Source organism: Cricetulus griseus, chromosome 7 (genome assembly GCF_003668045.3).
Source record: "Cricetulus griseus strain 17A/GY chromosome 7, alternate assembly CriGri-PICRH-1.0, whole genome shotgun sequence".
NCBI lineage: Eukaryota > Metazoa > Chordata > Mammalia > Rodentia > Cricetidae > Cricetulus > Cricetulus griseus.
The window spans coordinates 67,925,440-68,056,358 of record NC_048600.1 but is presented as its reverse complement, the minus strand read 5'-3'; the positions used below and the strand labels follow the sequence as shown (position 1 = coordinate 68,056,358).

The following is a 130,919-nucleotide window of genomic DNA, read 5'->3' as shown; positions in this document are numbered from 1 at the left end:
CAGCTCTCAAAGAAGAGTGCTGTTTTTACAAAGATAAAACTGGGTTAGTACAAGATAGTATAGAAAAAATAAAGAAAATCTAGAGGATAGAAAGAAACAAAGAGAACAACAAGAGTCCTGGTATAAAAATTGGTTTTCAACCTCCCCCTGGCTTTTTACTTTGCTACCATCCCTCCTGGGACCTCTTATAGGATTATTGCTGCTGATTTCTTTTGGCCCATGGGCCTTCCAAAGAATGACTCGTTTTATAAAAAGTCAGATAGATTCACTTCTCCCTAAAGATTTTGTCTCCGTACAGTATCACCGGATCCAGAACCTAGGTGACGAGCAGCGTAACGAGCAGAGCGAACCAGTCAACCCTTTGGGCCATCAAGAGAGGCTTATTTTTTCTAAATTGTTAAAGGTCTAGTCACAGGCTTTAGAGTCATACTTGCCATCCCTGGGCATGCAACACTGGTAGCCCCGGGTACAAATGGCCGCCTCGACGACAGGCAACTTCCTTCCCTCCTAGACTATCCTAAGTCATAGGACCCCTGGATGGCAGGTTTTTATTACCTGAAGACGGTAAAGTCAATGAGGTGGCAAGGTCGAACTAACCTAAGACAGAGATGGTCATGAACAAAGACCCCCTAAGAATGCTACCTGTGGCCTAGTCCTCACCTCCCTCCTTTGTAAAGGAAAAAATAAGGGGGAGATGTAAGGGGCCGTGGGCCCAAAACTATGCGGCTTAAAGCCCACCTTTGTAAGCCTTTTAATGACCTTTAAGTTTGCAGCTTAAAGCCAGCTCTGTGAGCCTCCTGTAACTTGTAATTAGACACGGTTTGGCCAAGCGGAACTGCTAACTGCTTCTGTTCCGAGAAAGGGTCTGGGGCTTTTCTGTTCGATGTTCCAAGGAAGACCACTAGATGTTCCAGCTGATAAGAAGAATGTTCCAGTCCCAGCAAATACCAGATGTTCCTTCTGTCATTCCCCCCAATTCTATTGTTGCAGGGCTATTTAAGCCCACTCTAAGCCCCAATAAATCGAGACCTTGACATTGCATAGACGGACTCTTGTCCTTTCTTGCACCACTTGGTTTCCTTTCTTTCTCTCGCCCATGACTCTTTCAGGCAGCCCCCCTTTGGAACCCTGAATGACTGGACCCGTGGGACGGGTCAAAAACCCTTGGCCATGAATGAAAAAAAGAAATAAAAGTAAGGACATGACTGCTCCTAGGTATGGTGGAGATGAAAGTTTATTGCACATAAAAGGGAGAGCATAGCCAGAGGCAGAGACATCTGGGAGAGTCCAGATGTCCGGAGAGTCCAGAGTGAACATGTGAGGAGAGGGGGGAGGGGAAAGAAGAGGGGAGAGAAAGGGAACAGGTGCAGCAGCCAAGAGGCCAAAGATACAAAAAGGGCAGGTAACCAAAATGTCTGGGTTGTATAGGGAAGAGCCTCTCGGGTTAGGATAGCCCAGGCTGTGGGCTAGTGAAGTTTAGGGTAAGGGGGTATGCCAGCCATGTCAGGTAACAGGTAGGGACTGAGGGCCAGGTCTGCTTTGATATGCCTCAGCCACTTGTCCAGGATTTGAGACTTAACATCTTGCTTTTTTGCTGACAAGTGGTTAGGGGTAGCATAACCTACTATGACTACTTCCTGTTGACACTGGGGCATCGTTGTTAGAATACTGGTCAAGGCCAGGAAGAGCAAGCCCTCAAGAAGAGACTTCCTCGGCCGGGCGTTGGTGGTGCAAGCCTTTAATCCCAGTACTCGGAAGGCAGAGGCAGGCGGATCTCTGTGAGTTCGAGGCCAGCCTGGTCTCCAGAGCAAGTGCCAGGATAGGCTCCAAAGCTACACAGAGAAACCATGTCTCGAAAAACCAAAAAAAAAAAAAAAAAAAGAGAGACTTCCTCAGTCCAACTTCTAGTCTGCAGAGGGTCTTTCTCCCTGTGTGTCTGCTTCCTCAATCCTAATGAAAGTCTTTCTTCAACTACTCATTCTGTCTGATCCTGTTGGCTGTGTTAGATAATTCCCCTGTGTCTACCTGTTATGCTTGAGTTTTTCCTACCTTTTAATTTTTTAACAGGCAAGGAAAATGAACCAGATCAAGACCCCCTAGATAGTAACAATAGTAGCCATGCCACCATTTCCCTCCCCTGCCCCCCACACACATCTTGGAACTGTCTACTGGTGCTCTTAGGTGGATTCCACCTTCTGCCCTCATGTATGACCTATGTCCTGTGCCTACCCACTTTGATTGCTGTGTTCCTGTCACACCTCCACTTTGTGACTCAGACATTCCAGACACATCCTCTGCCTTATAGTCAGTTCACATGCTGTTCTGGTTGGTATCATTCCTTACACAGTCTTTATGGAGGCCGGTCTTTTCTGTCTTGCTGCTCAGCTCAGACATTGCCGTCTAGAATAGTGTTCCCTCACCCATTCACTCTAAAGTAGCCACCACCAGGTGCTTCTTAATCACCATTCTCTCTTGCTCATTCTTGGCACTAGCCACTGTGCAGAATTTCTATTTATTCTCACCAGAGTATTGTATGCCTCCCAACTAAAATGTGAGTGTCCAGAAAATGAATATCACATTTCTCACCCAATTCCCAAAGCCCACTCTTGGCCTGTAGCAGCCTATTCATATCTTGCCTTTGCTAGGAGAGGAATCAAATTACATCAGTGACCCAGTGTCCAGGAGGGATCCCACATACTCACCAAACTTTGGAAAAACTCATCTTTCTTTTTAGTTTTTTGTTTCTTTGTCCTGTTTTGTTTTCCTGTATAAAACAAGAAAGGGTCCCAATATAAATCGTAGAGGGAAGAAGACAAGATACACTCTATTTGGTGTAGAGAAATGGGAAGACAATAGGTAAGCCTCATATAGAGGAGTGGGGAATGTCACTTAAGGTTTAAATATTCTCTGGGGGAAAAATAAAACTGGAGGCGTCTCCACAGCCTCAGAGGAAGGCAGAGGTTGCCTTTTCAGTGACGTTCTCTCTGCTCAAGTGTCCAGAAGCGGGGAAAGGCAGCCACTCTTCTCACTCGGGGTCACCTTCTTCCTTGTGTAGATGAGTGCTGCAAGGCTGGAAGGCAGAGATTCACTTGTGGGTTAATCCTGCAGTTGCACTTGGGATTCCTTGTCTCCAGCACTGATTGCACTGGCCGAGGCCCTCTGAGGGAAAAGGCTCCTGGGGTAGTGATACCTCTGGAGGCCAGCCATCTTCTGGAGGCAATCCAATGAGATCAAAGGTTTTGTCCAACTGGTCAGCTTTGGAATTTCCCCCAGAAGACAGGCTTTCAACAAAACATCTCTGCAAAGATAGAGCCAGCACTCCACATGTCCACCGCTGTTGCATGTGTGGACTGCAGAAAAACTTCAGGAGCACAGTGCCAGAGTGTACCAACCACAGGTGTGAGGGCCACCTGGTAGCTGTACATTCTGGCTAAGCCAAAGTCAGCCAGCTTGACTGCCCCATTACTTGTTGCCAGAATGTTCTTTGGCTTCATGTCCTGGTGAGCAATGCAATATTCATGAAGAAAATATAGGCTGTTTAGATACTGATACTGATTCCTGATGGTCTCAACTGGCAAGCCTAGTGGGGATGCTTTTCCAGGTATGCCTTTAGGTCCTAGTCAATATGCTCAAACACTAGGGTGACCTTGCTGTCTCCATCAGTTCAGGAAGTAGTACAGACATTCATTAGCCATACAGCTACAACAACGTTATAATACTCAAAGGCCTCCCGCCTCCTCAGAAAGGCAACTCACAAACTGTGCTGATGGGAAAGCCCCCTCCAGTTCCTTCTCCATTCGCAACTCTCACATTCTTGAGGGTCACAAAGTGGCCACTGTGGGGATCTCAGGCCTTGTACACCATCCCAAAGGCACCAACACCAATTTCAGTCACTGGTTCATATGGAGAGGTAGTCATTGTCAGAGCAGGGGATCGCCTTATGCCTGACCAAGAGCTGTGGAGGTGGCCCTTTATTAGGCCCAGGAGCTGACCAGTTCCTGAGGTATCATACACTGGGATCCATCTCGGGTTGCTGGACACTATGAGCCAAGCCATAGACACAGCTCTTTTTATTTTATTTTTTTAGATAAGGTCTTTTGATGTTCGGCTGACCTTGAAGTAGCTGCATTTCTCCTCTGAGTCGGGGGTCATAGGCACACATCAGCACACACACTGAGAAATTGAATTTTCAGCACTGGTGTCATTGACATCTTTTCCTTGTGTTCTAGAATCTGATAGCCTGTCTTCAAAGGGTAAAGGCAATACTTCACACTTCATGCAGACAGAGCTAACCCAAAAGGAGTGAGATCAAGTTACTACTGCTGTTAATATTATGGAAATTTTTCTCTTTTTTTTTCTTTGTTTGTGTGTGTGTGTGTGTGTGTGTGTGTGTGTGTGTGTGTGTGTGTGTGAGCTGTTTTATGTCTGTAGGATATATATGGGCATGTGTGTGCATGGGGTGTGTGTGTGTGTGTGTGTGTGTGTGTGTGTGTGTGTGTGTGTAGGTATATGAGATAAATGTGTGTTTGTCTATATACATGGAGTGTGTGTGTGAGTGTGTTACATGAATGTGAGCATGCATATTTGGATGTGTTCACATGCAGAAATTCAGGTGTCTTCCTGTCTCACTTTCCAATGTATTGCCTTGAGATAGGATCTCTCACCAAACCTGGATCTCATTCTTATGACTAGACTATGTAGCTCCTGGATCCTGGGAGCTCCTGGGATCCACCTGTCTCTGCCCCACCCCCCAGCACTGGGATTATAAATGCATGCTGCCACACCCAGCTTTTACTTGAGAATCCAAATTCAGTCTCTCATGCTTGTGAAGCAAGCACTTTACCCATGGAGACATCTCCCCAGCCCATACTGTTGTTTTTGAGATCGAATGCCTGGGGAATGCTGCCGAGTACTGCATCCCCACTGACAATCAAAGCTCTGCTCCACCACATCCTGCTAGCTCATAGCTGCTGTTTTCGGCCCAGGACATCCATATGCAGGGTAGTAGTACTTAGGATGTCAGAAGAGATAGAGAAACTCCTATTCCTCCAGTCTGATGTTCTGACCCAATGAAAATAGTGTTTTACAGCTGTCTATGCAAAAAACCATTGTGATGCTTAATCTTGATTGGATTGAGAAGCACCCTGGAGATTTGTAGAGCATACCTCCTGGTGTGTCCATGAAGGAGCTTACACAGACTAGATTGTGAGTGTTCTAATCTAATTAATAGGTCAATCCAGTGACAGACTCAACATTTGAATAGAGTGAGTAGGAGTTGGAGGGAGTGGATCACAGGGGTGTGGTGGATGTGCCTTTCAAGGGTCTGTCTTGGCACTGGATCTGTCCTGTGGCTCCTTTGCTTTCATAACTGCCATGGAGTGAGCATGTCTGCTTTGTCACACACTCCCCAGTGTGATAATCTGCCTAACCACAGCCTTTGAAGCAATGGAGCCAATTGACCATGGACTGAAACCACCCAAACCATGAGCCAAAATAAATCCTTCCTCCTCAAAGTCATTTCTCTCTATTTGTTACAGATTCAATGACAACAACAACAATAACAACAACAAACTGACTTACACAGCTGTTTCAGAGTTTTTAAGGTTATTTTTTATTATTTTTAATTATGTGTAGAAGAGTCTCAATATTACAATAGAGTATGATAAGGTACTTCAGTGTTTCTGTGTGACTAACTCATTTAACTTATAATAAGTCCTCCAGATGCATTAAATCTTGTCAGTTTGGAAATGACAAGATTTCATGTTTCTTTTAATGACAGAATAGCTTTCCATTGTGTATATGCATATCCATATATATATATATATATATATATATATATATATATGTGTGTGTATATTATACATACATGTGTGTATATTATACATAGGTATACACACATGTGTCTCTCCTCTGTCTCTCTCTCCCTATCCATTTTATTGTCTATGATCCCAACCATGGGAATGGTGCAGCTAAGAGTTAAGAAGGGTCTTCCCACCTCAGTGAACCAAATCTAGACACTCCCTCTCAGGTATGTCTGGAGGCTTGTCTCCTAGATGACCTTAGATCTTGTCAAGCTGACAATATTGACCCTCACATGGACTGAGTCATCTCCCAGTCCCAGATTCTGATCTTCTCTACCATAACCAGAGGCTATGCTCTCAGTCAGTACACTGCACTGTACTATCTTTTATCTTGGAAACTGTAAGAAGGACTATAAGTGTGTTTGTTCTTCAGGATACTGGTTTGATGCAAATAGTCTGTGTGCTAGTTATTTATTCCCTCAGGGCATAATATCCCCAAACTCACAGCTTAAAACAGCAAATGTTTGCCAGCCTCACAATTCTCAGTCTCTCATATAGTCGAGGTCAGTCTGTTACCAGTCTCTTAGGACTCTAACAATGCTGAAGCAGCCACATTGAAGACTGTATGTGAGTCTCAGTGGTGCAAAACACCTACACATATAAAATAACTTTTTAAAATAAATTTTGTAACTGTTACCAGAGGCCTAACTCTGTGGATCTGAACAGACAAGATTCTGCCAAGTGTGTCTTCCAGGGCCCAAACAGCAGAGAGAGAGATGAGCAGTAGTAAAACTGCAAGAGAATTTGTTTTCTCTGTGCCCAGCTTGGGAAGATAAAATCCAGCCCCACCCTAAAAAAAATAAAAATAAAAAAAATTTAAAAACTACATTCCAGGTATTAACAATAGCTCCAAGATTATAAACAGAAAGGAGACAAAACAAGAACAAACAAAAAAGGTGGTATGCCATGAGGTCTCAGTGACTTGGCTGATCCTGACCTCAGAGTTGGTTCTGTGGGTCCTGCCAGCATCAGAGAGCCAAAGAAACTGGGACTGCTTTGTTAGTTTCCAGCAGATGGCTGCAGGGTTCACCATTCCTGGAATTCAAATTAAGTAGGTGTGGTGATTTGAATGAGAATGTGCCCCATAGGCTCATAGATTTGAATATTTGGTCACCAGGGAGTGGCATATTTTGAAAGGATTAGGATTGGTAAAAAGTGTGTCACTGGAGGTAGGCTTTGAGGTTTCAAAAGCCCATGACAAACCAAGAGTCTCTCTCTTCTTGCTGCCTGCAGATCTGAATGTAGAACTCTCAGGCACTTCTCCAGTGTCTACCTGTGTGCAGCCATGCTTGCTGCCATGATGATAATAGACTAAACCTCTGAAACTGTATGCAAGCCCCAATTAAGTATTTTCCTTTATAGGTGTTACCATGGTCATGGTGTCTTCACAGCAATAGAACACTGAGTAAGACAGTTGTGAAGTAGAAGTAACTGGGAAAGAGAGAGCAGGTTAGAGGGTCAAAACAAAATCCATTAAGACAAAGAGGTCAAAGGACAGTTTCAAAGGGGCCCTTGTCAGTCCCATCATTACTGCTTTTTATTGTTAGTTACAGGCACCAAGGACACAAGAGGGAAAACACCTCAATGGGGTAGCAATACAAGGAGGCAGGGAACATTGGCTGCCATCTCGGAGGCCCACTATCATATCTGCGTCTGTTTTAATCCATTTAGTATAAGCTTCTTTTGTGTGTATGCATGTGTTTGCACATGTGTAGGCATGAATAGTAGCCAGAGATTAACATGATTATCTTTGTTAGTCACTTTTCACCTGAATTTTAATTTTTTAAATTACATTTGTGCATGTGTGAGTATGTGTGTGTACATGACACTGACACCGCACACATATGGAGAGCAGAGAAAAATTTGTCAGAGTCAATTCTTTCCTTCTATCATGTGGATTCCAGGTGTGAAGACGATTCTTGGTTGTCAACTTAACTATATCTGGAATGAACTACAACCCAGAAATGGAGGGCACACTTGTGATCTTGATCTTGAGGAAGGAAAACAACATGCTTTTGATCTGGATCTTGAGGTGGGGTGACACACCTTTGATCTGGGCCACAACTTCTGCTGGAAGCCTATATAAAGCCCTTACTTTGCCAGAACATTCATTCCTTCACTGGCATTAGAGCCTACTTCTTTGGGACTCCAGCACATACAAAAGGCCAGCCAAGACACCCACCCTCGTGGGACTGAACATCCACTAGATTCTTAGACTTTCCATTCACAGCTAGCCATTGTTGGACTGCAGCCTGTAAGTCATTCCAATACATTACATACATGCATACATACATACATGCATACATACATACATACATACATACATGGAGAGAGAGAGAGAGAGAGAGAGAGAGAGAGAGAGAGAGAGAGAGAGATTCATTCCATAAGTTCTATGATTCTAGAGAACCCTAATACACCAAGAATCAAACTAAGGTCATTGGGCTTCAAAACACGCACTCTACTCACTGGGCCATCTTGCAAAACCCAGTGTTTTCTATTATAATACAAATTAGTATTTCTCTATGGTAAAATAGGACTTATTTTTAACCTTGTTTTCTCTGGACAGGAGTCAACATTCTTTTCACAGAGGTTTCCAATTATTTTGAAATGTTTAATAATATTTTAGAATATAAGAAACTAGTTTATTATCAAGGAGTTCTGCTTTTTTCTTGGTGATTTCAAATAAGGACCTCCACTTAACAATGTTAACAAGAAGCAAATTCTCTTTTAAAAGCATAGCTTATGGAGATTCAGGAAGGAGGGAGACCAAGCAGTCAGATATAAAGAATGACCAAGGCTTGTGATAACATCTTTACCGTTGTTTCTGAAGAGTCTCATTTTGAGTCCCAGACAGGCCTGGAGCTCACTGTGTAGCCCAGGATGCCCTCTGTAGGTGGAGTTTTCCTGTCCCAACCACCTGTTCCCAAATACTCAGCAGCCACTTCCAAATAATTGACTTGGAGGCTTAATATAAATTATAAATGCTCAGCCAATAGCTCAGGCTTCTTACTAGCTAACTCTTACACTTAAACTACCCATATTTCTTATCTATGCTTTGCCACGTGGCTCATGGCGGTTACCTCATTTTCTAAATGTCCTGCTTCCTTGGAGGCTGGCTGGCATCTCCCTGACTAGAACCCTCTTCATCCCAGTATCCTCAGTTTGATTGTCCTATCTAACTTTATCTTGCCTTGCTATAGGTCTTATAGCTTCTTTGTTAACCAGTGAGAGTAATACATATTCACGGGATTATTCCACAGCAGGCCTCATATGTATGATCCGCTTGCCTCTGTTCCAAATGCTAGGATTATACATGTGCTACAACACCCGACTCAGTGTAGTTTTATTTTACAAATTGATGTGTTATGGAAATGTTTACTGTGGTGGTTTGAATAGGTATGGCCCCCATAGACTCCTGTGTTTGGATATTTGGCCCATAGGGAGTGGCACTTGGAGTAGGAGGTGTGGCCTTGTTGGAGTAGGTATAGCCTTGTTAGAGGAACTGTGTCGCTGTGGAGGTGGGCTTTGACACATATTCTCATATTCTTACACTATGCTCAGTATGACATGTAGACTCCTTTCTGTTGCCTGCAGATGAAGTTGTAGAACTTGAAGCTCCTTCTGCAGCAGCACCATGTCTGGCTGCATGCTGCCATGATGATAATGGACTAAACCTCTGAAACTATAAGCCAGCCCCAATTAAGTGTTTTCCTTTTATAAGAGTTGCCGTGGTCATGGTGTCTCTTCACAGCAATAGAAACCCTGACTAAGACATTTATATTTCCTTGTCTAAGAACTTGCAACAATGCTAGATTCCCTTCTGTATTTTTTTTTTCAGTTTAGGACATAGCCTGTATTAAATACTATGATGATTGTATTGTTTTAAAACAGACTAGTATGCATAGGCCCTAGGTTCAATCCCTGAAACCACAAAAACAGATAAATAAAATAAAAAATAAAAACAGGAGAAAACACAAAAAACTTTAAAAGGCATTTTCACAAAATAGGATATCTTGTAATGTTTAAATTATTAATAGCAGCCAAAATTCTTAAAGGCCTTAAAATAATACAACCCAGTGAGGTAACCACTAACTAGATGTAGCTATTAAGTAAAGGTGTGCCTCACCAGACTCCATTGAAATATGCCTTAAGAACACACTGGACTCCTCAGACTTAGTATGAGAAATGTTATTAATGATTTTTTGTTTTGTTTTGTTTTTTCAAGACAGGGTTTCTCTGTGTAATGGTCCTGGCTGTCCTGGTACTCACTCTGTATACCAGGCTGGCCTCCAACTCACTGAGATCAACTTGCCTCTGCCTCTCAAGTGCTGGGATTAAAGGCATGCGCCACCCCTGCCTGGAGGGATTAATAAGAATCAAATACATTTATAGTTTCCATGTCAATTTTATGATGAAATAATAATAATGTTCCTGATACATCAGGTTAAATATTATTACAATTAATTCCATATTTTTTAAAGAAAAATTTCTCGTACAGTGGTGGAATCAAACTCAGGGCCTGGCATGTGCCAGGCAAGCACTCTCCCACTGAGTCACACCCCAGCTCTAAAATCTTTTAATTCGAGGCATTGCCAGATAGAACCAAGGATACCCACTTACAACACAATTTCCTATATCCCTTCAGGGGACTTGATTATAACTAGAATTGTTTCCTCTTTATCTAAAATTTGAGTTTAACCAGGTACATTTTTAGTTTACTAAATCTGGAAATTTTATTAATACGGTTAATTTTAATTGTGATGGTCAATGTTGTCAACCTTATAGCATCTGGAACCATCTTAGAGAGAAACCTCTAGGCATATCTGTGAGGAAGTTTCTAGACTGGGATAGTTGAAATGGGTAGACTAACCTTAACAGTGGGCAGCATCAGTTCCATGGCCTGGGGTCCAGGACTAAATAAAAAGGAAAAGGCCAGCTGAGTACCAGCATCTATCATTCCTGGCTTCCTGGTGAGGACAAATGATTAGCAGCTTCCTAGGCCTAGCATTATGCCTTCCCATAGTGGCTGACTCTACCCCAGAACCATGAGCCCAAATAAACCCTTTCTCCCTTAAGCTGGTTGTCTCCAGTATTTTGTCTCAGCAACATGAAATGTTACTAATACAGGGGCTACCAAAACTATTTTAATTATAATGTACACCTGCTGTGCGCATCTGTTGTCCCTGCCACTGTTGAGGAGGGTGTATCACTTGAGGTCAAAGCTGCTGATCAAGTCAGAGCCATATAGCAAAACCTATCTCTAAAAAATAAATATAAATAAAATTATGAATGGAACTTCTCATTTTATTAGGCAGTGTTGCTTTAAAATCACACAGATGTGGTTTTTTCAAAATACTGGGTTTCATGGTAAGGTTTTTTTTGTTGTTGATTTTTTATATAGATTTTTATTTAAATTAGAAGTAATCTTATTTTACATATCAATTCCAGTTCCCTCTCCCTCCCATCCTCTCATGCCCACCCATGGACCCTGCCCCATTCCACTCCTCATCCACTCCCCAGGGAGAGTGAGACCTTCCATGGGGGGGGGGGGCTCATCAAAGTCTGTCACATCATTTGGAGTAGGGCCCAGCACCACCACCACCACCACCCCCCCCCGCCCAGGTATTTAGGCTGAGAGAGTATCCCTCCATGGGGAATGGGTTCCCAAACTCCATTTGTGCACTAGGGATAAATACTGGTTCCACTGCCAGAGACTCCATTGTTTGAGATGAGTCTCACTATGTAGCCCTGGCTGGCCTAGAAAGGCATCTGCCTCAAGCCCTGGCAAATTTTTTGTTGTTGTTGTTGTCGTTTGAATTAATCAGCTCCTGAATTAACTGTAAAATTTACAAATCCTTAACCTTGAAGTTAATTTTCTACTATCCCTTTAATCAATTGAGAAACAACAAAATAACTTAAGAACATAAAACATAGAGTGGGAGTCTGGGAACTAAAATTCATTGCCTCCCTTCTCATGACCAGTCTCAGAATTCATCCTTTTTTAATATAAATACTACTATTATTTTGCTTATGTGTGTTTGCCTGAAAGTCTGTCCTGTATGCACCAAGGACATGCCTGTTGCCCATGTGAGCTGCCCTATGCATGTTGGGAAGAGAGCCCAGGTCGTCTGGAGAAACAATCTGGGCTCTCTGTCCCCCACCTTTCTCTGCGTAGCTCTGAATGTCCTGGAACTCACTCTGTAGGCCAGAGATCTACCTGCCTCTGTCTCGCAAGTACTGGGATTAAAGGTGTGTGCCACCATCGCTGGTTGCAAACTAGGCTCTGAAACACTATCTCTGCAGCCCCAAAAGATGCTGCTTTGTTGTTGTTGTTGTTGTTTTTCAGGAAAAACTGCGACAAAGGCTGCTGTCATTGAGACTCAGATGGCCACAATACCTTCTGACCCACAACAAAAGGTTGAGAGAGTAGGCTACTTCACCCTTAAAGTCTAAGCCTTTCTCCAGTGAATGCCCAGGTTGGCCTTGGACAAAAGGCTTTCAGAGTCACCCCTTCCCCAAAGGAACCCTAGGAATCTACTACTGGTCCTGACCTGAACAGACCCAATCCTGCTCCCCTTGAGCGGACCTACTCGGGGCATGGTCCACAGACGCCCTGCCCCAAGACCTGTAGCCACACAGTCTGGACGGAACTAGAAGACACTACTCCACCCAGGGCTGAAAGCGACAGACAAAGGGGCGGGGTCAGATTAGGTCACACCCCTCCCCGCCCTCCCAATTTGGAGCCAGGCTCAGCCCCGCCTTCCGCACCGCCCAGCCAGTTCTGAGTCCTTGCTCTGCTCCGCTTCAGGCGCACGCGCGACCGGCGCCCCAGCGCGTCACTCGGTTCCCTGCCCCGCCCCCGCCGCTCCATGCCTCAGAGCCCGGACGGCGGGGCGGGCCTTGCGGCCCAGGCCCAGGCCCAGAGCCCGCCCCGGCCTCAGGGCCCTATGTAAGGTTGGTAGTGGCCGAGTCTGAGGCTGAGGTGGGAACTCACAAGTCTGTTCCTTGGTCACTCGCAGACGCCTGCAGCGCCCAGTCTCCTGCGCCGCAGTGTCCCCAGATCCCCGGCCGGGCGCCGTGGGCAGCTGAGGACAGCATGCGGGACTACGACGAGGTGACCGCCTTCCTGGGCGAGTGGGGACCCTTCCAGCGCCTCATCTTCTTCCTACTCAGCGCCAGCATCATCCCCAATGGCTTCAATGGTATGTCAATCGTGTTTCTGGCGGGGACCCCGGAGCACCGTTGCCTTGTGCCTGACACCGTGAACCTGAGCAGCGCGTGGCGCAACCACAGTATCCCGTTGGAGACGAAGGACGGACTACAGGTGCCCCAGAGCTGCCGCCGCTACCGACTGGCCACCATCGCCAACTTCTCCGCTTTGGGGCTGGAACCGGGAGTGGATGTGGACCTAGAACAGCTGGAGCAGGAGAGCTGCCTGGATGGCTGGGAGTACAGCAAAGACGTCTTCCAGGCCACCATCGTGACCGAGGTAGGTGTCAGGCCCCTGTCAGCATCTGGTGACAACCGCGGGCGGCGGTTGTTGTCCTTAGTCCAACGCACAGGCTCCCTGGTGATGGGCATCCTCCAGTCAGGACTCCTAGGAGCATGAATCTGTGAGATGACTTCCAGCCACAGTATGTCCCTCAGAGTACAAGTGTCAGGCTGGCCATCTGTCCTTAGAGCCACAATGAAATGGAGTCCATTTCACTGCCCCTAAGATGCCCTGAGCCCCCGAATGATGTAATCCAGAGGAGCCAAGTTAGGACTTGGTCAAGAGAAGTGCCACCGGCTTAGCATTTATGTTCAGAAAGGAAATAATCCTAGCAGAACTTTTCTAAGTTAAGGAAACATGTGTCCCAAGCTCTCTTGCATTTCTCTAGTTACTCTTGCCTCCTTCACCTATCCTTACCCCAAATGAAGTCTCCTCATGCCCCATGAGAAATTGTTTTGTTTCACACTGGTGGATTCTTATTTCTTAAGGACCCCTGGGTCTGAAGATCTATTCAGGGTGACTTTATATGGAGTCTTTCCACAGCATTCTGAGACAAGATCACTGGAGAGGTTTAATTATGGCATATAATCTTCGTGCAGAGAGTGATGGAAACTGTATCCTCAGCCCCTTGTTCTTTCTTGGGTGACTTTGACCCCTTGCAGTCTCTCATCTGGAGATGGGACATGCTGTTTAATGGTGCATGTGGATGTGTTCTGGGGACTTAGGCACCAATTGTCATTTCCTGGACTCTCAGCAGTACTGAGTGTGCAGAACAATGAAAGAGCCTTATGTGACAGCATTGGGCAACAGGGACACCGAATGTCAGGGATAGGGACTGACCAGTTTGGCTTCCTAGAGGAGATAGCTTCTTGCTGAACCTAACCATTTGTTCCAGATCCAACAGCAAGAAATGGTTACAGAGGATGTCTAGAAAAGAACAATAGGGAGAGGCTAGGAGTCCTTGTTTGACATCCAAGCCTCCTGGAGGCAGAGACCAAGCTTCCATCCTTACAGGGCTCCACAGGCCCCGGGTATGTTGCTTCAGCTGGTTGTCATCCTTCAAGGGTAGAGTCCAAGAGCATCCCCAAACGAATCACTGCCTCTTTTCTTTTGATGTTTGAAGTTTGATGTCTCCAAGACCTATGCCTACCTACTACAGAAGTAAGTAGTAAGAGTGAAACCTGAGCTCCACTGGGGATTTTTAACCTAGTGACATTGCGCCAGGGCCAGGCATCACTAATTATGCTGGGCAGTGGTGGAACATACCCTTAATCCCAGTACTCCAGAGGCAGAGGTAGGCACATCTCTGAGCTCAAGGCCATCCTGGTCTACATAGTGAGTTCAAGACATCCAGGGCTACACAAAGAAAAAACAAAACAAAAAACCAGTACTGACTGAGTTAGTTATTGCTTTTGATCTTCGAGTCCCCAGAGAAGAGACTTTCAGTTGTTCCACATCCTGATCTCCAAACTCACAAGTGCTTGCAAGCAAGTGGGAACTATGACAGCAGAGGCTGTTGGGGTTGACGCACCAGTTCCTCAAATCTGTTTGTGGCTGCCCAAAGAAGAAGCAGCTGAAATTTGAAGCAGCTTACTGATGTCTCTTGAATTCTTACCCTGACCTTGAGGGTATTGTGTTTCCTTTAAGTCATTTGTCCCCACTCCCTGTCATCCTGCTTGCTGCCTGGGGTGGAAGCAGTACTGGTGAGCTCCCCAGAGGAAGGCTGAGCACCTAAAATCCAGATCCTTTTGACCTACCCCTGCTGCCAATGTCAGCGTGCCTTTTTTTTCCCAGTGGGTCTGGATGTTATTGAGCTGTCTTAGCAGTTTCATAAGAGCTATATGCCCTTTCACCTACTTACAGGTCAGCAGTCTTTGCAGGAGGTGAGTTTAATACTTTACTTAGCCCTTTTGTTTGGGGATATTGGAATGCCTGACTTGAAGTTCAAGGCTTGTCCTCTCAGATGAGCAGCCACTGTTGAAAGCTGCTGCATTAACATTCTGATGACTTTTTCCAAGACCTGTTTTCTTTCAACCCAACCCTGGCCTGCTAACCACTGAAGCTAGTCAGTCCCCTGCCTGCTTAATGTCTCTAAACTTGCCCTCTACCCCAAATAAAGGTAGAGGTCTTTTAAGTACACTGGTATTGAATTCTTCTTTCTTCTTCTTCTTCTTCTTCTTCTTCTTCTTCTTCTTCTTCTTCTTCTTCTTCTTCTTCTTCTTCTTCTTCTTCTTTCCCTTTCTAGTTAAATTACATACATAAAGTACTAAGCTTTGCAATAGATTCAGTTTCTGTGTCTCCCTGAATCTTGACAGGACTCTGAATGAGGGAGATTTTTTATTGGAATGGTGAGTGAATAAATTATGAGCCTTTCTAGAATGCTTAAGAACAAGTAGTCTGATAGACAAAAGAGAAACTTGAGGAGCCACAAGATTGGATGGAATATTTTAAGGGAAATGTGATTCTCCACCCCACTGACTGCAGCTTAGCTCTGTGTGTGTCTAAAACCAGGCAGTAGGGTTGGCCAAAAGAACGAGACCCTTTATATGAGGTCAGAGAGTTTTGTGAGCCCACATTTCAGGAAAGCTTGGTGAGCTACATGCTTGTAAACTGGCCCCTCTTCTTGCTCCTTGCTCATCTCTGGGACACTGGGAAACTCCTACTCACCATGCTATACTTCTGATCCAGGACTACTCCTTCCTCTGAGAACCTAGGTGATTTCTTAGGTTGCTGGGCCAACTGCTCTGTGTTTCACGGACACTCAGCCAAGCCTGCAGGCAGAAAATTTCTATGTAGCTTTTTGATGGCTATGAATTAGGGCTCCTTCAGCTGAAGTCTGGCATGGCTCTGCATTGTCCTACACCATACCTGTCTCTGCTTTCCATAAGTCTCTTGCCAAGGCATTGACAGGACTCCAACTTACTCTCTGTTGTACCAAACTAGATTTTCTAGTGGTCTTGTATCTTGCCTACATCATCTTAGAAAATGGGAATTCTTTCCCACTGTTATCCACAACTCACTAGATGAGAAGTCCTAGCACCCTAAGTGTTGGTGCTGGGTTGAGTCTGAAATATAGAGACCAAAGACCTCTGGATGAGCACAAAGTGCTCTTTACCAGGACCTCACTGCTATCTGTGCTGGCACCCCAACCCTGCCCCAAAGATTCACAGACCCTCATCTTTGCTTTTGTAGCTGAATGGCAAACCAAAGTAGCCACTTGCTGGCCCCTGACCCCTTGTCCATGCATAGCCATAGTAGACACAGCTGGCAGGAGCCATTGAACTGAGTCTCTCTCATACTCAGAACCATCACCCAGGATCAGAGTTTTTATAGTGACACAGCATCAGGAATCATAGAACAAAGAAAAGAATTTATTCTAAAAATCAAAGTGTGGAGTTTATCTAGACTTTGGGCAGATAGGTCCAATACCTTAAAGGAAATGATGGTGTTGAAGGGTGGTAGCTCTTTTATCCATTGACCCACTCAACCATGTATCATTTAGTTCTCAGGTCAGGCACTGTGGGCTTGATAGAGGTTGTTGTTGCAAATACTATTTCTCTTTTCCTGAGAGCCCTGAGGCAAGGATTCACTATTACTTTTTTTCCCAATTTTATTTTGTGAAATTGAGTGTTGTTAAGTTAACTAGATTGATCTCTAGTGATCTTCGTGCCTCAGATTCCTGATTGTTGGGACTACCAACTCTCACAACTAGGTGTCACCATTAATTGTGGAAAGTAGAACAAAATGTTTTAGGAATTAATGGCCTTCAGCAGGAAGTATGTTTGATCACTGATGCAGACACACTAGGTACATCTCAGGGAAAACTTTTGCCTCTTGGGCACAGATGGTATCTTTTCTCTCCCAGCTAGTTCATGGGTATAAGAACATTTAGTCCCAGGAGACTGTTCTCTCTCTCTCTCTCTCTCTCTCTCTCTCTCTCTCTCTCTCTCTCTCTCTCTCTTTCTCCCACCCCATTCTTCCCATAGCTGAAAGAAATGCTCATTACATTTGAGGTCAAGAGATGACCTTGTTTGGGCTGAGAGGTAACTCAATGTGTAAGAGTGCTTTCTGCACAAGCATAAAGAGGAGTGGAGCTAAAGAGATGTCTAAGTGGTAAAAAGCACTTTGTGCTCATCCAGAGGACCTGAGTTCAGCTTCTAGCACCCACAGACAATTCACAACCACTAGTTACTCTAGCTCCAGAGGATCCAACACCTTCTTCTGGTCTGCACAGGCAAGCATATACATGTGGCATACACTCACATAAAAAATTTAAAAAGTCATACATATTTTTTTTAATCTTTTTTAAAAGAGAGATAAAGAACTGGGTGTGGTGGGGCATACCTTTAATATCAGCACTCCAGGAGGAAGAGGCAGGTGGAGCTCTGAGTTCCAGACCAGCCTGGTCTCCAAAATGAGTTCCAGGACAGCCAGTGCTACACAGCAAAGCCCTGTCTCAAAAATAATGAGAGAGAGACAGAGAGAGACAGAGAGACAGAGGCAGTGGGGAAGTCAAGCAGGGCTATATTGTTTAGTGAGAGACCCCATCTCAAAAGAATAAAACAGGACACCCAACGTATTCCCCTAGTCTCCATGCCTATACATACATGCATACACATATACTATATGTGCATTAAATAGTAAATTAATGATATGGATATGATTCTTCCTCTTTTAAAGACGTTCAACAGTTTTTTAAGATCTACTTTTATATGTATAAATGTTTTGCATGCATATGTTTGTAGTACCACATGCATGTAATGTCTGTGGAGGCCCAAGGGGACATGGGATCCTGTGGAGAAAAGCTCATCAGTGATTGAGACATAAATGAGATGAAGAATCTAAGTGGACAGTTTGAAAAGCTTTGACACCTAACTTAATATACCCTTGAACCCATTACTACTAGAGAGGCACATTTCCGACTGGAAAGTAGTGGGGACCCCTGGTCACAGCTGTTCTAGATTCTCCAAGTCGAGGTCGCCTCTTCCAGTTCCCCATCTACGAAGCTTCATATATGGCCAGTGCCGCCCATCTACCTACCAAACATTGATGGTCTGGTCCCAGGTGCTTTAGTTATAGCTGAGTAGCCAGATGAGTCCAGGAGTACTAGGTTCATCTGTAAGCTCATCAAGCAGGGGTACTTAACCTTGACTATATCCTACCCCTCCAACAAGAATTCAGGCCGAGTCCAAGTGCCTATTGCACTGGATATCCTGGTTGATAGGTAAGTGAATAGGTGGGACTCAGCCTGTGCTTTTGAGAACTCTTGTCTTTCCTGACTTTACTCACAGGCTCCCTGTAGCCACTAGCAGACAAATGTTAATGTAAGCCAGGCCCTGAGAGGTATCAGGACCTGTCAGTGGTGGGTGACAGCATAGCTACTTCAGTGAGTTAGGCTCATGCCCAGACTAAGGGCAGGATAAGTCAAGCAGGAGGGGTGAAAGCCTGAAAGATGCTACCATGCCTGTCTATAGATAAATTTGACCTGTTTTTACATGGTGTCCAGTCTTGAAAGTATGTTTGGAAGACTTAGTGAGGGCCACAACTCTAGAACTCAGGTGTAGAATCCTGTGTACATTTTCCTTAGCCTCCACCTCCTCATTCTTCTTTTATAAAAAGACATGATGTAGCCCAGAGTAACCTTGATATTAACATGTAGCTGAGGATAACCTTGAACATTGATATTCTGATCCTTCTTCCCCCAAGAGCTGGGATTATGCACATGAACCACCATACATGCTTTGTACAGTACTGAGGAATGAAGCCAGGGCTTCATGTACTCTACCAACTCAGCTTTATCCCAGCCCTCTCAGTGGATTTCTTGTTAGCATGGACGTATCAGTCCTCAACCATCACAATGAGCATGTTGATAAAGAGCTTCCAGAAACTTACTCTCATTTCATCTTTGTTTTAGCAAAAGTAACACATTTTATCATATTTAAGAATGACAGTAGCCATAATTTAGTCTATGACACACAGCTACACAGAGGCTCAGAAGCTGCCTGCCATCACTGATTCCTTCAGCTTTATGACCCCAATCACTCCTACTTATTCTTTAGCAGTCATGTGTGGATGGTGGACACTATAGGAACATTTATCCACCCATCCGGATCTGGGTGCTGGCACCACCAGGGCAGGTGGAGCTCTGAGGAGAGAGAGCATGTTTGACTCCTGCTGATCGCTGCTTCCTCTTTGACTTGGTGATCAGATATCCACAATTATCCCCTGTGTTTGGGATCACCACCCCACTTACCTTATCCGAAAATGCATACTACTCAAAAGTAGAAGTAATAGTATGCCTGAGGTGGCAATGGAGGTTCTTTATGTCCAGACACTAGGGTACTCTCCACACCCAGGACTAGGTGACTGCACGAACCCAGGACAGCAGAGAGACCCAGTTATTTATTCCTCTTCCACCACCCTGGAAGACAGTAATTGTGGGAACAGGACATCCCTGTCTCTTTTGAGTACTGGGGAGGCAGCAGGCTCTGTGGAAGGCAGGCAATAGTCTGGTACCAAGAGAGGGAGGTCTAGGTTGCCATGAGGGGGGCTGCACTTGTAAGGTCTACAAAGGTTCCTATCACACATAGTCTCTGACCAAACAAAATCTTTCTGGGAAACACTAAAGTCCCTGCTTGGATTTTTTTTCCAGTCTACAGAACCATATTGGGGTAAGGCAGCTAAATGCCTTAGTGCCACTGTTTCCACATGTACCCCACTCCTCCTTGCACACCTCATTTCCTGGTTTTGGTAACTATAGATGGAACACATTTTTTTTAAAGATTTTTTTTTTTAGATTTTATTTATTTATTATGTATACGACATTCTGCTTCCATGTATATCTGCACACCAGAAGAGGGCACCAGGTCTCATAACAGATGGTTGTGAGCCACCATGTGCTTGCTGGGAATTGAACTCAGGACCTCTGGAAGAGCAGTCAGTGCTCTTAACCTCTGAGGCATCTCTCCAGCCCTATGGAACACATTTTTAGTCTAGGAACTCAAACAACAGCCTGTATCCAACCCTAGTCTCTGTTTTATAGACAAAGAAACTAAGGCACTGTTCAATATGATGGGCAGGGCCTTATGTGAGGTTGGAAAACTAGTTAACACTTGAGTAACAATTTGTCTTACTCAGTGTTCTGTTGCTGTACAGACACCATGACCATGGCAGCTCTTATAGAGGAAAGCATTTATTTGGGGCTTGCTTACAGTTTCAGAGATGTAGTCCACTGTTATCATGGCAGGGAGCATGGCGGCACACAGACATGGTGCTGGAGAAGTAGCTGAGAGTTCTACATCCAGATAGGCAGGCAACAGGAAGAAGACAGCCACAAGGCCTGGCTTGGGCTTTTGAAAACCTCAAAGCCCATCTCCAGTGCCACACTTCCTCCAACAAAGCCTTGACTCTTAATCCTTTTAAATTAGTGCCACTTTGTGGTGACCAAACATTCAAATCTATTAGCATATGGGCCCATTCTCATTCAAACCACCACACAGTTAAAACCAAATTTTCTTCCTAGTTTATGACTCCAAGGCATAACTGGGCTTCGTCCTGTTGATGTGTGGTATCCAATATTCCAGCTCAGGATATCACAGGGAATGAGGGGCCATTGGTCCTGGTGGAAACCCAAGCAGAGCCAAAGGAGCAGATCTAGACAGAACACCCTAAGGCCCTTTGGCCTCAATCTCCTGCTGGATGACACCCTCTGTTCCAGTGGCCTGAAGTGTTCTGAGCAAGGATGCCTTGCCTCTTCCACGGCCTTTGGCTCTGTCTGGATTCTTAGTAGTAAGAGCAACAGGCCTTGCTGACCAGAGGTCAGTGTCTGGGTAGAGTGCTGCTGCTTGCCCCTCTCCCCTCCTCAAAATGAAGCAAGACATGGGAGCCTGTGCTATGAAAGACAAGATAGTGAGGGAGAGGCTCCCTGCTCTCTCTGCATTGCTGCCCAAGTGCTTGTGTTAGTGAGTTCATGTTTCAGAACTTTAGAGGGATACAGGGTATGCCAATTCATTTAACAAGAAGCCTTAAGTTTCAGAAACGGAGTGAATGATGCATCCCTTTGCTCCTCCTACAGTGGGACCTGGTGTGTCAGAATGACTGGAAAGGCCCATTCACCATCTCCTTGTTTTTCGTTGGTGTGCTGATAGGCTCCTTCATTTCAGGACAGCTCTCAGACAGGTAAGATGTCTATCTCCTACAGTTGTACAACACCCAAGTATTGATCAAGGAGTATGTATCTGGAGTTAACTTCAACTGATGGTGTTCTCTTAGTACACAGACATCCATTTCAGAAGCAGCAGCAACTATGTCTAGCATAGATTTCCGTATCAAGTAAAATGGGCCAACAACCTCTCACATAAATTCCCAATTCTTGCTACGCAGAGAAACCTGAGCTATCTAGCCATGTGTACTCTTGATCCAATGACCAGTTACTTTGCCATGATTCACTTCTGCCCAAGTGTGGCCCCTTTCTCTGGGAGAATATAGTATTCTTCTATTCCTGAGAAAGGGAGAAAAGGGTTGACACTATACATGTGTAGATGCATTGTATTGTAGAGCACTTGGCAATATGATGGTAGCCACCTCTGTATTCTGAAGATAGGGTTCTCTCTGTGAGCAAGGTAAGAGAAGATTGAGATCTCACTGGTCAGTTAGAGGTGTGAGGAGCAGAACTCTGATGTTTTTTAGGTAAGTGGCCCTCCGGTTATGTCACTTACTGTATGACCAGAAGAATGAACATTATTTGTTACAAACATGGTATTTGTACAATTTTAAAACTTTTAGCTAAGATCTACTAATGGCTCAGAGAATCAAAAAACCCTTAAAATTAAAGTAGTGGGTGGTGGTGCACACCTCTAAGCCTAATATTCAGGTGGCTGAGACCACAGGATTGAGAGTTCAGGGCCATCATTGGGCTACTTAGAGAGATCCTCCCCCAGCCAACCAAAAGTAACAACTCATGAAATTATATGCAAATGATAGAGGTTATATGTGAGGGTTTGTTGTTTTTAATTGTTATTTTCATCAAGATCAGTAGCTTTTGAGAAGTTCTCAGAAGGGTCTATTATGTTGTGTCACTTTATTTAGATCTTTGGAATCTGTCACAGATACCCGAGGTCAGAAGAGTGGCCTTTAGCAGATTGTTGGCCATGGTGGCTCTGATGGAATACTTTTTGACCCAATAGAGCAATGTTTCTCAACCTATGGGTAGAAACCTCTTTGAGTGTCAAACAACCCTTTCACAAAGGTCACATATCAGATATCCAGCATATGAGATATTTACATTATGATTCATAACAGCAACAAAATTACAATTATGAAGTAGCAACAAAAATAATTTTATGGTTGGGGCCACCACAATGTGAAGAACTGTATTGAAGGGTCACAGCATTAGGAAGGTTGAAAACCACTAAAATAGAGGGTGCTGTAGATCCTCCTGGCTAGCAAGGAGGCTCATAGAGAAGTCCAGACTGAGTAAAAATGTCACCCTCTCTGGGGAGCAAGCTACCTTATAATTTCACATACACCCAGGATAATATGACTGCATGTTTAAATATTTGGATCATCTCAAATCATTACTCAATCTTTTCTTTTTTTTTTTTTTTTTTTTTTGATAGGGTTTCTCTGTGTAGCCCTGGTTGTCCTGGAACTTGCTCTGTTCCACAGAGATCTGCCTGCCTCTGCCTCTGCCTCTGCCTCCTAAGAGCTGGGATCAAAGGTGTGTGCCACCTCTGCCCATCATAATTTTTGTTTGTTGTTTTATAGTTTTTTAATATTATTTTGTAAATGGGAGAGATTATGTGAGCAACAAAATGTATCTGCAAGTCAGGGGACTCTTTTACATTAGTTCCATGGATCCAATGAAGGTCATTAGCTTGCATAGCTAGCACTTCATCCACTGAGTCATCTTTCTGGCTCTTCTAATTTTCATTCATTCATTCATTCTTTGTTTATTCATTTATTGAGGCAAGGTCTTTCTTTCCATGGCTGACCTGGTGCTTGCTATGTAAACCAGGTCGACATTAAGCTTATAGCAGTCCCATCACTGCCTCACCTTCCTGATGCTAAAATTACAAGGATGTACCACCACTCTCAGCTAATGAAAACTTATATATGTGCATATATAGTTTAATTTTTCTGGAGTTGCCTAGTGATAAAAAGCAGAAATATTCCACAGTCACCAGGGTACATTAAAGAGGTCAGTAGGCTGTGACCATAGATTGCCAACTCTAGCAGAGCCTGAGGTACTCCCCTGTGGAGAATGATGCTTCTCTCTCTCTCTCTCTCTCTCTCTCTCTCTCTCTCTCTCTCTCTCTCTCAGTTGTTGTCGTTATTATTGCTGTTGTTGTTTTTGAGACAGGGTTTCTCCAGGCTGTCCTGGAACCTGCTCTGTAGACTAGGCTGACCTTGAACTCACAGAGATCTACCTGCTTCTCCCTCTCAAGTTCTGGGATTAAAGGCATACACCACTACCACCTGGCATACTTCTCTTAATTTTGTAACAAGCATCAATTCGTTGCTTTAATTAGTTTAGCAAACATGTAGTATGTAATGTGCACTAAACAAACACTGTTATAAGTACACTATACCTTAAACACCAAATAGATAACCATATCCTCACAACCCTCTGAAGCAGGAACTGTTATTCCCATTTTATAAGTGGGGAAAGTAAAACACAGTGGTAAAGTTATATGCCCTGGCTTACATAAGTGGCAAGTGGCTGCTCATATTGAGGTCTGGAGATCCTTGATCTTTTGGTTTGCTAGACTATGCCCACCCCTCAAAAACTTGCCTTTTGTCAAGGCAGATAGATGGATTTAACTTACTGGGGAAGTGATTGTTTTCCTTGGCCATGGGAAATAATACCAGAGAAGGACAAGGTTCTATGTGAGTGTCTGACAGGGGTCAGGAGAGGCTTTGCTGAGGAGCAAAGCATGAGCTGAGAGTTGAAAGATGAGTAGAAATTTGCTGTCAAAAGTTGTGGGTGGATGAACAGATTCTGGGCAGGAAAAACAGCCATGTGTTAAAAGTCTAGACAGAGGCTTTGTAATAGAAAAAGTCTGCTGTGGTTGAGATCTGGAGAGTGGAGTGGAGACTAGGTCCAATAGGCAGGCAGAGGCCTGAGCAGATGGGCAATCCGAATTTAGCTCAGACCACAGTGAGGTGTTTGGGCTCAGGCACCGAGCAATGAGGAGCCTTAAGAGTTTTTGTTTTGGTTTGGTTTGGTTTTTAACTTGAGTGTGACTATAGACAGGCATTTTGAAAGGGAATTCGATAGACTTGTAGAGAAGGAAGAAAAACAAGAGAGATCTTAAAAGGACCAATTAAAAGATTTCTAGTGATCCACACAAAGGATGATAGGGGCGGAGCATAGGACCAAGGCTGGAGAGATGAGGAGGCCTTGCTGACTGTCGAATATGGGGAATGAGAAAGAGGTCTCTGGCCTTCATAACAAAGTAAGAGATCATACCCTTTTCTAAGACAGAGAATCACATTTGCAGAGGAGACATTGAATACAATTGGAAGGTATTGAATTTGGGGTGATTATGAGACCCCTAATTGGAGAGATTCAGTGTGCTGTTGGATGTGTAGCTACTCCAAGAAAGGGTCCCATAGGTGCAATGGCAGAGGAGGGGCAGGACCAGGCTGAGAGTCCTTTAGGTAGAAGTGAGAAACTCAAGGGTGGAATGCCAATGCTCTCAAAGGAATTGAGCTGATGTCAAAATCAAGGAGGAAGTGCTCCAAGTTGAGTGTAGAAACCACACTAGTTGTGTCCTAGGTTAAACAGACCTTTCTGAGCCATCTTAACAACCTGTGTACCATGCATGGAATACAATGATTATATCCAAGGAAAGGTGTTTAAGTTCCACACTAAAGGGTTTACTTCCAAAGAAAAAGTGGAAACAAAATTCATGAACTTACTAGGGATCATCTTCCTACAGAAGGGTGACAGGGTGTGTTGAAAGACCTTTTCTGAAATTTTTGAGGCAGGGAGCTAGTAATGTAGCCCAGTTGGTGAACTGTTAAGCTAGCATGCATGAAACCCTAGGTTTGATCTACATACTGAATAAACCAGGTATGGTGGAGCACCACTGTAATTCCAGCACTTAGAAGATGGAGGCAAGAAATTAGGAGTTTAAGGTCATATTCAGTTACATAGTGACTTAGAGGCCAACCTGGGATACATGACTCCTTTCTCTGGAGGGGGGCGGCTTTTGCACCTGAAATTTCTTTTAAGTAAGCTTACTCAGCCTGTAAATGAAAGCACTGACAGTGCTGTGTTCTGACTGCAGTCCTTGCCTGAAGCTCCCTGTGAGGTGGCCAGCTCTGCATCTCACTACTTCTGAGTATCAGGTTGATAACCAAACCAAATTGTGATCTCAATTGGTTGTATCAACACTAACTTTTTTTCATTTCATTTTGTTTTTGTTTTTTGAGATAGGGTTTCACTGTGTAGCCCTGGCTGTCCTGGAACTCGATCTGTAGACCAGGCTGACCTGGAACTCATAGAAATCCTCCTCCCTCTATCTCCCACATGCTGGGATTAAAAGTATGTGCCACAGCCCACAGACTGGGAAAAGATATTCACCAACCCCACATCTGACAGAGGGCTGATCTCCAAAATATACAAAGAACTCAAGAAGCTAGTCTCCAAAACACCAAACAATCCAATTAAAAAGTGGGATACAGAACTAAATAGACAATTCTTAATAGAGGAATATAAAATGGCTGAAAGACACATAAGAAAGTGTTCAACATCCTTAGCCATCAGGGAAATGCCAATCAAAACAACTCTGAGATACCAACTTACTCCTGTCAGAATGGCTAAAATCCAAAACACCAATGACAGTTTATGCTGGAGAGGATGTGGAGAAAGGGGAACACTTCTCCACTGCTGGTGGGAGTGCCAACTTGTACAGCCACTTTGGAAATCAGTATGGCGACTCCTCAAGAAAATGGGAATCAGTCTACCACAAGATCCAGCAATTTCACTCCTAGGCATATACCCAAAAGAAGCACATTTATACAAAAAGGACATCTGTTCAATGATGTTCATAGCAGCACTATTTGTAATAGCCAGAAACTGGAAGCAGCCTAGATGCCCCTCAACCGAAGAATGGATAGAGAAAATGTGGTACATTTACACAATGGAGTACTACTCAGCAGAAAAAAACAATGGAATCTTGAAATTTGCAGGAAAAATGGATGGAACTTGAAGAAACCATTCTGAGCGAGGTAACCCAATCACAAAAAGACAAACATGATACGTACTCACTCATATGTGGATTTTAGACATAGAGTAAGAGATTACCAGCCTACAATCCATACTGCCAGAGAAACTAGTAAACGAGGAGGACCCTAAGAGACAAACTTTGTCCCCTGGATAAGGGGAAAGGGTCACGATCCCCTGAGCAAATTGAGAGCATGGGAAGAGGGGGGAGGGAGCTACGAGAATGAGAAGGGAAGAAGAGGAAGGATGCAGAGGTCATGAGGGAGCAGAAAGGTTGAGTCAGGGGAAGAATAGAAGAAAGGATATGTGATAGGTAGGGTTTTAGTTGGGGGGGTGGTAGGGAGGAAGGGAGGGAGAAGGGAACTAGGATTGTCATGTAATTCAATCTTGTTTGTAATTCAAATAAAAAAATGATAAAAAAAAAAGTATGTGCCACCATTGCCTGGATCAACAGTGGGACAAATGTTGAACATTCTTCCTGGCATATTACTAAGTCTAAAGTTCAAGTCAATTAAAATAATCCTAAATTGCTATAGCCTTTTATGTGACATCAGGCCAGCTTTATGGATTATGAGAGACTCAACACTAGGAAGAAGTAGATTAATATTTTCTGGTTTTGTAAATGTGTATGTTTGCCATTTTGTTGACAGCCTTTAAAAGTGAGGTCTGTGGGTGGGAGAGATGGCTCTGAGTAAAGATACTTGCCAAGCTCAACCACCTGAGTTCTGTCATAGGGACCCACATGGTAGGAGAGAACCAACTCCAGTAAGTTGTCCTCAGACTACTACATGACTTCTGTAGTTCACATGACGCTACCCCCACCCCCACCCCATCCAAAAATATAATAAATTAAATAATAAATTTCAAAATGAGGTTTTCTAGTCTAATCATGTTTGTGTATGCCTATGATCCAGGCACTGGAGGCTAACAGGAGGCAATACATGATTTAAAAACAAACAACAAACAAAACCCAAAGAACAAAAACAAGTTTTTTTCTATACAACCTCCAGCTGCCAAAGAGTAGTGGCATGAATGGTTCCCTAGATCTCTATCACCCTGAGCAGCCTTTGGAAGGAAAGGGGGTAGAGTTTGCACTAGGCTGCCTCGTACTATAGCATGCATGTAATGTAAGCTTACAATGTAAGCAAAGGAGAGTGTCCTTGACCAGAGTTTCTCAAGTTCATCCTTAATGACATTTTGAGCAGTATAATTTCATTGCTATGGGCATTTTAGAGTATTTAGCAATATCTCTGGCCTCGTCCAATAGATACAATTACACCCCAGCCTGGATTATGTTAATCCAATGATAAACTAACAACAAAAACTGTTCTACTGAGGAAAAATAGCAAACCCTCTTTCATATCCACAAAACTGTGTGCTTTTTTGGCTCAGTCCTTCCTCCAAAAGCTATTGCTTGGCAGCTAGTATCTGCCACTCAAGCTCTTTGTTCAGCAAACCCACACGCAGTCGTAGCCACAAGGCACACTTGAAATCTAACTCCACTCTCCACCTAATGCTTTTTCTTCACTAAGCAGGTGGCTCAAGGTGGCAGTTTCCATTACATCAATTCCTGGACTTCCTTCATAGCACCAATGAGAAATTAGGGAATGGAAAGTGTGTCATAGATTAATGGTCTCTCCCTCTAGACCAGTGGTTCTCAACATGTGGTTGCCACCTCTTTGGGGATCAAACAGTCATTTCACAGGAGTCACATATCAGATATCCTGCATATCAGATATTTAGATTATGATTCATAACATAACAAAATTACCATTATTAAATAGCAATGAAATAATTTTTTGGTTGGGAGTTACCACAACATGAAGAATTGTATTGGGTCTTAGCATTAGGAAGGTTGAGAACCACTACTCTAGACTGAATGCTTCCCCACTGCCAACAGTTACTTTTCCTTTTGACTTCATCAGTGCTCCATTGTCAGGGAGATCATCCCAGGATGCCCAATCCCTACCCTTAGAGTCTGAGTTCCTTTGTTGTGTCTCTGTGGACCTGGAGACCATTTCTTTTATGCACTTGTCTCAGTGTGTAATAGTGTGTCCAGTAGCATCGTTGATTAAAGTATAATTAATATCTCACCAACCAGACAGTAACTTCTTGAGGACAGGGGTGATTTTTTTTTAAAGCAGAAGTATTCCTAGTGCCTAATATAAGAGCACAAGCATTCATTTAATGTACACGATATGAGCCAGCTCAAACCAATCTCAGGCAGAATCTGCCACTTTCCCCCAGATTGACTTGTTCCTTCCTTTTGTGGCACTCACTTTAACAACAACAAACCAATGAAACGTCTGTTTTTAAAAATGAATACAGATACAGAAAGTACCATAGAATAAGTGTGTGGTGTGATGAATTATTTCAGGAAATAAGCTGCAAGGTTTTGCATTTGTAGTTCAAAGGTGGGGGAGGGACTGAGATGGATTGTTCTTTTGGGGTATTGGAGAAGAGCTCAGGCCCACATGCCCAGTGGCGGCCCCTTCTATTCTTTCAATAGCAAGGGGACTGGGAAGGAAATTGAAAAGTTTCCCTTTTAGGCCATGGTTGGCTGTTACTGGGAGTAATCAGAGAGTGATAAGTTCAGGTGATGGAAAAACATCTACCTTGATGGGTCATGTCTGGGGGAATCTTTAAGAATGGGGGGTTAAGAATCTAGAGAAACAAGTTTACTTTAGTTCTGGAAACCAAATTACTATAGATGCTGTCATTGTCACAGTTCAACAAAAATGGAGGTGGCCTGACAACAACCAGCAAGTCAAGCAATAGAACTTTGTTGCCTCAGAAGCCCATCCAGTGTTTGCCCCACCCAAGTTAGCACCCATGAGTAACCACTTCTAGGCCTGGAGAGACACTAAGCAGTGAATGCTCACTGCTCTTGCAGAGGCTCTGAGTTCCATTCCCAGTTCCCACATTAAGCAGCTCCCAGCTGTCTCTAGCTCCAATGCCAACTGCAGAGGATCTCATGCCATTTTCTGGTTTCTATGAGCACCTGTACTCGCACATGTATGTATCCCCTAGCCCCACAAACACATGCACATTATTCAAAACAATATTCTTTACAAAAAACCTTTATTGAATAAAGTAATAGAAGAACTAGTTCCATGCCAGTGTCATCAAGGGGTAATCCCAGAGCAACAGACCCTAAAGCCTAAAACTGCCCCAGATCCCAAACAAAAGTTTAGAATTCTGAATTCTGAACTGGGGAGATAACACAGTCAGTAAAGGGCCTGCCCCACAACCATGAAGTTCCGAGTTCAGTCTCCAGCGTCTTTGTAAACAGATGGGTTGCTTGCCTTTGTAATCCCAAGGATGGAAGGGCAGGAGGCTCCCTGGAGCTTATGAGTCAGCAATCATACCCTAATGGGTAAGTTCTAGAAGCCAGTAAGAAACTCTGTCTTAAAATGAGATGGATAGTTTCTGAATAATGACACTGAGTTGACCTCTCCACATGCATATACACACAAGTGCACACGAGAACACACATACTCACACGATATAGAAAACCTCCACACTGAGATTCTTGTTGTAAAGAAGGATATGTCAAGAGAGTAGAAAGCTTATCTCCAGAGAAGGGAATTGATGCATTGTTTGATGGTACTCAACATATTGGACACCTAGAAACCTGAGAAAGCAGTGTTTCCATGTGTCAGAGGGTGCTTCCCAAAGAAACTAGTGTGTGAGTCTGCATGGGATGAGGAGAAAGTCCTGCATGTAGACAGTGCAGGTGAATGTGTTCTCCAAAAACACATGACCAAAAGAAAACAGATGCATGCTAATCTAAGCAAAGACAACAGTCTACCCTATAGGTAATGATGCAAGTCTCCAGTTCCTCTGACTGCCTTCATGCAGTTGTCCATAATCCAGCCCCACAATGAACATTTTTGTATGTTGGATTTTTTTGTAGTTGTTTTTGTTCTCATTTCATTTTTGTGGGAAGTTGAACCCAGGTCCCTGTGGGTGCTAAACATGCACTCTGCCACTGAACTATGCTCATCTCTTCCAGCCATTTTAAATTGTTAGTATTGTTTTCTATAATTCATTATACTATATATTCCATCTTTGCATCATCTCCAATTCATTATGCTATAGATTTCATATTTGCATCATTTCCAATTCTAGGGATATAGATGGTATACAGGCATTTTCATTTTGTGCATTCAATGAAATTTGGTGCCATTATCCCAACATTGAATTTGTGTGTAACTATTGTGCTGATATGTTGAATATTCCTCAATAAATGAAAAGATGTATTTGCGAAAGATAAAAATTTCTCCATATCTCAGCTCCTTGGGTGACCCTTAGAGGGATTTTTTTTTGTCTGATGGTTTTGTTATGTTTTGGTTTTTTATCTCATCAAGAGTTAGCTTGGAGGCTGGAGAGATAGTTCAGACACTGAGAGCACTAGTTGCTCTTCTAGAGGACCTGGGTTTGATTCTCAGCACCCACATAGAACTCACAACCATCTGTAACTCCAGTTCAAGGTATATGACACCCTCTTCTAACCTCTGGCACCAGGCATGTACATGGTGCACAGATATACATGCATGCAAAAATACATATACAAATATAAAATAAAAGAAAATCAGTTTTTCCAAAGTTACCTTTTTAGAATTTTGAAATTTTAGATCTTTCAGAGTTTCAGCATTCAAAATTATGGAGTTCAGGATTGTGCATTTCAGTTTTATTGTCCAAACTCCTTTTTGTGTAATTTATTTGGGGGAGGGAGTTTTTTCATAAAATATAACTTTCTTTAAATGTGTTCTTATTATGTAGCCCTTGCTGGCTTACAATCATAGAGATCCACCTGCCTTGGTCTCTCAAGTGCTATGATTGAAGGCATTTGCCACCACATCAGACCCCAATGTACACCCTTAAATACAACTTACACCTTATCCATTTGCAAAATTTAGTATGTCTTAGGGCTGTACAGTTGGCAAAGCAGTTTAGAGCACAGGCTGCTATTCCAAAGGACCTGGATTCAAGTCCCAGTACACACATGGCAGCTCACAACCATCTGTAACCCTAGTCCCAGGAGATCTGATGCCTCTTCTGACCTCTGCCTGCATTAGGCACCAGGCACACACACACATGTGCATAAAATAACAAAATGACTTTTTAATTAAGTATATCTTTACCCTTTTCTTTGCCTTGAGATTTATCTATTGAAGAGCCCTGAGCAGTTCCATTGTAGAATTTCCCTGTCTAGGTCTGGGTGATTTGATTATATATCCCCCAAGTCTCACCCTTTATCCTCTGCATTTTTTGCAGATAGGCAACTGCATTCAGAGACTCCAGTCAGGATCAGTCCTCTGGCAGGATTATAGGTCAGCATCATATAGGTAGGCAGTCACTCACACACAGTACCCATGTCAGTTCATGGGATGTAGCTCAAAGTGATATAGAAATTTTTATCTTTTTTGTTCCATATTTGTGGCATTTTTATAAACAATTCTCCACCCTATTTCTAGTTATTCATGTCACTGACAAAACAGGTGGTCAGGATAAATGACCAGTCTTCATTTACCAAGGATTGTGACCTTTCTGCCTTTAAAAATTATTTCAAGTATGTGGATTTAAACTTAACAAATGCCTTTCCATCCCCTGCAGTCATTAACATCATTGTGGCACTGCCTTTGGAGCAGCCTCATTGTCCAGGCAACACATTCTGTTAAGTGTGGAATTCAATGACAGCATGGAGACTGGGAGAGTGGAACTACCCTGGTGCCAGTCCTTGTGACAGGAGAAAGCCTCTCTCAGTGAAGTCAGTTGCTGCTGCCTCTCCCAGCTGCTTCTCTGTGACCCTCCTTTCCTCCTCAGGTTTGGTCGGAAGAATGTGCTGTTTTTGACCATGGCCATGCAGACTGGCTTCAGCTTCCTGCAGGTCTTCTCTGTGAACTTCGAGATGTTTACTGTGCTCTTTGTCCTTGTTGGCATGGGTCAGATCTCCAACTACGTGGCAGCATTTGTCCTGGGTATGGACATCAGGTTGGAGTTGAGTACTTGATCCTGTGTTTCACTTTACTGAAGACAAGTTATGATGTCTGTCAGGGAAAATGGGCTAGATTACCCTAGTAAATAAACCTAGCTTAGCAGCTGGAAAATTAAACCTGGCAATGGTTCCTGACTTCTGATGTCCAGTTCTCTTCTGGCCTCTGACTGGTGGCCCCTTGGCTTCACTAGTAATTAAGCCATTAACTAGGATTCACCATGGAGTATCTATTTTTAAGTCAAGGGCTTAGGTACCTGAGGAAAGAGGGGGGCACACCAAGGGGATGCGGTATGATGTGCAGGCTCCCCAGGAAAGGGAGCTGATGCAGAGCATTGGTGGCTATCAGTGTCCACCAAGGTGAGTGAGCAGAGTGGTCCAGTTCAGGTTCTGGTCAGACTCCACCCTTCAAGGCTCTGCCTCAGACAAGCCACCTTGTTCCCACCAGAAAGCTTCCAGTCTCCCTGTTTGGAATCAGATCACTGGGCTCCTTGAGTTATATTATGGAAAGGGTTATTTTCTTTTCACATTTACTAGAACATATGTCCTCGAAGGACAATAGTTGGCATGTGCGGCCATAGTAAAGACTTTGCCTTTGATAAATTGTATCCCATGTAAGGACTTACAGGACCTAACACTCTTTAGCCTGTGGCTGAAGATGCTGATGATGTTTTCATGAGAGCACTGTTACCTAGGGACCTAGGAGAAACAACCCAGGAGCAAAGCAAAGCAGACTTAGTTCAGATGTGACCCCTCCAGGGCCTCAAATCACAGCAAGTTCTGGCTCCCTCCTTGTCTTTATGTTGAAAATAATACCACAGAAGATTCATAAGGAAATAGCCTTAAGCTTGACCACCACCACCCCTTTTTTTTAACAGGAACAGAAATTCTTTCCAAGTCAATTCGAATTATATTCGCCACCTTAGGAGTGTGCATATTTTATGCATTTGGCTTCATGGTGCTGCCACTGTTTGCATACTTCATCAGAGATTGGAGGATGCTGCTGCTGGCACTCACTGTGCCAGGGGTGCTGTGTGGAGCTCTCTGGTGGTGAGTGTGGCCCAGCCCCTTGGGCTGCCTACCTGTGGGGTGGCTTCTGTCTCATGTCCAGTAGAGGGCAGCAGTAGCTCCCCAAATCCCCATCCTAGATCCCAGAAAAAGGTAGTGGATATTATTTATAAATCAAGTCAGAAAGTCTCTCCATATTCAGAAAAGCCAAAACAACACAGAATCCCAAGACACAGCCTGCTTGTCCTCTGCCAGGTTCTAGGTTGAACTAAGAATTTGCTGCAAGCAGATAGGGGCCAACCTGGGAAATTCTGGGAAATTCTCAAATCCCGGGGTAAGACAGCAAGACCTGGGCTGTAGCTGCTTGATGCTGAGGCACAATGCCATGGTGTTAGAAGGTAAAGAGAGGGGGAGTTCCAGAAGTGAGCTTCCTTGAGTAGCTATTCAGAGGAATGCAGGCTCCAGCTGCACCTCCAAGAGAGGAGCATTGGGCAGGTAGAGCATAGGCCATTCTAAGCCATGGAACTTGACAGAGGAACCAGGCAAGAATCACTCCTTACAATAGACTAGACTAAGGTGAGATCCTCATCCATGCACAGTGGCAAGAACCCTGGAGAATAATGGGAGAAGTTACAATGCATTGTGGCTCCTGATTAGGACAGAGGAGAGAGGGCTGCTTGGTCACAAGGATAAGGAAAATATCCACTGAAACTCCACAAATCAAGTCTCCAGCCTTGAGAACTATGCTGTTTTGTGTAAAGAGACTGATGAGTCTGTGACTAAATCAGAGGAGTGAGGAAGAAATGATGTTAAGTGATGCTCCAGGCATTTCTGAGGGACAGGGTAAAGACAGCAAGATCTGGGTGTGTCTCACTGTCAGCAGGAGCCAGGCACCAGGAGCCCATCTTGTGCTTGTCTCCTTAAAGCCCAGAAGGGGGCACCACTACTGCAGACAGGCAGGTGCCAGCCAGATGGGGATCCCCTAGTGATGTACAAGATGCTCCAACTTTTTCTCACTGCAGTTGGTGTTCAGCATCATCATACCTCAGGTGGTTACTGGGCCATGAACACCTTATGAACACCTGACACTCTGCACACATCTACCCCTGCATCTGAAACCTCATCTCCCATCTGCAGATTAGCATGCCCAGCCTCTGGGAGAGTAAATGAACAGGAGGCCTCACTAGATTGCACTTGTACTTCCAGGTTTATTCCTGAATCCCCCCGATGGCTCATCTCTCAAGGCCGAATTAGAGAGGCAGAGGTGATCATCCGCAGAGCTGCCAAAACCAATGGGATTGTTGCACCTTCCACTATCTTTGATCTAAATGAGGTAAGTACCATGTGGAAGCTGGTGGAAAGCTCACACTGATCGTTTTAGGTCAGGGGCATATAGCACAGCTCACAGGAATCCAGCCCTTACTCTACCCAAATCCCAGCCATCCTTAGGCAAGGTCTGATTACAATGCAGAAGTTAAAGGAATGGAGAGATGATTCAATGTATAAAGTGTTTAGCACGCAAGCATGAGGACCTCAGTTCAGGTGCCAACAGCCAACCAAAAAGCCAGGCATGGCAGAGTGTGCCCCTTATCCCAGCACTGGGGCAGCAGGGACAGAAGGATCCCTGGGATTTATTGTCCAGCCAGCTAACCAGTCAATGAGGGATCCTGTCCCCAATATAAAGTAGAAAAGTGATTGAAGATGATATCCTTGGTCAACCTCTACCCTACATATATACACATTCCTATGGTGTATACACCCATGAACAGGAATACCCTCATACCTCAGAGGATGTGGAATGTGTTCCAACTACTTATTCTCTCCCATGATTTTGTTTTTCTTTTTCCTTTTTCTTTTGGTTTTTGAGACAGGGTATCTCAGTAGCTTTGGAACTCACTCTGTAGACCAAGCTTGAACTCATAGAGATCCTCCTGTCTCTGCCTGTCAAGTGCTGGGATCAAAGGTGCACCACCACTGTCCAACTTCTAACATATTTTTAAGCATTCCTTTTTTTTTTTTTTTTTTGGTAGGAGTCTCACTATATATAACCATAGCTGGTCTGGAAATCTCTGTGTAACTCAGACTCACAAAGATCTGTCTCTGCCTCCCAAGGTCTGAGATTAAAGGGACATGCCACCATGCCTGGCTTAATTATTACTTTTAATAGCAAAGACCCTTCATGGGAAATAGGCTTTTATCAACTTCAGCATTTTTGGAAGTCATTGTTTGTTATGCCTCAGGGATTATCATCTGAAGACTATTGGAACACTAGTAGATTTGCACTCAGCAGGGTTCTGTTTCTTTTCACTCTCAGTTAGTTATTATCCATCATCCTGGAACCAGATTCTTTCTGATAGCCACCTCTTCCCTGTTCTTAGGTACTCCCAGTAATTTCTTGGTTTTGTGTGGGTCCTGGTTCTTGTTTCCTGTTCCTTTTCCTCCCTTCTTCAGTAGCAGGCTGTTTTCTTCAGATTCATGAGGTTAGACACTACAGGTGTTAGCAGACATGGATCTTGAGTATGTGTCTGATTTGAGAAGACAAGGGACTGACTTAAGGACAAATGCCCGCAGCCATGCTCAGCTGTGAGCAGAAGGCATGTTAGATGCTCTGAGTTCATGATGATGACTTGGGGCTTGTGAGAGAGGAAGCAGTTGTTATAAGTAGTTGAGAAGCTGTTGGCCACCAACAACCCTGCTGGCATCTCCCTTAAGTGGTGGCCCAGCAGCAGCAGTCCCTCGGCATACTCTAGAAGAACTCTGAAGCACAGAAGTCAGGGCTGGAATGTGACTGTGGGCATTTTAAGTGAGGTGGCTTTGGTGGAATTTAAGTAAGGGGTCGGTCTGGGTGAACATATAAGCCTCATTGCCATCACTGAGGAAATGAAGGTGTTTCAGGATTTCTTTGAGTCCCAGATTGACCTTTTGCCCAACTGATTGGTTAAAAACAAGCTCCTAAGCTGGGTTAGCTAAGAAAGAGCATTGGTGTGTTTAGACATGTGGTTTAGTGATGGCCTTGGCCCTGTGGAATCTCATAGGAAGTTACTCTGGGTGAAGGACGGGTCAGTTTTCCTGTTTTCAACTGAATATTTTTCTCCTGGAAGTAGACCAATAATAACACAGTATGAGGACTCAAAACATTCATTCCACTTAAATATCAGTTTAGCAAAAATACACAGTCATTTTTTTTCCTCTGACCAAGAGGGCAGGCATCAACCTGACATAGGAAACCTCAAAGGCTTCCCTGAAAAGTGCAGTGAGGATAGGTAGGGTAATGCAGTGAGGTCGCTGTCACTGTCTGTCACCTAGACCTTTGCTGTGCTCCTTTCTTTTTCAAAATCTCACTTGATTTTACTTCTGTTTGTCATTGACTGAGCCTGCAGGAGAGCTTGGTTATCAAAAGTCACTGTACTTCTGTCTTTTCAAGGAAGAACCTTAGAATGCTTTCTTAACTTTTGAGAAGTAGATAGTGAAAATGATGGGTTCCAGATGGTCTCCAAGTTTTCTCCTTCCTATACCATTAACTATATTATTCCTGCAGTTACAAGACCTAAATTCCAAGAAGCCTCAGTTACACCACATTTATGATCTGATCCGAACCCGGAATATCAGGATCCTCACCATCATGTCTATAATCCTGTGGTGCGTAAGTGAGACCTGCCTGAGCCTTACCCACCCTCAGGACATTTTCTACAGACATTGCCTCAGACCAAAGCTGAAAACCTCTGCCATCACATGCTGCAAGGGTTGTTCCTTGTGATGGATGGCAGCCACAGGGACATAACAGCTCTGATGTAATGGAAACCCAGAAAAGGAGAAAGTGACCAAAGAGGCTGTTTAGGATCTAGGGACCCACAAGGGAATCCAACAGGTCCTTGCTTAGTTGTTCCTGTCCCTTGTCCTCTCCCTCAGTAGATTATCTGTGGTAAATAGCCTGACAGAAACTCTAATGTGCTCATGGAGATAGAGGGAGCTCCTCTGCAGTGGTGCCACTGTGTCTATCATTTGCACATGCCCCCTGCACCCACCCCCCATGACTGGCTGTTTCCTCTTGAAAGTGTTCTCTGTTGAAGACCCACACTCTCTGGCTGGGACAGTGGGGGTTTGAAGGAGGGTCTCAGGGAAGACACTTTATCATTTAGGTTCCAGACACTGCTAAGAGCTTTCTGGAAACATTAAAGTAGAATATGGCCCTTCTGGGATATTCATAGACTGCCCTAAAGTCAAGGCCATAACCTGGATGTTTCCTCCAGGTTTTCTCCTACAAGGTGTTGCAGTTATCAGGAAGGAATCTCTGAGTTACCAAGGAAAAGGACCAAGGTTGAATGCCTGCATAGCTTCTGCCATACCCTTGGGATATCAGAGATCCTTGACTCCTCTGGATGAATGTGAGAAGATGGTGAGAAGGGTAGACTTCACCTCAAAGTCCTTGCTAAAAGACTCAGCCAGCTTTGGAGCAGTAAGCTAGTCTGCTTCCTGGTTTGGGGTAGGGTTTGTCTGTGAGTCACCCATTTCCAAGGAATTTTCCATTTCCAAGGAATTGTCCAGGATGCCTTAAAGGCAGTGGGGCATACCTGAATCTGCCTCAAGAGAGAGCGAGCATGGAGACTGTACCTCAGACTTCTAGCCTGAGACATCTCACTCTGAATCATCCACACCTAATCATGCTCTGGAGTTTCCTGGGGCTTGTGAGCCTACTCTCTTCCTTCACCATGCCAACTGTGTTTTCAACCTGTACATGAGTCAAAGACAGTCTGGTGCCAAAGAGTACAGCTCATCAACAGAGAAACCTATTAGGATCAGAGCCAGGAGTGGGAGTGGTGAATGAGAAACAGTGAGGCCTCACCATTGGGAGCTCCTATTGCAGAGCACAGTGGGGTTGCTGTCAGCCTCTTCCTGGCTGATTACACATAGTTTAATGAGGGTCCTTCTGCAAATGTTTGAGCTGTATTTTGCCTTAAACCACCACTTCTGTCACATCTTACCCAGCCCATTACTCATTCTCTAGCTCCTCTTACATTTGCTGTGTTTGGATAAACGTACAGAGCAAGGAATTGGGTTTTAGCAAATGTTTCAGAGTAGGATTTCAATGTTGAAATGCAGGTTGGGTCCTTCCCCCAGTGATGAAATCTATGTGAACCATGTAAGCTGTTTTGATGAGATACTTTTTTATGGAATGTTCTGAAGGTATACTGACAAAGGATTTAAACTGGTGACTGGAGCTGTGGAAAGTTAACTTTTATAGTAGGAAGTAAGGCACAGAGTGGAATCTACTACTACTCTCCCATTCCCTGCATTGAGAGCAATTCAGAACTTGTCAAGATGAATTTTTTCAAGGTGTGTGGGTCTGGAGAAATGGGTACTGCTTCTCCATCTCTCTTCTGTCCCCTGTTGCAGGCTGACCATATCAGTGGGCTATTTTGGACTTTCTCTTGATACTCCTAACTTGCATGGGGACATCTATGTGAACAGCTTCCTTTCAGCGGCTGTTGAAGTCCCAGCCTATGTGTTGGCCTGGCTGTTGCTGCAGCACTTGCCCCGGAGATATTCCATCTCTGCTGCCCTCTTCCTGGGTGGCAGTGTACTTCTCTTCTTGCAGCTGGTGCCTTCAGGTATGGACGATGTTTATTTGCAGACCTATTTTCTTCACTGTGTTACTGCCTTGAACCAGACTGTTTACAAAGAGAACACAGTCAGGCCCATCTGTGCTGGCATGTGTGCACTGCCTGTCTTAAAAATCAGGAGATCATGTCTCTCAAAAAACAGGGGTGGGAGTGGGGGGGAGGTCTTCATAGCCTGGGCTTTGTAAGGGTGAAGAAAGCATTGAGCTTGTTGGTTAACTATGCCCTTGACCCAAGTTAACCCATGTTCATATGTGGTTTCCTCTATAGAATAAAGAGGAAGAAGGAGAGTCATTCCCCCACGAGTTCTGTCTTATTTATTTATTTGAGCAATAGCTTAAGTGGGTCTTGATGGAGTCTCTTTCTGTTGCAGAAGAGCCAGACAGTGGTGGTGCATGCCCTTAATTCCAGCACTTGGGAGGTAAAGGCAGGCGGATCTCTGAGTTTGAGGACAGTTTGGTCTACAGAGCTAGTTCCAGGACAGCTAGGGTTGTTACACAAAGAAACCCTGTCTTGAAACCCAAAGAGAGAGAGAGAGAGAGAGAGAGAGAGAGAGAGAGAGAGAGAGAGAGAGAGAGAGAGAGAAGAAACAAGTTAATAAATGCTTGTTAATCTTCAGATGTTGTTACCTTCTGTGAACAGAAAGAAAGGATATTAGAGCTCATCTAAAGAGCAGTCATGATAGCATCCTGAACAGAGGTATTCAGCAGAATTTAGATGAGGAACAGAACACCATGAATAAGTCAGGGAGAGCTGGACAGTGGTAGCACAGGCCTTTAATCCCAGCACTTGGGAGGTGGATGCAGGAGTATGAGATGTTCAAGCTCATCTTTGGCTGTCTGGGGAGTCTGAGGCCAACCTATGTTATATGAGACCCTATTTAAAAATAGATAGATAGATAGATAGATAGATAGATAGATAGATAGATAGATAGATACAACACTATGGCAGGTAGTGAGCCCAGTGTGCTTCAGGGTAGCAAATGAACTAGTAACCCATAAAAAGAAAGAGATGAACAGTCTCAGAGGCTATGGGAAGGACTTTGCTGGTAAAACCATCCCACTACTAGACAGGAGGAACCCTTTCTGACAACCTGTGGAACAGATGACAAGCCTTATTTGTCTATCACTTGCCATAATCATCCATTCCCCTGTGGCTTTTGGAATGTCTGATGGTTACTTTGAGGACTGTGATACTGGGACCCCCCTTTACAGGAACAGCCCCTTTTGTGGCAGAAGGAACCTGGGTGTGGCTGTAGTGGCTCTCACCTGAGTAGAGTGACCACTGTGTCACTAGTTATACTCATTGGGCAGTGAAGTCAGTAAGAGGATCATCCCTAAGTTCAGATGGTTTATAGAATTTTTTTCAATGACTATACTGTACTTATTTATTTGGAGGAGGGAAACATGTGTCCCAGCACACATGTATTGGCCAGAGGACAGTGTGCAGGAAGTGGGAAGAGTCAGTTTTCTCCTTCCACTATGTGGGTCCTGGGAATCAAACTCAAGTTCTCAGGCTTGACTGAAAGTGCCCTTACCCACTGAGCCACCTCAAAAGCCCAGATCTGTGAACTTCTTGAATAGACTGCAAGCATGAACTGAGCTAGAGCTGAACTCCCCCATTCATATACAAGTCCTCCACAGTGCCCTCAGGATGAGGTTCTGGGCAAGCAGCTCATCCCTAACCCAGGATGACTTCTGGAAGGCAGGCAGATCGGGCTGAGGTTCACATACTGTCTGGGCCTCTAGGTTGAGGAATACCTTTACCCTCACACAACTGAAGTGCCCACTCTCCTTTTAGTAATCCCCTTAGAAAGAAATCTAAGCCATGGTGTTTTGGTTCAATAGGAAGGTATACAAACTGACCGACTCTCTCTACCCCAAATCTGAGTTCATTTTAGGCTGAAAGTCAAGAGAACTCCTCCAGAGCAACCCTTACACTGGTCCCTCTTGCCTTTTCTATCCTTCCTTTGTTTCTCCAGAATTGTTTTATATGTCTACTACCCTGGTGATGGTAGGCAAGTTTGGAATCACCTCTGCCTATTCCATGGTCTACGTGTACACGGCTGAGCTGTACCCCACTGTGGTGAGAAACATGGGTGTAGGGGTCAGCTCCACAGCATCCCGCCTTGGCAGTATCCTGTCTCCCTACTTTGTTTACCTTGGTGAGTACCACAGTGCACTGGTGGAATGGATGGGACAGAAGCTCTAAGTAGCCTCAATATGAGCTGGACACAAGCCCTATAGTTAGCAGGATGCATCCCTTACTGGGACCTTGGCTGGAGAAGAAGGCACCCATTTCAAATGGAAAGTAACTCACAGCCCAGCTGGATGAGGATGAGAAAGTGTGAGGCTTTCTATTTCATCACAAACTACAATTTCTTCATCCTAAGAAATTCTTTAGGGAGACAGTGTTCTTTACTAGAGGAGTTTCTTCTTGGAGTTAGTAGCATGAACAAGAGGTCTGACTGATGGACTGACAGTGACCATGGCGTAGAACACTTCATTTATCCAGTGTATATATAGAAGTCAGAGGACAATTTAGGGGAGTCTTAAAATTTGTTCTTTCTTTACAACATTGGATTCTGGGGATTGAACTCAGGCCACCAGGCATAGCAGCAAGCACTTTTACAAGCTGAGCCATCTCCATAGCCCCCATTTTACTTTTCAAGACAGTGGCTCACTAAGTATGAACTGGGATTGAACTTGTTCTGTAGCCCCAGAAGCCCTTGAACTTTAGCAGCCAGTGCCCTGAGAGTAGCAAGTACTTGAAAGCATGGTACGTGGCTCTAATGGGCTGCAGCACCTTGTCTAACCAGAATGCAAATCAAACTGGGACACAGCTGAAGAGATGGAGAGTTGCTTTGTCCTGGACAAGGACCTTGTTTTCTTGGGAACCCTGCAGCTTGGTGTCTCTACTCCCCTATACATTTCCCTTATCCATTGTGGACACTGCTGGACCTCTGGGCACATCTGTGCCAGGTCTAGGTTCTGAGACCCTTTAGATGCCAGACTTCACTCTAGCTGCCCAGGCTTTGGGAAACACTGAGACCAACAGGAAGGTGAGTCCATTATAGAGTCCTGAAGAAATACAGGGCCAGAATGAAACCATATCTCACTGTAACCTGGGTCCTCTGTTTGACTGCAGGTGCCTATGACCGCTACCTGCCTTACATCCTCATGGGAAGTCTGACCATCCTGACAGCTATCCTTACCTTGTTCTTCCCAGAGAGCTTTGGTGTCCCTCTCCCAGACACCATTGACCAGATGCTAAGGATCAAAGGGTAAGACACCTTCCTCCTAACACTAGGGGTGCACTGAATCTGGGCCTGGCCAGGTCTTAGGGATCTGCACACTGTCTCACAAATAAGTGGACTACTTTAACCATGGTGCTATGAGGGCATTGGCCTGATCTGTGTAAATCAGTGACCATGTGCATGGCCATGAAAGCAGCAGCTCTAGTTTACTGCAAAGACTACAGCAAACTTCAGTATCTGCCATTTCCTTGTTTTTCTCCAGATCTGGCTTGTTTTGACACTGATAGGTATCTTTGTACAATTTGTAAGTAACATTGTTTTGCTTGTTTTAATAGAATAAAACAATGGCAAAGCCAAAACCAGACAAGGATGCTAAAGGATGGTGAAGAAAGCCCAACAGTCCTAAAAAGCACAGCCTTTTAACCCTCCAGGAGATGAAAAACAGACAACCTGCATGTTGTCAGAAACACTGTCAATGACCAGGGGCTTTTCTGTTCTGTTGACCTTGTGTTTAATGTGCTCGTGGATGGGTGCATCTGTCCTGGAGAGCCACCTTCCTCTAGGGACATCAAGACTAACCACAGACAGCTTGCACATCCATTCCAGTGGTGGCCTTGGCCCTTCCAAAAAAGTTTCTTAAACCAGTGGGACTTGGAAGACTATGTGAAACAACTGCTAGTCTTGCTTTGTTATTTTAGAAGACTGGTAAGGTTGCACAGATAGAACTGCAGGTCTGTTTTTCCCTCCTCTCCGTAACTGCAAACTCTCAGGAAATGGAATAGATGTCACTCAGTGGCAGTGTGCTTGGCTAGGATACACAGGGCCCTGAGTTCCATGCAAAGAACCAGAAAGAAACAAAACTTCTTCAGAGAAGAATAAATGATTCCATGGGGAGTTTGATTTCTCATCTTTTCTAAGTTACAAAAACCCTTGCTGTGATTGCTTTAACTCACAACAGAAGACCACAGGACCTAGGGAACCATAGAGGAAATGAAGGTGGAAGGAGATATGTAAAGTCAGCAGTGTGTGGATTGTGGCTGCTCAGTCCCACAGCAGGAGTGCTGTGTGTGTCTGGTCAGACTCCTGGGCTTGTCCCGACTGTGAGAAATCACTGTTGACGCCAAGGCTTGTCTTCCACTTCTGTGTCTTGAAGGGAATGTATGAGTGACAAAGTGTCCCTTCCTTCTCTCAGCACTGTCACAGGGGTTTGTTTTTTTTTGTCATCTGTTGTATCTTCAGCAGAGACTTGGGAACAGTGTTTCTCAACCTGGAATTACCCTGGCTGGTGTGCAGTTGCCACCATGGAAATGCAGTTGCACTTCCTAGCCTTAGCCATTATCACTGCTCTGAGTGTCCAAAACAACAACACTATGCTTGTTCCTTTTACAATGTATAATCATGGGGAAAATTACAAGAAAGAAATGTAAATTGTGTTCACAGTCTCTCAGAGTTGCTGGCTGCAGTTTTGTAACATCAGCAGGTGTTTTGTGTTCAGTGTGATTGTCTGCTCTTCTGATTATGTTGCCATGGTACTCCTAAAGCACATGATTCCCCTACTTTAAAAAAGAATGTATTTTGTGAAAGCTACTGAAGTGCCTTGGGCAATGAGATGGTTTTAATAAACAATGATTTTTTTAAATAATAACAAGTGACTGCAATCTCTTTTCTTAGTATTTGATGAGCCCTTGCCATGCTAGCATGTAACTCTTCTCTCAGCTAAGTGTAGCCGTGATTTGGGGTTCAGATTTAACTAGTACTATACTATATAGTAGGCATCTACCCAATTGACCATGAATTGCACCAGCCTGGGTCTCCCTGAAAACAGCCTGAGCTTGGAGCTTCTGTACAGTTTCACATTCTATCTGGGAATACAACACCAAGGAGCAGGAATGCAGACCAGGGAAGGTGGGAGGCCTGGCCCTAGGATGCCTTAGTGGGTGCGTTGGGCAGCACTCATGAAGGAGTACTGCAATGGCCTGAGTCTCTGAGGAAGCCTGGGAGATGCATCTCAAAACCATCTGAACCATGGAGAAAAGTGGGGAGCATTTGCCATCATCACCCATTCAAAAAGACAACACCAGGGTGTCCCCTACACTTCCAGCTTACTCAGGCAAGAGTCACACACAGGTTCTGTCTCTTGGATAGAAAGCAGGAAGCTATACACTGCAGACCCAAGTGAGGCCCTTCAGGCTGCACCTCATCAAAGCTGGCCAGAGTCTGTGTGAACTAGTCCTCGGAGCTACTGAGTAAGTGGCAGAGCAGAGAGCATTGACCTGGGGTGGTGTACAAGACACAAACGTTGATGATGAACAGTATTTCACAAGGTCATCTGTGCTGCAAAGTACGAATGGACCTAAGTCCAAAGCTCAGCTGTTGGTTGGACAATTGAAGGGCATGTCACAGGACCAGCAGGGACCTCTGGCTCAGGCATAATACAGAGCAGCTTATCTGGAAGATTCAAATGGTTTCCCTCCTCTCAACCCATGTCCTGATCTGGGTTCCTGGTGACATGCCTTCTCAGGAGCCCCAGATTATAATTGCAGTTCTCCCCACCATTTCTCCTGCTATGAGTGAGCAGTTCCTACACTGGCTTTCATTCTTGGTGTCTGGTTCCAGACATCCATGGCCTCTTGAAGCAAACACTGTACTGCCCGAATACCTTAAGCTCTATGTGTGTTGCAGGGGAGGGGTTGAGAGGGGGGACAGGACGACAATGACATGACAGCCCCTTCTGAAAACCCTTACCCTCTGCACAATACTGCTGTACTTATATAGCCTGTTTCCATTGAAGTGATGATTTCAGGAGGACGGTCTTCAGGAGAGAGGTATGTGAGTGACAAAGCTATGAATGCCTGGGATCATCAGGAGCTGGCATACACATAGACATGAGGAATGAGAAAAGATGGAGAAGAAAATCTTTAAAAGACCACAATCTCTCCACAATTCAAGGTGAAGGCAAGGATCCCAGTATGGTGGTGCACATCTGTTATTCCAGAATTTAGGATACTGAGACAGGATCATAGGTTCAATCTGATCTCCTTCTGGACTCCACAGGCAACAGGCATATTTGTGGTGCACATGCATGCATGCAGACAAATACTCGTATATGCCAAATTATTATTTTTTTTGTTTTGGGTTTGGGGTTTTTTGGTGGTTTGGGGGGAATTGGGGATTTTTCTTTTCTTTTCTTTTTTCTTTTTTTGTCCAGACAGGGTTTCTCTGTGTAACAGTCTTGGTTGTCCTGGAACTTGCTCTATATAGTTCAGGCTGGCCTGGAACTCACAGAGATCCACATGCCTCTGCTTCCTAAGTGCTGAGATTAAAGTCAGGAGCCACCATTGCCTGGCTCTTTATGTTATTATTGTTGTTGTTTGAGGCAGGGTCTCTCTATATAGTTGCAGCCATCCTGGAACTCACTATATAAACCAGGCTGGTCTTGAACTCACAGAGATCTGCCTGCCTCTGCCTCCCTAGTGCTGAGATTAAAGGTATGAGCCACTATGACCATCCCAAAAATTAAGTTTAATGAAACAACATTTAGAAGATAAATCAGGGGCTGGAGAGATGGCTCAGAGGTTAAAAGCACTGACTGCTCTTCCAGAGGTCCTGAGTTCAATTCCCAGCAACCACATGGTAGCTCACAACCATCCATTATGAGATCTGGTGCCCTTTTCTGGTGTGCAGATATATACATGGAAGCAGCATGTTGTATACATAATAAATAAATAAAATCTTTTAAAAAAGAAAATACATAATTCATCTAAAATACTTGGTAATAGTAAATTTGTGTTGACAATAGCAACACTACTCTTTTTCCTCCTTACCTCCCTCAACATAAAACATGATGGTTGATTGCAAGGCAATTAGTCCACCATTGCCTGATCGTTCTCTTCCTTTACCTTTATATGGATTCTAGGGATCAATTTCAGGTACCCAGGATTGCAAAGCAAGAGACTTTACCCACTGAGCTGTCTCATTGGTCCTTGGCAAATATTTTAGTAATTTATCCCTTAATGAGAAAGCCGTCAGAAAAATGCTTCTGTGTGTGTTTGTGTGTTCTTGAAATTGAAGCCAGGGCCTAGAGCATGCTATGCAGGTGCCTTACCAGGGACTATGCCCCTAAGCCTAAAAAATTGATACAAACATACATACATATTTTATATTAAATTAAAAAATATATTAAATAATTAATTACAAATATTTTTAATTCTTCATGTAACCCAAATGTATTCTTTTTGCTTTTCATAAAGCTCTGAATGATAGAAAAGCTTTATAAGATAAAACAGGAATATCAGGAGAAACCGTAAATCAAAATATAGAAAGATTAGATTAAAAACCTCCCCAAAAGTCAGGCGTTGGTGGTACACGCCTTTAATCCCAGCACTCGGGAGGCAGAGGCAGGCGGATCTCTGTGAGTTCGAGGGCAGCCTGGTCTCCAGAGCGAGTGCCAGGATAGGATCCAAAGCTACACAGAGAAACCATGTCTTGGGAGCAGGCGGGGGGGGGGGGGACAGATATGATAGGATAAAAAGGGTAGATTATTGAATCTACTCTGAAAAAAAAAGGGAGGATATAGATATAAGATAAAAAGGAAGATTATTGAATCTATTTTTAAAAAGCAATTACTAGTTTTAAATATTTTACATTGGATTAGATTTTGTATATTGTATACCAATTCTGTATATTGATACAAATTTGAGATTAATTTGGTTAAAACAGACTGTACATATGTTTCTAATCTTGTTTAAAGTATTGTACCTATACAGCCGATTTAATTAATGCAAATTTCTAGTTCTTGAAAGTTATTATTACCAACTATATGGGGATAATAAGGGAATGTAGGTTAGTTTTTAGTCACCTATTACAATCAAACTTGTAGTCATATTAGGTATGTTATCAAAGTCAAACAGAGATATATTTTAGGTAGATAGGTCATCTTCAAACACTTCAGAGATCTACAGAATATAGCATTTAAGATGTTTTAATGACATAGTTTTTTTTTTATGACAATGAGACTTGTCTACTCCTAGCAGCACCAATCTACTTCAGAGAAGATGATGGGCATCGAAGAAACTCCACATGGAGTTTACTTTCTTTGTGGCAAAAGTTAGCCACTGGGCAAGAAAATGCCCTTGCCTCAACTGCTGACAGTATGCTGTCCAAAGTGGACAAACTGGACACAAAAGAGAGTGACTGCAAAACCTTGCCAAGACAAGGAAGGGCAAAAATGCTTCACAAGAAAAATCTGTTACATATGCTAGGGCTGTAGGCTGAAGAGGGATGCCCTAACATTGCAGAAGAACCTTGGCTGACTGTCCAGGCAGCTAGCTGCTTTTGTCATTTCTCACATTTTGGGAAAGTTGCTTGCCTGCACTTCCTGTTTACTCAGTATTATTTCCTTCCTGGGTCTCTGAGGGAGTTGAAGACTAGATAGTTATAGTTGTAGTTTTCCTTGTTTACCAGACTCACAAAGGAAACTCACTAAAGAAATGTAAAGTATATAAAGTTGAGGAACATAAAAAGTTAATTTGATAATGCAAATTAGAATAGAAAATAAATTAGGTACAAGACTTTGGACTCACCAAGATAGAATAGATAATGGAGTATTTTCTCTGAATTTGTCAAAGGAAAAATGGACTAGAAATTGTTGATGAACTTACTACCTATCTATGTTGGATGTACTTATTATATGTAGTTTGTCTTATGTTAGTTATAATATAGCCTTCTTTTTTGTATTAGACAAAAAGGGGAATTGTGGTGATACATTATTTATGATTTAATAAAGATTGCCTGACCTATCAGAAAGCAAAACCAGCCACACTAGTTAGAAGCTGAGCAGTGGTAGCATACACCACTAATCCCAGGACTCAGAAGACAGGCAGATGGATCTCTCTAAGTTCAAAGTCACCCTGGTCTACACAGTGAAGAGTAACAGAGCTCACACCTTTGATCCCAGCACTTGGGAGGTGGAGACAGGAGGATATGGAATAAAAGGAGGAAGAGACAGGAATTAAGAGCTTTTGCCTCTGAGGATTCCTGGAGACAGGGTTGCCATTTCATCTTGGTAGAGGTTTATCTACTGTCTTGGCTACTTTGTTTCTCTGACCTTCAGCTTGAAGCTTGAACCCAATATCTGACTATGAGTTTTTATTATTCATGTTACATATTTATTATTCATATTACATAAAGAAGAACAAAAAGAAGCCTAAGCCAGGAAAGACTAAGGTCTGGATGCAGATCTGATGCTGAGAAAGGGGAGTGGGAAGGAAGCTGAGGTAGGAAGAGCCTCAGGCAGCAGGGCAGAAGCACAGGATACACTAACAGGAAGCCTGAGAATTCAGATCTGATGGGGAGGCAAGTTCCACCTGCTAGTTTTCTTCATTGATGGTTGTATTTCCTGCCTAAAACCTAGAAGGGGGTGTGACTGTCATCCTCATCCCACAGGGGAAGAATCTAAGGCTAGTTAAATACTGTGCCCCAAATCAATCAGAGACAAGATTAGGGCCTGCCCAATAGGTATTGATAGACAACACTTGGACCATGGATTCTAAAGCTTATGCCTGTGTTTCCAGTTTTTTAATCACATGAAAGGTCCTCAATTTCCCCTTGTTATTGATAAGGCCAGGACCTAAAACAAGGCAGTGAGGTGGGCATCACTTAGACCAAGGAGTCCAAACCTTAGACTTGGCATTTTCCAGTTTTTCTGATCACATGCAGGATTTCCCTTTTCACCCAAATGCTCTTTGTACACGTGTGCAAATGTGAGTCTTGATGGTCAACGCCAGTATCTTCCTCAGTTGATTCACCACCTAATTTTGTGTGTGTGTGTGTGTGTGTGTGTGTGTGTGTGTGTGTGTGTGTTATATACATGTGTGTGGCTGTGCTGTGCACATGTGAGTGTATGCTCTCACATACACATGCACAAGTGTAGGACACGTGAAGGGCAGAATTTTATTTGGGGCTGAAGGGCGGGACCTGGTGGGACAGAAACCTCCATCTTTAGCCACAGGTTAAAGTTGAGGATTATTTCCTTTTTATTTTTTTTTAACATTTTTATTTTGTGTGTTGGACCAAGCAAGCTTGTGCCACATGTACAGATGGTCAGAAGTCAACTTGCAACAGCTGGTTCTCTTCTTCCACCATGTGAGCCTAGGGATTACACTCAGATCCTAAGGCTTGGCAGCAGTACCTTGCCCTGTTGAATCATCTTGCCAGCTCAGCTACTTTTTAGAGACAGGTTCCTCTCACTGAACCTAGACTCCACAGACCCAAGTAACTTGGCTGGCCAGCATACCCCAGAAATTCTCCTGTCTTCCCTGATGCTGGGAATACATATTGCTTGTCCAGTTTTTTGTTTGTTTGTTTGTTTTTTGGTTTTTTTGTGGGGCATTGGAGACTGAGTTCTGGTTCTCATGCTTGCAGGTCAAGCAAACTCTTCACTGACTAAATCATCTCCCCATCCCCTCACTGATTTGGTTGATGTCTGTGTGGCAGATGAAGAGTCTAGTTACTGGCCGTTACCTAGGGCAACAAGAAACTTCCTTTAAAACCCTTAGAATTAGGTGGTGATGCATGCCTTTAATCCCAACACTCAGGAGGCAGAGGCAGGTGGGTTCCTGTGAGTTCCAGGCCAGCCTAGTGTACAAAACTAGTTCCAGGCCTGCTAAGGCTACACAGAGAAACCCTGTCTCAAAAGACCAGAGACCAAACACACACACACACTCACACTCACACACTCACACACACACACACACACACACACACACACACACACACACACACACACCTAGAACATTACACAGTTAACTCTTTACAGCTGTTCTCAACTTGTGGGTTACAACCCCTTTGGCAAAATTCTATCTCCAAAAAATATTTACCTTATAACTCATAACAGTAGCAGAATTACAGTTATGAAGTAGCAAGAAAAATAATTTTGTGATTGGGGTCCCCACAACATGAGGAACTGTATTAAAGAGTCCCAGTATTAGAAAGGTTGAGAACTACTTGGTACCAGAAGGTGAGGTCTCCCCCAGCAAGGTGGGTGGGCTCACTCGGTTCCAGTCACCCAGGCTAGCACTGGCTGCCCCAGGGCACAGGCACTGAGTGGCGCTCAGCGGGGACCGGGATCGTGACCCTGGCTGGCGTGGGTAGGTGTTCCAGCACTTGGCACCAGCGCGCCTAAGAGGTCGCGGCTCCACCGCCGGCCACGCGCGCTGTGAACACGAGCTCTGGCGCGCGCACTGCCCGGCAGTCCGCAGCGCCCGCCCGGAGGGCGAGGGCGCGTTCGCTCTGGGCGCGCTCGGGCCAGGCCCGCCTACCCTGGTTTTGCTTTTCGCTTTCGCTTTGCAGCTTCTCTACAGAGAAACAAAGGGGCCGCGACGACTGGAGATGCGGCCGCGGTCAGGGGAGCCGAGCGGCCTGAACCCCGGGCCCGGGCCGGCAGGCAAGGTAAGCGCAGCCCCGGCCGCTCGCGGGCTCCTCCTTGCGGAACAGGCGACAAGCTCGGGTCCACGCGGGTCACAGGGATGCCTGGTGCGGGGAGAGGAGGGCCCAAAGCATGGCACGGCTGGGGTCCGAGTGCCTCAGAACTACCAGGTCAGGCTGGAGGATCCATAAGTTTCAGACAAGCCCGCCTGGGATAGAGCAGTCCGGGGGTTTTGACCATCACCACGTTCTCTGTGTCTGTGTCTCTGCCTTTGTCTCTGTCTCTCCCTCCCCCCTCCTGTCCCTCTCTGTGTGCCTCTCCCTCTCTGTCTCCCTCCCCCCTTCCCATTTCTATAAACCGTCCACCCTTACCTGTCAGCCTCAGCCACTTCTTAGTTGCCAAGGTTTGTGCACCTGTCCTGCCTTCTGAGTGTTACCAAGCCCAGAAAACTCAGCCCACCTTTCTTGATCATAGGCATTAGGAAAAAGCCAGAACCAAGGCCTCTTCCAGTGTCCTTCTCCTATGTGAAGTCTGAGGTTTGTTCTCAAGGGGCCACAAGCCCACGCCAGCAAAGATGGCCAGGGATGGGTACACTCGGAAATGGAGAGATCCCTCCCCGCATCACAAATCAATCTGCCTCCCAGCAGAAGGATGGAAAAAGGGGCTGCCTTGCTTGCTTTTGTGAGGTCTACACACTTAGGTGTGAGAACTGGACTCCACCCCAAGCTCTGGAGACAGCCCCTGCCCTCAGGGCATCCACCACCCCTGCAAGAGAAAGTGCACAGATGTGCTTTGGCAGAGAACACCTTCAACCCCAGCACTCTGGAGGCAGAGGCATGGCTGAGTTCCAGACCAGTCTGGTCTACGCAGCAAGTTCCATGTCTCAGCCAGGGCTACACAGTGAGACTCTGTTGTTCAGTAGAGGTGAAATAGATGGGCACAAGTGCCAAGAGCTAAAAGTAAAGTGACCAAGTCTTCAGATACTTGCTTACATTTGAGTGACAGCACTTTCCCTGGAGCAAGAACCTCCTTGTAGCTTTTGTCTCCATAGGAGTTAATTCCATCTGATGGCAGATCTTATCCAAGGTCCACCACTGAAACAAAACTTAGTCTGATCTTTAAGAAAGGGTCTGGATTTCAGAAAGGCATCCAGATGTCCTAATCTTATAAAACATGGCTCTCCCCTGGGCTTCTCCCTAGGATGGTATGAATGGACCTTGCTTTTAGCATATTCTGTTTCATAAGCCATAATAATTAGGTTTCCATCGCCTGTTTTGTGGCTTGTTTCCACAAGCTATGCCTTTTCTTCAGGACTCCTTTCTCTCCCTCTGAGCTGAACTGAAGCAACAACCATGGAAAATAAATAAAATCCCCAATATTGCCTTCTAATTAGAACAAAATGCATCAAATATGGTGACTACACCATCTGGACTTGGGCAGCTGAAAGAGTGGGAGGTGGAGGGAGGCACAGAGACTTGTCCTAATTCTGTCTGTAAACACTTTCAGTTTTGCTTTTGATTATGGATGGATCTTTATCAAATGTTTATTCTGTATTTGGGGCAAAGTGATCATGTGATCACCTCTTCCTGCCAGTTTATAATAACAGGCAGTGTTTCCTATTTTCTACATGCAGACACAGCCCATTTAGGTCTATTTATCTGTTCATTGGAAGTTGGTAGAATAGTCTTGTAAATCTTCTGGGCCCAGAAGTATGGGAAAGAGATTTTAAAATCATATAAAGTAATGTCTGTGTTAAAGGGGGGATTTATTAGAGTGGCTTACAGCTTGTGGTCCATGTAGTCAACAATAGCTATTCAGTCCATGAGGCTGGATGTCTCTGATGTCCCAATCTAGCACTGACTTCCAGAGGATTCCTAGAGGGCTTCCAGTCTTCAGTTAATGTTGGAATCCTGAAAAAGTAGGTTCAGTGATTCAGGAACAAAACCAATGAACTATCCCAGGACAGTGAGGGCAAGCAGGCAAATGGCAAAAGCTTCCTTCTTCCATGTCCTTTTATATGGGCTGCCACCTAAAGGTGTGGCCTCAGATACCACAAGAAAATCCTCACAGGCATGCCCAGCTGATTCCAGATGTAGTCAAGCTGACAACCAAGACTGGCCATTAAGCAGTGCGCTTTTAATTGATGAGCCAACACTCATCTATTTGACAATTTTATAACTTTTAAAACATCAGCCGTATTTTTCATTTCCTCCTTTTCTGCATAGACTGTTTTTAAATTAATTCTATATGTGTAGTGGGGTGGGGTGGGGTGCTTGTACATGCCTCACACACATGAAGGTCAGAGAACAAGGTAGCAGTTGAGTCTCTCCTTCCTGAGTGTGGGTCCCTGGGTTTGAACTCATGTCGTGGCAAGCACCCTTCTCTCTGCCCTGCTAAGCCTCTTTTTTATTGTTTTTTTGTTTGTTTTGAGGTGGTTTTTGGATGCGTTTGGTTGGTTGATTTCGTTTCCTCCCTCCCTCCCTCTCTCCCTCCCTCCCTTTCTTCCTTCCTTCCATGAATGCTCTATCTGCGTGTACACCTTCATGCTAGAAGAGGGCATCAGATCTCATTATAGATGGTTGTGAGCCACCATGTGGTTGCTGGGAATTGAACTCAAGACCTCTGGAAGAGCAGTCGGTGCTCTTAACCTCTGAACCATCTCTCCAGACTTTGTTTTGGAGTTTTCTGAAACAGATCTCACTATATAGCTCTGGTTGTCCTAGAACTCACTATGTAGACCAGGCTGGCCACAAACTCATAGAAATCTTGCCTCCCAAGTGCTGGGATTAAAGATGTGTGTCACCATACCTGGCTTCTAAGCCTCTTTGGGAAAAAAAAAAATCTTCTGTTGGTTATTCTCCATCAGTTTTCCTATAGCTTTGTCCTCTATATCTTCTATCATGCTGATTCAGCTTTTATACTTAGTGTTCATTTCTCTGTATTTTGTTGGTTACGTGCGTTTTGTAATACCCTCAAACAGCACACATGTTCATGAGATAGGAGAGTTCACTCTTGCTTCCTGTGAACTACTCTCTGTAGGCAAACAGTCTCTCTCTCTCTCTCTCTCTCTCTCTCTCTCTCTCTCTCTCTCTCTTTCTCTCACTCTCTTTGAGACAGGGTTTCTCTGTGACTTTGGAGGCTGTCGTGGAACTAGCTCTTGTAGACCAGGCTGGTCTCGAACTCACAGAGATCCTCCTGCCTCTGCTTCCCGAGTGCTGGGATTAAAGGCATGCGGCCACCACCGCCCAACCCTGACTGTTCCTATCTCTTACAAACACTTTTCTATAACTTCCCAAATTATGTAAGTTATGGGCCTCTGTATTGCATACACATACACGCATCTCTATTTAAATGGACGCCCCTAGCTAATCCAGTTTCTAACCATGGAAATTATGTTGAAAGCCCTGGTCTTTGAGTGGGGGGATTTAGTTCATCTGTATTTACATTGTTCAGTGTAGATGCAGTCTTAGTAGTATCATTTTGTTTGCCACATATTTATCGTGAGTTATTCCCCTCCCACTCACTGTTTTGTTTTTGAGACAGGGTCTCATGTAACCTAGACTAGCCTCAAACTCTATGTAGCCAAGGATGACCTTGAATTCCTGATGCTTTGCCTCTAACTCTTCAGAGCTAGGATTCCAAAATATACCTGTCTTCCTTTTTTTTTTTCCTCTTAGAAAGGATTTACTTTTACTTATCTGTATATTTGTATGTCTGTGTATGCTTATGTAGCCATGAGTGCCTTTGGAGGCTGAAGAGACTATTGGGTGCCCGGGAGCTGGAGCTACAGGTGACTGTGGTGAACCAGCTGCTGTAGGTGCTGGCATCAGAACTCCGGTCTCATGTCAGAGCGACAGGTGCTCTTCACGCCAAGCCCTGAATGCTTTTGCTTTTCTTTAATGAAACGGGGCCTTACTCAGGCTGTCCTCTCAACCCTTCTGCCTTAGCCTGTGGTTGCCAGTAGCTAGGACTACAGGCCTGTACCACCATGCCTGGCTTTCCTGCCCTTCTTTTGAATAGAGATTGGAAAGTTCCTAGTTTTACCAGGGCCATCATTCATTTCTTTAAAATATATATACTTATTTCATTTTTGATGGGTATGTGTGTATGCCTGAGTGTATATATGCCACATGCATGCAGGAAACATGTAGAGATCAGAGGAGGACATCAGAGCCCCTAGAACTGGAGTTATAGGTGACTGTGAGCTGCCATGAGGGTGCTGGGATTCAAACCCAAGTCTTCTGCAAGAAAGAGCAGCAGAAGTCTTAACTGTTGTCCCTGCCATTCAGTCTTTAACCTATTTTCCTATCAATGGCAAAAATTAATAAGAATCTATTACTTCCTTTTAAACATGAAACCTTTTAACATGTTTTTTAATTTTTATTACATTTATTTATTTGTGTGTGTGTGTGCGTGTGCATATATGTGGAGATCAGAGGATAACAAGTGGAAGCCAGTTTCTCTCTTTCCATATGGGTTCCAGGAATTGAAATCAAGTCATCAGGCTTGGTAACAGATGCTTTTACCCAACTAGTTGTCTCACTGGTTCCCTGGTACCTTCTGAACATGTCGTTACTATTTTCTCCCAACTTCCCCCAGCATTCCTACAGACGCTGTCTGCGTAGAAGAATCATGTACAAGTTTCCTATGTTATTAGATTCTTCTTGCTTTGTTTCAAAGTCCGCATTTGTTTTTCTGCTTTGGAGATCTTAACAATTGAATTTTTCTGCTTTGGAGATCTTAACCATTGAACTCATCTGTACCCTTTTCATGCAATCGTGGGCAATCGTGGGATGGGAAGGTTCAAACTGTTTCTTTAAGAGTTTTCCTTGGCTCTCTGAAAGTGCATAATGAAGTGTATCCACAGAGTAATGCTTTCCAGGGGCCAAAGTATACTTTGGAGTCCCTGCTATGCTGATCCTTAGCTGACCTTTCCTGGCACAGAGACGTTCTGGAATATTTGCAAATGCTGAAGTCACTTCCTCATGTTTTGCAGAGTTTACTTTAGCTCAGTTAAACCAAACCCACTGTGAGTTTATGTAAACTTCCTAGTATCTGAAGGTTCCTCTAATAACCCTGCCCTAAATCCAAGACTGCCTAGAGAAACATGAAACTTGAATTGAGCTGCTAAGGACTAGTGATATAGTTCAGTTGGTAGAGTGTTTAACCAGTATGCACTGGGGCCTGGTGTTCATTCCCAACACTGCACCAAACCCAGGGGTTATGGGAGGGGTGCTGGAGAGATGGCTCAGCTACTAAGAGTACCTACTGTGCAATTATGGCAGTGGAGCTTAGATCCCAGCACCCACACATGCCAGGTGTCCCGTGTCTACTTGTAAACTTAGCTTTGAGGGGAGTGGAAACAGAAGGACCACTGGAGCTTTGCTGCCTTCTAGCCTGAGGGGGGAAAAATGCCAGCCCCAGGTTCAGATAGAGACCCTGCCTCAAAGGAATAGACAGAAAATGATAAAGGGGGGGAAGCTTGATACCCTGTCCCTGGCCTTTGCGTGCACCCAGTAATGTGTGCATACATACAGGTGGATAGACAAATTTAATTTAAAAAAAAAAAAAGGTGTGGTGGCAAGCCCCTATAATCCCCAAGCTTAAGAAGTAGAAGCAGGAAGATCAGAATTTAGAGGTTGTCCTTGGCTACATAATGAGTTTGAGCCCAACCTTGTTTCAGAAACAAATGGGCTGGAGAGATGGCTCATTGATAAGAGCACTGGCTGCTCTTCAGTTCCAGCAGCTATCAATGCCCTCTTTTGGCCTCTATGGACACTGTATACTTGTGATATATACACACATGTAGGCAAAACATACACACATGTAGGCAAAATACCCATACCCATAAAATTAAAAACAAACAAGACAAACCTGGGGCTGATGATTGAGTGGTTAAGAGCACTGGCTGCTCTTCAGAGGTCCCAGGTTCAATTCCCAGCACCCACAGGTCGCTCGTAACTCTGTAACTCCAGTTCCAGAGGTTCCAGAGATTTTTTTCTGGCCTGCACCTGCATCAGTCATACACATACATGCAAACAAAATGCATTAACACACACACGCACTGCAAAGTTAATGCCCCCCCCCCCCAGCCTGCCAGATATTTTGCCATCTGCAGGCACACCTAGGTCTTTTTATGCTTTTAGAATTCAGTTAGTTAAGCTCCTGTGACTTCTGCATGCAGCAGGAGCATGAAGGTAGAGTCAGGGACAGACTGCAAGAAACCAGTCTACCTTCCTCATCCTCTCCCAGTCTGCTCAGGATACTAGATCTGACTTTTCACAGAAGTTAAGACTGCTCTATAGCCGGGCGTTGGCCTTTAATCCCAGCACTTGGGAGGCAGAGGCAGGCAGATCTCTGTGAGTTTGAGACCAGCCTGGTCTGCAAGAGCTAGTTCCACGACAGCCTTCAAAGCCACAGAGAAACCCTGTCTCGAAAAACCAATGAGAGAGAGAGAGAGAGAGAGAGAGAGAGAGAGAGAGACTGCTCTATAGCACATAGCCTCATAACATCCTATTGTAATTATCCAAGGACCCAAGTTTGATCCCTTGTGGTAGAAAGAGAGAAATGCCTCCCACAGTTGTCCTCTGTCCTCTACTCACTCTCCCGAGCACACACATAACACAGATTTACACAACTAAGTGGCTTAAACCAAGACACTTATTTTTGAATGGTTCTGGAAGTCAGAAGCAGTATAGTAGAAGGTCTGGCCGTAGCACATTCCTTCAGGAAACTCTGGAGAGGAAATGTGATTATTTATGCTCACCTGGATGCTCTCCCTCTCAAGACCCCCCACTAGTCACATCTGCAGCACCCCCTTGCCCATATTGAGGAACATATACGCACAGCCTCAGGGAGTCAGACATCACATCTTTGGAGGGACTGCCTTTCAGCTCACCACCTAGTGTAATCTTTTGAAAACACACATCTGTGTACATTGCTCCTCTGCCCAGGACCCTGAGAGGTGCTGTGGTTCACAGAGAACAAGGCTGCCATGGCTCCCGTGGCAGCAAGTGCCCTGAAAGCCTGGCCACGCCTCTTCTTAGCTTCACCCTGCCTCCACACTTCTTCCTGTCTGTGACCCAGCTTGTACACATAGCATGCTTCCTAAGGGCTGCTTCCTACTGCAGGGGTCACCCACCCCACCCCCATCCCCAGATGCTCTCACTCCACAACTTTGCATTTATTTAGATGATAATTGGGTTAATAGTAAATATTCTTGTGTTAATACTCTAAGGCAGGGACCACAATTACTTGATTAATTGTTTCCTATGTAACTAAAGATTCCATAAGGGCTAGGACCATGTCTAATTCTTGCCCACAATTGTATCCCTAGCAAGGTGCCTGGCATGCAGTTGTGAACAAGAAATGACATGGTCAGTGAGCTGTTGGAGACAAAGGAATACAAGAGTAAACATTTGTTTGTTGTTGTCCTTATTGTCTACCTCCTGTACTTTGCTTCTGTCTGTTAGGCCCCCGGAAAACTCAGGTATCCGGGGTCCCAGGCCATGACCTCGGTCACCCCAATCACCAGGCGGATTCGAGAGCTTGCTGCAAACTGCATGAGGCTTTATTGTAATTTAACGAGCTAACCCCATGTTAGCTCTGGTCTTTTGTCCACCCACCATGGCGGTTGGCTACAAAAGACAGCTCCTAGGGGCTCCCAAGAGATCTTGTAGGGCAATCTTGTAGGGCAGCGTTAAGGGGAGTGTCTAGGGGTACGCACAGGCTCAGGATTGGTGTGCCCTCCAGGCTTGGAGGACTTGCCCTCTGTTGATTGGCCAACTGGTTGTTATGGCCCATAGGCCGTCCCAGGGTGGTTGCTATGCTCTGATCATCATTGGTCATTGCTGTGCGTTTGTCCGTAAAGTATACCCAGGGTCGTAAAGCATAGCGCCACCAGCTAACTTCTGATTGGTTCCTTGTCATGAGGCAGGCATCTGACCTCTAAGTGACCAAGGCAAGGTTACTGTCATGGCTGCCAAAATGGGGAGCAGGTCCCTTCATGTCCAGCATGTTTGCATTGGTGTGTGTGTGTGTGTGTGTGTGTGTGTGTGTGTGTGTGTGTGTGTGTGTGTACAGGCAAATGCATGCAGACACATGGCATGGTGAATGTGTGAAGGTCAGAGGACAAGCTCAATCATTGGTCCTCACCTCCCACCTTGCTGGAAGCAGGGTCTGTGTTGTTTGCCTCTGTGCTGTGTACTCCCAGCTAGGTGGCCTGTGAGCTTGTGGTGAGTCTCCTGTCCCACCTCCCACTTCCTCGTGGGCACAATTGGACTGTGGGTGCACACACTACTGCACCTGAGTTCTAGGGATTCCAACTCAGGTCTTATAGCTTGCTTGTCCCACTGAGCCATTCTGCAGCGTCAGCTCAGCACTTATCATCTTGCCTATGTGACCTCCAGCAGTAGAGTGGGAGCCCCGAGAGGCGGGACTTGTGTGTATGTAGCTCCCTCCCCAAACACCAAGGCAGTGCTGTATCCATGTCGATTTGGGAATGGCCTCCAGGAGGCTCAGCATCTGCAGGTTTTCATTTTTCACCAACGTATTTGAAGTCAGGTGTTGCTGGCTCTTCATGTTAATCACCCAGCCTATTTCTGCCATCAGGCCAATTGGCAAGGACCTGTTTTAAAAAGCGTTCACTGGTTTGAAAAATGAGTAATAGCCAAGCATATAGACTACAGCTCTATGTAAGAGGTAGCTGCTGTTGTTAAGAAATGTTTGGAGGAGCCGGGTGTAGTGGCTCATGTGTTAATCCCAGCTCTTGGGAAGCAGAGGCAGGTGGAACTCTGTGAGTTGGAGGCCAGCCTGGTCTACACAGTGAGTTCTGTGATAGCCAGATCTGAGAGGCCCTATCTAAAAAAAAGGGGGGGGGACCAGCAAGCCTGATCAGTGGGTAAAGGCACTTGCCCTCTAACCTGACAATCTCAGTTCTATCCCCAAGACCCACATAGTAGATGCCGGAATACATACATGCCAATAAATTAACTCTCTGTCTCTCTCTCAAATAAATAAATGTAATATTTTCTTAATGAATATATCTGCTAGATGTGGTGGGATATGCCTCCAGTCCAAGCACTTAGGCTGAGGCAGGGAGATCACATGTTCCAGGCAAGCTTTGACTGTGTATCAAGGTCTCAAAAATAAAGTTTAAACAGCAGCTGGGTGTGGCGGCCCATGCCTTTAATTCCAGGAGGCAGATGCAGGAAGTTGAGGCCAACCTGGTCTACAAAACAAGTTTCAGGCCAACCAGGGCTATACAGGCCAACCTGTCTCAAAAAACAAAAATAAATAAAAAGGGCTGGGAGGGAAGACGGCAAAGGACTTGCTTTGGGAGTGGGTGGCTTCTGTTGGGTGCTCTGGGTCCTCACTTTAAGTGTTTCTCTGTCTGACCTGCAGATGGCAGCATGTCCTGGGCCTCCTTGTGATATCAAGAAGCTGGACAGCTGAGAAAGAAGAAAATGGACTCCCTCCTTCTGAAGACTTGCTTGAAAGCCAGCCACGAGTGAGTGTGAGCTTGAGGATCCTGCATTAGAGTTTAGGCATTGATGTGAACCACATGTGTTCAATGTTGAGATTGTTTGTTGATATTCACAATTTGTTTACAAAAAAACACTAACTGTGAAACCAGTGTGCAGGGGAATAATGGGCAAAGGGGTACTATCAGCACCTTTGCCACTGAGAAAAGAGAAGTGTACCCCAGTAGCTCAGAAAGTGGGCGGTATGTTACAAGTCTGAGATGTCTGGTTCAGGGCTCTTTAATCCCTCCTCCAGCTGCTCTGTAGTGAAAAGTTTCTGTACCCCAATAAGCCTCTCCACTGATGCAGCAATCCAAATCAAACCAAATTAGAAAAAGCCCACATTTAATGGATACAATGCTCCTGGGTGGCCTTCCAGCCCCCTAGAGAGGAGCCAGTAAAACCACGAGTCTATTTTCTGGGGGACAGTTTAAATACCTTGTGGGAGTAGTCTTGAGCATCTCTGGGAGAGGGGTCATCATTTAGCAGGCTTTCTGAGATGCAGCGGGGTTTGGAGAGAGATAGGGGAGGGAGCTTGGGTCGAACTTCCATCATAACATCCCAGACTCTTTGGGTATATGGATGCCAGGGGCTGGGGTGAAGCTTCCACTGTGACTTGTAGTGGTTCAGGGTCCACTGGGGACCTATCCTGGCCATCAGATCCCAAGCTCTGTCAGCAATCAGGCCAGACTTTTCCCTCTAATCACCCCACCCACCTCCCATTAGATGAATAGCTTTGCTTTACTTATGCTAAGACCTTATTTGTGCTTCTCTCATTTGAGGGGCTGGAGAGATGGCTTGGGGGTTGAAAGTGCTTCCTCTTGTTCTATTCCCAGCACCCACTTGACTCACAACCCACACCGGTAACTCCAGCTCCAGAGAATGTGACGCGCACTCCTGCCCTCTCCAGACACCCACACACGTGTGCACACAGACAAGGGCACATGCACATGAACAAAAATAAATCTTTAAAGAAAAATTAGAAGAGGTGAATGGGCATGGTGTATGATTTATTTTGGATCCTGCTTTGTTAGTATTTCTATTGGAAAGTAATTTTAAATGTTGTATTGGTATTCAGAGTGCCTTCTGCTGCTTACCACACCACTCTTCCCTCCTACTAGGGCTCTCCCTGAATGTCACCTGATGGGTTGGTGATGACTATGACATCTGCAGGAGCCTTGGTGGTCCTTGTCCTCACTCACAACATGTGTCAGCTTTGCTCCACACTGTCTTTGGGGTTCATCGTGTGGAATTTCAGACACTCAGCTGGAATGTTAGATCCTAATTTTACCAAACACCATCCATGCTCGAGTGAATTTCTTATGGATGGAAGAAGGGTGGTATTTTATAAATCAAGTTTGCCTTGCTTTTTACCTAAAATTACTAGTTTTAAAAATACTTAAACTTGAGTCTGGGTATACTAGCTCATACCTTTAGTTCCAGCACTGCAGGTGGATCTCTGTGAGTTTGAGGCCAGCCTGGTCTACATAGTGAGTTTCAGGTCAGCCAAGGCTTTATAGTGAGAGCCTGTGTCCAAAACAATTTTTAATTGGTGAATTTTGTTTAAAATCTAGTTCCTTTCTCTCCTCCCTGCCCCCTGTTGTTTTGTTTTTTTGAGACATGGTTTCTCTGTGTAGCCCTGGCTGTCCTAGAACCCACTCTGTAGACCAGGCTGACCTCAAACTCTCAGAGATCCACCTGCCTCTGCCTCCCGAGTGCTGGGATTAAAGGTGTGCACTAGCACCCCATTTAGTTCCTCTCTTTTATCTCTCTTAAATGGTTTTCATTTGTTTGATTGGTGTTTTATTTTGTTTATCCTTGGCAATGGATTTATTCAAGCATAGTAAATAGCCTGTTGAAAGAACTGATACTAAGGGAGATGGATAGTAAGATGATTCAGCAGGTAAAAGGTGCTTGCCGCCAAGCCTAATGACCTGAGTTCGATTCCCAGAACCCACATGGCAGAAAGAGAGACCCAGTTCCCATAAGTTGTCCTCTGACTTCCACCTGTGCATCACAGTGATTGCAAATTCCCACAGACAGGTACACAAAATAAAGTATAATCTTTTAAATAGCTAATATTAGAGCTGGAAATGCAGCTCAGTGGTAGAGCATTTGCCTAGCATGTGCAAGGCCCTGGGTCCCATCCCCTGCACCACAACAATAATTAACAATAATCATATTGAGTGTCTGTTCTACCTCAAGCTCTTGGAAAGCTACAGAGCTCACATCTTATTGACACCTCTGGAGAGATTTGTGATGCCATTCTTTAGTTAGAAATACAGAAGTCAGGGCTAGGGTATCGCTCAAAGGTAGAGAGCACAGCACCTATCTGTCATGCCTAAGACCCTGGGTTCCATCCCAGCACCTCAAAAGAAAAAGAAAATGGTGACAGCAAATACAAAACCCAGAGAACTGTGACTTACAAAGCACATTGGGGTGCCCTAGGAAGGCCCTGTCTTCTTGCCTGTTGTCAGAAACTGAGCTTGGCCTTCAGTGGGTGGAAGATGAACCACATTTGTCCTCATATTGACCTGGAAAACAAAGTGAAATTAATAAGAAAAAGTATAATCATGGGCTGGAGAGATGGCTCAGCAGTTAAGTGCACTGACTATTCTTCCAGAGGTCCTGAGTTCAATTCCCGGCAACCACATGGTGGTTCACAACCACCTTGAATGAGATCTGGTGTCCTTTGCTTGCATGCAGGCAGACGACTGTATACATAATAAATAAATAAATAAAATCTTTAAAAATCTTTTTTAAAAAAAGTATAATCATAAAGAGTGGTGGAGAAGGCCTGTCTTGAGGGAAAAAAAGGAAAGAAAAACAGCAAAACCAAACCAAAGTATAGTCTTCAAACAATACCTAACTCTAAACTTCCTATCCATTTACACAATCCTCTGTCCTATTTCATTTAATTCAAATTATTGGAATACATTGGCCAAATTTGCATGACATGTGATTCCGACGTTACTAGTTAAGGCCTGGAGTTGTAACACAAGTAGCAGGATGCTTGCCTACGGCTTTCGAGTTCCCGTATTCCACCCTCATCATCACAAGTGAACACACGGATAAATAAATTACAATTGGAAGGCAGATGGTGTGACTAGGTGGTAAAACATGTCTGATTAAGACCGTGAGTTCCATCCTACACACACACTACAGACCAACAAAATTCTCTTTTTAACTAGTTAATGCATCATTGCTTCACTGTATTCATTTGAAGGATTTACAGTCCCACAAACTAGAAAAGTTCTTAAAGTATGAAAAGCCTTCCCCTGTCCCCAGGCTTATCCACACATTTGAGGGACACACACCAATGTACACTGAACTCCCAGGGCACGACTGTCACAGCTTCTTTCTAGAAGCTGATGCAGAAGAGAACCAATCTCTTGCCTTAAATACACTGTTTTATCCAGTCAGTGACTTCAGGGGCTGTCATTCATCTTTGAAGGGCTTGTGCATGTGTGGATGGTGTCAGTTAGGTTCATTATGCTCTCTCTGGTCATTGAAAGCTAAGCATCTCCTACAAGTCTTCCCAACACATGCCAGCTAACTGCTCTGTGGCCTCCAGGACATGCTGTGGGCATTTTGCACTGGGAAATAGACACCTCCACCATTAACTCATGATTTGGGGAGTGCTTTTTTTTTTTTTTTTTTCATTTTCCTTAAAAAACAAAAATGGCTGCTGGGTGTTGGTGGCACATGCCTTTAATCCCAGCACTTGGGAGGCAGAGGCAGGTGGATCTCTGTGAGTTCGAGGCCAGCCTGGTCTACAGAGCAAGTTCCAGGACAGGCTTCAAAGCTACACAGAGAAAACCTATCTTGAAAAACCAAAACAAAAAAAACAAAATTGAAAACAAATAAACAAAACACATGCACACAAACAATTGTAATAAAATAAATAAATAAAAACATAAGCAATAGGGGCTGGAGAGATGGCTCAGAGGTTAAGAGCACTGGCTGCTCTTCTAGAGGTCCTGAGTTCAATTCCCAGCAACCACATGGTGGCTCACAATCATCTGTCAAGATCTGGTGCCCTCTTCTGTCCTGCAGGCATACTTGCAGGCAGAACACTGTATACATAACAAATAATATCCTTAAAAAATAAATAAATAAATATTTTTTAAAAGAGGTTTTCTTTAAAAAAAAAAATAAGCAATGAATTAAAGTAGAACAGGCAGTTGTTGTAAGTAGGGGCTCAACCAAGAACTTTTCCAGGTATACTGGACAGGTGAGTAGGAGAAGCTGGGGAGGCATCTTCCCAGGGTCTGCTGAGTGGCCACCGGACACTGTTCCCTCAGCCTGGCTGCTGCCTGCTGCTTGGATAATTGGGATTCTCCCTGCAGCCTCTGCCTCTGTGGGCCAGAGTTCAGCTTCTCCCCTGACCTTAGAAAGCCCTGAGACTGAGCTGCTGCTTTTGAATAAAACACAGGTGTGAGCACTGTGGTGAAGGACACAGCAGCCCAGGACTCGACAGACATAGTCATGAAGCATTTCCGGCTGGGTTGTTTTTCAGTCACCAGTCACCAGTTGTCAGTTGAACTGTGTTTTCCTTCCTGCCGACCTTAAGTGAGACTACTTGTGACTTCTCCATGCTGTGTTTTTAGGGAGCTCCTCCATTGGTCTGGTCTGGGTTGGAAGTAGAATGTTTCCCCCTACACAGACCAAACATACAGAAAAGGGTGTGGCTTAAGTTTGTCTCCATTTTAATTTCTAGGTGTTTCTTTTCTTTTGCTTGGACAAAGAGGGAATATTGGGGTCACTCTTAAATTCTAGCTTGTAACTTCAAGTGAGTCAGTTTGGGTTTTTTTGTTTGTTTTTTGGGGTTTTGTTTGTTTGGTTGGTTGGTTTGGTTTTTCGAGGCAGGGTTTCTCTGTAGCTTAGGAGCCTGTCCTGGAACTCTCTCTGTAGCCCAGGCCAGCCTTGAAATCACAGCGATCCACCTGACTGTGTGTCCCCAGTGCTGGTTTAAAGGTATGCACCGCCACCACCCGGTACAAAAAAAGTATTTGTACTTTTTATAATTTTTTGTTACACATTTATTTGTGGGCAGAGTGGTGGAGGTCAGAGGACAACTTATAAGAGTTCATTCTCTCCTGCCATCTTGTGGGTCCTGGGGATTAAATTCATGGTTGGCAGCAAGCACATTTGCCCTCTGAACTAGCTTACCAGCCAGTATTTTTATTTTATTTTGCAGTGCTGGGAACTAAACCCAGAACCTCAAGCAATCTACAGGTTGGGCAGTAGTGGCACAACCTTTAATCCCAGCACTTGGGAGGCAGAGGCAAATGGGTCTATGAGTTTGAGACCAGCCTGGTCTACAAGAACTAGTTCCAGGACAGCCTCCAAAGCCACAGAGAAACCCTGTCTTGAGAAAAAAAGAAAAGAAAAAAGAAAGTGCTCTGCACCAAGCTGGACCCATACATGATATGTTAGATACCTAAGAGAAAGGACAGTTACCCCCAAGGATCTTGTATTCCTCCTGGGGCTGGAGGTCTGCCATGGTTGGTAGACTGCTTAGCGTGCCTGAGGCCCTGGGTTCCTTCCCTAACTGCGTAAGACTCAGTGTAGTAGTGCTCACTGTGTGTAGCACTGGGGAGGTGGAGGCAGGAGGATCAGGACTTCGAGGTCATCTGAAGGTACATACTGAGTTTGGGCCCACCCTGAGACACATAAGATGCTGTGTCCAAGAAATAATAATTAAAACAACAACAAAATTTGTTCCTGCCTCTTAGTAACACAGAATCCCACCACACACACACACACACACACACACACACACACACACACACACACACACAATAAAAATACCCTAAAAAGCCTAGGCAGAGAAGGCTGCCTGGGGGCTCTAGTAAATTCCAGCTGGAGGAAAGAAGCCGGTATCTGTCTTAGCAGCTCAGGTGTGAGGAGGGAGTGAGTATCTACAGCTATCACACTACATAGGTTGGTTGGGCAGATTTTGGTGGGTTTGTGAGTTTGAATTTGATGCAAGAGAGAGAAAGAGTAATAGACTAGAACAGGGGGACCACTTAGAGGTCAAAGGGGGGAACCTTTTATTTCTGTTTTACACCTGGAAAAAGCAATGCTTTCTTTTCAAACAACTCCACAAGGTCACATGGCCAGCTGGACTTGGATCTGGCACACTCCAGAGTCACACAAGCTGTCTTCTGTTATCTGCAGCTACAGGTTGGCTTTGCGTGCGACTAGGTCCCCATCCAGTCATGACCTCATGTGATCTTTAGTCTGTGCTTGGCTGCATTTGTCTATCACCATCACTCCCCAAGCTGAACAGGGTGAAAGGGGATTTGAGATAAGTCACTTCTCAGTCTGTTGTTGGCACTGGGAAAGCCAGGTGTCCACACTCTGAATAGAGAACATCTCAGACAAGCACGTAGAGCTGCAGAGAGCAACTAGGAAGCTGTGGCACTTCAGGCCCGGGTAGGGCTTTCCTCTTTAGTGGGAGCTGCTGAGCCACTGGAGAAGTTGACAGGACCCAACACAACAGCATGAGCCTGTCGACTCCCTACCAACTCTGGCTTGCCTGCAAGTGTTCTGTGTATGCCTTTGTTATTTCTTGGGTGTTCTGCAACCAGCTAAGCACCTAAAATGTACCAAGTTGAGCTGTGGGCACAGGCTTACAGTAGGGAGCAAAGGACAACATGCCTTCCCTTGAGAGACCATAAACCCTGTGCAGTACAGACCTGAGGGGAGGAGGGAGGGCCATATTGACCAATTGGGTAGTGAAATCAAATCTGTCTTTATGGTTAGAAAAGATATATGTAAAGCGCTGGGGAATGTAGCTTGTCTAACATGCTTGAAGCTTTGGGTTCTGTCTCCAGCATTGCATAAATGAGGTATGGCAGTGCACACCTGTAATCACGGGAGTAGCAAGGTGAACCAAGAGAATCAAAAATTCAGTGTCATCCTCTATTACAGATAGAGTTCCAGGCCTGCCTAGGCTAATATGAGGCACTGTCTAAAAGAAAAAAACTAAAATAAACAAAATGGAATGAGGAAAAAAAAAGTATGTACTCTATTAGGATGTTTTCATTTTGGCTGGAGAGAATCCACTTTGACCGGAGATTGGTGGTGGTGGGGGGCATGTCATTTACCATCATTCTTCCCTTCCTTAATATCCTGAAATCCTAAGCTGCTCACCCCTCTCTTGGCCTTTCTAGTCTTCAGTGTAAAATTTGGTTAATTGTATTATTCCTATCTGAAGGAGAAAGAGAAAAATAAATCCTTGGAGAGCATTCCCATTCTGGAGGCTTCTAATTCTGTTAAAAACAAAATAGTAAATGCTTCCAGAAGATTGGCATGTAGGTGAGTGAGTGGGAGGTACAGGTGTTCATGTCTGAAGTCTTCCTCAGTTGCTCTCTGTTTTTTTTATGAGGCAGAGTCTCTCACTGCACCTGAAGCTCTCTCACTCAGCTAGGCTGAGTGGCCAGCAAGCTCCAGGGATTCCCCATGTCTCCATCTGCCCAGGGTTAGGATTACAGATGTGTGCCAGTGTGCCCAACTTTTTACCTGGGTGCTAGGGGGCCTGAACTCAGGTCCTCAAGCTTGCATGACAAGCACTCTACCACTTTCCCCAGCCCGGAGACTTCGAGACTTCATAAGAAGATTGAGAACACTACCTTAGCTGTATGGAGGCGGGGGTGGGGGTGGGAGTGGGGGGTGGGGATTGTTATTCATTTCGTGCTGCTCCCAACCCCTTTCTTTTGCTTTCAAAACACCTGCCCCTCTGTCCTCAGCATGTCTGGGATGGAGAACATGGAAAGACAGACATGATACTGACAGCCACCAGATCACCTTTACTGTGACCCTGAACTATTCTCTAAAGAAACCTGTCCTCATGGTTTCCTCATCTACACATAGGAATGAAATAAGCACACAGCGAGGCAAGATATGACTGCACAATCAGCATAGTGTGTGGCTTAGGGTAAAGCCTCACGGACTGCCAGCTAGGATGCTAGTGATAAAGGGAGGAAAATGTAAACCCCAGAGGTCAAGTGACTCAGCCAGGGCCTTGTGGAATCTGAGGCAAAGCCGAGTCTGGTTAGTCTGGCCAGTGCTCTTTCACTCCAGGGTTCATTCTGGCTTCTAGGGAAAATGGTGATATAAACAGATCTGTCGGCACTAGCTTATTAGCTGCCATTTCCAGCTTTTGCAGGGGACTAATGGACAGATTTCCTTAGCACACAGGAGCCTCAATTCTAGGCATTCAGAGCCCCTCTGTACCAGGCAAATGGGAGCAAAGGACAGGGTATGCCACCCTCTTTTTTCTGTGGCACTGGGGGTGAGGTGTGTTCTTGGTATATACTCTATCCCTTGTGTGCTATAGCCAAGTCCTGCCAACCTTCTTGGGGCACCACAGAGTGTTCCTGCATCCTGGAAGGGGAACAGCTGGCTGGACAGAGCCTGTTACCTGTGCTCAGGTGTGGGTGGAGGCATGGGATCCCTAAATAGTTACCCCCAGAGATCTGCTGTTGGAGCAGGAGTACCAGATACCCTCTCCAGCCATCCTGGTCCCCTGGCTGCCCTAGGACTCTCTCCCACTGGTTTCAGCTGCAGAATGGTGGTTGGTGGCTTTTGCTGCTATTAGAATAGATGTCCGGACTTCCCAGGAGGGTGAGCCCAGGAGACAGCTACACTGTGCATTTAGTGCCTAACAGTGTTCCAAAGCAGAAAAGTCCACACTCACAGGCCTGTGCTTGAGGCTGGGGTCTGCCCCTAAGTGCATGTGGGTATGCTTAGGAAAATTATTCAGCCTTTCAACTCTCAGTTTCTGTATCTGTAAAATGGGAGCAAAAATACCCACATACTTTGTGGTGTGGTTTGAACAAAATAGACTGGTGCAAACTACAGAGCACATACCTGTATGTGGAGGCTTTTTTTTTTTTTTTAACTCTAGCAGTTGTTACATGTGACCTAACTCTAGCTTGGTGTGACCACAGGCAGCCTCCTGAAGGCTGTACATCTGACGTAACTCAGCTTCTAAATTGAAAGAACCAAATAGCTCAGATCAGACGTCTCTCTGCCACACTGTTGGCTTTTAAATTTTTATTAGATTTGCAGATGCGTGCCACTGTGTATGGAAATCAGGGGACAGCTTGCAAAAGTTGGTTCTTTCATTCCACCAGGGGCATCCTGGGAATTGAACTCTGACCCTCCAAGCTGGCAGCTTTTAATCACATTTAGCCTACTCTCTGTCACAGTGTTATTTTCAGTGATTCTTGCTGCCTGGGTAATGGAGCTAGCTGAAGTGTGATCTCTTCTGTATAGTTCAGGGTCCTGGAAAGGAAACAGTTATCCAGCTAGACTGACTTCAAGTAGGGCGGGAGAGAGAGCTCAGCAGTAAGGGCGCTTGCTGAGCAAGCATGAAAGCCTGAGTTCAGATCCCCAGCACCCATGTAAAAAGTCAGGTATGACCCAGCATGCCTCTGTAACCCTAGGGCTGTGGAGGATGAAGACAGCAGGATCACTGGAGCTTGATGGCTGCCAGCTCACTCCACGCTCATTAAGAGACCCTGTCCCAAAGGAATAAGGCGGGGAGTGATAGAGCAAGGCGTCCATGTCCTTCCTCCCTCTGGCCTCTTCCCATGTATTAGCACACCCATGGGCAGATAGATATACCATCCTCACACACAAAAGTAAATAAATAAAGTGAAGGTCTATAGAATACTCAAGTTTTTGCATAATCTCTTTAGCTGATCAACCCTGTTGCCGTGCAGCACACCTGAGCTCATGAGCCGCCCCTGTCAGTCTTGTCCTCTGCACGTGGCAGTGGATGATTGTCAGAGAGCAAGTGCCCTGGTTGATTCCCTCCCCTTTCTAGACTGTGCTGTGCATCACAACTGAGGAAGATTTGTCCTGTTTTAGAATATTCCGGGGAACGCTGCTGGCTCCTCCTTTGGTGGCCTCTCCAGGGCCTGGAGAACAGTGGCTTCTTCCTTGAGTCCCTTTTGCTGGCGGTCCATTCTGGGAGCTTGCTCAGTCTTCTGGTAGAAACATGGACAGACAGGGTGAGGTCATGTCTCACCCACATGCAGGTGGCCGGGCTGGAGGCTGCCCTGGCTGTAGTATGTGAAGTCGAGCTTGAGCAGCAGTCAGGCACCATCCCCACCTGCCCTCCAGCTGTGCTGCCTGAAGCAGCTGGTTTTACATACACCTGCCTTTGAGAGAGTTTAGCAAGAGGTCTGTGGGCCAGTCAATCCCCCAACAAGGTGAATCAGAGGCCATTGTCTCGGGAGACACAGTCCTCCCAGGATAGGAAATGCAGATCTACCACTTGCTCCCGAAAATAAACACACCCTACTTAGTGAGCTCCTACTGTGTGCCTCAGGTGCTTCCAGCATGCAAATAGCTGTTGGACAGCCTGGAGCCCAGATGGCCAGTGGCCAGCAGGGAGCCCCAGTACTCAGAAGGCTGTGAGGCTGCCAGCCAGGCTATGTTGGCTGTGCTATGTTAATACTAGCAGCTCCCATGACAACCTGGAGATAAACACCTGTGATCAAGCAAAGGCTGGACGGAGATTAGTTGTCTGGGCAGGGTGGGACCTGGACTGTGATTCCAGCACCCTTAAATGACCTGTTTTTTTTTTTTTGTTTTTTGTTTTTTGTTTTTTTTAATGTGGCTATTCAACAAGCATAATTTGTTAACCAGGTAATGCAGCAGGAACTCAAAGTGGCGTTCCTAAGCGGGCGTCTTAGAGGAAAGCAGGTACCCTGTGCTTTCTGAGTGAAATGCTGATGTAGATTCTGACAGGAGGGGTGTTTGGGAGCTGCTAGCCTAGCCTAGGTGCCCCATGAACCCAAAGCCTCTGCTGCCAGCACTGGTTTACAGCAGTGTGATTCCCCTCCTGGCCTCTCTGCAACAAGTGGCTCTAACACCTTCCTGCCCTAAAGCAAAACATGTGACTTAAAAGAAGTAGACTTGACCTCAATTACCAGGTGCAAATATCAGTCACTGGGAGTCACCAGGAGGCCAGTCTCTGCTTGTTAGCTATTAAGAGTACACTGTTCGGGTGTGATAAAGGCTCTCTGCCTCTCTGTTTATGATTTCCAGTAAACCAGAGCACTTCAAGGAAGGTCCAGGGCAAGTGAGAGGTTCCAGACCAGGCCCTCCACTGAGCTGGCACAGCAATTTCTGCATAGGGCTAAGAGGCAAGAGCAAGACCTCAGCTCCTAACAAAAAGATTAGCCCTCTCTGGGGCATGGCTAACAGCCAGCCTGTCTGGACAGCTTTGGAGGGACAGGTGGTTCCTGCCTCCCCCCCACCCCCCAGCCAGGCAACTTACGTGCACGCTCGGGGTGGGAAGGTCAGAAAAGGAAGAAGTCAGTCATGTTTATCAGTTGCTCTGTGCTTACTGTTGGCTGCCAGGGCAGCACAGCACTCTGGGCAACAGCAACTCAGCTCTTACGGAAAGCTGGGCAAGTATCCCAGAAGGCACCTGTGCTGGGGTTCCTCCTCAGCTAACCAGTACAGGAAGCCCAGGCCACAAGGAAACTGGAGACAGGCAGTCTGTCCCATCTGGGAAAAGAACTGAGGTTCTCCTACCCACCCCCTGATGCCAGGATGGAGGTGGTTCCCCTAGGCCCTTCTGGGCTTCTTTGAGGCATTGAACCCAGCAGCAAACATAGGAAATTTATATCAAATGAAACTAGCCTACAGTTAATAGTAGCATGTACCCATCTATGAAGTGTGTCATGAACGTTGATTGCCCCATCTGTCTCACGTGTGCTAGGCACTGGGCAAGTCTGATCTGCTCAAGCATATACAACTGAGTGGTAGAGGCAGAAAGAAAACACAGGATGAAATGTTAGGGGCTGGGGATATTGCTCAGATGCTAGAGTGCTTTCTTAGTATGCACACAGCCCTGGGTTCGATCTCCAGCTATATGTAACCTAGGTGTGATGACACATGCCTATAATCCGGAGGCAGGAGAATCAGAATCCCAGAGTCATCCTTGGCTAATAGTGAGTTTGAGGCCAAACTGGGCTACTTAAGACCTCATCCTATTTTTTGTTTTGTTTTGTTTTTTGTTTTTGAGACAGGGTTTCTCTGTGTGACAGTCCTGGTTGTCCTAGAACTCAATTTTGTAGACCAAGCTGGCCTGAGATTCACCCGTCTCTGCCTCCGGAGTGCTGGGATTAAAGACGTGGCCTAATTTTTTTTTTTTTTTTAATACACTAGCAGTGAGTGCTGTTGGAAAGTTGGACCACACAGATAAGTCATAAAGGGACTGAGGGACTATGGACAGGGTGGTCAGGAAGAGGCTCTCAGAGGGACACCTGAAAGGGAAGCTGAGTCAAGAAGGAACAGGTGCATAGTGACCTGTGCCGTCCCCTGTTCTCTGTGATGTAAGGTCAGGAAAACTGGTGTGACAGGAAGCAAGATACTTCGGGTATGTGACCTTTTTTTTCCTGTCATCTGAATTATTACCTAAACACCCATTTGCTGGGTGTCCTCAGTGCAAGGCATTCTGCTAGGAAGTGCTGAAACCAGGGCCAGTATATCAAGTCCCTTCACAAGAGGTGTTCAGTGTGTTGGAGAATACATCATGGAAGGCAGTGTGGTAAATGCTATGGGAGGAGAATTCCAGAGGCTAGAAAAGAGGTGGAAATGGCCTCCTGATCCACTATGAGCTCTGAGGGAAAACGGTGGGGAAAAATGATGCCTGAGCCATGGTGAGGGATGGGGTAAGAGGATGCCTGAGCCATGGTGAGGGATGGGGTAAGAAGATGTCTGAGCCATGGTGAGGGATGGGTGTGGGTAGTCTGGAGAAAGAGAGCAAGTCTGTTCCAAGCTGGGAGAAGCTGAAGGCTGAGGTAAACAGCTGTGAGAGGTCTCAAGATGGACAGCTGCTGGGAGCAGACACATAGGCCTCAAATGCTCTGGAAATTCAGCCAGACACTCCAGAATAGCTTGTGGAGTTGAGACAGATTCCTAAGGAGCCAAGTCAGCAGCAAGCCAAGGCTGGAGGGCAGGATGCTGCTTATGAACTGTGCCTCGGACCACTCTCTGTGGACACCTTCCTTCCAGAGAGCCAGCCCATGGGAGGACCAATCCCTGCCCAGTAGCCGCTTGTCAGATCAGAGTAGAGATGAACCTCAACGGCACCAGCATGTGAGTGAGCAAGTACTCAACATCCAGGAGGGCACATCAACTGCTTGGTTCTTTGTGGACAACCTGTGAGTCTAGAGGCAAACACAAGGCTTTGCATTTAGGTCAAGAAGACTTTTCACCAAATCCCTTTCAAGCACACCACTCACTACTGGGTTGGAAATTATAAAGGAGCTGTTACCACATCCCAGTAAATGCATTTTTGAACTTAAAAACAAGATGTCATGTATGCAACCCTGGCCAGCTGGGGATACTGGAATTCTCCATCCTTTCCTCTTACTTGCTCCCCAGTTTGTATTCCCATCTCAGTCCCAGTTCCAGAGCCTCTGGTTGTATTTTTAACACACACACACACACACACACACACACACACACACACACACTGCTCCTTAGCAACACTCCAGGGTACATGATGACAGACACCTGGTAACTGCCGTCATCAGTTAATCTTTTGACAACCAGAGAATAAACAGTAAGAGAAAGGAGAGAGAGAGAGTCCAGAGTCCACAGTGAACCGTCATATGCTGAGAACTCTGGCTTAACTGCTCTAGACACTGCTAACCACATCACCCCCTCCCCCTTAGGTGGAGTCAGTGTTTCACTGTGTAATAGCCCTGGCTACTGGGACTCACTTTGTAGGCCAAGCTGGCCTCAAACTCACAGAGATCCACCTGCCTCTGCCTCCCAAGTGCTGGGATTGAAAGGCATGCGCCATCACCTCATGGCTCTTTCTTTTGCTTAAAAAACTTCCATTTATCCATAAAGGTCCTTTCTCTGCCCTTCTCACAAGCCCAGTGCTGGGAGCCAACTGATGGGCTGTACCACCCATCACCCTTGCCTCTGGCTTCTGGTCAGGTTTACTCAATGGAGAGCACTAGCAAGAAATCAAAGATTAGTACAAAGTTTATTCCTCTTGGGGCTGGTTGAGATTGCTCAGTGGGGAAAGAGTGCTTACCACCAAACCTGAGGAACTGAGTGCAATTCCTAGGAGCTACATGGTAGAAAGAAAACAGACTCCTACAAGTTGTCATCTGACTTCCACATGTGTACCAATAGCATATGTCCCCCCAACCCAACATACACATATAAAAAGAGTTTAACGCCCCCTTGGTCTCTACCCAGTTACTTCATCTTCCCCCTTAGATCCCATAGCTCCTGCCAGGTACCCCTCCCTTCCTTCACACCATCATCAAGCACAGGTGGTAACTGCTACCCACCGCTGCTATGGCCAGGGCTGCACTCAGCCCCTCCCACACCGCCCCTCCCCCACCGCCGCTTGAGTATGCCACCTATTTCCTACCACTTGACTTTATACTAGGTAACAACTCTCTCAGCCCCATTTGAAGACATCCGAAGCTGAGGCTCAGAGAAGTTTAAGAACCTGTTGGGGGGAGGGCACACCTCAGGTAAATGGCAGAGTGGATCTCCATTCCAGCTGTTCCAGAGTGTGCGTGTTGTCATTAGGTTAGATTGCTTCCCACGCACTACAGTTCACCTCCCCCAGACTCCATGTATCTGTTTACTCTAGCCTTTTGTTTCTCATGTTGTTAAAGTATGAGAATTCTAAGTGAGTGCTAAAAGAAGGCTTTCTGGTAATTGTGAGAAGTGACTGGTGGCTGGTGTGAACTTGACTGTCCCATGCTGGCTATGCCCTCGCTGTGGTCTGTCCTTTGCTCTGAAGGGCACATCCCTGACATCACAGCCCCTGGGGGCTGAAATGAAGTTCTCAGTCTGCCAAAGAGGTAACCTCGGCTGACATAATGTTACCCACTTCTCAGCACTAATCCTACACTTCTTTCTCACTAAAAGGCAGGGTCACGACACTGTATTGTGGTCCTTTGGTGGCTGGTTTTCATGGCCTATGGAGACACCCAAACTAGGACAGTCCTGAAACTGCTGATTCAGTTTGCATGAGGATATTACTTTTTATTTTAAGGAACTTTCAAAATCACCTAAAATTTAATTGTAGACGCAGTTTAGCGCTAGAGAATCCTAGGGTGTGGAGTTTCCCGGCCCTTTTACATCACTTGAGGTTGGACACTCTGAGGACATAGGCCAGGAAGTCACAGTTGAGCTACCTAGTAGCCGAAGACCTTGTAAACCTTGGAACTTGGCTCAGGAGCGGCTGTCTCCTCCCATTTCACAGCCCTTCTGGAGGAGACCACAGAAAGTTGACCTTTCAAAAAAAATCTGATCATTTTAATTTTTTTGGGGGGGCTGGGCGGTGAATATGACACACTCTCTGGCCTCCACAGGCACTAGAACATACATGGCACACATATGCATGCAGGCAAGACAACCATATACATCAAAAAATCTACCAAATATCCAGGTGGCACAAACCTTTAATCCCAGTACTTGGGAGGCAGAGGCAGGCAGATCTCTGAGTTCAAGGCCAGCCTGGTCTATGGAGTGAACTCTGGGACAGCCAGGACTACATAGAGAAACCCTGTCTCTGAAAAAAAAAAAAAAGATTTTACTGTTATTATTTAAAAAGTTTTTAATGTATTTGGGGTGTGTACAAATGCTACATCTGGTGTGTAATGAGGACAACTAGCAGGAGTCTGTCCTTCCACCATGTGCAGTTTGAGGATCTGACCCAGGTTGTCAGATTTAGTGGCAGGCGTCTTTACCTGCTGAGCCATTTCAGCCCACATCCTTTCTCTAAATTCTTATTAATTTTATTTTATGTGCATTGGTGTTTTGCCTGCATGTATGTCTGGGTGAGGGTGTCAGGTCCCCTGGAACTGGAGTTACAAACGGGTGTGAGATGCCATGTAGGTGCTGGGAATTGATCCCAGGTCCTTTGGAAGAGCAGTCAATGCTCTTGACCCCTGAGTCATCTCTCCAGCTCCCTTCATCCTCTTTTATTAGATGAAGATGTGATGGGCAGCACTCTGCAGTCACCACAGACAATAAGAATGAGAATTTACTGTGTGTGTTGGGGGGAGTGAACTAGAAGGAGCCTATAACCCTAATAATGACTTCTGGGGCTAGCATACTAACCCTGGAATAATGACATCTTCTAGCTTGTCTTTCGTTTTATTTTTATATTGGAAAGAAAAGTCTGTGTTGTTTAAGCCACTGTTTACTGTTTTATATAGCTGAGCTAGATACTAAACCATAACAGTCTGATTGTCATTTGGAGTACCCCCCTTTTTTTTCATTATTATCTGCATATTTTACATATGGCTAATCATTCTCTCTGTTGCTATGAATACTCCTCTGTTTTCGCTTGTGTTTGGATTTTGTCTGAGTTACTTTTACAGTGTTGGTGTTAGCTTTTCATGTAGATAAAATTTTCATGTTTTTGTTAATTTGTTTGTTTTTCGAGTCCGAGTTTCTCTGTGTAGCCCTGGCTGTCCTGGAACTTACTCTATAGAACAAGATGGCCTGGAACTCACAGAGGTCCGCCTGCCTCTGCCTCCCAAGAACTGGGATTAAAGGTGTACACCACCACCACCCAGCACCCAGTTCATTCTTAACCTGTTAAGGGCTGTGAGTTTCTAACCCTCACTACTCTCTGACACAGAGGCCAGCATCTCCTTATTCACAGAAGCCAGCATCCCCCTTGTTCCCAGAGGCAAGCATCCTTGTTCTCACAGCCTATTCTGACCTGAGCCTCCTAGAAATGAGCACAACCAGCATGCAGCCTCTTCTTCCCACCTCCTTACCTGCCTCTGTGGTCATCTACCTACCACCCAAAGATGTACTGGGCTTCTTCTTGAACTCCACCACCCTGTGCTCAGCACTATTCCAGCTGGCCTCTGATTTTTGTTTAGCTACACCAACCATTGATAGCTCTCCCACTATCAGGAACTTTTTATTATTTCTTCTCTGGAAAGGCATTATGAAGAACACGTTTTGGGTTTTGTTTTGTTTTTTCTGATTAGTTATGGAGCTTTTGGTGTTTTTGTTGGTGGTGGTTGGCTGGCTGGCTGGCTGGCTGGTTGGTTGGTTGGTTGGACAAGGTTTCCTATATCCCAGACTGGCCTCAATGTTACTTTATAGCAAAAGATGACCTTGAACTTCCAAGTGCTAGTATTACAGGCATCCACTACTCTCCCTAGTTATGAAATTCTAGGAACCAAATCCTGGACTTCATGCATGCTAAGTAAGCACTCTATCATCTGGGCTACATCTCCAGCCCATTAGGGAGCTTTGTAAATTAAAATTTTGTTTTCCCATGAGAGAAATTAGCTGTATTCATCATTTTAAAAGTTGAAAAATACAGAAAACACCAAACCAAACAAAAGTCCCCCAGAATCCATCATTACAATGTTTAAGAGGATATAAGTAAAAAGTGGGGTGGGGGTGCGGATGGTGATGGTGGCACACGCCTAGGATGCCAGCACTTGGGAGGCAGAGGCCCGCTGTTCTCTGATTTTGAAACTAGCCTGGTCTTATGATCCTCTGCTTCCTGAGTACTGAGATCCTACCATACCTGACTTCACCACTTGTTCATAAAAGTGGAATCATGTATCCCTTGTCCAGCAACTGGAGTTTTACCAACAGCGGTATATATGTGTGCATCCTTTAAACAATAATACATAGAGACCTGTTTTATCATTTTTTTTTACCTATGTGTAGTATGCATATACGTCTAGGTGCATATACTTATATATGTTTATGCATATGGAGACCAAGGTTGATATCAAGAACCATCATCAACCTTTTTACTACCTTACTCATTGAGTCAGGATATCTCAATGAAACCCAGAGTTCCCCAATATGGCCAGTCTTGCTAGCCAGCTTGTTCTTGGACTCTCCTGTCTCTGTTGCAGCCTTCCATGGCTAGAGTTACAGGCAAGCACCATGTCAACCTGTCATTTACATGGGTTTCTGGAGACCTGACTTCTGGTCCTCATGCTTGTACAGCAAGTGCTTTGGACCACATGAGCCATCATCCCCAGTCCCCATCTTACATTTTTATTTACTTATTTATTTTGAGACAGGGTCCCACTATACAGCCCTGTGTGGCCTAGAACTTGTTATGTAGACCGGTCTGACCTTGAACTCACAGAGATCCTCTTGCCTCTGCTTCCCAAGTGCTTTTCAAGGTATATGTCACCATGCCCAGCCACTGTATTCTTTTGAACTATTCTGTGGTAAATATTCCACTGTGTTAACATGCCAGTATTTCACCTTCGTCCTAATAGACATTCCAGTGCACTGCTCCTATCTATAGAGGACTGCAAATATCCTTGTTCTCACTCTCTTAAACATTTGTGGTGGCATTTCTGTAAGGTGGATTCCAAATACTGGGATTGTAGAGTTAGGGGATAAACATATAGTCAGTTGTACTTGCTCTGTAGAAAGCAGAAGAGAGAATGTGAGGGAAGAGGTAGCAATACAGCAGGTGGGGTGAAGGGCAGGATAGAAAGACAACATATGGCATGTTCCCATTTGTACATAATTGAGATTTAACTATACACACCCATATACAGGTGTGACATCAAAGCAGAGAAGCAGGGTGGCTGGGGGGACCAGTGAGAGAGGGAGCAGATGCCAGTGGAGGGGTGAGTATGAGCAAAATAAAATTATTTAGAAGTATGAAAATATGCTGAAGCAACAAAACAAAAAGGTAGTGCATATTTCCACTTGCCCTTTGTCAATCCAAAATGCATCCATCACCCCACTTCTGGAATTAGTTTCACAAAACTCAAATCTGGTTGTAGCTTTCTCTGTTGAAAATACTTCAGTGGTTTCTCACTGCCAGCAAGTACTAAACATTCACCCCAACTCCTTTTCAATCACTTTTACATTTAATTTATTATTTTGTATGGTTGCCTATGTGGAAGTCAGAGGACTTTTGTGGCATTGGTTTGCTCTGTCCGCCTTTAGGTAGAATCCAAAGACTGAACTTGGGTCATCATGCATATACAATAAGCGCCTATACCCACTAAGCCATCTCACCAGCACCTCCATTAGTTCTAGATCCCCTGGGAAGCAGACCCTGGGCAGAACTGGAAATGCAGATTTAATGAAAGATAAAGTGGGAGAGGTGGGCAGAGAAAAGGTAGCCTTGTGAGAGTGGTTGCTATCTAGTTTCTGGAAAGGAAGGAGACAGAAGGGAGATCTCTTAGGAAATACCTCAGACCTCACACACTCAGGAGTCCACACACTCAGGACCTCACACTCAGGACCTCACACACTCAGGAGTCCACACACTCAGGACCTCACACTCAGGACCTCACACTCAGGACCTCACACACTCAGGAGTCCACACACTCAGGACCTCACACACTAAGCATTTCACACACTCAGGACTTCTACTCCCTATACCAGGGCATCCAGCCACTATCAAGGAGCTGCCCTGGAGGCAGTGGCCTTGATTTGAGAACTGCCTGGACCCTGAAGCTGCAGGTACCACAGACATCTTAATCAAAACCTAATTATCTCCCTTTTGGTCCTCCCAGAGCCTGTGCACTGGTTCCTCTGGCCTGACCCCATGTCGGTAGCCACACCAGTCTTCCATCCCTACCTAAACCCAGCCTTTGGCTTCCTCGTCCTCTGCCTCTGATGCTCCTCCAGCTATACCAACAGAAACCTTTATGTTTTTAACATCTGGCTTGCTTGCAGTTTCCTGACACCACTCTGCAAAATTTGTCCTTTCCTGTTCCTGTGGTACTATTTTTAGAACAGTAGTCTCCAGGTTGGTTTGTTTGTTTTGGACAAGGTCTTGTTGGGTACCCCAGGCCTGCCTAAAGCTCACAATCCTCTTGCCTCAGCTTATTGAGTATGAAGATTACAAACATATGCCTCCACACAGGCCCTTGGCTACTTATTTCTCTCAGATAACTAACTGTTAAACCTGACACAGTGTGAACACACAATACAGCAGTGGAAAGTGTTAGTTAAATTGTCTGGGACTTCAGGCAGGAAGGACTTCTTGTGGGTGGAGCCCTTTTTTGGGAGGAGCCTCATGTGGGCAGAGTCTTGTATGGGAGGGGCCTCTTGTGGGAGGGAGGCCTGGAGGAGGCTCCTGGACAAGCCAAGGTAGGAGGAAAGGTAACGACAGAATTTACAATGGCTGGGATCACTTGGTCTACGGGTCAAGTAATTTTTTGTTTGTCTGTTTTTGTTTTGTTTTGTTTTTTTTTTTTTTGGTTTTTCGAGACAGGGTTTCTCTGTGTAGCTTTGGAGCCTATCCTGGCACTCGCTCTGTAGACCAGGCTGGCCTCGAACTCACAGAGATCCACCTGCCTCTGCCTCCCAGTGCTGGTATTAAAGCATGCACCACCAACACCCGGCTCAAGTCAAAATTTTAAGACCAAAGAGTTTCTTTTTTTCTCCAAGAGTGGAAAAGATGCCCCATCCCCACCCTTGGTGTTTTGTTTTTAATTTTTTGGGTTTTTGTTTTTGTTTTTTTTTTCTTTTTCTTTTTCTTCAAGTCTCACTGCATTGGCCCTGGTCAAATAAATGAGTGCTTTCCGGAGTCTTACTGTTTAGCTATGTGTATATAATCTATGTATCTATGAGTATTTGTAGCGTGTACTCGCGCACACACACACATACTTGCAGAGGCCAGAATAGGTTGTTGTACCCCTAGGACTAGAGTTTCAGGTGGTTTGGAACTGAACTCAGGTCCATTGCAAAAGCAACGAGTGCTTGTAACCTCTGAGCCATCTCTCTAGCCATGAGTCTTCCCTTTTTCCCAGATGTGAGGGCTATCCCTGTGCCTCCACCTTCTCTAGCAAGGGGTTCAGCACCTGTGGAAATCAGGCTCAGGTTGGCTTAGGTGTTGGCACTGCCTTGAGAGTTGGTAGAAATTCTTTTTTTTTTTTTTTTCTTTTTTGAGATTTTATTTGTATTTGTACCAGTGGTTTTAACACATGTGCATGCAGTGCCTGTGGAAGCCAGAAGGGGGCATCAGAGCTCCTGTAACTGGAGTTAAGGACAGTTGTGAGCCTCCAGGTAGGTACTGGGAACCAAACCTGGGTCCTCTGTAAGAGCAGCCAGTGCTCTTAACCATTTCCCTGGCCCTTTATTGGGAATTCTTGGTGGCTCTGTAGCATGAAGAAGCCTGTCTCTAGAGCCCTAGAATAATCTCTGGGGTTGCCCCCCCCCCAGGTGTTAATAGACAGTACATCATTTCTTTGTACCATGTCAGTGAAGGGACCACTATATTAGTGCAGACAACAGCAGCCTCTCCAATACAAAGGGCTGAGTCCCTGGGTTTTAGTCCCAGTTCTGAGTCATGGAAACCCCAAAGATAGTTCTAGAAGGAAACCCAGACCTTTTGCTTTAAAATGTACCCAGGAACTTTGCATTCCCCCTGCAATTGGAAAAAGGGACTTTATGGATTCTGAAGGTCCACAAATCCAAAGACTTGGACCAGGTACACTGACACCCTCCTCCAAAGAGGACCGAGATAGCGAACCCACACCCATAAAAGCAGAGTACCAGTAAGAGCAAACCTCCATTAAATGACCCTTCATGTTTGTAATTGTCTAGTCAGTCGGGAGACCTCACCCTCAGACCTGACTTGTGGGCAGATTGTGCAGGGACACAGAACCTGCTGTGTGTGATGTGGAGCACCAGACATCAGGAAAAGCAAATCAAAAGAGATTAGAGCAAAATGCACAACTCTGTTATGCAAGGCGCAAGCACAGCATGGCAAGGTCTCCCTGCTACACTTCTGAACTGAGAATGCTGTCTGTAGAGACTTCCCAAGGGTCATGTAAACAGTTGGGATGGTTATATCATTTAAACAACAGTTTCTGAAAACACTGGGTGAAAAAAAATCTCAATTATTCAAAAGTTCAGTGTCTTGAGTCAGCCTGAGAGTTCATGAGAGGCTGGCCATACAGATGACAAATTCTCTTCCTGACTGGGGCTGGGGGCCGGGCTCTGGCTTCTTGAGAGTGCAGTGGCAGTGGTTGGAGGGGAGGTGGGGGGAGGTGGATGTGGTCCCAGTCTCCTACAAGCAGCTGTGTCTTGTCATCAGTAGAGAGCAGGGACTCGAGACTTAGCCAACAGGTCTTCTGGGGACTCTGTCCCTCTGGGGAGGGATCCTTCACTCCAGGTTCAGTCTTCCCATTTGACAGTGGGACATGAAAGAAACACAGGCGGGGCTCCTGGGCTCCTAAGTCATGGCAAGAATGTGCTTTTCTCTCTGCAGTCTTGGAAGCCTTGGTGGGCACAGGGCTTTCTCTTTAAAGCAATATCTTTAAAGAGCTTAGAGCTTAGACTCTTTAAAGCAATGATGTGTCCCAACACATCCTGGTCACCAGCTCCTAACACCATCCCCTTCTGCTCAGGTTCTGCTGCACCTCATTTGTGTGTGTGTGTGTGTGTGTGTGTGTTTGTGTGTGTGTGTGTGTGTGTGTGTGTGTGTGTGTGTGTGTGTGTGTGTTGCTACATGTCTGATCTCAGCACTCAGGAAATAGAGGTAGGAGGAAAGCCACAACTTCAAGGCCAGCCTGGGCTATGGCTACAGTGGTGAGTTCTAGGCCAGCCTTGATTACCTAGTGAGTTCCTGTTTCAACAGACTAACAGAGTTGGGAAGATAGCTCCATCCACAAAGCACTTGCTTGCTGCACAAGCGTGAGACTTTAGTTTGGTCCCCAGAAACTCGAAGAAGAGCCAGGTGTGGTGGCACATGCCTGTAACCCCAGCTCTGAGAGGCAGAGCAAGGTAGAACTCTGGGTTCAGTGAGTCATCCAGCAAGCTGCAGGCCATTGAAGAGATCCTGTGTCACAAAACAAGGTGGGTGGCACCTGAGGAAATGACACTTGAAATTGAACACTTGTAGGTACTCCCCGAAACTACGTGCACACGGTGCACATATAAACAATACACACAGGAAACACATAAAGAATAATAAAAATTTTTAAAATATAAGGAGGGCTTGGTCTAGGGGTTCTTATCCAGTTGGAGGTCTCAGTCCCCAGAATTCAAAGGCATCCAGAACTGTGTGCCTGGTTTTCGGCTTTCAAGAATCATTGACCCAGCTTGGGGTTCTGAGCTCATATGAGAGGAAGGAGAAGTGGGAAAAGGTGATGGGAAGGGGCAGGGGAACAGAGAGAGACATAGTAGGGTCATGAGTAGTAGTCTTACCTAAGACCAGTGGCAGGATTACCAGTGAGTGTTGCCAGCTGTGGTCAGTGTCAGGTCTCAAACTCAGGACAAAAATGGCTGAGGTGCCTATTTAGCAGATCAAAGTGACTCTGGCTGCCTGCCAGTCTCCCTCAGTTCCTCCTCACAAGTACCTTTTAGAGTCATTCTGGCTGGCATACCCAGTCCCTTACCCCAATCTCTGCAACCCCTGAGCTTTGCTTCCCTTCCCCAGTGTCTCTGATTCCTGTAGAACCTCAGCCATTTTGGCTATGCACTCTTACACTGTCTTGGTTCTCTTGGTTCCTTCGAGCACTCTTGTGTGTCGTCGATGCCTGTTCGGTGTCCCCGCCCCCACCCCCAGTCTCATGACCCCAGTCTCAGTCTGCTGGCTATGTCAAGTCTGGACCCTTCCAGAGGCATCTGGCTGTTTTCTCCTTCATTATCTACAATAAACCTTCTCCTCAACCATACCCAGGAGTGTCATGTCCTCATTTTTTTTGTTCATTCAGTCAGCAACTGTGCTAGGTCACAGAAGTGACACATGGCTCTGTGTTGGGACTTGTGCACCATTCATTCCTTTGTATATCTAGCAGGAAGCTGGAGTTGAAGGAAACCAGCTCTAGAGTCCTGGAGCAGTCTTCTTGCTGAAGAATAATATGAGTGGTGCTTGTGTCCATCTTATAGGTTGGGCCCTCTCAGCCAATTGACAGGGGCCTCTGGTAGGCACCCAACCAAAGAGGTAGGGAGGGGCTTGGTCACTCCAGACCACAAGTGAATGAATTGAGAACATAATCTCTCTGAGGTATGCTTGGGGAGGATTTTATTGTAGATATGAGGGAAAGTACAGCCAGAGGCATTTAGAAGAATGTAGAGCAGGGAGAGAAAATAGTGCATTCAACATGTCCAGTAGACCGAACTGGGCCATGAGGGGTGGGAGAAGCAAGAGAGGAATAGAAGTGGTGGGAAAAGCAGACCAAGAGCCAGGAACAGAGGAACAAGAGAATGCAAAGCCAAGATAGCAGGGTTATGTAGAATCAGACAGGGGAAGGAAAGCAAAGTCAGTGGAGAGGTTTAGGATAGGGTGTGAGCTGAGAAGAGCCACAGGTACTGAGTGATCCTGGAGACCAGTGTGTTAACAGGTATGCTAATAGGCACCACAGTTAGCCTTTTGTCCTGGGTTTCTCCTGGACCTGACAATACAGTAAGTTCATAATCTTAAATCTAAGGTCTTGTCTTTCCTGTGGGGAAGTCAAGCTCATAGAGTAGCATGTGATTGCTAGGGCATCACTCTGTTCAAGCTGGGGGAAACATGGGGAAGTTTTTGGATCCAGATTTCATCCCAATATATCACAGGGGATTTTTGGAAGCAGTACAGCATGGTGAAGCAAACACAATGATTATTTGTAGTTCAACGCTTGTGCAAAGCTCCTGCTGTGTGGTGACTCAAAGAGGGTAGAATTTCCCTTGAGCCAGCCAGCTGGACAAGTCAGTGCTGTTCTCTGCACAGGCCCAGCAGCCCCAGCACAGTCAGGCACAGTCACGAGGGGCCTGACTGAGGGGGGATGTGGCTGTAAGGGAGAGAACCTAGCTTAATGTGCATTTGTGAAAGTGGCTGCTTCGCTTAAGACTGTCAGCCAGGATGCTCCCCACACCCTACCCTACGTGCAACCCCAGCCTCACAGAACCATCCCAGCACCTGGCCCCACATCTCATCCAAAATAGACTTCTGCACATGCCTGCTGAGCTGAGTGAGGCTCAACACTCATCTATGCCACATGCCACAGCAAGGCTCAGGCTTCACACTCAAGTGGACCCACCCTTGAGAGTAGACACTCTCCAACGCGCAGGTCTTCCTCTTCCTCTCGCTTCACTGTGATGTTTAATACTATCAATTTTGTTCTTATGGATATGTTCTCTGGAGTGTGTGTGTTACTTCCAGGCAGGGACCCACTAAGTTGCCCAGGCTAGCTATGGACTCATTCTGTAGCCCAGGCAAGCCTTGACCTTGCCATCCCAACTAACTGGGGTGAAGACATGTGTACCACCAGGGGAGGCATGAGACACTGGGGTTATTGGCAGTCATGTAGTCAGTGGCATAGTAAGGGTAACAGGTTGAAAAGTATCAGTTAGTCGGACCACTCAGAAAAGCCACAGTTTTAATCTGTTTTCCTTTCTTGTGGCCTAGGGAGCTCCCTGATGCTAGCGGGCAAAGACAGTCTACCATACAGCCACCCATTGCCATTGATAGGGAAACACCTAGAACCACATAGTTTCCTCCAGATGCTCTCCCTTTGACTAAGGAAGGGAAAGTTAACCATGTGTTCTGGGTCTGGGGAAGGAGACACACTCTACAGATGCTAGAGAGGAAGGGTCGCTGCCCTGTCCCAAGCCATCTTGGCCAGGACACATGGAATCAATAGGGAATAAGCCTTTACCCTGATGGCTCAGGCATGCAAAGCAGATGCCTGCTGTCATGCTGCATGCTGGCAGTTCTAATCAGCGATGCTTACTGGGTATAAGTTTTCTGCAGCATGACCTCTTGGGTGCGATAGGCCCATGTAGATGAATCAGCCACAGGCCTGTTTCTCTACAGGTGTTCCGCTTAGTAGGGGAGAGAGAGACTAGTCTAGATCATCCAAACCTTAAGTTCTCTGTTCCTTCCCTTTTACCCTTGGCTTAAGTCTAGCTGCCTCTCCTTCATTCAGCCTTCACCATACCAGACACCCTAGGGTCCACTCTCCAGCCCCTTACTGTTTTGAGACAGAACCTCGCTGTACATTCCAGACTGACTTCTTCCTGCAATCCTCTTGCCTCAGCTCTGAGTGTTGAGACTGCAGGCATGTGCCACTACATACACAGCAATTAATAAATCCAGATGCTTGTGGTCTGGTTGGAGCACTTTCTGCCTCACAGTAAGGTCAACCAGCTCCTAGGCAGGTCACTGGCAGATCCTATATCCACCCCGAGCCCTGGGTCCTCAAGCTCTTGCTGGCAGGACTGTACTGATAGAAGGAACCTGAGACATGTTCCCCTTCATTGGCCCTAGGCATTTGGAGGTTCACAGCTGCTACCTGCAGGAAGATCCATAGGAAGATGGTGTGGGGCTCAGGTTAGTGTGACAGAGGCAGGGTGCAGGTAGAGGGGTGCTACTGCCCCCAAGGACATGCCTTCTCTCTCTTAAGGACCTGTGACTAGGCTGCTCCCTTTTTACCCACACTCCCTCCACAAACCCACTGCCCACAGCACAGTGCACCCCCAGGGATCAGAACCCAGCTCTGATCTTGCCCAGCCTTTTCCTGTTGTGACTTCCACAAGGTCCCTACCTTTCTAAGCTTATCTCCTTATTAGTAGAGGAGATAATGACTGCTCCTGGTCTCTTCGAGATGACACTTCTTGTCCTTAAACTGTCCTGGAGCAGGGGATGAGGATTTGCACCAATATGCAAACAGTGGTGCATTTCATGTCGGGAGTGTCTGAGTACAGTAGTGAATGTGTAGAAGCCAAATGATTCCATGGAGCTTCCTGTCTGTCATGGGGCATGGTGGGAGCCATCCTCCAGGCCTTTGGATACTGAATCCCTGTGGATTTTACGACAAGCCTGTAGAGTTGATGTTATCATGCCCATCTTGCAGATGATCTAGCTAAGGCCTCTGGAGTGGTATGTGCTGAGGACCATTGCAAAGAGCCAAGGGTTACAGATCTAACAGTAGACAGAGTCCCACCCCTGCAGTACAAGCCTTCCCCAGGTGGTCACCTTCTGGGATGAGCTGGAATGGGTCAGAGTCTGGACACATTCCCAGATGTGGTAGACTTCAGGGCTGGAACTTGCTTGTTCTCTAGGCCTCTGAGGGCACAGACTGTCCCTGGAAGCTCTGTGAGGGATGGGAGCAAGCCTGGGAGTATCCCTGCAGCCCTGACCCAGAGCCAGGACTCCCCACACACACAGAGGGGAGGGAGGATCTTTCCCATGGGGATTCCCCAAGGGGCTGGAGTGGGCTCTTTCCTTGGGTCAGAGAAGGACATTGCTCTATGGCTAAGGTGGGGAATCCCCGTGGATTTCACAGTGCCAATGGGAGGAGCCTATTGTTTTCCTAAACACAAGCTCTTAAGGGAGAAGAAAGGCTAGGGCCTGTGAGAATTAGCTTCTCAACCAAGGCTCTTGGTGTCTGTAGCTCCATCTCCTCCTTCCTCCCTCACCTACTTCTGCCATGAGACTATGACAGTAGACAGTGAGACTTGTATTAATAACTGAAGGAAACAGTCTGAGATTTGCAGCCTCCACCCACTGCTGAGGGGAAAAAAAGACACCAGATTTTCATTACAACATTGACTTTTGGTGACACTCACTAGACACAAGGCAAATGACCAGTGTTTGGGGATTGGATACTATATTGTGAGAAGACACATGTAAAGTACTAAGAAACAAAACTTACTCTTAACGACAGGAGTATTTCATAACAGAGTTAGTAAAACTTCAAGTCACAAAGCAATGGTCATGATTTCTTTTTTCTCTTTTTGGTTTTGTAACTGAATTTTATTTATTTATTTTATGTGTATGGATGTTTTGCCTGCATGTATATCTGTGTACCAAATACATATCTGGTGCCCATGAAGGGCAGAAAAAGGCCTCAGATCCTTTGGAACTAGAATTAGGGACAGTAGTGAGCCACCATGTGGATGCTGGGAATCAAACCTTGGTCCTCTGAAAGAGCAGCCAGTGCTCTTAACCATTGAGTCATCTCTCCAGCCCTTACTGTTTTGAGACAGAACCTCGCTGTACATTCCAGACTGACTTCTTCTTCCTGCAGTCCTCTTGCCTCAGCGCTGAGTGTTGAGACTGCAGGCATGTGCCACTACATACAGCTTGATTTCTTTCCCCTCCCCAATTTTACATTGCAAGCCAGACATGGTGATGTATACCTGTAATCCCAGAATTTGAGAAGTGGAATCATTAGGGTCAGGAGTTCAAGGCCAACCTTCACAGCATGAAACCCTGCCTAAAAATATGCAAAAACAAAAAGTGTCTGGAAGGAAGATATGCTTCTGTTGTTTGTTTTCATACTGTTTTGTGTTATGAGACTAAGTCTCTTTATGTTGACCAGGAGTTTTCTATGTAGACCAGTCTGAACTTAAACTTGTAGTGATCCTCTGGCCTCTGCCTCACCAATGCTGGGATCACAGGCATGTGCTACCACCCCAGTTAATACTAAATTATTGCTAAGAAGTAGAATTATAAATGTCTTGGGGGTGGATCTGTCTTCAGTATTTCCCAAATCTGTCAGTGAAAAGACATTGTCTTTTATGTCTTTTGTAGTCATGAAGGAAAAAGCCCACAGCATTTGGGGAGGTGTCTCCTTTTGGCTCTGTAGCTAGGCAGTCCTACCCAGCCAAGGTCCAGGAGTACAGACAGGGCAGATAATACAAGGGAAACCTCGGAGGGGAATTAGCCCAATTTGGTTGTCCAGGAGTTACCAGAGAGGCCAGGTGACAATACAGGCTGCAGCAGGAGGCTCCTTACTTTCTGTCCCTTGACCCATGTTATTGCACTCGCAGGATCATTGACATCTGACATCACCTCTCTGCTAATGGCATGTTTGTTGAATTTTGCCTTCTGCAACAGAAGGCAGCCCTGCGAGAGAGAACAGGAGCCCTGACTGACTAGTCCTCGAGCCTCTCATCACGGAAGATCAGATGCGTTCTTGGTTTTTAAGAACGGGTGACTTTCTCGCAGCCCCAGGCTATGGACATTTATCCTGAGACTACACAAGGCAGTGTGAGATGGAATGACTTCATAGGAATCGAGAAGCAGAGAGATAGCAGGCTTATGAGCCCCAAAATGGGTGGATCTTGACAACTGGGAGAACCTGGCCCTATCCATGGTTCCAGTTATAGGTGTTGTGGATGGACCAGCTTTACAGTCTACATCTGAGGAAAGAGCGAGCCAGCTTCTCTTCCGTTCTGTCTCTTTGCCTCTAGCCCTCTTGCTATGACCAGCTACCCGCATTCCTCAGCCCCAGTCTTTAGTTTCTCTCTTCTGAACCTGCTGCACTTGAGAAGTGTTCATCCCATCCATTATTTACAACCAGAGAGACAGAATAAGAGACAAAGACAGGAGATAAAGAAGACAAAAGAGAAGAGAAAGGGAAGGAGTATTGCAGGGGGAGGGGGAACACTAAGGACTGCGTCTGGATAGAAAGGAGACAGATGTGGCTGTAGGCAAATGGCAACTTATAAAGGTAAAAAGGAAAACTCCTGAGTTAGATGAGATGTTTAGTTTTTGCTTTTGTTTTTATGTGCATTGAAGGTGTTGGATCTTGGAAGTTACAGACAATTGTAGGCTACCATGTGGGTGCTGGGAATTGAACCCAGATCCTTTAGAAGAGCAGCTAGTGCTCTTAACCAAGCCAACTCTCTCCAGCCCCTGAAGTATTTAGTTTTAATTGGGCATGTTAATTAGGTGATCCAAAGCGGTCTTTTTGATTGCTGGACTTCAATACTTTGCTAGCTGGACCTCTCTTTCCTATCCTTATTACTGCTCTGATCACAACTGACTTCACTGGTCATTATCATGCCAGGCAATCTGCCACCTCCAGACCTTTGCCTTTGTTGTTATTGACCCTGGGAGCCACCTTTCCGTTAACCCTTTGGGTTCATGTCCTCAGTTCTTCAGTTCCGTTGTCACTGTGTACCTTCTTAGATATCCAGCTGTCCTGGGCTTTGAACTTTCTGTGTAGCCAAGTATGACCTTGAACTTTCAGTTCTCCTGACTCGGTCTTCCAAGAGTAATAATCACAGGCACATGTCACCACAATTAGTTTTATGTGGTGCTGGGGATCAAACCAAGGGCTTCATACATGCTAGGCAAGCACTCTACCAACTAAGCTACATCCCATCCCCACTATTCAGAAGTTTGAAGCGTCTTTGAAATGTTCTCTATCCTTCTCCTGATTTTTTTCTTCCTTCATAGCACTTTACTACTTGTGACTACTGTATTTATTTATTTCTTCAGTTTTTAGTATTTCCAAGAACACCACACACTCCCGAAGGGTAGGTACTTCTGTCCACTGCTGCATACCCAGAGTCCTGAACAGTGCCTGGCATGTATAGTAGGTGTTCAATAAATAGCTGATGAGATTGGGCACATCCGAGGTGATATAGCCATAGGGCGCTCAGTAGATAGTTGATGACTGGCTTCATCAGTGAAGATAAATAAACAAGTTGCTCCTGTTTACTGAGCCTTGAAACAGGTTGGGAGCGTGCTGGGCCTTCTCCCAGTTTACATGTATTCAAGGCTGAGTGAAAAGGAAATCTCAGTAGAATGGGCCTTGGGTGGAAGCCTTGTCACTGTGTCTGTCTCAGGCACATCTCAGTGACTCTTAGAGAACTCTGCGAAGATGGGTCTGTAGCATTCACCTTCCAGCCCCAATGCCCACTGTTCACTACCCTTTCTTCTTCTTCTAGGTGCTAGAGCATGCAGCCGCTCAGATGAGAGCAACATGGAGGTGAGAGCAGTAAGGCTGTGGCTAGCTTGGGATTTCCCATACTAAAGGTTTTGGAAAGTAGCCCAGGAAGTCCCGGGTGTGTGTGTGTGTGTGTGTGTGTGTGTGTGTGTGTGTGTGTGTGTGTGCTGATTTCATGGACAGAGAATGAACCCTGGGACTAGGGGACAGTTCCATAGTTTCTGGGGCGATGTGAGGGCTTGAGCATTAGAACATTAGTCAGTTTTGTTGCCCCAATGGAACACCTGAGATTGGATAATCTATAGAAGAAAACATTTCATTTTGGTTCATTTTTCCCAGAGGCAGGAAGCCCAAGACCAGATGGGCCCATCTTGCATGGGTCTCATGCAATGTCATAACAAGGAGGAGGCAGCAGCCAACAGGACAGGGCTCGCTGAGGATGACCCCCACCCTCCAGTCACCTGGGTTCCACAGAGCAGTGACGTCAGAGTGACAGACTTTGTTCAAGACATGGCATGGGAAAAATGTCTGTGGACATGACACATCCTCCCTGCTCCACCACCCAAAGACCTTCCCTTTCCAGCTCTCTCTAGAGCTCCTACACAGTGCTCTGAAGTTAAGGAAGGCTTTGAACCATTTAGTTCTAGACCAAGAATTTACTAAAATCATGCCTACCCCAGCTGAATCTCAGTCTAAATGACAAAAAGAAAATATCCAGTGGCTAGTTGATGTAGGCAGCATGTCTGTATACCAAAATGTACTGTTGATGTGGGTAACTGCTGAGATGGGGGGCTACTGTGGTGGTGGGGGGCTTCTGAGGTGGGGGACTGTTGAGGTGGGGGGGGATTCTGAGGTGGGGCTGCTGAGGTTGGGGACTGTTGATGTGATTAGAAAGAGACAACTTTAAAACTATGTACCACTTTGGATCAAGCAATTGGCTTTACAGAACTAAGGAATAGTCATATCTAGGGAAAGGGGAATATACAAAGGTATCTCTAACTGCATTGTTTGTAAAGGAAACATCAGGAAGCCTCAGGAAACATTGAGAAGAAATCATCTAGGAGCCTTTTAGATTGCTTAGCAACGGTGCTTGACCTGAGTTTGATCCCCAAGACCCACATGGTGGCAGGAGAGAACCCACTCCACAAGTTGTCTGGCCTCCCACACTCAGCTGGCACACGTGTGCCCTCCCAACTCAAATACACACTAAATAAATAAATGTAATTCTAAAACAGAAAAGAAGTTGTTTCGAGTTAGTACATCCACTCAGGCATCAGAGTGACATAGACACATGTTTATCAAGAAAGGCATATATGTAGCTTTTGTTTGTTGTGTTTAGAGACAGGGTCTCATGATCTGCTCTGGCTGGCCTGAAACTCACTCTGTAGAACAAGCTAGTTTAGAACTCACAGAACTCACAGGCTGCCTCTGCCTCCTGATACTGTGATTAAAGGCATGTGCCATAATTTCCAGCTGGCTGTTTGTTTTTAAGACAGGTTGTCCTGTAGCCCAGGCTAGCTTTAGAAACTGTAGCTTTGCATCCTGGGAAGTTGAAAATGATTAGTCTCTTAGCCAACCTGGGAAAAGAACAATGTGAACCGCCCCAGCCTGTGAAAGGAACACCTCCAAGGCTGCAGCCCAGACTTTCATGAGCACTCCACAAATGTGTGTCCGGAACACATGGATCTGGAGGACTCTTTGCAGAAGCCTTGATGTTCTTTCTATTTTGTTTTGGGGGAAGGCTAAGAGAATCACAAGGCATTTCAGTATTTTCTTGTTTTCTACAAAGCATACTACTGCAATAATGGCATACTTTTTTAAATGTATGCTCTTTTATGTATGTTTTTGTTTTTGTTTTTTTAGTACAGCCAGGGTGGCAAGATGGCTGGGTGGGTAAAGGTGCCTACCATCTGATGATGATTTCAACCCCCTAGACCTACATAAAGGTGGAAGGAGAGAACCAACTCTACACAGTTGCGATCTCTGACCTCCACGTGTAATACTTTTATCCTTTCACACACAATTCTCAACATTAAATAAAAATTTAAACACTTTTTTTTTTTGAGCTATAGCGAATTTGACTTGGGTGAGCCAGCTGAATAGCCCCTTGGGCAGAGTTCTAGACTCTGAGCTCTAGGCAGGCAGGAGAGGTGCTGGAAGGCCAACGGTTAGGAAAAGACATAACCCTCTAGACCTGCTCCAGCCCCAGCTAGCCTGTTCCACTCCACACCTCACCATTGGCTCCTGGTAGAAGAGCTGTTGACCTAAGGCTAGTCTGTCAGAGCCTCAGGTGATAAGTGTCTGCCTTCTACAACTGCTGAGACAGCCTGACTCTGGTCAATCAGAGGAAAGCCACATGCTCTAGGTCCTGGGGGGGCTCCTTCCCCATCTTCAGCACCATTTTGTCCACAACCAGAGCAGGAGAGGCAGTGGTGATACATACCTTTAATCCCAGCATTCAGGAGGTAGAGGCAGGTAGATCTCTGTTGAGTTCTAAGACAGCAAGGGCTAGAAACTCTCAAAAAACAAACAAGAATCATCCTCAGCCACTCTTCCACAGTCATCACTGATCCAGAGTCTCTCAATCAAGCCCAGAGCTCACTTACGTGGATTTTTAGCAATCCAGGCTCTTGTCCTCCCATTTGCTCGGCAAGGGCTTTAACCGCCAAACCATCTCCCCAGCCTGGAAGTTGAGTCTTACTATTTATTGTGTGCTCAGTTGAGAATGAACCTTCTACCCATTTTCATTCCTACATTCTTCTGCCCTCCCGCACCTCTTTTCTCTCCTGCCATTTGGGCAGGGTATAGTATGGGAGTTCCCACCTTCCATGCTCCCACCAGCCACAAGTACCAGCTCCTCGGAAGCTCTGGGGTCCCAGAGGCTTCCCGTCTGCAGGCGTATCCCTCTGCCTCCCTCTTGGCAGCCTTCCCATTCTTCCTCCTTCCAGGGTCTGTGGGAATCACTCAACTAGTCATGTTTCCTTCACTGTTCTCTACTTTGAGGGTTTTATGCCATTTGTGGGTTTTGCAATTTTGATTTGGGGGATGGTTGTTTTAGTTTTGGCTTTTTTGTTTGGTTGGTTAGGGTGTGTGTGTGTGTGTGTGTGTGTGTGTGTGTGTTTTGGGGTGGGGGGGTTGGCTCTTTTGAGACAGTATTTCTCTGTGTAGCCTTGGCTGTCCCAGAACTTACTCTGTAGACCAGGCTAACCTTGAACTCAAGACACCTGCCTCTGCCTCCCAAATGCCAGGATTAAAGACCTGTGCCACCAGCACCCAGCCCATTTGATTTCTAGAGTGGCATTTTTTGTGGTGCTTTAGCAGAGAAAGAGTCTCATCTTTGTGAATAGCCTAGCATGTGTAACTGGAAGCCCTGCTGCATCTGCTTAGATGGATGCAGCTAAATTGTGTGTCATGCTCCTAGCTCTTTGGTTAAGTGGCCACACCGAGCCTTTTGTTTATAATTCGGCTACTTTCATAAATACACATGCTTACCTTTGAAGTACTAAGCCAAGTAGAGGTGGCTGTCTCTCCATGAGAGGAACCCCAACCCTAGGCTAGAATCCTTTTTCTTATTATTGTGTGTGAGTGAGTACATGCTGTGTTTATATGGGCAATTATGCCATGGCAGTTGTGTAGAAATCAAAGGAAAAGAGGAGTTGGTTTTCCTCTTCCACGTTTATGTGAGTTTCAGGGATTGAACCCAGGTTCTCCAGGCTTGGGGTAACAAACACTTTACCCATAGCACCATATCTCCAGGCCTGTGCTGAATTCTTGACACCTTTGTTGTGGCTTCCTGTCTCTTGCTTCTCAGTCCTGTGGACCTGCGGTGAGGATGCTGAAGGGAAGAAAGGGGCAGAAAGAGCAACTCACAACTTGTGTTATTAAATGACTAAGCTGGGTGGCTTTGGTTGTTACCCAACCTAGCCTTGCTTTTGTTGCTTCTCTGCTCTCCTCCACACTGCCCAAGACCAGCCAGGTGGAAGACTTCAGCTTTCCTGTGTTTTCATGTCTCCCATTGTTTGCCAATTGAAGAACTCGGCTGAGTAGGAGAGGAACAGAGTGATACTAGGGGCTTTGTCCCCAGCTCCCTGCCGTGCTAGTTCAGCAGTGCCGGAGTTCCCTCCAGCAGCACTCTCCGCAATTCCAGGGGAATGCAGGGTTCCTGGCCACAGCTTCCCACTGTGTTGTTGCTGGCTGTTCGCCTTCCCTTTGGATGTCTCTCAATGCTGCCTACCCTCCCCTCTTTATAAACAGGCCCTTCCTTAAACTCTCCTGTCCCTGGGGTGGAGGGAAGGGGTGTGTCTGCTTCCTGCTGAGACTCTGACCTATACAAAACATTTTCTGATTTGCATCTAACATAAGAATAAACAGTTCTCCAGCTGAGTCTTGTGTACTCATCCTAGGAGCTCTACCTGAGTTTTATAACATAGCCAGGCCACACAGCCTGTGGCTGCTGCTCTCCAAGTCCTAGCTTTTAACTGTACCAGGGACAATGGAGGAGACCTGGTTAATGACATTCTCACTAGAGAATGTAGAGAAGAAAATAAGAAGGTAAATGAAGAGAAACCAGGAGAGAGACTGGAAAGTGACTTTCAGAATTTATGTGGCGTGTTGGGAAATACCAACAGTGCCAATGGGGGATAGGGGGAGCACTAACTTCCTGGAGAGCAAATCCTTGCTGGGTTTACAAGGTAAAGTTGGATGTCTTGGGGGACATCCAGGCAGTGTCCCGTGGGATTCCCCAGGCTTCCTATGAGAAGTCCCTCAAGTAGACCCACCCAGCCTCTATGATGCTGGATCAGTTCTGCTCAGAAGAGGGGGCTTGTCTGTCGCTGGCACGAGGACCTGCTAGGGGCCAGAGAGGCAAGTGCCTTGCCTACCATCACAGCTGACTCTGGAGGAGCAACCCAGCTCCCCTGTTCCCACCTTTGAGTCCAGACTGCCATTTGTCTACACGGACACTCCCTGGATTCTCTCACCACCTTGTCATGGCCTCCCGTCTGCCCTTATTATTTTATTTAATTCACATAGTCCTTTGAATCACACATATCTCTAGAGAAAGAAAAAGTAAATAAAACACAATTGAGAACTCCTTCTTGACATTCAGTTCCTAAAAGCACAAAAAGGAAACATCACAAATAGTGCTTTTTTTTAAGATTTATTTATTTATTATGTATACAACATTCTGCTTCCATATATGCCTGTGTGCCAGAAGAGGGCATCAGATCTCATGACAGATGGTTGTGAGCCACCATATGGTTGCTGGGAATAGAACTCAGGACCTCTTTAAGAACAGCCAGTGCTCTTAACCTCTGAGCCATCTCTCCAGCCCCCACAAATAGTGCTTTTTAATATTTTTAGTTTTTTTAGTTGGAGGGGTGCTCCCATGCAATGCAGTGCCTTTGAGGAGGGGGGTCACAGGACAACCTGTGTGAGTAAGCTCTCTCCTTCTACCATGTAGGTCTCTGGAATCAATCCTGATGACTTAGTGACAGGAGCTTTGTCACAGAGCCATCTCTGCAGCCCTCATAAATGCTTCTTAGAGAGGACAACAGGAGGGCCTAGTGCCAACCTATATCTATGTTTTCTGGTACAGGTAGGTGTGTGCGAGTGGCTGTGGCTTTGGTGTGGAATGACCCATGCCCTGTGAGAACAAAATGGAGCTGTGGTGGTAGTCACATTGGCCATTGTTGCTATGGGCTCTGCAACCTATTATTATGCTTTTAAAGATGTATTTTGTGTGTGTGCGCGTGGAGGGGGGTGATTGTGTGTGTGTGTTTGTGTATCTTGACCCCTGAACCATCTCTCCAGCCCCCATTTACATTTCACAAGCCATAATGCATACAGAGCTCAAATAAAACAAGTTTTTCAAAGTCTACTGAAGTCTGGCTTTGGTGGTAGCTGCTACAGAGGTGGGTTAAGCCCCAAATGTCAAAACAAGAAGCAACAGTAAATTAAGGTATGCTTTACTTTCAAAAGAGAGAAGCTGGAGATGCTATTTGATCAATTATTCTCCTACCTCACCTGGACAGAGGAGACACTCTCTAGGTGGCAGCTGATGGCAGCTGAGTCAGGAAGACAAGACTGCTGAGATGACCCAGTGGATGGCACTGGCTGCCAAACCTCATGGCCTAAGCTGCATCCCTAGGATCCACATGGCAGGAGGAGAGGACCAACCCCCAGAAGTTGTCCTCTGACTATCATGGAGTGTGTACACACACACACACACACACACACACACACACACACACATAAAGTATAATTTGGAAATTAAAAAAATGAGACCATTAAACACCAACAATGAGCCCGGTGGTGTTGGCACACACCTTTAATCCCAGCACTCAGGAGGCAGAGGCAGGTGGATCTATGTGAGTTCAAGGCCACCCTACTTCCAGGACAGCAAGAACTACACAGAGAAACCCTGGCTCAAAAAAACAAAAATGAATAAAATAAACCAACCATCAATAAAGCTAAAGATTTACTAGATGGTCAGGCTAAAAACAAAGTAATTGTGTTGTTAATTTAGCTTAAGTAAGTCTATGTGTGTGGGCACCAATATTTGTAATAAAATACCTCAGAACTACAAGGAAGGAGGCGATTAACAGCAACAGGAAGGGTAGTGTCACACTGGTCAGCAGGAATTGCCATTGTGATATTTATAGACAGCAGACGAGGTGACATATGGATGAATGAGATTCCAGCCAGGGGCATTGAAGGCAAAGCCTCAGGGCTCAGGCCTTTTTACTATGCCTAGTGCTATGGACCTTCAGGCCTCCTAAGCAGAGGAAAAGGCCTGGACCATCATTCACATCTCACGGGGGAGGGGACCAGAGCCAGGGGAAGAGGGGTTGTGCAGCCTCATGGTGAGATCCAGTCCACCACTCCTGCTGTAGCCACACATCTCCCACCTCCACGGAGGGCCATTTCAACCCTTGAGTGACATAGCTTCTATCCGTTTTAATTTATTCTCTTGCATCCCACACCACTCTGAGTCCTTTGGTCAAGTGCATCCATTCAAGACGCCCCCACCCCCACCCCCCAGCATCCCTGTCTAGCAGAAGCAAGGAAGCCTCAAGCTCCTTCCAGTACGCTATGTGAACTCAACCCTGCAAGGCAGATCAGAGGCACTGCTGCAAGATCTAGCTTTTAGTTCAGCCCTCTCACTGTGCATGGAAGAGACCCCACGGCTTGGAACCCAAGCACAGCCTGTCTGCATAGCTCCCTCCCACAACAGGAGGTTCACATTTCCAGAGAGACAGATGGGGCTCAGGTAGGCAGAACACCTGTGTGTGAGCCTGTGTCCTGTCTCATCATGTCTAAGTTGCCTGTAGTTTGACCAGAGTATACTAGAAGCCAGCCATTTCTTAGGGAGATTGGCACCAACCTCATGGAATGTTCAGGAAGTTCCCAGCTCTGCTCTTAAAACCAAGCCCAATGTGGTCCTCAGTAAGATGTTGCAAGTTCCTAAACTGGACACAGAGGCCAAGAGCTGTGTGGCCTGGAAATTAGAGCTGGCTATTACCCATCAACACAGACACCCTGAGTCAGCCTTCCTCTTCCCTCTGCTAAGGTTGTCAGAGCCTCAGCAATGCTCCTGCCCTAGGGAAGCCCAGCTGCCACCTCTCTGAGTGACTTAATAGCTGTGAGTGATTCCCTGGGCAGAGTGGGTGGGGCCTACCATGTTCCCATTACACACCATTTCACCTGATGCAACTGCTTTCGGAAGACACTGCCATGAAAGAAGCACATTGCAACAGCATGCTGTAATACCTATCCCACCAGCATCTCTACCACACCGCATGGATACACTGCACTCTGCTGGAAGTGTCCCTCATCAGGACTGCTGGAAGCCTTTAAAATATTTGTCGGGGCCAATGGGATAGCTCAGCATATGAAGGCATTTGCCACTAAGCCTGACTACCTGAGTTCAGTCCCCAGGTCCTACATGGGGGAAGGGGAAAACCATTCCCTCAAATTATCATATGACTTCCACGTACGTGCCCTAGCATGCATTCCCCTTGCATGCATGCAAAACTAAATGTAAAACAAAGGAATTTTTCTTATTTCTGTGTATGTGTGTGTTCATGTATACCATGTGTGTGTGCACACAGGTGCCCATGGAATTTAAAGGAGTGCCTCGGATCCCCTGGAACTGGAGTTATAAGCAGTCAAACCTGGGCCCTCTGCAGGAGTAGGAAATGCTCTTACCTGCTGAGCCATCTTTCGAGCTCTGACTTGAGGCATCTCAGTGGATCGGCTTCTTCAGTATATTTGAAACTTCTGGTGCCTGGATCTCTCCCTGACCCCAAAGATTCCAAAGAGATTGATGTGAGTTAAAATAAATAAATACAAAGTTTGTATTAAAGGATGACATAAACAACAACAAAAAAGCACAAGGCATATATATAAATCGATCTTATTTCCTCAAGTGAACTCAGCCTTTTGAGTAACCAGCATTTGAGATGACTATCACCAGTATCCCTTGTTACCAGTCATAACTGTGGTCTGCGTCAGGCATGTTAATGGAGTCACAGCTGGATACAGCAGCTCCCCCACCCCAATCCCAGCACTTGGGAGCTAGGAGCAGTAAGATCACTGTAAACCAGGCTGGCCTCGAACTCAGGAAATCCACCTGCCTCTGCCTCCCTAGTAATGGGATTAAAGGCATACGCCACCACTACCCAGCTGGTCAGCATTATAACAGGAAAAAGTATCTACTGCATAGAGAGTTCGAGGTCAGCCTAGGCTCCATTAGCTCTACCTCAAAAAACAAAACAAACAAACAAACAAACAAGAAACCATAATGGATAAGTCATTGACTCAAACAGGATCTATCTTTTGTTTCTGGCTCCTTCTGCTCCGTGACAAGTTTGTGAGATGACTCATCCAAGTTGTTGCCTATTATTGTTATGACTTGTTCAAACAATTTTTTTTTTAAAGTTTTTGGACAGGGGCTCACCGAGTAACCCAGACCGGATATAAACTCACAGAGATCTATCTGCCTTTGCCTCCTGAGTGCTGGGATTAAAAGGCATGTGCCACCACACCCAGCTGCTTTGTTCAATCTTAAACCACGAGTTGCACTCAGTGGCTCTCTATCCCTCAGTTTATCTGATCTTTCTACAGCTGAGAGGTGTTACTGGGTGGATGTTCTGGTGTGGTTGGTCATCAAGGGCATGTATGTGTCTGTTGCGTATATGCTTGAAAGTAGAATCATACTCCCCCCACCTGTGTGTGTGGAGAGTTCATCACATCTTTGCCAACAGTTGGTTTTTCTGATTTTTTTTTTCATGTTTCCTGGTCTAGTGGGTGTGCAGTGGTATCATAATCACAATGTGGTTTTAATTTGCATTTCCCTGGTGACTAATGTAGTTGAATACCTTTTTGTATGCCAGTAGCCATTTAGAACTCTCTGGAAATAATCTGTTGAAATATCTGGATATGAACAACTCTCTTCCTTTTTGAGACAGGGTCTTATGTAGCCCAGGCTAGCCTTCAAACTTGATACATAGCCAAGATTGACCTAGAACTCCTGATCCTCCTGCCTCCGCTCTCCAAGTGCTGGTAGGTATCACAGGTGTCAGCCACCACACCCAGTTTTTCTGCAGTGCTGAGGAATGAAACACAGACAGGGCTTTGTGCTTGCCCAGCAATCACTCTCCCAGCTTGAGCTACATCCCCAGCCATGATCTGAGCATATTTCTGAAAGTCCTTAGCTAACTCTAGTGTGCAGCCAAGGTTGAAAACCACCCAACTAAACCAGAAATGCGTGCCCTCTTCCCTGTGTGGGTCTCATTCCCTACTCCTGGGTTAGAAAGACTCTCACAGAATTGAGAAAGGTGATCTTCACTCCCCCACTAGATGCCCAACCCAGAGAGAAGCAAGAGAGTGGAGCTAACAGTTGAAGATTTTAGGAATGTGACCTCCACTTCAGAAGGGCTTGGGGGTAGGGCTTGAGGCAGCCACAGCTACCACAGACATTTCCTGACCACAAAAATGACCCCTTGCTGGTCCTTATGGAGCCTCAGGCAATTGTGGAGAGGAAGTAGAGGGCACCATGCCAGGTACTTCCCAGTTTCTAGCATGAATGAATGGGTCCCAGCTCATGTCTGAGGTTGTGGTCAAGCTGGGGACAGTAGAGCATGTGTTCCAGAGACTGAGAGAGGCCTGCTGCTGCCTGTGGCCTTTGTGCTGGACACCAGATCAGCTGATAGGACTCTCCCATGTGGGTTCCAGTTGCTTCCCTCATCTGGAATGGCTTCCATCCCTGGTTCTTGGGCCTTTTTAATCTCTCCTTAACCCCAGGCCTCTGACTTCTGCAGCACTCAAAGTGAGAACACACAGTGTGGCTTCCGGTGACATGCTGCCTTGATTGGGTCCTTCTTATCATCTATGCTCACCTCCCATGGCCTGTGAACTGTAACCTCATCCCAGGGACTTCAGGGTACTTCCTTACTCCCCATGGTAACTTGGTCCATACATAGACAAGAGCTAGGCATGGTCAAGCTGATTGCCCTGTGTGGGATCCATGGTAGCACCATGCCATACTGGTTAGGCAGGAGCTCTTCCATTGAGTCAGAAGTTGGTCCCCAGGACCAAGGCTGGCATGTGGATGTCTGGACGAGGCGTGCACAAAGGCCCCCCAGACACAGAGCAGTAGGTTCCAAGTACCCCACTGGAGCTTGCCACAGTGCCTGGAACTCAGGGTTCTCTCTCTACATGCCCTTGGAGAAGAACAGGGGCTGCCTTCTCTTCCTTGAAGCCTGGCCAGCTACACACTATTATGTGAGGCACAAATTGACATGTTAGAGGCTAAGTCACGGAACCACTCCGGCCTCTGCTTCATGCCATGTCCCACAGATACATACCTATTGTGGGAATTCTGTCAGCCAATAGTCTTTGAGGTACAAGACCCTTCGGGGCAGGGCTCAGAGGCTCCATGAGGACTTGGGAGAAGCACCTGCGCTCTCTTGGGTGGCGGTCGGAAGGTGGATGGTAACATCCAGCAGCTAACAGCAGAAGGCCTCAGCGGTTCTCTACCTTGCTTTGTCATTTGTGAGTGATTCCCCAGTAAGTACCTGACTTCCCTTTATCCGGGCTTTCATGGACTCTATTACAATTGTCCATTACAACCCATCTGGGAAACTTCTAGAAGTAGAGTACTCTGTATCTGATCATCCAAGTGCAGATGTTAGGGTTCTCTTGACTGGCCTAAATGGTCTGCAGTGGCCAGTGACTGGAGTGCTTCCTGACCCAGGAAGGCAGGAACCCATTCCCACCACCTTTGTAGGAAGCTTCTGATCTTCATCTTCCCACTAGCACATCAGCGTATTCTGTCTTCACCGTATTCACCATCTAAGCTTCATAAAAAAGCAAGCTCCCTTTCACTTCAGGGGTCCACACACCCATAGCAATCATGCCCTTCCATCCTCTCAGACCACGCCTACAACGGCTCCTACCCTACAGGCTCCTGACATGCAGTCCTTGATGTGCATGTCTCCACTGTCTGCAAGGTGCTTCCTGCATTCCACCTTCCCCATCAAGTAGACAGTGTTAGTTACTAAAAGGGATGGGGATTTTGTTCTAATAGATTTGGATTGGTGAGAAAATAATTCAGATGAGGGACATGTAAATAAAGTCCATAACAAGATGCTACTTCACAGTTTTCAGAATGGTTGTCATCAACAAACAAAACAAAAAACAAGTGCTGGCAAGAAATACGAAGTCTTGTGCATGTTAATGAGAATGTGGAATGGTGTGGCCGTGATGGAAAGCACAATGATAGGTCTTAAGGAGAGCAAGAGAGGGTGACAGTGGGTGATGAAGAGGGCTGGGAAGGGGCAAAAAGACACCTGGAACATAGACGAGGAAAGAGTCATGGAGGCTACTAGGGAGAGTCAGGCATGGGAATATATGGGAGGGAGAATCACTAAGACCCTTTGTTTGTGTCTGTCTTCACTGTTCTATTGCTGTGAAGAGACACCACAATCAAGGCAACTTATAAAAGAAAGCATTTAATTGGAGGCTCGTTTACAGTGAGTCCATGGCCATCACGGCAAGAAGCAAGGCAGTAAGCATGTAGGCATGGCACTGAAGCAGCCTATCTCCTATCCACAAGTCGGAGGAAGGGAGAGAGAAACAGACACAGAGACTGGGCCCTTTTGAAACCTAGCTCCCAGTGACAAGGCCACACCTCTTTGTTGTAGAATGTTAACGATGTGTCACATCTGTTTATGCTGTGGAATATTTGTTCAATGACAGAGAGATGTGTTGCATTTAGCTGGGCATTGGTGGCACACGCCTTTAATCCCAGCACTGGGGAGGGGGGTGGTAGAGGCAGGTGGATCTCCGTGAGACCAGCCTGGTCTACAAGAGCTAGGTCCAGGATAGCCTCCAAAGCCACAGAGAAACCCTGTCTCAAAAAACGAAAAGAAAAATGAAAAAAAGAAAAGCTGGCAAGAAACAAGGCCAGGCATTCATTAGAAAGAATTAAGCCTCTGTGTAATTTATTTGGGAGCTGGGTGGTGGGCCCCCAAAGAGTAAAGAACAAAAACCAAAGAGTAAAAAAGAAACAACTATACTCCTAGTCCTTAAACAGACCACCAACTTGGAACCAAACATCCAAATATATGAGCCTGTGGGGGTCTCTCATTCAAACCGTCACAGTATCTAGTACCTTATGTAACAAGAGCTTCCTGCCTGGTTCTACAGCTGCCTTGCCTCAAATGAACACGCGGATGCTATATTAATTATGAAACTGTTGGCCAATGACTAGACTGTCTTAATTATTAACCCATTTCTGTTAATCTAAGTATTTCCATGTGGTCTTATCCTACCAGAGGGGGGTCTGGTGCATCCTACTTTCCCAGTCTCACATGGCATCTGCTCCCTGCCTCCACTTTCCAAACAGAATTCTCCTCCTCTTGTAGCCCCGCCTATCTTTCCTGCCTGGCCACTAGCCACACAGTGTTTTATTAATCAACCAATAAGAGAAACATATACACAGAAGGAAAATCCCATCAACCTTACATATTAATATTAATAATAACTACCATAGAGTCCAGCACCTCTGCTTCTATCAGTGTAGCCAAAAGAAATGAAAGCAGGGGCTGAAGAAATTTTTGTTGTATTTGTCAGTTTGCCATCACTATAACAAAACACCTGAGGTAAATCAACCTTAAAAAGACCATTCGGCTCAGGGTTTTAGAGGCTTCAGCCCCCATGGTCGTCCACACCTTTGCCTTTGGGCCTGGGATGAAGTAGAACATATGTACCTGGGGAAGCAGATGGATTAAGAGCAGCCAGAGTCCCAACATCTCCTTCATGGGCGCATACATTCCGAGTGACCTTTCTTCCACTAGTCCCCACCTTAATGTCTCATCACCTCTCAGTGGTACCTTAGGCCAGTGATCAAGCATTTAGCACCCAGGCCTTTGGAGAACCGTCAAGGTCAAAGTATATCTAGTCACCTGTGCTGTGCTCGTAGCTGCATTATTTACCCAGCGAAGAAAAGTTGCAGACAACACATGCCCATTAACAGAGGAGTGGACAGATCAAATAATGTTGATGCCTGCAGCAGCAAGGAAAAAAATAAACCTTTGTGATGAAGTACACAGTTTCCCTCTGAAGGTTCAGTACTTCCGTCTAGTGGACAATGACCTGACAGTCAATGAAACAAAAGTCACACAAAGTCAACAGCCTGCATAAATACAAGGGCCTAGCAGAACAGTGGGTCATATTACAGTCAGGAACTTTTACACCCAACCCACACTGTTTCATATTTGTTTGTAGTTTTGGTTTTTTTTTGGTGCTAGGGCATCAGAAAGACTATGTGTTCTACCTCCGAGTGCCAGGAATTTACTCCTTTTTTGCAGGGCGTTGGAAAGTGATTATGACCATTTTAGTGGGGTGTAACAAGTTGTTGTTCATTTGTTGTTGTTGTTTAGTTTGAGACAGGGTAACCAAGTTGTTTTTAGGAGGGAGAATAAGACTGAAAACAGACGTGGGCTGCAACAAAGTCCTGCCAGGCTCTCGGGGCAGTATTTGATTTTCAGTCCCTGCATGAATTTTATCTTTTTGCAGTTAATGAAGAGTCAGCAAAAAAAAAAAAAAAAAAAAAAAAAAAAAAAAGATCCCAAGGCTGTGGTGACCTTTGCTGGATCCGGTCTGTAGGTGGAAGGAAAGCCTTTTCCCTCCCTGAAGCTGCCCCCCTCCCCTCTGTGCTCTGGGTTGGAAATCTGAGTCAGCATATTTTCAGTTATTGTTTTCTGAGCATGAACACCTTTAAGACCTTACACCAAGTAAAAATAAGCCAGACGCTAAAGGACACATTTTGTATCATGTCACTAATATGAGCTACTTAGGAGAGTCACCTTCATAGAGACAAAAAGTAGAAGGGTGGTTGCCAGGACTAGAAGGGAAAGTGGGGAGCTCATGATTAATGAGTGTAGGGATTCCAGTTAGGATGGTGGAAAAGTTCTAAAGGTGGTTATGTGTAATGCCTCAGAAACCATACTCTTGAAATGGTTATAATGACCAAGCAGATGCCAGCACTTGGGAGGTGAAGGCAGGATAATTCTGAGCTACCTAGGGAGTTCTAGACCAGCCTGTGCTAGTTAGACCTGTCTCAAACAACAAAAAACATGACTACAACTTTTATGATGGTTATCTTGGTTGTCAACTTGATAGGGTTTAGTCATGAGGAAAGCAACCCTCTGGGCTCATCTCTGAAGCACTTTCTAGATTCGGTTAATTAAGGTAGGTACACCCACCCTAAATGTGAGTGGCATAATCCCCTGGATGGGGATCCTAGGCTGAATAATAAAAAGACAGAGTTGAGTACAGGGATGCATCTCTCTCTGCTTCCTGACTGTGGGTGCAAAGTACCGAGCTGCCTATAGCTCCCATTGCTGTGCCTTCCTTCCCATCGTGATGGATGGTACCATCAAACCGTGAGCCAAAATTAGCCTTTCTTCCTTAAGTTGCTTTTGTCTGATATTTTGTCATGGTGAGTGAGTAATGTAGTGATACATATTATTATATTTTACCACAAAAAAGGAATGTGTATTTTAGATTTTAGCAACTATTAATAAACATGGGGGGGGGCTTAAAATCATTCTCAAGCACTAAACATAGCCACTGTTAAAATTTTGGTATCTTTCTATTTACTCTCAGAGAGAGACAGACATGAGAGAGAGAGAGAGAGAGAGAGAGAGAGAGAGAGAGAGAGAGAGAGAGAGAGAGAGAGTGAGTTCAGAGGCCATATTGAACCTAAAGGAAGAATTCCTCACCCTGTCCCCCAACTGGCCCCCAGTGCCGCTCCTCCCTTGCGGCCACCAGAACTGGATCTATTATTCTGAATGTCGGTGATCTCTTGAGAGATTTCTCCCTGCTGATTTTGCTCTTCTCATGATCTCTACTCATATTCTGGGCCATGCTTCTCTGAAAATGCCCATTTCTTTGCTGTGTCTAAAACTGTGCTGCAGAGTGGGCCAGTCAGGCACACGTGGGAAAGGATGAACAAAGGAATGCCTCTTGTGCCCTTATAGATGCTGAATGACAGCTCCTTGGAGCCCCTATGTCAGTTGGTCAGGTCCCTCCAGCCTCTGCCTTGAAGCACTTGCCTCTAGGACATGGTGCTGAGCCAGCCTATCCCAGACTAGATCTTGCTTCTCCAGCCTGCCAGGAACCGGGACCTCCCTTCTCAAGGGGCAGGACAGCCTCTGCGCCCAAAATGAGCTGCAGAGTCTCTGACCCCTTTTGCAGCTACTTCCTCTCTCTGTGCCTCTTCTCCTGAGGCCATCTTCTGCACTTCAGTGAGTTGGCTGCTCCTCCACCATGGGGCTCTGTAGAGGCCTGGGACTTATCCCTCCACTGCCACAGATCTGACCCAGTAAGACAGCAGTTACCACATACCACGGGGGGGGGGGGGGGTAACCCAAGCTCACATTTGAACCTAACTATAGACCCTTTCCTCTGCTTGGCCACCTAGTCTGGGATTCAAGACATCTCTAACTTCATCAGTAGAGAAAGATAAAAACAAGGTCACGGCCAATGATGGAGCTGAAGTGTGTGCCCACCCAGTACAGACAGAGCCTTTGTCTGTCTTCTTGGGTAGCCGAAGACACGTGGCCCTTCTCTTCTGACTGGGAGGCCTCCAAAGAAGGCTTTATTTAACCTTGCAGCCAGGAGCTTTACAGCCTGGTCCTGAGAAGATTATCTTTTTATTGCAACTTTGATTAATGATTGATTGAAGGCCGATACTAGAAGCACCAAAGAACAAATTTGCCCTAGAGATTAGGGACACTTACATCTGCCAGGCTGGCTGGGGACCTGTCCACCTGCTCTCTCCAAGATCAAACCAGGGCAAGGGTGTGTGGGTGACCCACCCCACACGTTCTCAAACACGAGGTGGGGAGAAGATGCAAAGTGTCCTCAAGCCAGTTAGAGTTAGGCTAAGAATTTCAAGTAAATGACGATGGACAGAGGAAAGAGGCTTGACAGCCTTGAACAGTATCTTCTGGACTTGTTTTAGTTCCTAATTCTCCCTGGTGTGTTTTAGCATCTGAAAAGGAAACTGAGGCAGGAGGAAGAAGCTTCCTGAGACCCTAAAACCTGCAACATTTTATCTCAGCCATTTTGTAAAGGGCTGCCTTTACTCCCGTGGCCTGCCTGGACTCCCCCATGAGGAAGGAGGTACTTCCTCACACAAATTAACTGAGGGTCAAACGTCAGGCAGGGAAAGATGGGGTACTGAACAGAGAGACCCCCTTTCATGAACAGTTGTACTAGAAAGTGCCATGAAGCTGGTTCAGGCTATGTTGGTATGCTCCAGCTGTCTTGATGCCCTCAGACTGTCTTCATTTTACCCATAGACCAAGTGAGAATCCCTGAAGGACCCCAACTCAGAGACCAGGAATCTGCAGCTTCCTAGCATCCCCACACGGAGTTCTGCCCCTGCCTGCCCTCGAGGAGCCCCCAGAGCAGGGTGCTGGCTGAACAGCTCCCTGCTCTCTCTACAGCTTCTCTGAAGCCCAGGAGACCAGGGCAAGTAGCAAGCCAGCAGAGCTGCTTCTAAATTGAAACTGGAAAGCGAAACTGGAAATCACAGCCTCACATCCCTTAGAGGCATCAGGGCTTCTTTTCCACACGGAGAGTCCCAGAGGGAGAAAGAGGCCTGCTCACTGAGGGCAGGAGGTCAGTACATAGCATGTCTTCATGTGCAGACGGCTTTCCAACAGTGCCTGAGGGGGACTCCCCCTGAGGAAGGAGGTGCTTACTCACACAATGTAACCGAGGGTCAAAGACCAGAAACCCTGGGCTCTCTTCTCCTCTAACCCCACCCCTACAGATATGAATGGGTTCCAGTGTACACACACTGGATGATTCCAGCAGGTCAGCCTTCGTGGAGGCAGCAGCAGATTTTCTGAAGAAATTAGAATATAGGAGAGAATCTGGTGAAGGAGAGCTGCCCCAAACCCCCCAAGCCTACACACCCCTGAAACCTCACCCTCTCCTAACCCTGAATTTACCAGCTGTCTTTATAGTAATATGATTAATATCTATCTGCCTCTTCCATTGATCTACACATTTTTGAGGCCCAGACTTGGTCTGTGTGGCTTATATTGTGTCCCCAAGGTGTGGAATAATAGTACCTCAAATGCAGCAAGTATACACTCAGATACTTGCCTGGTTGTTGTATAGCCCTGATGAGTACCCCTCAAGACTACTGCCTCAGGATTTCAGTGTCTGCACCCCTTCCCAAGCCTTCCAAGCACCTTGCTTTGAGACTGGTGGTGGCAAGCCCCCCAGTTCTGCAGTCCCCAGTTCCCAGCCCCAGCTCATGGAACACTTGGACGGTCTCCAGTATGACAGGATTCTAGGTTTAGTAGCAGGAGGTGGCCACAGGGGTAGACATAGCCCTGTCTTTGCTCCCTTTTCTGTACAGCCAGCTTCACATAGCCCATCCCATATACACAAGGACACCCAGCTCCAGAAGGGCCAGGAAAGAAAAGCCACTTTCATTCTGTGGATTAGGAACTGAAGGTTGGGAACATGACTGGTTTTTTTAAAAAATAATTTTGTATTGCAGAGTGTGTGTGTGTGTGTGTGTGTGTGTGTGTGTGTGTGTACTGTTGTTACCTTAGCCAGAGCTGTGAGAAGCCACTGAGATAAATGCAAGCTCAGGTCCCAAACACACAAAGCAGTGGCAAAGTGAGGGACCTGTGGATGTCAGCCCATCTTCCCTCCCACACTTGTCTAGGGTGGGACAATAGCTTCATATAATGTTAAGCTGCAAGTTGTACCAGAGGTGACAAACCGAAACTGCCAACCGTTTGAACTGTGGGCTGCCTGGGCTGCACTGAAGCGATGTGACCAGTGCAGATGGTGAGGGCCCACAGGGCAGGCCCACTTCCTCCCTCCCTCCCTGCCTGCATCCTCCTCATCTTCCTCACACCAGAAGGCTTCCTAAGGCTGCAGGAAGTGGGGCAAGGAGCAGGCCCTTTGGGTGTGTTTGTGGTGGAGGGTGGTGAGGAGAGCACAGAGGAGCAGCTGCCGTGGTGATGAGGGAAACTGGGTCCTTTCAGGGTCTGGACTTGAGAGCTGCCTTCTAGTCATTGCGCCTGCTCAACAAGAGCCTGCAACAGGCGACAGGCTTTTCTGTCCTGAGATTCACAAGTCTTTCCAGCATCCAGGGAGTGAAGGGAAGGAAAGGGGGAGAGCTGAATCTTTTCTCAGAGGAAATGCAGCTGTGGTTTTGAGATGTTCATATTTCACAGCTGTGGTTGGCGTTTCTCAGGGTTCTCAGAGGTGAACCTAGGGTCAGTTCCATGTCGCCAAATAAGGTTCACAGTGACCCTAGCAACAGTCTCCATTGCCCATTGGCTGCCACTGCTGCCATCCGCCAGTGCAGCCTCCTGGAGGCAACTCAGGGGCGGGCTGATGTCTCTACATGCAGAGAGGTTCCTCCTATGAAATCATTGCCCTTCAGAACCCCATGGAGAGGGACGGTGTTCAGAACAAAGGTGGACAAGCGGGGGTGGGGCAGAACTGCCTGGCTGTTCGAGTTTCAGAGTCCACCTGGGTCCTCTCACAGCACCTGACCAACACCATCTGTGTAGTAGCCAGAGCCCAGTTTGCCAGGACAAGTCCTCCATCCTCTGTCTGAGGTTCCATCGAGAACTCCATGATGGTTTCCATTTTCTGTTCTTTCTTCCCTTGTGCTGGCACTCCTTCAACATGTTACAGCCTTTGATTCTCTCAGTAGCCCTGTCAGCCCTCTTTTATAGAGAAACCGAGGCTGAAGAAAGCCAGGACTAACCCAGTGTTACACAACTAATAAATCACACTTTAATCTCAATTTAGACAGGTCCAGATCCCATGCTGTTAGCCACTGCTGCGTACTGCCGGCACTCAAGGTCTCTGGCTCTGTGACTCAGTGTTGTGACACAAGGGGATTGAGGTGAAAATTGCACATGTGATGTTCGCCTGGGGAACCTGGTGCCAAGCAATAGATTGTCTGGTTACATAACTCAGCATGCCCAGGTGACCTGGGCACGCCCCCAACAGGCTCCCCAAGAGTCTCACAAAGTCCTCCACGGAGGATGCAGCTCACACTTGGGTTGGAAGGCCAGACTTCATTGTGGCTCTGGTATTTGGTTTCCACTTCCTCTTCTGAATTTCTTCCCACCCCCACCCAACTGCACCACCAGTGTGAGGAGAAGAGAGAAGGCTGCCATAGAGGGTGCTAGCCTGTGAGGGACAAGGGACAGGACTGACCAGGCCAAAGGGTTCAGAAGATGGTAGGAAGTCAGATTATAAGAGGAGGCAGACAACACTGCGGAGTTACAGCACCATCTCCCTGAGGAACATCTTCTAGATTAAAAGTGAAGATGAGGGGGCTGAGAGGGTGGCTCAGGGGTTAGGAGCAATTGCTGCTCTCACAGAGGACTTGAGTTCATTCTCAGCACCCTCAGTGGGTAACCACCTGTGACTCCAGCTCCAAGGCATCTGGCACTTTCTTCTGGACTCTGCGGATACATGCACACACTTGCGTGTGTATACACACACGGACACACACAGACACACACCACAAATAAAAACTTTTTTAAGTCTTTTTTTTGTTTGTTTGCTTTTTAAGAAGTTGGGGCCTGATGAGATGGATCACTGGCACCTGCCACCAAGCCTGATGGTAAGTTCTATACCTGGTAACTACATGGTAGGCGAAAACTGATTCCCACAACTTGTCTTCTGACCTCCACGTATTTGCTGTGGCATGATCTCCTGCCCCCTACCAAAAAAGTAAATAAACGCAAAAAAAAAATTTAAGATGAAAATAAAAATACCTTATTATCCCAAAGTTCCACTCTGAATCTTTTTCTTGCTGCAGTCTGACCCATTATACACCAGTCCATCCACTGTTGTGTGGCAAAACTTTTCCTGGGGAGAAGCAATATACATACATGTCTTCCCAGATAAGAAGCCCTTGATAGACCAAAGTATGGATAACACCAACCTCCAACTTGGTGAACCATGAGTTTCTGGGATTACTTACAGGAATATGGGTGGGGGGTTACTTACAGGAACAGAAGTGACTCAAAGATAGCTGCATCACCAAAGCCCACCCCAGCAAGGGTGACAACTCACAAAGCTGAAACCTGGAGCACACTGCACAGCTTGCAGGAAGTTCAACAGGCTGAAGGATGTCCTCTCCAGGTGGCTCATACATAACCTCTTTCAGGAAGTTCAATGTGGATGTCAGTGGTTGGCTGTTGCTCAACTTTCTTCCCTCTGAGACAGTCAGTGTTGCCTTGTCTCCAAGTTTACTGCTTACTCTGGCAGGGGGCTGCCTACTGAATCTGGTCAGTTTCAGGGACTTCCTAGGCTATTTTGAATTGTTTGCCTTCCTGTTCAAGGAGCTTCCCTGTAGAGTGGAATGTTTCAATCTAAGGGAAACTGTTAAACAACATCTACACAGTAGAAACAGAATCTGAAATGTCACCAAGCATGATGCACTCAAGGAAGGAAGATCAAGAGTTAATGGCCAGGCAGGAGTGTATCCTGAGTTTAAAGTCAGTTTAGGCTACATGAGACCCTCCCTGTCTCAAAAGACAGTAAACAAACAAGATAATCCAAATGTCTGTGGACAGCAAAGAAACCAGATAAACCTGCATCACTCTTGCAGTGACAACAGGAGCCATAGAGACATATAGTAGCCATTCTATCATATAATACTGTAATGATCATTGTCTCTTAATAAGGGAAAGATCAACAAAATATATACAATAATTTTTTCTCCAAAAGTTTGTTTATCCCTGGCAACACTGGACTGTGGAAAGCAAACACATAAAGGATGGAAATGAACATCTGTGTCACAGAGGAGAGCCAGGGCTATGATGAATGGGGGAACGTGGAGGGTTTTGGAGGTCGGTCATTGAATTATCAGGCTCTTGCTCTGAGTGGTGGTTATGTAGAGATTTGTCTTAAAGGTTATCTGTTAAACAGAACATATGTTTTGTATGTTTTTATGCATATAATTTTTCACCATAGGAAATAAAAAGCAGTGCTGATGATAGGGCTCAGCAAATAAAGGGACTTGCCACCAAGCCTGATGATCTGGGTTCAATTCCCAGTAACACACATGGTAGACAGAGAGAACCAACTCCCATGTTTTTTCTCTGAAGTGTACTCGATAGCACAAGTGTGGCCCCTACCCATGCATATATGCAATAGGTAGACAGATTAATTAATTAATTAATTAAATAGCACATGAGCTGAGGATGTAGCTCAGGTTGTAGAATGCTTACCTATTGTGGGTTCAAACTCCAGCCCTACATAAACCAGGTATGCTGTCCCATGCCTGTAATCCTAGCACTTGGGAAGTCGAAGCAGGAAGATCAGTGGTTCATGGCCATTCTTGGCTACATAGCAAACTGGAGGCCAGCCTGGGCTACATAAGACCCTACAGAAGGAAGAGGGGGAGAGAGGGAGTGGGGCACGGAAGGAAGGAGTAGGTGTATAAGAATCTCTTGTTGCCCTTGACAGTGCAGTGATGGACAGCATAGCCACAGGCTTTGGAGACATTGCTGTACCACAACTATGTCAATGGAAGATAAAGACAACTATGGCAAGTGAAGGGCTCTAGCTGGCCTGAGCATGACAAACACAGCTGTGGCAGGCCTTGTCCTTCCCTCATTCCCTCTGCCTTGCTAACCTGTTAGATTGAATTCCTAAAGCTAGCCAAGGTCTATTCCCTTATTTGGCCATTTCCTCCTCCTGAGGCTAAATACCAAGGGCCAGCTATCAAAGTATTGAAGTCCAGCAATCAAAAGCCCCCTTTTAGCTACCTTAATTAACATGCCCAATCAAAACAAAACCAACTCATCCTAACATGGGGTTTCCTTCTGTTCCTTTTATAAACTGCCATTTGCCTATGGGCCATATCTGTTTCTTCTCTAGCCAGAAGCAGTCTTCAGGGCAAGTATCCCTTCCCTTGTTCCTTTTCCCTTCTGCCTCATCCTCTATCTCCATTCCCTGCCCTCTGTCCCTCCTTTGAGCTGAGAACTTGGTCTTGGTGTGTCCTATGTCTTTCCAGCCCTTTCAGTGCCTTGCCCTTCAGGAAGGAAGGAAGGAAGGAAGGAAGGAAGGAAGGAAGGAAGGAAGGAAGGAAGGAAGGAAGACAGCTTTTGACATGTTATGTAGCCGGGAGCCATCTGTGGTGTGGGAATGGGGGCTGGAAGAAAGCATAGCTCTGTGAGTTGCTTCTGCCACCCGCTGTGACAATAGCTGAAGGGAACAATTTAAGGCAGGAAAGACTTACTTTGTCTCACAGTTTCAAAGGGATTTCAGTCCATCCTGATGGGGGAGGTGGAGTTGTGACAGGATTATGTGTTTGGGGCAGAGCAGGAAGCAAAGAGTGGCCAGTAACCTTCAAAAGCCTGCTCTTACTGACTTACTTCCTAGCGTCCACCGGCTGGGGAACAAATGCCCCAAAACACTGTCTTCTTGAACAAGGCCTGTCTGTACTTCAGGGGACTTGAAGAAACAGGAACTCGTGCAAATGACCCAGCCAGGGTTGCTGTCCCCACCTTGCTCCCCACCTAGAGTCATCTGAGCCAAGTATCCCAAAGGAGTCTCCCTTCATAGACTCCTCATTCACCTTTCCAGACTCCTGATCTCAAGGAAGTAGCAGCAACTGATGATGGAGCTTATTAACGAATACTTAGTGAGGAACCAAGGCCTACCTAACTCAGGCCTGGTGGCCTGATAGTCCCTAAGGGTACAGACTTTGTTTACTCCACCCTCATTTCCCTACTTGGCATGAGCCTTGTGTCACACTGAGCAAACTCAGTGGCGTGAGTATGTAGATAGTGTATGCTGCAAAGCACAGAGTCGTTAGAGCCCCGATTCACAGGCTGCCCATGGGCCCCCTTTTTCTCTGGAGGGCCTTGTTCATCATAAGATATCCCTACCAGTTGGAGCCAGCTTCCCTGGCTTTTTCCCAAGGGCCCTTCTTACATAGGACGTCCTAGCAAGTGTTAATAAAGGCCATGATCCTTCAGCTTCTCCAATTTCAGTGTGCACATCTCTTCACACTCTGGCCCTGAGCACACTGGTTATCCAGTCTGAAGAAGCAACAGGCATGTCCAGATTCTGAACATGGAGAATCAGAGGTGTGGGCGGGAAATGTTGATTCCCATTCTTTCATTGGCTGGTATATTGGGATTGTCATGGTGCTGCTGCTGGCTTGGCTTCCAGCACTGTAGGAAGTTTCAAAGTTGTTCCTCACCAATTTTTTCTTTTAAGAGATTTCATTTTTATTTTTTTAACTCTCTCTCTCTCTCTCTCTCTCTCTCTCTCTCTCTCTCTCTCTCTCTGTGTGTGTGTGTGTGTGTGTGTGTGTGTGTGTGTGTGCAGGCACTGCAGAGGCCAGAAGAGGGTATTGGATTTTCTGGAGCTGGAGTTATAGGTGGTTATAAGCTGCCTGATATGAGTGTTGAGGACCAAATCTTGGTTAAGAGTGCTCTTAACCACTAAGCCATCTCTCTAGCCACTTTCTTTTTCTTTGCAGTGTGTGTGTGTGTGTGTGTGTGTGTGTGTGTGTGTGTGTGTGTGTTCATAAGTGCACATGTATGTGGAGGCCAGAGGTCAACATTGGTGTTATTCACTAGTCATCATCTGCCTTGTTTTTTTGAGACAGTCTCTCACTGAACCTGGAGTTCACAGATTAGGCCAGGCTGGCTGTCCAGCAAGCCCCAGGAATCTTCCTGTAACTGCCTCAGTGCAGGCCCCAGGAATCTGCCTGTCCCTGCCTCAAGGTTAGGATTGCAAGGGTGCACCTGAATTTTTTGTGTAAGTTGTAGGGATCAAACTCAGGACCTCATGCTTGGGATACAAGCATTTTACCAGCTGAGCCATCTGTCCAGCCTCTAAAGAACACTGGCTGCTCTTTAGAGGACCCAGGTTCAATTCCCAGCCCCCACATGGCAGCTCACTACTGTCTGCAACTCCAGTTCTAGGGAATATGACACCCTCACACAGACATACACAGAGGCAAAAACCAATGCACATAAAATAAAAATAAGTAAATCTTTAAAAAGAAAAAAAAGACTTTTTTTTTTTTAGGTTTTTAGGTTTTGTAGTTTTGGAGCGCTCACTCTGCAGACTAAGCTGGTCTGGAACCCACAGAGATCTGCCTGCCTCCATCTCCCAACTGCTGGGATCAAAGGCTTGTGCTATCACTGCTGGCTTAAAAAAAAAAAAATGTTCTTATGCCCTTATGTCCTTTGTACTATTTTGTTGTAAAACCCTGTATTGTAACCCTTCCCACAGATCCTGGAGCCCTGAGGCAACTGGCTGGTAGTATATATTTCATCAACATTAGTTTATATTATTCATTTTGTTATTTGAATAGATGGTAAATCACTTCTATCATTTAATGAGCATGTATTGTGTGCCAAAAACTGTTAGGTGCAGGAGTACAGCTGTGAAGGAATGGGCTTGTCCCTGCCTGCCAGAGCACCCAGATGCTCTGAACAGACTTGCTGATTGCATGATAATTCCTGATTTTACTTAACTATGATTAACTCATCCACTGCCAGATATCCCTGGGTGTCCTCTGGGTGTTCACCTTTGAACACACCCTTTGTGCCTTTGGGTGCTAGAATGCAAGCGGTGGAAAGAAAATAAAAACAACTCTCTGGGGATCAAGCTCTGGCTCTGCCACAAACCCACTGTGTGACCATGGCTAAATTATTTAACCTTTTGGAGTTTTGGTTATCAGTGAAATCAAATTAACAATCTATACCTCAGAGGCATCTGAAAATGCATAGGATCACCACATTACAAAAGTGGTAGTGTGGGGGGTTGGGGGGTGTTTTGAGTCTGTGAAGTCTTGGGTGTCCTGAAGTTGAAGAAGAGCACTTATATGGTGGGCCCTGAAGTTAATAGTCAGAGGCAGCTATTGTTACACACGTTAGGGGGAAGCAGAGGTCACTGCAGGCCAGCAGGCTGGACCAGCTTTGGTCATGCCAGGCTTTGTTCTTCAAGGAAGGGTAGGGCTGGGAGAAGTACAGGCTGCAGTGTAGGCCAAGGCCAAGAGGCAGAGACTCCCAGACACGGTCTGGGAGACACAGCCAAGATGTCAACAACATCAAGGCCTGAGGGAGGAGTTTGCTCTTTTCTCTATTCTCAGATGAGTCCCTGGAAGCTGAGTTAAGAGCAGCTTGGATAAAACCAGGGCAAATGCTGCAAAGAGCTGTTAAGGATCCAGACTGCATCTCATCTAGCATCTTATCTCCCCAGCAAGTGTCATGTCCAGGACTGATGCCAAGGCCAGGGCTAGGGCCCATACCAGGGCTGAACTTCACAGAACTCCCCAAGTCCAGTTATGACCTCCCACAAGGAAATTCCTGTCTTGGCTGTGACCCCAAGGTTGGAACAGGGTGAATAGGAGTTTGTTTTCATTACCCCAGGAAAAGTTAATGCAACAAACACAAAGAACTGAATCACCTTTAACACATTGCCCAGAGGTAATTGCCACAAGTATTGTGCTGCATTTTACTCCATCCTTGGCTATCAGATAGCCCTCAGGCTGCAGCTGACTGGGCAGTTTCAAGTCCCATCTTTTCCCTGTAAAATATTGTGTTTTCTCAGGAAGGGATGCTTTTAATGCAGAATGCTGGAAAACATTGTTTTCTTTTTTTATTTGAGAATTTCATATGCAAGTTAACTATATTTTCATCCTTTTGACCCTCTTCTCCCCTCACTAGTTTCTTTCATGGCCTCTATCCCCTCCTGAATATGGGCCCCACATGTGTTTGGGGCTGACCACTTAGGATTGGGGACTTGTTTATCCTTAAAGGAGACTGGTTCTCCCTTCCACTCACAGCACAAGGCTCTCCATCTAGGGACTCTGCCTTGTGAAGATGACTGGTATGGTCTCTGCAGGCCTTCCTTGTGCAGGCATCCATGTTGTGGAGAGTTCATGAGTTTGCAGAAAAGATTCTTTTAAAGGAAGAAGAAAAAGAGCCAGACACAGTAGCATACACTTATAATCCCATAATTCAGGAGGCTGAGGCAGGAGGACTACTGTGAATTCAAAGTCAGTTCTGAGATATATATAGAGACCCTGTTAGTAGGGTGGTAAATAAAACAAGCATAGTGCAAAGCTCCAGCCAGCAGGACATCCTGTGGGGACAGGGTGGCTCTTGCATCCACATCCTGTGTGAGCTGTGGAGGTGGTGGCTGGGCTAGCTCAGGCCCAGCTCTCACAGACTGGTTACAACCTCCTGCCTGAGGGTGAGAAGGGCTTTTGATGAGTTTGCACTCGCCCTTCCTTCCCCTCAGGATGCACTGATCATCCTCCATCCCCACCCAGGGACAGACAGACACGCTCGAGTACACACACACACATACACACACCAAAAGGTCTGCCCAGATCTCTGTGTTGCTCATCAGAGACATACAAGCTCTCTGAGCAACTGATACAGGTGCTGCTCTCCACATTGTTCTACTCAGCTTTCAGTTGTGATAAACACTGACCACAAAAAGACCCCAAAAAACAAACAAAACAAAACAAAACTTAGGGAGGAAAGGTTTTATTTGGCCTACAGGTTACAGCCATCAATCAAGGGAAGCCAGGTCAGGAACTGAAGCAGAGACAGACCACAGAGAAACACAGCTTACTGGCTTCCTTTCTGTGGCTTGCTCAGCTTACTTGCTTGCTTATCCAATCCAGGACCACCTGTCCATGGGTGGCTGACAAACAGGCCAATCTGATAGTAGCAATTTCTCATTTAAGGTTCTCTCTTTGTAGGTGTGTGAAGATGACAACCAAGATTAACTATCAATTCCACTTTAAGAATGAAGATGGCAGTGTTGCCAATGGGCTAGGTGAGGCCACATAACTAGTTAAATGACTTCATGCAGATCTGCTTGTTATCTACCTCAATGACTTCCTCTAAGTGCTTTTCTGGAGCCAAACTGGACCCCCCACTAGGGAGGACAGCAAAGCACTGTCATTATCTGTAGGTGTGATCACAGGCTCTCCCGATGGGTTCTGCCTGTCCTGAGGGCATCCGCTTTCAGGTGCTCATCCAAAGACAAGGCCAGAGCCAGCATCTGGAGTCACTGAGGGCTTGGTAGGGAGTCCTGGAGGCTGCTGTTTCCATAGGTGTGTCCTGCAGAAGCACTGAGAGCCACTGTCCCTGGTGATACTCTTCTTTGCCTATCCCAGGCTTGGATTCTCCAGATGGAACGGGATCTGTCACTAAGTCTCTGCATCCTCAGGGCACCCTGGCCCCCAATACAGAGAAGGGATCTCCCTGGCCAGCCCAGGGTACATTTGAGAGCTATCATGCATGTCCTGTGATACTGACTTCAGCCCAGGTCTGGGACCTGGTACAGCTGCAACCTCTCTTCTAGAGGCTTCTGAAGAGTGTCAGTTTCCTGTTACTGCTGTAAGAAATGTCCGTGTACTTGATGGCTTAGAAGAGCACACAGCTGGGACTGGAGCAATGGCTCAGTGGTTGGGAGCACTGGCTGCTTTTCCATGGCAACCGACAACTGTCTGTAACTCCAGTTCCAGGGAGTCTGACACCTTTGTACCAATGCACATAAAATAAAGTTGAATAATTTTTTAAAAGAAGCACACAGCTATTATCTTATGATTCTGAGGGTCCAGTGTACAAAATAGATCTTGCAGGGTTAGCTTGTGGTTTCAGGAGGCCTATGTCTCCTTCTGAGGGACAGTCAGTGGGCAAGGTGACACACACCTGTAATCCCAGCACTTGAAAGATTGAGACAGGATTTTCAAGAGTTGAAAGCCATCCTGGGCTTCATATGGAAGAGTGAGTGAGTCCCCACCCCCAAAAAAGGTTTGTTTTGTTGTTGTTTTGTTTTGTTTGAAATCACTTTCATCCAGTTTTTGGAGGCTTCCTGCATCTCTTGGTTTCACTGTCTTCACAACCAGCAGTGGATGGTCCTGTCTTTCACTTCAGGTCACATTCCTGGTTCTGTCTCACCTATCTGTCTTGCTTCCCTCTTTCCCCTGAAGAACCTCTGTGGGCAGCTGAGTATAGTGGCATATGCCTTTAATCCCTGTACTCAGGAATTAGATCTCTGTGAGTTAGAGGCCAGCCTGGTCTACGCAATGAGTTCCAGGACAGCCAGGGCTTAGACAGAGAAACCCTGTCTCCAAAACCAAATAAATAAATAAAAATAAAAAACACAAAACAAAAACCCTTGTGGGAACTGAGGATGTAACTCCGTGGTAGTTTAGCAAACTTAGAATGTTCAAGGCCCCAGGTTCAATCCCTGGAAACTCTCCTCCCAAAAAAGCCCTCTGTGATACCACTGGACCTCTCCAGATAACCCAGGGTAGTCTGTCTCTTATTCATCTATTCGTTCATGCATTGTTTTTCAACACTGGGATCAAACCTAGGATTTCCCTCACCTCAGTACACATGTCCACATGCGTGCATGTGTATGTGCTCACACATACATGTGCACATACACACACACACACACACACACACACACACACACACACGTGCGCGCGCGCGCGAGCACACACATCAAACAAACAAATAAATAAATGGAACTTAAAACCTTTGAAGTTTGAGATCGGGTCTTGCTATGTCCGCTCAGACTGCCTTGAACTCATCATGTAGCTCAAGTAGATCATGACCTTAAGATCCCCCTGAGCAGGACGAATTGAATTCAGAGGTTCACAGGTAAAGGCACTTAACCCTAACAACCTGAGTTTTAGCCTCAGGACCCACATGGTGGAAGGAGAGAACCAACTGCTACCAGTTGTCTTTTTATTTCTACACACATGGTAGTAGCATGGCCACCTTCCCAACAAATAAATGTAATTAATTTTTTTTTTGCTAAGATTCTCTTGAGCCTTAGTCTCTTGGGTAATAGTTTATAGGCCTGAGCTGCCAGACCCAGATGCCTCTCTATTTCAAGTTAAACCGATCAGCAAGCTCAATTCTTCGTTGCCACAAAACATATCGTGGTCATGGGTTCCATGCGTGAGAATGTGCACATCTTCGTCCCACCAAAGACTGCCATTCTGCCTGTTGCATTCAGTCACTTAGACCACAGATGGGCTATGTCTGCCATTGCCCAGTCACCTCCCACCTGCCTCTTCCTCATTAGCTCAGCCTTTCCTGGATTCTTCTTCCCCCCTTCTGCTCCCAGTCCTTGGAAGGGGGTGCTGGGCAATGGGGGAATGGGTGTGCACTTGGAGAAGAGGAAGGCAGGGTTAGCACTCCAGCTGTGGAAGACCAAAAGGCTGGACCGTTCTACCAAATGCCTACACTTTTCAGATTTTGAGGCCAGAGCCTTGCCTGAGACTTGCAGAATCTGAGGGCAACTCTGGCTTCATGGAGCAGCAGGCAGGTATTAGAGGTCCCATTGTGTATCCCTGACTTCCGTGTTAGCCAGAATTCCCCTGAGCCCTTCCTCAGGATGACAGCCTGTCTGCCCTTACTCCTTCCTCTCTGTCCTCTGAGCCTTAGGCTGAGAGATTGGAGGGGAAATCCTAGTCAGTCCTTTGCCCACTAGCAGGAGAGCCTGCCCGGAAAGCACAAGCAAGAAAGTATAGACAAGGCCTATATCCCTCAAGTAGGATAAGCAGCTGGGTCCTGCTATTCCTGAGACCTCTTCCCTTAACACCAGAAGTCTCGAATCCTGGGAACCCTCTCTCTTCATTTCTGTACAAACTGATATCCTTGGAGCCTCATCTCCTTTGCACCTCCCGGACAGCCGCAGTCACCTCTGCTTCCTGCACACCAGCCCTTTGGATTCATGGATGCTAGAAAGATTGAGGGATGGGTATCTTCTAGCTGTGCCTGCATGGCACAGCATTCTCAGCTGCATGCATGAGTGACACAATGTGTTTGCATCAGAGCTTCTAAAAATGTCACACCCTGGTCACTTCTGGGTGGTGTTCTGCAGATGTCTTTAATAAATGTTTTTTATTTCCTCATACCTCTTGCTCTTTGTACAATTAAATCATGTTCTTCTTGTATATTAAAAATCGCTTTTTTCATACAATATATTCTGTTTTCCCTCCCTCAGCTCCTCACAGATCCTCCCACCTTCCCCACCCACCCAAATTCACACCCTTTCTTTCATTAGAAAAGTAAGTGTGTGTGTGTGTGTGTGTGTGTGTGTGTGTGTGTGTGTGTGTGTGTTAATGTTAATTTGTTTACTGCACATGCCACAGCACATGTGTAGAGGCTGGAGGACAACCTGTAGGAGTCAGTTTTTTTTCTACAACATGAGTTCTGGAGACCAGATTTAGGTCATTAGACTTGGCAGCAAAGTACCTTTACCCACTGGGCCATCCTACCAAGTGCTTGTGTATGGTTTTTTTTTTTTTTTTTTTTTGGTTTTTCGAGACAGGGTTTCTCTGTGTAGCTTTGGAGCCTATCCTGGCACTCGCTCTGGGGACCAGGCTGGCCTCAAACTCACAGAGATCCACCTGCCTCTGCCTCCCGAGTGCTAGGACTAAAGGCTTGCACCACCAACGCCCGGCTGCTTGTGTATGTTTTTAATAAAGTAAGCATCATGAATAACTCAGCTTTCCAACTTCAGTCCTGCTGGGAACACGGGCTGATTGTGTCATACACAAAGTAGCCCTTGTCCCTGGGCCTTTAGCCTTGGCTGCTGGTTGGTCAGGATTCTGTTGCAGAGGCAGGCCTAGTTACCATAGCCTACTCTCCTGAACCTCACAGTCCAGGTGAGCTCAGCAGAGCAGGTGCCATGGACAAGTGTCCCAGGCTACCAGAACATATGCACTTAAGTTTAAGTTGGGGCTGAGCACTGTGAGAATGTAGAGAGCCCTTGTCCCTGGGGAGCCTCCAGTCCCATGTACCACTTAAGCACACAGGAAGGGACTAGCACCTATAAGGTGACACTTTGACCATGAGGGTCCACACTACACCTTCTTAGAATGGACAGAGACTGAAAATGAGGTCCTCCCAAGTGACCTCAGGCTGACTGCAAGCTGGGAGCACAGGGTCTACTGGGCTCAGCATCTGTGTCCGGCTGTTCCCTGCTCTGCAACAGAGGAGTGTTGATGAATGGCCATGGAACTGGACACTCCTTCTACCCTTCCTTCCTGCCCTCCTCACACTGCACAGGACTGCTAGACTCCAGCCTTTGCTCTGTCTGCAGACATGTGGTTCCCCTTGGCATTCCAGCTGGGTCCCCAGCTATGACAGTGACCCACCACCTCCCACAAGCATCTGCAGCTCCTACCCCAGTCTAACATTATTCTGACATGACCAACATGACAGAACTCCTTGCGTTGTTCATAGTGGGTTTTTGTTGTTGTTTCATTTTGTTTGTTTGAGACAGGGTCTATGTAACCCTCACAGGCTGGCATGTTGGCAGGCCTCAAACTCACAAAGATCTGTTTGCTTCTGCCTCCCAGGTGTGGAACTTGGTCACAGTTTTGAACAAGTAATCATGGTTCTGACCTAATTAATTGTTGTCTTCTCTATGGAACCCACCTCCACATCTACATAACTCCCTGAGCCCACGAAGTCAGCTTTTTCAGAGAGGCCTTTCACATGCTTACACCCTACCCTGGGCCTTCTCCTGAGGGAAGTCTTGGTACATCCCTTCTCCATGAGCAGAAGTGTAGCTCAGTGTTTATAACTGCTGTGGAAGAGTTTGTGCTCCTGTCTGTCTACAAGGAGAACATAGTAGCAGAGTCAGTCAGCCCCATCCATATTCAAGGGATTTTTGTTTTGTTTTTTGAGACGGGGGTTTTTCTGTGTCCTGGAACTCACTCCGTAGATCAGGCTGGCCTTGAACTCACTGAGATCCCCCTGCCTCTGCCACCCAAGTGCTGGGATTAAAGGTGTGTGCCACCACTGCCCTGTTCATATTCAAGGGACTTTTAAGGAAAGGAGAGCAGAAAGAGACAAGGCCCAGCCAGAGAGGAAAAATAAAACTCACCAGAGCTGCTGGTCCAGCTCCGGATACAGAGCTGGGAGAGAAGCTGCTCCGAACCCAATAGTGGGTTTGGTTTAGTGCAAAACTGGTCACCCTGCTCAGATGAAAACATGGCTGACAAGTGCACTTTGAACCCTGGGGATCTAAGCCCTGGCTGGCCAGAGTCCTCGGGAATAAATGTGGTCTATGGCCAAGTTGCCAGCTGCTCTGGGGCCAATCAAGTTACAAGCCTTGACTGTTTCTCGGCCCCTGGGGCCCTAGCCCTTGAAACATCAGGTGGCCTCCCAGGGTAGGTAAAGCATTGCTTCTCTTGAAGGCCAAGTCAAACCCTACCCCACTAGAGCCCCAGTCATTCTCTAGGCCCTAGACTCTAGGGCATCAGGAGGGGACAGTGACAGCTCCACAGTCCCAAATGCCTTCTTGGCATAGGGTCCTAACACCCTACTCCTTCCCAGCTGTTCTCAGTTTCCTTCTTTCAGGAACCTTGACAGTGTGGAAACAGTCTGGGTTCTGGACATGGATAGATGTGGGTTGGAAGCCAACCTCCATAGCTAAGTCACCTTGGCAAGCCTGTTGGCCTGTTGAACATTGATTTCTGGTCTGTGAACAAAGGGATGGTGTTGCAGGGAGGTGGGTGCAAGTATACTAGTGTACTTGAGCAGTGTGTCTGTGTTGTCATATCTGGATAGATGCTGTGGTCCCTCGGACTCCTACATGCTGATATCTTCTTCCTGGTGAATGGGTGGCAGGTGGATACCCGCCTCTCTTAATTTTCACTTTGTCTTCACGAATTTGCCCCAGTGGTTCCAGCAACTCCCCTGTTGAAAGGAAACTGAGTGTAGGCACCACAGACCCCCACCACCCAGCCACCAGAAGCAGAGGATTCTGCAACTTCCTTAAGAACAGCAGCAGTGAGTCTCTTGGGAGCTGCTTGGAGCTGAGGAAACTGTAAAGCCAGCCAGTGAGGCCTCAGACTTGGGCCCACAAGGGAGTTCTTGGAAAAGGCATGTACCAGCTCATTCTGCCCAGGCCTCCTTCCTGCCCCTTGGACAGCTGGCAGGGGTCTGACCACTTCATACATCTCCACATGGAGGGCAAGTTGTGTGGAATTAAGAAATAACATCTGATGAGAGCAAAAGATTCCAGCTAGGTGTTCTAACAGGACTGTCTAAAGGATGTACACAAACAAACACACACACACACACACACACACACACACACACTGCACTCCCCTGTGCAGTAGGTTTTTGGATCTCACACCACAGGCAGGACTCCGCCCCACCAAGAGGAGTGCTTTGCTTCCAGAGAAAAGGATTGAAGCTTCTACCAAACTTTCCCTAGGATCTCAGCTCTCCTTGGCTGGCTTTGAGAGGGATCCATCCCTCATCCTCTGAGCCAGAGTTGTCCCAGTACTTTGCAAACTGTATACTGAGAGGTGGACAGTAGCTGTTACACCATAGTCTCTGGCATTCTTCCTACTTCAAAGTGAATGAACAAGCTACCTTGATTAAAGTGACAAGGCAAGGAGACCACTGTGACTCACTAGAAATGCCCTCAAACATCTGTGAACTTGGGCCACCATGACAAGGAGGGCAGGACTCAGCTATGCCATCTAAAAATCAACATAGACTCTAGACCTACCTCACCTCTGAGCTTGGAAAAGTGGTTCTCCTCTGAACCCTACCTCGTTGACAGTTAATCCCACTGTTAAGTGGTCCTTGATAACTATGACATCACCACAACCCCAAAGAAATGCATCTTTCAGTGACTTCCCAGTTGCTCAGCCCGGAGTGTCCATTAGTAGACAGAAACTCTTAGGTGTGGCTCTTAGAAGCACTGTTAAGTCCTTAGAATTATCTTAGGCCTAAATTTGGCTCAATTTATACTCATATTACCCCATTCCAGGCACCAGCTGCCATCTTTAATTGAATAGTCATATTTTACAGGGTTTGTCTTCCAGGCAAGGGCTGAAATCCACAGTAGGGCAATTCTTCATCTTGGAAGTCCAAGGACCTATGACCTAGCTACCCTGTGATGGAAAAGTAGAGTTTTGGGGTCCCCCTTGGACATCCCCAGGGGATGGATGGTCCTAACCAAAGGAGATTTGGACTCTATCTTGGTTCTGGAGGTTGGAAGCTGATAGCATAATGCCTTTGCTTTTCTGATGTACTGATGATGAACTTTGCTTATAAGAGCTTAAGTGTCCTTCTGTTGTTTGGAACTTCTGTCATTACTATATACTCTCCATCAGGGATCAAGTTGAAGGAGGGAACAGAAAAGTCAAAAGTGGGCCTTGCTGTCTGTGGTAGACTACATTCCTCCCCTCCATTCTTTCACAATCCCCTCTAGCTGGCTTCACACCACTCCTACCTGCCATTGCTTAAGAGCCACCCACCAGAAAACTCTGTAGATGTCACAGGAGGCTAACCCCCTAAAATCTTGTTCTTGGTAAGGACTGGGCCCTGGAAGGACTAAGAAGGCTATCCATCTCCATCTTAGTCCCCAGTAAAGCTATCCTTGAAAAACCCAACTGGGTCTCCAGATGGGCAAGGCCTGTAATCCAGGACCCCACCCCCACCTAGTGAGGACAGCCACCTAGTGACAGCCCATCTGCCAGGCACACAGCATGTTCAGTCTTCAGGGTAACCACAGACTGAGCTTTGCCCATTTTACAGTTTTGTCCTCATCTTCCCTTCCCTCATTCAGATCTGCCCCCAAGCTGCACCTGTTATTTAGTACAAATGAGTCCAAACCACAGTCAGTGGTCAGATAGTCACTGAAATTAAAAGTCAAGTTCCTGCATATATCATTGGTCACATTTCAGGTACTTAGCCCCCAGGCTTGACTAGCATTAGTACAGAGTAGAGATCATTTCCATCAAGTGAGGCCTAGGGCAGCAGCAGGCCTTGGGGATGTTGCTTGCACTGTTGTCTATTCCATTGTCAGTGTCATACCAATCGTTTATTGTTTGGAATGGCACCTGTTTGTTCAGCAGAACAGATAGGCTCTGGGTTCCTCTGAATTTGTCACAGACTAACAGATAACCAGGCCCCAAGAGTTCAAAATCAACTCCCAAGCCTGATGACCTGATTTGATCCCAGGTTCCACAAAGTTAAAGAACCAACTTAATTAGGAGTTGGCCTCTGACCTCCACTAAACAAATAAAATAGGATTAAGACAATCAAACTCAAAGGCAGAGGCAAGCAGATCTCTGTGAGTTTGAGGCTAGCCTATGTATGCATAGTGAATTCCAGGACAGCCAGGATTACTTAGTGAGACCCTGTCTCAAAAAACCAAAAATAAATACAACAAATGAATATAAATGAGCATGTCCCTGTAACATGGCATGCGGTTCCCTCCTCCTGCCATCTTCTTGACCATAACTGGAAAGATTCATGACAGATGCATGTCAATGCTCAGCCAAAGCTCAGGCAGAACGCCAAAGATTCCCACCAGAATGTTTCCATAAAAAGTAAAACAGATTACGACTTCTAAGTAAAAAGCCACACGCCTTGTAAACAATTAACTTTATAAAAAGACAAATATACATATTTACACAGATCCATATGTGATCAAACACAATTTAGTAGTTAGGTGGCGTTTCCAATAGTCAAAGTCACGCCAAATCGCTCACAACCCCCTCCCTGGGCCTGCTGAGGACTGCCAAGGCCTGAGGAGACAGTGGGCACCAGGCAAGGCACTGTATAAATAAACGAGAAGGCCAAGACTTGGGGAGAAATGTTAGTGTACACCTCTGATCAGTTATGTGGCAAGGTCCACAGAGAAAGTGCCATTTTTTTTTTCCTGAGCCCTACAGCTGGAGAGCAGGTAGCGAGGCAGAGCTCCTCTGAGGCTAAGGGAGCCCAGCCTCACAGGACTCCATTTTTTTCCTTCACATTTCACTGGCTTTGAAACCATCCCAGGGCTCGGCTGGGAAGGGCAGCAATTCTTTGGGAATAGGACTCACTTAGTGCAATTGTCTCCCAGTGCACAGCCAGCCCAGTGACAAGACCCTCTCCAGGCAGCAAGGCTTTAAAGAGCTAGAGGATGACTCCTGTCCCTGTCTCCCACCTCACAGCAACCTCAGAACCCCAACTCCATCTTCCCAGGAGTCAGGGCCAGCTTCACCTCACAAGAAAAACTCAGATCCTGGCATTCCAAGCCCTGAGAGTCCACTGACCCAAGGAGGGTGGTCTCTTCCCGCTTGGCAGTGGGGCTATGCTTTGCCATGTCAAGGGACCCACAGCAGTCTAGCTTTTCTGTATTACAGCCACCATGACACCAGACCTTGCTCATTCAGAAGAGCAAGAACGGGTCAGGGACCCAAACTATGGTCCACAAGGAATAGCTTGAATAGAGGATAGCCTGACAGTGGGGGGCAGCAAGGTGTCCATCCAGATGGAGTCCATATTCTTCAGATCCGTGAAGACATGTTGTATGCCCATTCCAAAGTCCCCTAGAAGATGACCAAAAAAAAAAAAAAAAGTTATTTAAGAAAAGGTACGAGAACCTCACACAGTCGTCCACAGCAAGCAGCAAGCACAGCTCGTCCTCAGCACAGGAACAGTGCTCACTGCTGTGCCTGCTGATCCAGTTTAAAAGAGATCTTTTATCTTTATCTGACTCTGCCTCCTATCATGTCCCAGTTCCCATAAACTTCGCTCTTCTCCCAGAATCCATAAGGACCTGGAGACCTCTTACCTCCAGGGCTGTCAATCTCTGGTTCCTCCTTGCAGCTAAACTCTCCATAGACAGAAGAGGGTTGGGCTCCTGGTTCATTGAGCAAGTATCCCTTGCCATCCACGTTTGTCGGCTGCCACTCAGACTGCTCAAAGAGCTGAGGAGAAAACATGAAGCCATCAGCCGTCTGCCAGTGCAGACTTACCCTGTGGGCCCTGCCCTCAATGAGCTAACCCTTCCCAAGCAGAATCACACCCTTGGGCATTTGTATATTCTCCAATGGGTGTCAGCATGCAGAACTGTCAAGACAAGGCCCAAGAGTGTGGGGAACATCGAACTACCTGGGCCCTGTAAGGCCTCTGCTGTGTCACTGTCCTTCTCTCTTCCTATCCCCACCCTCTGGCACAGAATCTGCATGACTTCCCTCAACTCGGGGAGGACATAACAACTGGTAAGGCAGCTTAAAGTAAAAGTTAGCATAACAAGCCAGGAAGGCTGAAGACAAGGGACTAGACCCGCATCTCAATGTTCTGCGCTCACAGGCCAGAATCAGGACAAAACTACCTCAAAAACTTTTATAGCCACTTTGAAAACTGCAGCTGAAAAAAATGAAAGTGCAAAAGAACTTGCTAAGGAAAAAAAGATTTTTTTTTTTTAGTCATCTTAGTAGAGATCCCAAAAGCTGATTATTGAAACCTGATGTGCATTTCCCAAACTGGGAATGGGCTGGGCAAGCTGGGGCGGAGGACACAGTGCTGATGGGGGCTGACTCAGAGCTGTCTGGGACCCTGAGGCTTGCTTCAGGATGGCCTGCTAGAGACTAGGCATCTCACCTGCCCAGGCAGCAGTCCCCCCAACACACGGGGGTGGGAGGTGGGGGGGGTGGGAGGTAGGGGGGGTGGGGATGGGGGGTGGTACTTGTGGGGCTATGCAGCCAAGTGACAACAGCACCTGCCCACACTGATTTGGAAGCTTTCCCTAGCTTGCTCTCCCTTCACAGATGCGGCATGGAAAAGGATTTACCTTCACGATGTCCTCGGGTAACTTCCCTTCCTCATCCTCATCTGTAGCAGCTGTGAGGAAGGGCAGAGGTTAGCTATACATGTTTGCCCTGAAGTTCCACCCCACCAGCTCCAACCCCAAGCCCCCCACCCAGCCTTCCAACCAGCATCTTGCCTGCCCTGGAGGTTCCAGAACAGGACACTGGCCTGATGACTCACCCTCCCCAACCATGGAGCAAGGCTGTATCCCACCCCTTTACTTCCTTCCTCACCTCAGACAACTGAGGGCAGAGAAGCCAGGAGCACTAGCCACCTTTGACCAAGATGTGGCCGTGGCCTGATTGCCTCCCTCCTGGCCTGGAGCACACAAAGGCTCTAAACTGTCTTGCGTCCCATGGGCTTGTTTCATGCTATGGGGGCTGGGTTAAGCAGTTCCCAGTTCCAGCTCCATCAGCTCAATGGCACGCACATTTCTAAGCATCTACTTCCCCTGCAGAGCCAAACACAAACAGAGGCAGGCCAGGCCCAAAGGGTACAAACCTTCAGAGGTGGAGGGCATGGGCGACACCTGCAAGTTATACAGATCGTTGGTACTGTCTGGCACAATGTCCATCTGCATGTGCCACTCAGGGAGACTGCTGCTGACAACACATGGTGACAGAGCTACAGGAGGGTACAAAGCACAGGTCAGGATGGCATGCTTGCTTTCTTTTTTTTTTTCTTCTGGTTTTTCGAGACAGGGTTTCTCTGTGTAGCTTTGGAGCCTATTCTGGCACTGGCTCTGGAGACCAGGCTGGCCTTGAACTCATAGAGATCTGCCTGCCTATGCCACCCAAGTGCTGAGATTAAAGGCATACTCCACCACCACCTGGCTGATGGCATGCTTTCTTAATCTGCCATAAATCGGCACCTCCACCCTGCAACCTGCTCTAACAGGCTACTCTCTGCTACCACAGTGCCTCTTGGACCCAACCTATGAGCTCTCTTGCCAGATTGGCATCCTCACCTGGGGTAAGGTCCTGCTCCAAGTCCAAGTCCTGACCCAGGTAGCTCTGAGTGGTATAGCTGCTGTGGTCATCAGGCAGAGTGGAGCTGCTGAGTCCATCGGAGGTGTCAGGACTAGCATCTCCGTATAGCTGTGGAGAGAAGACAGCTTAGGCCTGTTGCAGTGCTCTTCACTGCCCACCCTACCTAAGGTGACCAAAGGCTGGGCCACACAGAGCCACACTCACCTTCCTCTTGGCCTTGCTCTTAGTGTCTCGGCTGGACTTGGATTTTCTCTCTGTGGGGCAAACAGGCCATGAGCCCTAGCCGATCTTCCTTCCACCCTTCTTCCCTTCCTTCTGAGGACCCAGTGCCCTTGGTTACCTTTCCTCTGGTTCTTAGTGAGGGGTGGCAGCATCCGGTACACTCGTACAGCCGAGCTGCCCTTGTTCCTGCTCTGGTCCTTCACTTCCTCAATGTCTGGCAGGGAGTTCATGGCACAACGGAAATTTGCCTTCCACGTCTTGGGATCTGGTTCTTTTTCCCCTATTTTGTATCGGCCTACAGAAAGGGAGAGTAAATGCATCCATCAGCTGCTCCCTGGACTAGGTGTACCCCAGACACCCATACTAGTGAAACTAGCAAAAACCACTGGCAATAACCCCCCCCAGGGGGGCTCATGCCCAAGGCTGGCTCAGACATCCAGCAGGCATGTGAAG

The 130,919-nt window shown here is 46.0% G+C and overlaps 3 protein-coding genes and 1 pseudogene across 8 annotated transcripts in view; 2 read left to right on the top strand and 2 right to left on the bottom strand.

Moving 5' to 3' along the window:
* Nucleotides 1-3,025: 3,025 nt before the first annotated feature.
* Nucleotides 3,026-3,918, bottom strand: LOC100755502 (annotated as a pseudogene).
* Nucleotides 3,919-12,707: 8,789 nt separating this feature from the next.
* On the top strand, nucleotides 12,708-44,106 carry LOC100755796 (solute carrier family 22 member 5). Of its 5 annotated transcripts, XM_027427522.2 has the most exons (10): nucleotides 12,708-13,350; nucleotides 21,428-21,531; nucleotides 32,414-32,568; nucleotides 33,461-33,632; nucleotides 34,797-34,923; nucleotides 37,129-37,229; nucleotides 38,985-39,199; nucleotides 41,190-41,372; nucleotides 42,356-42,491; nucleotides 42,800-44,106. In XM_027427522.2, the coding sequence occupies exons 1-10, from the start codon at nucleotides 12,958-12,960 to the stop codon at nucleotides 42,885-42,887; spliced, it is 1,674 nt and encodes a 557-aa protein (XP_027283323.1). In that variant the 5' UTR covers nucleotides 12,708-12,957; the 3' UTR covers nucleotides 42,888-44,106. The 5 variants fall into 5 exon arrangements, with proteins under 5 accessions (XP_027283323.1, XP_027283324.1, XP_035303698.1 ...); XM_027427523.2 differs by lacking the exons at nucleotides 32,414-32,568; nucleotides 33,461-33,632; XM_035447807.1 differs by lacking the exons at nucleotides 12,708-13,350; nucleotides 32,414-32,568.
* Nucleotides 44,107-49,553: 5,447 nt separating this feature from the next.
* LOC103162368 lies at nucleotides 49,554-99,460 on the top strand. Its single transcript, XM_035448113.1, has 4 exons — nucleotides 49,554-49,607; nucleotides 50,616-50,912; nucleotides 60,292-60,397; nucleotides 99,172-99,460. Exons 1-3 carry the CDS (start codon nucleotides 49,554-49,556, stop codon nucleotides 60,340-60,342), a joined length of 402 nt encoding a protein of 133 aa, XP_035304004.1. The 3' UTR covers nucleotides 60,343-60,397; nucleotides 99,172-99,460.
* A 27,585-nt stretch (nucleotides 99,461-127,045) lies between these two features.
* Nucleotides 127,046-130,919, bottom strand: part of Irf1 (interferon regulatory factor 1) — a 7,359-nt gene continuing 3,485 nt past the window's right edge. For both annotated transcript variants that reach the window (XM_027427525.2, XM_035447826.1), the window contains 7 exons: nucleotides 130,585-130,761; nucleotides 130,449-130,498; nucleotides 130,223-130,352; nucleotides 129,757-129,879; nucleotides 129,239-129,288; nucleotides 128,237-128,372; nucleotides 127,046-127,991 (listed from right to left, as the gene is read on the bottom strand). In XM_027427525.2, the coding sequence (XP_027283326.1) occupies nucleotides 127,864-127,991; nucleotides 128,237-128,372; nucleotides 129,239-129,288; nucleotides 129,757-129,879; nucleotides 130,223-130,352; nucleotides 130,449-130,498; nucleotides 130,585-130,761 (794 nt within the window). In that variant the 3' untranslated portion in view covers nucleotides 127,046-127,863. The remainder of the gene's footprint in view (nucleotides 127,992-128,236; nucleotides 128,373-129,238; nucleotides 129,289-129,756; nucleotides 129,880-130,222; nucleotides 130,353-130,448; nucleotides 130,499-130,584; nucleotides 130,762-130,919) is intronic.

What these genes read in the sequence shown, in the direction of transcription:
- LOC103162368 (XM_035448113.1), top strand. Translation starts at nt 49,554, where the DNA reads ATGTACAGATGGTCAGAAGTCAACTTGCAACAGCTGGTTCTCTTCTTC. An exon ending in TGGTTCTCTTCTTCCACCAT is followed by an intron (nt 49,608 to 50,615) that starts GTGAGCCTAGGG and finishes TGGCGTGGGTAG; the next exon opens with GTGTTCCAGCACTTGGCACC. An exon ending in GGCCCGGGCCGGCAGGCAAG is followed by an intron (nt 50,913 to 60,291) that starts GTAAGCGCAGCC and finishes TCTGACCTGCAG; the next exon opens with ATGGCAGCATGTCCTGGGCC.
- LOC100755796 (XM_027427522.2), top strand. Translation starts at nt 12,958, where the DNA reads ATGCGGGACTACGACGAGGTGACCGCCTTCCTGGGCGAGTGGGGACCC. An exon ending in TCAGGACAGCTCTCAGACAG is followed by an intron (nt 21,532 to 32,413) that starts GTAAGATGTCTA and finishes TTTCCTCCTCAG; the next exon opens with GTTTGGTCGGAAGAATGTGC. An exon ending in CAGATGCTAAGGATCAAAGG is followed by an intron (nt 42,492 to 42,799) that starts GTAAGACACCTT and finishes TTGTTTTAATAG; the next exon opens with AATAAAACAATGGCAAAGCC.